The sequence below is a fragment of the Osmia lignaria genome, chromosome 6 (genome assembly GCF_051020975.1).
Source record: "Osmia lignaria lignaria isolate PbOS001 chromosome 6, iyOsmLign1, whole genome shotgun sequence".
Classification (NCBI taxonomy): Eukaryota; Metazoa; Arthropoda; class Insecta; order Hymenoptera; family Megachilidae; genus Osmia; species Osmia lignaria.
In genome coordinates, this window is record NC_135037.1 from 1,792,569 (window position 1) to 1,900,915 (window position 108,347).

The window sequence follows — 108,347 nt, forward strand, 5'->3', positions numbered from 1 at the left end:
GCCTTTTGTCGCGATTAACTGTACTAGCTTAACTTGAATTGATTTTCTTCGGACGATCAGAACGTCGTTTGTCTCCAATAAAATTATCTGTATGGTATCGTGTATGTACGTGTATCATAAATTGTAGATCGTTTTGGCAATAAGATTTCTGCAATATCTATTATGGTTATCACTTATCTTTGGGTGAAACCAAAAGGTCAAGCACGCGACATCGCGTGATTGAATGAGGACGAAAGGATTAAGCAATTCACCTTTATAGCGATAGCGATTAACGATGTACGAATTTGACTCGGCTGCGATGAAAACTTACGAAAGTTTTGCGTCGATCCGCATGTGATCGAAGCGACTCGTGCGACGCGAGTTCGCGCACGTAACAAGCGGATTTAAGGCGCGCGAGTTAACGTCAACAGCAGTGTTTATCCGAACCGGGACGCGGAACTCGGGCGTGTGAGTGAATAAGAATCACGAGCGTCGAACAGGTGTCACATCGTTACAAATGAGTCAAATTTATTTACCATTGTTTATTCCACACCACCTGTAACACTTTTCTTCGAACTTGATGTTACATAATCCGGCTACATAATCTCGCAGGTGTCCCAATCGCCTGAATACACGATACTGATAAGAACAATCTCGGCCATTAGCGTAAAGGATGACTCATTCGAGAAACAGAGAATTTCAGCTGAATTTAGAATGCTAGTGAGTGATATCGGTCGTAAGAAGAAAAATGGTGATTCAGTTTTTCAGGAAATTTTGAAGGAATTTAGATACAGTAATTGGTATTAATTTTTGAAGTACAATAACTAATGAACGTTAAACGCCTACTGAATCCTTTTTAATGTAAGTGTCAATTTAATTAGCTTCGAAAATGTTTATCTTTCTATTAAAAGGAAAGAAAATTTTTGAATTACATTACTAATCATGACCCAAATTTACAAAACATATTACCGAGAATATTAATCTAAAATCAAAGATTTTTATTTCGAAAGGAACAGTGTGAAATTTGGGAAATAAAAATAATTTGGCGGCTCTCTCCATGGTCCGCTAAATGTGTCTGACCAAACGCGTTCCTTTCCACTGCGACAAAAATCTTCCACTGTAGATGTATTTCGAAAATTCGTCACGTCATCAACTGATCTTAAGTCACTCTTAATCGCGTTTCATTTGAATAGTGATTCATCTGGATCACATGCTTCAGCGAGTGGAATGTTTTTAATATCGACTAACCTCGAGAGAGAGTTAGACAGATTTCTAGTTTGATTCGACTTCGAGTAAATCGTGGACAAATCAAATTAGACTGTTAGCTTTTGTATTTCACGGACAGATTTGTCCTTGCCATGCGGTGACGAAAGTAATTATTTATAGAAATTCGTCGATGGTCTCATCTGCTTCGACATCTATCGCGAAGATCGATCCCCATTGCAATTTTCATACCCCCATTTCCCTGTTTCAAATCAGATACTCGAAAGTTTCTTAATTATCAATATCGATCACCCTGTTAAAGGGTTAAGGCAGCGATTTATCAAAGGAATAATTCAGTAGATCGTTTCATGATCGCTTCGGTAATAGAGAAGCGACCTGATCTTTGAATAAACACGATCTAAACAGAAGGACGAACGATTCGACCGTGAACTATAAATTCTTAACAATAAAACCTGATTAAAGGCTGTTGCGTTGGTAAAGAAATATCTGACCCGGTATGGGAATCGCTGGTTGACTAATTGTAAGGGTTAATTTAAATCCCGTTGTTAATTTAAAATGACAAATTGAAATATTTTGTTATGGTGTTTTTGACGTCGCTTTGAGAGAAAAAGGAAATGTAAATACACTGATAGTTTCATTTAATAGCATTAGCATAAAGATCGACGATGTATTGTACTTCCTATGGCGTAACAAATTACATCCACCCCCCATAGCTAAGACACGTGGCGCCAGACACATTCCTTTCTTCCGTTCTGTCTCTTTTCTCTTCGCTGGATTATCAACAACACTGTTTGCTCGAACACTCGGAGCAACTGATATGTTCGCAATCGAACACCCTTTGCCATCCCTGCCACCCTGGCAATATTAAATTCACATTGTTTAGGTTGACACTGATGGAGCCGTACTTCCGTCAACTCGATAACGTCGAAGACGTTGAATTTCTTGGAAATAAAAATAATTTCTATACAATCTTAGGCGTACTGCTGTAAAAAATATTGCAAATTTAAAAGGCTTATTTCCAGCTTCCTAAAATATCTTCTATAATAAAAATGAAACAATTTTTTACGTTTGTGCCTTTTGTATCCCGGAATCATAAAACTCGTTTCATAGAACATTATTAATAAGATGATAAAGATTAAGTACATATTTTCAGAAAACAGGTGTTAGATTCAGGTGTCAGGTGCAACCTGAAATCAACGCGAAAGATCGTAGATATAGATGCCCATTATATTAAAAGCACCATCGATCGTTCTCTTGTCGTTAGATACTTTTTAGCATCACAGGTTTCACACGATTTGGTGAGTATTTTTCGATGAGAAATAGAGTAACAGAAATTTGTACTATTAACAATTGAAATATTTGAAATAATCTGAGTTTTGATAGGAAAGTAGAAAAATGGATAGCTTAAAGTGAAAAATGAATAATTAGGTACTGAAAATTCTCATGAATTGAGAAATCTAATCTTCAACGATTATTGATTATAATCAATCTTCAATACCGAGTATCTGAAAATAAATACCATTGTCGAGGCAGCGATAACACAAGTGGCAGTATCCCGATCGATAGGCAGTATTCTCTAACATTCGAACAGTGTTCAGTCTCTTTGAACTACTCGTCGCGAATAGTGATAGCAATCTGCTAGTAAAAAAAATTTTAAATAAAGAAAATCTATCAATTTGTGAATAGGTCTCTATGTGATTAAAATTTTAAACAATCTTGAGGTTTTTGTCTTTCTTAAACACATAAATTAATGATCCCAAGTTTCGAGAATGAGCTAATTATCAACCTTAATTTTCATTCCTACAAAAATTCCATCAAGTTTGACCAGTGTTATTTGGATTCAACAATAAATAATTCAATTGCAGAAACTGCAGAGTCGATAAACATACCTTAAAAATGTACGAGGTATAAATACAGTATTAAACTAGTCAGAACTGAATTGGTGATAAATAAAGAAGAAGAAATGTCTCCGAATAAGGAACGAATGCCACCGGCGGAGTGTCACGCCTCGGAAGATGAAGAGGAAAACTCGAAGGCGAATAACAGAATTGCGGTGACGGACGATTTTTTAACAGTTGATGAGAATTACAGTAGCAGTAAAGTGGAATACGTTCCTCGCATCGCGTGGCCGGATCTAACCGCGCAGATCTTCATTCATGCCGGCTGTGTTTACGGTCTCTACCTCATCTTCGCAAAAGCGAAATTTTTCACAGTTTTATGGGGTATGTAAATGAAATTATAACGCTGCACCACTGCCAGATTGTATTTGGTAATATGTATTGAAATTGAAACCATAAGAAATCTTCTTTGAATATCTGGCGTTTCCAATTTCACAAAATATTATTAATTAATTATGTAATTCTTCCAAAGAATGTTTGTCATAACGGAAACAAACTGCGTGCCTATTTCTTGAACAACCTCGTAATGTCTCTGTAGGAAAAATTGAAAGCAACGACAGAAATAGCCTCTAGTCATTTCCTGTAAGATTATTATTAATCCATGACGTTGTTCTTGGCCAAGAATTCCACAAATTATTAAAATCTGATGATCAATAACGGTCACGTATGCTTCAATTTAGTTAAACTTTAATCAACATTTATAATTCAGTAATGTAATTTGATTAAAATTTATAATTTTTATTTTCCTTGAAATTATTAATAAGTGACAAAATAATATAAAAGTTTTATTTCAGTTACCCTCTCAATTATAGTTACTTCCGTTTCAAGCTAAATCTACTAACAGTTTAATTGTTAATATTTATCAGATATGTTTGTCAAACATCTGCATTGACAAATCGGTCAAGTTCTACACTATAAATATACTCGATGCGTATCGAGTTAGAAAACTATAAATACACGTGATGCGCGTTCTGTTGCAGCATTCGTGACTGTATACACTTCCGGTTTCGGCATAACAGCGGGTGCACATAGGCTTTGGTCCCACAGGGCGTACAAAGCGAAATGGCCTCTAAGACTACTTCTCATTTTCCTGTTTACCATCACAGGACAGGTTTTATACCATTTTCGAATTATTATTTTTTTTTTTTCATAAACAAATTGATAATAAAATTTTGTTTCGTTTATAGAAACACGTGTACGCATGGGCGTTGGATCACAGGGTGCACCATAAATACAGCGAGACGGATGCTGATCCCCATAACGTGAAACGGGGTTTCTTTTTCGCCCATGTGGGCTGGCTTTTCATTACACCGCATCCTGATGTAATTTCGAAAAGGAAAGCCGTTGACATGAGCGATTTAGAGGCTGACCCCATTGTCATGTGGCAAAAGAGGTAATTCAACAAGATTGATAAATTCTTAGTATTAACAATTTGACTTGATCATTAAATTGTAGTTAAAGAGAATAATAAAAATAACAAAAATTTGTTTAGTAATCCTTAAAAAAAATTTTCATTAACGACCACTTTTATCTCCAGACTATACATACCTCTGTTTCTTTTACTAACCGTCGGACTTCCGGTCGGTGTGCCGTGCTACTTCTGGTCAGAATCAGTATGGATATCTTTCTGGGTGAACTTCAACTTCCGGTTCTGCGTGACCCTCAACATAGCGTTCTTCGTGAACAGCGTGGCTCACATGTGGGGTCAACGACCCTATGATAAGTAAGTTTGCAAAATTAAAATAAAAAAAAACGACTATAAAATTAGAAATTTGTAAGTAACCAATATCTTAGGTACATTTCCCCCGTCGAAAACGTGGCAGTGTCCATAGCAGCCCTCGGCGAAGGATGGCACAACTTCCATCACGTCTTCCCTTGGGATTACAAGACAGGAGAGTTAGGGAATTACACGTTCAATGTAACCACTGCGTTCATTGATATGTTTTCACATATTGGATGGGCATACGATCGCAAATACGTCTCGCCAGCCATGGTACGACGAAGAGCGAACAGATCTGGTGATGGCAGTCATGTCTGGGGTTTTGGAGACACGGATATCCCTATGGAGGACCAAAAAGAATTAGAACTCATGGACAGGAAGAAACAATAAGGACTCAGTTTTGCTGTTCCTGAAAATATGACAATACAGTATTTATGTGTGATTGAGATGCAAGATTGATCTTCTGAAACGCAAACATTTTATTAGAAAGTGATTTTTCAGTCGATAGTGTGAATTGAGTTTGTTCTAATCGTGAATTTAAATAGATACAGGGAAATAGTTTTATATGAATACATAAAAGTGATGATGATAGTGTAGTACAATATCGAGGATATACGAAGAATGAGAACAAATATTCCTCTTTACTATTTATTGAGAAAATATGTAATTCTGTCCACTGCCAGCGAAGTACTTTCAAAAAGTTTATATCAATTGTAAATAAAGTAGATTCCGATTAATGAAGATAAGTAGAATTCTATATAACCAACAGATCAATACTGATTAACTTGAGCGGTTTTCTGTTAGATGGCTACACTTTTGGCGGACTTTTCAAAACAATGAATTCGAAACCTCAGAAGTTTAAAACAAAGAATTAGATGGTTTTCGCGATAGGTAAAGACAAAAGTCGACTTGTGAAATCAGAAATTGTATTTCAGTGGATCGATACAATAGAAAGATAACGGACGAAGGACGCAATTAGAAATCGAAATATATTCAGCACACGTTACAGTACGCTGGTATCCTACGTTGATGAATTACATCGAAACCAAGTACCTCATAAAAATTTCATTTACACTCATTCGAATTGAAAGAAACGAACGGAAATATGTTTCTCCTTCTCGGTACAACATCGTTCGACATTATTCTGCGATCGAAAAAGAAAAAAAAATGCACCGTTTACAATATACAATGCCATCTGTGATTCAGTGAATGCAAGTCAAGAAGAAAAGTTTTACAAATAGGATATTAACGCTATATAATTATCATGAAAGTCGATCAACAGCGAAGAGCAAAAGTTTCCTTCTCGACAGATTCGATCCCTTCGTATGATTTTTTAAAACGCAACCTCTCGTGATTTTATAGATTCTTTCGATTTCGTTGAATTCATATAACATTGGAATTTTCTTTTTTCATTCGTGTTAATTTCAATGGGGGAGTGAAAAATTACGTTTCTCAAAAATCTGTCGAGAAAAATGTGTCTATATCTAAATATTCGAGTGGCTTCGAACTTCTCGATCGAACACAGAATCGCAAATCCTTTTCTTTTTTTAATAAAGGACAAAATTTCAGGAAATCGAATTGGAACTTTATTGTGGGAGAAACCTTTGAAACTAATTATCCACGTTGAGACGATCAGATAACCTCGAGTCTTATTTAAAAAATTATTGCTCTCGATTTTCTTCTATTCTAAACGTTCAATCTCGAACTGTTTTATCCGCAAATAGATAACCTCAATTTTAAAAGAAAGAAAATTTTCAATGCGATTTTTGAGTTCGCATACGAGAAACTCTTACACACTTATTATTAGTGCAATGCGATCGTTAATGTATGTACAATCTTATATAATTGCCAATGGTTCCTTCGTGAGAACCTCTCTTTTTTTCTTCTTCATTTTTCTCAAGGTCTCACGAATAAGGACCTCGCGTTTCTACGAAGCTACTGCAACTCGATAAATTGCGTTCATACTAGACGGAAGTCTAAAAATCATCGCCAGAGTTTCGTGTATCGATTGAAACATCGATCGAAATGATTACTCAGCGATCGTTCGCTAGCTAGCAATTAAAAAAATTCATTTAAACGACGATTATTTACAGACATCCATATTCTGGAACGGTTTCGTTCGCCACGAACGTTCGTCCTTTTTTTTTTCTTTTTTCTTTATCCTTATATATAAATATATTCATCATTTTCCTTTTTTTTTTTTTTTTTACTTCGACAGAAGATTGGCTTCCGGTGCTTCTCTAATTTTTATATCAAACGGCCAGATACTTCGAATCGAGAGGAAACTATTCTTCATTTCTCTGTTTCTTCTTCTTCTTCTTCTTTATTTTTTTTTTTTTTCATTCGAAATTTTCTTCGACATTTTTCAATTAAGTGTAAAAATAGATACTTTGTCGCCTTCCAATATATTTTTTTTTTTGTTCTCGTATTTTTCGTCTAAAACTGAGAGTGTTCAGAAAATGCTCTAAGAACATCAAAATAGCTCTTCTATAGTGTTTCGAAAACGCTTAGTTAAGAAAATCAGTTGGAAAATGATAACAGATTGGATTATTAAAAATGAAACTACTGACTTTCGAGTTCCATTTGCGAATTCTCCTCTATTGCTGATCCAATATTCAAACGTGATTCCACGAAATAGAATCTCATCGAAACGTAGTGAAATCTTATATACAATTCAGCACAGTTTGGTGAACCATAGAACATTCGCTGAACACGAAACGTCAAGGAGGGTGATACTAGCAAGTGATCGTTTCGCATTGTTTTTGGGTAGAAACGCGAGCATTTGTTATATATACATTGGGAATCGAGCTGGCGTTCATTAGATTTCTCAAAAATCATGGAAGATAAAAATTCAAAAATTGAAGATTTGAAAATTTTCATAACATTTTATAATAAGCTTAAAAATAATTATAAAAATTCTGATTTACAGAATGAAAATTTCTGTAATTTTCAATAATTTATTTAATTAAAAAAAATTACTTTTGTATAAAAAAGAAATAATACTTTAATCCTCGAATAGGGTGGTATGGGGATCAACCATGGCTCCAGATATGAATTTCAGCCAGCACGATTCTCAACTAAACATTCTCGCACGGATCAAGAAGCAAAGGAAATCTAGCAGTTCTAAATCTCGAGTCTAGGATCTTATTTTTTCCTTGATTTAATACTTTACAGTTCGACCTCGTAATCCGCAACCTCCCTTTCAACCGTCTAAGTGAAAAAAATCGTAGGGATCGTTTCTTCATTTCCTTTTTTTTTTTGTTCTTTTTTTAAGTATCTAGTGTCATTTCTAAACGCTAAGTAGGCTAGTGAGGTGTCTACGCCTATAAGTAAATTGATTATAATGCACACACGCAAGAAGTGGACCTAGAGTATATACTACGACGTCGTTCATGTTTTTCTTTCTTTTTTTTCTTTGATATATGAACTAGATCATTTTATATTTATATATGTACACACGGGGCAGCTGTGAATCGGATGTACACTCGAGTCTCGTCACCCACCCCCATACGTCGGCCATTATCGAAGAAATTCAAGGAATTAAGAAGAAATAACATTTCTGTATCATAATCTTTAGGTTAAAATTTGTTTAAAATTGAATTATTAAAGTAGACAATTAAATTTTTAATACCATCAATTTTTTTTTGTCGATTAAAGTACCAATTATAATTGATTCAAATTGATAATTTTCCTTGAATTTCAGCTGCTCTAAATTTTCATTTACCAACAAAAAAAAAAAAATACTATATACCCCCAGTCGAATAAAATGATCTTCCACACGACAACATGATACGATTACTTAAAATATATATTTAGCTGCCATTTTGATGGTGCCTTAACTCTTCGAGGACATGGAACAATATTACGATCTATAGTATCACGTTAGAATGCATTAACACTTAAATATTGCTCTTTTCATGACCATCGTATTGTTAATTAGTGGCAGTGCCATTTAATATTACTTTGCCATTTCCACAAATGTGTCGAGCCATTATATTTCTTTTCATTCTTCACCTACAGAGAAATTAATAAAATAGAACATAATTTTGAAATATTAATTAAACAAACTATGACGATTTTCTTCGATGAAGAAAATGGACCAACCAACTGGTAAGTATTTAATTATGATAAACGATGAAGGGTGGAGGTTCGGGATAAACAAAATCAATGTTTATTTTCAAAGGAAAAAGGAACTAAATTGCGTTGAAAAACGACATAAACAGAAACTGAACATCCTATTACTATGTTACACATATTTGTCACACTGTGTTCTTCAGAAATATTATTCATCGTGGACAGGTGTGGCTCAATAGTTGGAAAACGCGACATCAGCTATAATTTTGCTTTATTCGTTCTTCAAATTATTTTAATTTAAAAATTACAGAGATCATGTTTCGTTTATGGATTGTCGTTAATGACAAAGAAACGAGAATATGCTTGCGAACGTGATATAATATACGCCTACAATATAATTAAAAAAAAAAGAAAAAAAGAAAAATGAAAGATACATGAAGAAGAAGTAGTAAAGAGAGAAAGGAATAAGAACTAAAATATAATCGCATAGCAAAATAAAATGAAAAGGAGACAAAAATTTGTTGGAAGGGCGGTGCTGTTGTCATTGTTATTGATGATTGTGATGGTGGTGGTGGACGAGGTCGATCGTCATTTTAGGAAAGTAAAAATGTTTCACTTCTATAAAAATTTTTCATCAACGTTATTTAAGTAATTTATCACTTATACGAATCTGACCTTATCGTCATCCCTTTTATATATTTATATATATATATATAGATGTGTATGATCGATATTTTAAAAATTTGCTTAATTGTTTACAAAAATAAAATAACAGACGCGAGAATTCATCCTATCTATGAATGAAAAATAAAATTTCCTATCTAATCGTAGCTAAAGATGTTTCAATCTTAGGGTCTTAACGAAAACCAGTAGAAGACAAAAAAAAAGTATGTAAGAAAAGAAGAAGAAAAGTGAAAATGGTTTCCGTGTGTCGAACCAACTATATGATTCTCCTTGCAGAATTACCGATGGCGATCCAGAGAAACCTGAAATTTTTTTGATTCTTCGATTCCAATGCAACTTGCTTCTCATTGAAGAAGAAAAAAAAAACAGAAAACCAACTTGAATAGCGATCGACGTACGCGACACGATTCGTCTGAATGATTTATCGCTTCTCAATCTTCCAAGATACGGTCGGTGACGATAAAGTGTAATTTGCAAAACCTGCACGTTCCTTAATTAAAAGAATAGTCATACTAACTCTCTCTGCCCTTTCTCTCTCTCTTTCTCTCTCGCTCTCACGCGCGCACACAAACGCTCAGAATCTATCTCTCCTCTTCTCTCTTTCTCGCTGATCCTCACGCTCGATACTCCCTCGCCGTTTCTCTTTCGCTCAAAACTTTCAGACAGATTAACTAAACACAGAATTATATCTCGCTCAGTGGGATCGATCCGCTTGTTTCTCCTATCAGAAGTTAATTAATTATCGGCCGTTCCTAAGCTTGATGGTCCGATGATCGTTGGTAAACGATGCCACTGTTGAGGCGACGGTGGTACGTCGACGATGAACGTTATGGAGATCCTGTTCCAGCTTGTCGAGGGTAGCCAGCCCGTGAACGCATACGACGCTCTGTGGATGAGGATGACAGGGATGCTGATGTTGAAGCACTAGGGTTGTTGTCGTCGTCGGTGGAGGAGGTGGCGGGGGTGGTGGAGGATGAGGAAGGGAGGTGAGCCACGTCACGCCTGGCTCCGCTCTGTGTCATTTGCCGTTCTGTTGGAGGGCCGCGTTGATTTGTGCCCAGAGATCTTTGTTACAGGATTGAGATCTAAAAAACACAGTCATTTTTGCGACAATGAGGCTGAGGATAATTACCTTATCCACTCCCACGGTACCTCTTGTTTAAACTGAAAGTTTCAAATTTCTAGCCTGATACTTCAACAAAATTGATACCTTTTAATGGACTGAAGCCAATCCTTGAATTGAGCATGCCCCTCTGGTGTAATGTGAAACGCTGCCTTCGCTTCGCATACAATGTTCACAAAGTCCTCGTAGTCCCCTCCTGTCAAGTGATACAGCTTCTGGTGCATGCACTGAATGTACCTATAATCGATAAAATCAAAAACATGATTTATCGTCACGGTTGATGTTCGAGAAAATATAATAAGAGAGTCTTAGGTAGAGGCTAACATTTGTTGACATTTGTGCACAAGGGGTGCCAACGGAGCGGATCTCAAGTGTTGCAACACGAGAGCTGGATTATTTCTAGCTAGGTAGACCGCCGCTTCCAGTGCAACGTCGTGAAGAACGAAAGGACTAATGATGCTGTTCACGGTGCAGATACAAAGCTGATGAAGATACTGAGTACCGAGACGTTTGGACACTCTCAACAACCACTTCACGTCTTCGCCGTACGGTGGATTCCGCGCGTATTTCGCCTGGGGTCTGTCATCGTGCACCCGGCGAGCTAGAGTCTCTAATGCCAACATGCCAACGCGATACGCCGCCACGAGAGATCGTAGCTGTTGTTGGCTGAAGGGTTGTGTTTGCCTATGCACCTGATATTTAAAAACGAAACGTCGTGTTATTAACAGAGCATCCACGTTACGAGGAATTAATGTGTTCATAATAAAAGCTACGCAGATTATACAGTTACCTGCGGCTGAGTTCTTACGGTGGATATTATGGGCTGTGTCTGAACCAACGCTGATCCAGGCATGTTGCTCTGACCTGGTATAGGACCGGTTACACCCGCTTGGACCTGAAAAGGAACGACTTGCTCGAATGATGCGCTTCGAGCAATTAAAGCAAGCCAAAATACCTACATTAACTTGTATAGGCTGTTGCATGGTGAACAAATGATGAGTCCCCGGTGGTGGTGGGGGTTGCGGTGTGTAGTATTGCGGCAGAGATGGTGGTTGCGTGGGTTGTGACGGATGGTGCGGATGTTGAGGATGCTGCGGATGACCCGGATGAGGCGGGAATGCCGCATGATACATTTGCATGTGCGGCGGTGCTGGTGGTAGAGTTACCCTATGCGAAGGCATCGGTCCACCGAACGTAGGAATCGAGTGATGGGGATGTACGAAACTGTAGGGGCCTACTGCATACGGCATACCAACCCCTGCAATCAAATACAATATACATTTAGTAAAATGCATACTTACATTGCTAGCTCTGAAAGAAAAGAAACAAATACCCAATGGTGCCAGGGTAGTTATAGTCGGATGCGTAGGATATGGTTGAGGAGGTGGTTGAGTGCTTGTAACCACCACTGCTTGAGCCGGTCCTGGCATCATCTGACCATTGGATATATCCACCGATGGTCCAGGCTCTACTAAAAGCACTCCATTGAGATCCAATTGCAAAGAATCGTGCGGCATGTTGTCTTGCTGTTCTCCACCAGGAGTGTGCTACATTGCACAAAATTCATTAATCTTTCTTCATGGTGCATGACTGATACTTCTCTTGTCCTTCATCGTTTGATAGAATTTACTTACCCTGAGATACAGTTCATACCAATACTTTGCAACCTGGAAAAGTACTTCCGGATATACACCGCCTCCTTTCGCGGTATTCTCCACAGTGATGCAAGCCTTTTCCAACATAAGGTCGCTCTGCTCTTTGCACTATAACGAAACAGGATCCGTGCACAATCTCTTCGATTCGAGAAACTTTTGTGTACCACGAGCGAAAAGAAAATTCCTACCTGCAAAATCGCTCTCTGAACTTCATTCGGATTGAGCGCGTGAGCGTGTGGTAAGCAAGACAAAGCGAGTTCAGCGGCCGCCCGAACCATGTTGGGGTCACTGCCCCTGGACGATTTGTCGGCTATGCTGACAGCCTCCGGTGGTGTCAAATGCCCTTCCCAACTTTCTATGAGGAACCAAATGGCCGGAGCTCCGATTTCCATCGCCTGGCCGGTGATCCAGGACACGTGGCTCGAATAAGTGCGACTCAGCCAATTTGGAGTAACGCAGTTATGGAGGCCGAGAGCGTATAGACCGAGCTGAAAGGCGCACATGTGCAAGGCTCTATGAGGTCCGTGGTGATTCTGGCTCGTGGATGCCTGAGTGAACAGCGAAGTGGAACTGTTGCCACCAGCTTTCGCTAGAACCGTCTTTGCTAACTCGCACATGAAGTGTGCTCCTGCTTCGGATGGCTGGTTGGGAATCGATGGATACACCCTCTTGCTCTTGTATCTATAACAGATCAATGCATCGTTACCTTCACCAAGAATCTAAAGACTTGTGCACGAAAATCATCGAGGTACTAACCTTGTTTCTTTAGTTCTAGTAGGCACAGGTTGCTGAACGATTTGCGGTTGCACCGTGAGCGCACTCATGCCAGTTTCCAATTCCGCGCTGGTGCTACTATGCGGTCTGCTGCTGGTACCAACAACGCTGTCACCATTTCCCGCATCCGTTCCGGCGAGAGGAGAGGAACACTCTTCGTCGTGAAGATATCTTGCCATCTGGTGAACCAAAAAATTGTTCTTCGCTTATATTTGTTAATCGTTATGCAACTTCGAAATGAAACCGTTTTATACCTCATTCTTCGTTGGAGGATTGGAAGTGTAATAACTGCTCAAAATTGGCGATTTGATTAACTGATGAACATCGCGATCCAATAATTTGTCCATTATTCTGGCAACCTTCGTTGGCTCATCCTTATAATGGACAAGCAACGTGATAGCCAAGTCACCTCTGAAACAATGAAAAAATAAATAATGAATAATAATAATGTAATAAGGATTAAGACGCGTGAAACGTACCTCTGTCGTCGAGTGCCTTCGCAAAGAAGCGGATGGTCAGCCTCGCTCACGTTCGCTTTCAACCCTAATGCAGCGACGGCCGCGTCGAACCCAAGATTCTCGTCAATGCCTGAGGACAGTCGTTTTAGTCCTGCGAATCATTCCACAATATTTTAATTTCCGTCTAAATTATTTAAACGCTAACACTTTCTTCTCTGAAAAAGGATATCCTTCAACCTAAACTCATCAATCATGCAACCGTATCGCATGGAACGTTTCTCTCGTCAAGTATTCAATTTCAGAAGAAATGATAATGAAAATAAAAAGGCATACTTGGTGCATTTAGGGCGTCGAATATGAAACTAGCCAGCATGATGGGAAGCAGCGCGTGACCCCTGGACCTTAGAACCCCGTCTCTCAGTTGCTCGGCTCTTTGTCGAACCATGGCCAATTCCGCTGGACCGAGTGGAATTCTTTTCAAAAGCCCAACCAATTCGCTTTCTTGGTGAGCTAATTTTACCTGGAAGACCAAACGATAAAATATAAATAAATCATTCTCTTCCAAGAAATATCCAACTAAAAGGAAACGAAATGAAAAACTAGTCTTCTTGTCTACCTCCAAAGGTTTGGTATTAGCAGGCGGTCTAGCCATTTCCAGGCCAAACAGGCCGACCCTGAAGGCCAAATTGTGATATTCAGGATTCTCAGCGAGGACCGTGCAGAGGAAACAACACTTGGCTAACGTGGCGGACGCAAGGCACGTGAGCTGATGGGACGCCGGATTTACTTGTTGCTAAAACATCGTAATTGTATTCGTTATGCACCGGATTCTTTGAACAAATTGGAACGGGTCCTTACTGAACCAGCAAACGAAACCAAGTCTTTCCAATGAATCTACCTTCTTCTTTTTCCCCTTGACAGGCGCCGGTGGCTCGTCGATCATGAGATTCGGTGGATTAGCCAGCAACTCCTCGCCAAGTTGAACACCCAAGATGCAAGCTTCTCTCGTGTGCCCATGGGCGTAAAGTCCTTCCGCTCTGGCGAACAGTATGTCCCATGGGTCCTCTGTCTTCATTAGGTTACCCAACACCATGCTCGCGTTTGGCGCGGTGTTTGCTTGCGATTCGTTCTTGGAATCTTTGCTAGAGCTGCCACTGGTACCTGCGACCGCCTTTGGATCGTAATAATATACATGATACTCGTCGCCAGACGGGCTATCGCTGCTGGACGAAGAACTTTCGTCCTTGGAGGGCCTTCTGGAGGGATCCTTCTCTTGGTCAGACTCCTGCTCGCTCTTTGAACCGCAGGCAGCTTTGTTATTACTACTATCGCTACTATCACTATGGGTCTCGGACGAGGCGTTTGAGCGGTGCTTGTCCGAGTCTTGAGCGTTCTTCAGACTAACGTTGCTATTGGAGGACGACTCGCTGCCACCACCCTCCTGGAACAAGCGTATCAATCAAAGTGCACGAGACGATAAGGTAAAAAGAAAAGACGAATCAAGACGAACCTGCGAATCCGTGTCCCCGCAATTATTCAGTTGAGCGCAAGAACGTCTAACGAGGACTACCTGAGGCTCGGGTATATCGGGCATATCGGTCTCGTTCTCGCAGAAACCTTCCGAACTGACGCTACTCCGATTCCCGTCGCCACCGCCGTTCCTCGAAGACATTCCCGGACCCTTTCGCGGAATCTCTCGCCAACTGAACTCCACCAAGCCCAAACTCAACGGTCGTCTTCCATGATGGTGGGACACAGGTGGTTGACAATTTAACACTGCTGCGCTCGAGTTCACCTGTATCAATTCCCAAGGATTACATTATCCTGTTTTTCTTTGAATCGATCGAACGACCTACCTGATTCACCTCGGTCCTCGTATCGCCGGCATGCCGAAAACAGGTGAACGGACAATGATACATGGGATTGCTTCCGGCGGTGTACGTGATACCTGGTAAGGTGTACTCTTCCCAGTCCAGATAACACGCCTCGAGGGCGGACTTGAAACCGGTGAACACGGCCAGGTCGTTCTTCAATGAATCCTTGTGACCGCCGCTGTTGTTTCTGTTGTGTGAATTGTGCGTCACTGAACTGCCTCGACTTTTCGTCACCTGAACACACGTTGAATTAAGTATAAATTTAAGTTCTCTTTTATACAAATCATGGCGACGACCGGGGTACTTTACCTTATCGATGACTTTCATGTGCCAGGCGGTGAACTGACCGTGAAGCATCTCGCGTTCAGCCGGCGACAGGCCGGGATTCAAAGCGGCCAGTCTCCAAAGGACTACAATCTCGTCGCACAATGACGAGCAGGCATGTTGGGACGCGTGCACGTTGCTGTTCATATTGTGTTTACCACCGTATCCGGTCCCGTTCAGCAACGCTACCTTCGTGTTGAACCACCAGACGAGGATCTGCTCGCAGGCCATGCACTCCTCGGTGATGATTTCCAACAACGGAATCGCGTTCCGATCGGTCCTCTTGAACATCTCGCGCACTATCGACAGAAGGTTCCACATCCCTTCCGGCTCGCGTCCTCGCAACGGTCGCAACAGCGAGGACCATTCGGCAGCTGCAGGAGGCGCAGTGGTGCTCAGGTAATTAACATCGCTGCAATTAACCAGGAGAAACGATGATACATCTCGCGTGCAATAACGGACGATCGCTTTTCGATCGTTTAATGGACGATCACGCACGCGTTGACTCGAGTGATGAATTAAGGAAAATTCTTGGGAATGATTCACACAGATCAGGTGGTACGATACGTGTAAATAGAAGCTGAGAATGCAGGTATACCTTTTGCCGTGGCCCTTAGTAGAGGGAATGACCTCGAGCAACCGAAATGTTTGACGTCGACTATAGCCCAACGAGAAATCATGAATTAAAGCCTACTAAGAGGGTAGAGATAGAAGGGGTGGGGGGTGGGGGGGAGGACTCGAACAGAAAAGCTCAAAGAATTTAATAAAACGAGAAAGAAGGTCGCTGGGCAAGTTTATGCGTTCACCTGAAGACTATCGGAGCTGGTACGCAGAACTTGATGAGTATCTTCTTGATGTTGTCGTGGAGAGTCTTCTCGTCGAGGTACCAGGAGGTTTGATCGTGAGCCGATGCTCCAGCCGTTGGATCAGGAGCTCCGCAGTAACTGTTGATGGCGCTTGGTTGAACCGACAACAGCTCGTCCAGGAGACGTTGAGCAGTGGGCAGAAACTGCTGCGGTAACTCGCTGATCAGATACTGAGCGAACTTTTGCAGTTGTTCCCGGTGAAGACGGGACAACGATTCGCTGACCGGAGCTCTCAGGCACACCTGTGTCGGCTGGATACAAATCATGGGTGATTTCATACAAAAATCTACCTTAAATCACTGTAGTATTACGGGTTAAAAAAAGGGGTGCTGTTTTTACCATGTGTATCCTGTGGAGGCAAACGGCAACCACATGGGCGCACCAATTAGCCCTCGAAGAGCAGGTGCAATTACAGGACGTAATTTTTCGACGATCAAACGTCACTGCGACCTTGAACTGCGTTCTAACACCGTTCATCATCCCTTGGGATATTACGGTGGCGCTCAGGTGGAATCCTGTCGAATGTAAAAGAATTAATTATGCGCTGTTTCAAAAATCAAATATCCCAATTTTCAATAATAAATAAAATTTATGAGACAACTCGAGAAAAAAAAGAAGCATCAAAGATATTTGAATACAGTTTGCCAGTATACCAGGCATTGTTTGCACCGTGAAATGTAAACGGTTTTTCAAAAGAGGAAAGAGATTGCTGCTGGTCGTCGCGGAAGAAGTTGAAGCGAGCACTTTCTCAGCAAACACAGTGATAAAGACGTCATTCGACTGCATTAAGAAACAACGCCCCGGGGCTGTGGATAGCTGACAACGGAACACAAAGAGGAAGACGGGATTCTATATAGAGCGCAGCGTAAATTAGCTCGAGGAAATTAACCGTTCAGGTACATCTTGGTCAGAGAATGAAATTAAGAATTAAGCTACGACATTTCGCGAGCCTATTTTCTTAGAAACATTCAGAAATCGAATTATTTTAATTCGAGAATGAAATTATTATACTTGTAACCAATGACTCGCCAGGTGCGTCGCATGCTATATAAATATGATTTTTATAACGATATTTTTTTCCTGATGAAAGACACGAGATCAAAGATTTCTACGTCAGAAATAAATCATCTTTCGTTTGTTTTCTCGTCTTTGAACGATCTGAATGAACGCGATATCGTGATCCGAGCGTCCGAAAATTGACCAGCTTCTTTATTCGTGGAGCGAATAGGGTATTGTGTAAAGTTCTTGGAGCACACGAGGAGGTTCGCCCGGAGGCTTCCCTTTCAGACGTGAAACGCGGGATAGACGTAATTGGAAACCTGACTCTGACGTTTCCCTGTCCAAAATAGTGTCGCAGAATCCTCTCTCTGTAAACTGACGCCGGAATGAACGTTAACACGTTGGATCGATCCGATGGAACGAGGGCGTTAATTCCTGACGAAGCGACTTAACGCGATTAATTAGCGGCCAACTACCCCATTCTTCCTTTTCATCCCCCTGTTTGAAACTTTTCTACATCTTTCTGTTACGAATATTCTGTTATTCGATGATTATAATAAAAGAATCTGAAAATCACTCACCGATCTGCAAGGGATCCTTGACGCACCTCGAGCGGAACACTTGCTCGCCGCGCTGGAACTCGTCCGCGCTGCCATTTGCCAGGCAAGAATAAAGCCTGATGTCCTCCTCGTTGTCCGGAAAACTCCAAAAGGCTATCCTGAGCTGCAACTGTTCGGGTACCGGCGGGTAAACGTGTTCCACCAGCTCGAACGGGATATGCGAGGCGACGCAACGCGCCGCCAGCTCGCACAGCGTTGGTACCGTTTGTGCATCTGCTAAATAAAATGAAAAAAATTTTCAATTAGTAATTAATGGGAGCAATCAATAATCGGAGAAACAATCTCCGAGGGGTATTTCATTTATTGTAAGAAATTCTCCCGGGCGGAAAGTATTCGTCAGCGCGGAATAAATGAAACGATAACAAGCGATCGGAAATTCCGCGGGCGTGCGTCTAAGCGAATACACGTGTAAACAGAAAATTCCTCTAGTAAGAAGGATTAAAGGGGATCCTTAGGGAGCCCTCAGCATCGTTCTATCGTTTTAATCCCATTTGCCGCATCCGCGCGGGAACACGAGGATGCTCCGGTTCCATCCACCAAGACAAAAGCTTTATCGCGCTGCTGCGCTTCCCAGCAGCTCAATATGCCCGGAAACGACGTTACCGAGCTGCGGCCTATTATTAATGGAAATTCCATTTCTATTTGATTAGCGAGCATCCGCAGGCCAGAAACCGAACGGTCTCCACCCTCCTCGTCGTTCTTCCATTCGTTCCACGAGGAAATATCTCGTTCCTCCACGAACGAATTAATTTTCCCGCGCTTTTCCGGTACACCCGCTTGCGGCGTATTAAATCGGTAATTGATGACAGAAAAGTTTCGCGAAATACCGCTTATTACACATCAAATTAAAGCGTAAAGTATAACAAAAATGATCGCATAAATGCTTCGATGATATTCGAAATACAAAATAAATGGTTAACGATTATAGCGAACAATAATTGATATCGTAACGTAAAAAGTCTGACAGGATTTCATGACAGAAAAGTTTGACAAAATGGCACTTGTGGTTTAAAGGTTTAAAGAAAATAATTATATACAGGTTTCATGGATATTCTTGATACAAAATGGCTGACTGTTCTTGGAAAACGGAGATACCTCTCTTTACACATCATCGGCACGATAAGACTTTGAAAATTCAAAAGCTCTTTTGCCTATCATGGAAGAATATCAATTTTTTTATAAATAATAAAGGCTCTTTATTCTCTTGGAAGCGGTCGCAAAGCTGTGAACGCAAAACAGGACAAGCTGAAAGCTCTGAAAGCTCGTTCAGCTCGAACGCTGACGGGGCTTGTACGCCGACACGCGCGGCGGAACGCTTTCGCGATCGATCGGCCAAACATTTACAGGAAAAACAAGGAGGAGGAGTAATGGAAATTTTTCCAAAGTGCTGAAACATCGAGCGAAACGGAACGATTCAGAAAATTTTCCAAGTCAATTTAACACATTGAGAGATCGATAGACGTACCACCCATTCGTCATTCTGCTGCTTAACAATTATTTAATTAAATTACACCTGATTAATTATCCATGGAACAATGAAGAGTTCTAAATCGAACGATGTATTTTTCTTTATCTTTTTAAACAATTTTACAATATTTTTGCAAAGAATTTACAGTATTCACGTGGCCTGCTTTGAAAGAAAAAGTTACACTTAAGGGAACGAATCGATAAGAAGCCAGTGACGCTGGTAACTGTTGCGTGTGCCTGGTAAAATGCTCGAAAAAGAAAAAAAAATCTCCTTCCAGTTAGAGGAAAAATTTATCAGCGTCGCTCATTTGCTGCAATTCTCAGCAACTTTCGACGACCTTTTTAAACGAGACTCGGCTCGTTCGAGTTATTTCCAGCGTTTTCTCGCTTAATTAAACGATAAAATTGCGTTCGCTTTATCCCCGTGTTGAAATCCTTCGAACATCGGCGCCAATGTTGGAATCACCGGTCTTTAACATCGTTGCAACGACAAAAAGAAGATGATCGATGGAGATCGATCGACGTTAAATTACCGTTCGCAGGTGAATTAAGAAACGGGCGGAGGAAATCACGTCGGGAGTGATTTTAATTCGAACAAGGGACGTGGCTAGCCAGCGAGATGAAACGGGACCATCGTGGACGCGATACCACCCCCAAGGGACCGGCTCGTGAAAAACTTTTAACGTAATAAAGGGAAAGTTCCGCTGTCTCGTTGCCGTCTTCGGCGCCGAATGAAATTGCGCTTGCCTCCGAGTGTCTTCGATCAGTCGAATATCTTCCTGCGAGTTCATTAGACGGATTCGATCGAGATCCTTCCTCGATGCAACAGCCGATTCCCTTGCAAATGGAAACAACAAGGATTCTTCTTCCTTAAATTTTGGACGAAGAGAAGGGAGTTCCGTGTTTCACCGCCCTCAAAATAGGACAATATCGAGGAAAGGTCTCGACTAACTTTTGTAAAAGATTTTGATATTGATTAGAAATAAAAAGTTTTTTAAATTCAACCTTCTGACTTTGAATCGTCACCTTAATGAATAATGTCCCTTGGAAAATCATCGAAATTGATTGTAAGTATCAAAGAATGGAGACTTTGGACGACACGAATTTAAGGGAAAACTTTTCGTCCGGGTGAAACGTGGGAAACATTTCCCAGACACGATCGAAACTTGGCTGGTTCGCGTCGCTAGCAGATTGCGCGGCTTTCTGCTTTGATAAACTGTAATTTCGGTTCGAGGCCGCGACTTCCCGTCAGGGACAGACTTCGTGCGGTAACGAAACCTGCAACGACTGAGGTGTTGCAGAATTTCCCGAACAGGGATACGCTTATTCGATATAATTCGACAGCAAAACCGGCGAGCGTTCTGTAAAGAAAGATCCCTTGTTCGAGGGGAACACTTTGAGAAACGCACCCTCCTCTCTATATTCTATAATTACTACAGTTCGAAGTAAATTGGTTCTAAGAAGCCATTGAAGAATAAATTCGATTAGACGGTTTAGTTACTTCCGTCACTTTGTTTTCTTTCTTTCTGTTTCTATTTTTATATTGCGTAAGAGGGAAAGAAAATTTGGTGATAATGCGTATTACGGTGATTTTTTCTTTTTTCTTTTTAAGAATTAAAATTGATAGGTTTTATAGATAGAAGAGTGTTTAAAGCGATTTTCACGTAAAAGCTGGCGTGAACATTCGCACGCACGACTCTCCATTTAGGTGTAAATGACCCGTGCTTCCTTTCCGGACCAACTTGACCCCGATCGGTGAAATCATCCCCCTAATCGCGCAACCCTCCGATCCTATATCCTTTCTCAAGGATCCTCGGAGTTGCTTCGTTAAAATTGAGAAAAGTTAAATTGAATCGAATCAGAGTCGATCAAGATGAAATTTAAGAGAAAATAAAGAAAATATTCGACAATTTCGCGGAGAAAGAATTCTTCTGGTTCGTCGACCAGGTTACCAGAATTCAGCTACTTCCGGTTGCTCGTGGAATATTCCCTCGAAAATAATAGACGTCGGAGAGGAAAAGAATACCTGGTCGATGCGAACGGAGAAATTTCTGCGGTGAACAGGGAAAAAACGAACCTGCCTCCGGGGTATAAAATTCTCCGAGTGTAAATTACACGACGACCCGTTCCTTCCGCCCCAACAATTTCCGCAACTTCCGGTTGTGGAAAACCGGACGCCATTTTAACACGAGTACCACTGTTTATTCTCTCTAAAGACTAACTCGCTTACATTTTATAAAATTATTCAACAGTACTGTATTTATTTTAATTTCTTCTTTAAATATTGAATTGTCAGCTGTTTTTTTTTAAATAGTTTTGTATTTGAAGTTTAGATTAAACTAGAGTGAAGTGTTTTAACTGAATCATTGATTCATCGCTGTTTGAGTTCCAATGAAAGAGCGAAGGAACTTCCGAGTTTCTTCGACCAACTCCACCGTTCGTCCATTAACCCGATTGCTCTAATGAATCTTAATTAATTCGCGAGCAAATATACGGAAAGTTGTCGTAACTTCGATCCAATGAAAGGAAAGAGTTGTTGCATTATCAGAATGCTAATTTCGCGAGATTTCATAAAATTGTTTCAAAATGGCACTTATGATACATCAATCTAAAGCCTGAAGAATAATGAAGATAACTATACGAAGATTTCATTAATAATCCTAATACAAAATGACTGATTGCCAGTTACATCAAGCAATGACATTCTTATGTTCCAATTAAGAATCAGCCTTAATTGAAAAATATTAATGAAACATTCATGTAGTCAATTTTATCAAGCTTCAAACTTTAAATTAATGTATCACAAGTGACATATTGTGAAACTTTTATGTCATGAATTCACGTTCCAAAATCGACCGTTTGATGTACAACAACGTAATGAAATAATAAAATGATCGTTGCAACAATTATAAAATCCCTGTTACAATAATACGAAAGGTAAAAGAGTTACCACCGACTACCATCTCCGTTTCGAACAATAAAACTTCGTTATTGCTATATCTATCAGCAATAGTGACTATTCTTTTTCTCTCTTTTTTTTTTTCGTCTACTTTTGTTTCTGTCGGATACTTTTGTTTCTGTCGGTTAAAAAACGCTCGTGAATTTTTCGAATATCTCTCCTGGGGTCTCGCTGAAAATGAATTTCGCGTAGCGGTACATCGACCCCGGGTCAGATCGATATTCTCCGGCTCGCAACACGGCGACCAGCAGAGACCAGCATGAAAAGGCGAGCCCGGGAAATTTCAATTTTTATTCCCCCGCCACAGTAAAAATTGTTTATGCGCTGCTGCAGATTCGCTTTGCAATTATTCTGCCGAATACCATTTCTCCGCTCTCAACGAGAACGTTTGATATTTCGGGGAACACGTTACGTTGAAGGTAGTTGGAAGGCCATCGTGACCTTTGCCTCGCGATTTCCTTGCTTTTTAGCTGAATTCAACCGAGCTTGACAAACACCAGCCCAGAGAGATTTAAATGGCACGTGTTATCTATTTAAATTTTCTCCATTATAAGGAAATTCTATTTAAAGCAATATTCTATTATGGATAATTTGATGTTTTAATAAAGGCACTTTAGAAATTTTAACAATTAATTATGATTCAAATTGGAAATTTTATATTATTTCTTTCAGATATTATTTAACCACCTTTTCGCGCGAATAATTTTGGAAAACTGATATTTCCATCTTCGTCACATGCAATCTGTTCTCTATACCGTTGGTGCAAAGCACGACGTACCTGTTGATACGTTGTGGCACCGTTCCATTCTCTTTCGTTAACCTGTTTCCCTTATTCGATTTTGTATTACGATCAAGCTGCTTTTCTCCACTTCTATTGCTTTCAAACTTTGTTAGAAAATCCACTTGCATTTGCTTAGCCTCCGCAATGTCCCAGTACAAAATAATTTAATTTAATATCTATCTGCTTTGTTTAATCCATTTACAATCTAAAGGGGTAAAATGACATTTTTTACAATCCTCCTCTTCTTCATCCCCCAATTTAATTATTTTTATTAAAAATACACAGAAGGGTGGAAGAATGAAAAAATTCACAGAATCACAGATTCGGCTAAAAACTGTTTTCTTTATCGAATAGAATCTGATCGATCGATGAAGCTATCGCAAAGAATTTTTCTCAACGCTTTCGAATTCCATGGATTTATTTTTCACAGCATGTCGGACAGTTTAAAAATCAATCGATCCTGGCTGTCAGCCACTCGAGCCGGTTTCCGGTACACGGTCTTATTTCCATAATGCCCGGAGGATTCTCCTCTGCTACCGACGTGATGCGTCGCGACCGCAAACTCGATGGAACTCGATAAAAATCGATGGAAACGCGAGAAGAAAACTGTCTATCGTTGGCGATTGAAAAGTTTTCTATAAAAATGACGTGAATCGAAGGGTTCGGATTAATGAATTTCCTGGATCTTCCGCTCGAAGGAACATTAATCGACGACTGTTTCGTAGAGATACAGAAATTAAAATACCCGGCTTTCCTTATTTCTCATTTTATTTCCGCTCACCCCCCTCTGTGAAGACGATAACGCCGGCAAATTCAGCCGTAATATCCTAATAAGAGCAGGGCCATTATGCAGCCTGAAATGACAAACGCTTTAATAAGCCGTCCTGCCTCGTAACAGCTCGTGTCCTTTACTGTCTCGTCGAATTTTCAACGAGAATGCCATTTTCGATTGGAAAATAGAGAATAAAGAATTATTAAATTAGACAATAGAAAATAAAATAATTTGCTGATCCACTCGCAAGGTGGTAATATTAAAAATAAAACAAGTATAAGAATCCAACCACCCCCTATAGTGGACCTAAAGTACAAATAGTAATAAAAATAAATATAAACTTTAAAATTTATAGAATTCTCTATTATCTAAATGACAATGTTAGAAAATTATCTAATTTGAAAATTTAAAGGGTTAACAACTCCTGATTAGTTTTATAAAATCCAAAAGTATTATTCCACGATTTTTCCTCTCTGCATCCTGGATGTCCAGCAACCCCTAGTCCATGAGAAAACGGGAACAAAGGGCCATTTTACCCTGACGCGATACGTTAGACTGTCACGCCAAGGGTGGTTCTATGGTGGCGAAGGAGGAAGAACGTTTCTTTTCTGTGTCACTGATTTAATCCCGCCACGAGATTCTACCTGCGTCCCCGATATCTCCTTAAAGAAGAGGGAGGCAAGGATTTGCTGGCATTAAGGGTTGCGAGCTTTTCACGAGCTTTTAAACTCCGGCCTGATGATAACAGCCCGACGCTGGTTCCATGGCTTTCATGGGGTACCTCGTGAATTCACGGACTTAAGAAAGGGTCGTTAAGCCTTGTCCCTGGGTGCTTAGTTTTTGAGTTATCGAATGGCCAGGGTGTTACAAGAATTTCATCTCTAAACTATGAAACATTTTAATTTGTTTAACATATTAACAGCTACAGTGAACTCTCGATTTTATATTTTATATTATTAGAATTTTTTCATTCATTTTTATTATTTCCTTTTATTAATTATTAGAGGCATAGATAATTATGCACAGACCACCACGGTATTCCATGTATTTTTAGACAAATTTTCAACAACGCGAAACCTCCTTTCTCCTACGATTTGTTTATCGGGCTCGTTTAAGAAACAGCATAATCAAGGCGGTGAAAGACGATAACGCGGATTCGTGATATTACAAAACAGAAATTCCGGCTGGGAACGTTTTAATATTCCCTTCAGATGCGAAAAGGCTCTCGCCACGGTAATACATTGAGTGGAAAACATTTCAATAAAATTGTACCAGGGAGGTATACACGTAAGCGTTCATGCGAAGCGAATTTAATCGAGTGTGTTCCTTAATACGTTCGAACGAGAGCTTTGCTCCAAATAATGTCTGTATCGAATAAACCTCTTATTTTTCTTTGATAAAATGAGCAATTATTAAGAAACTCATTTTCCTCTGAAACTACACCCTTCTTCTAATTAGAAATTAGGAAATATTGGAAAAATATCAGACGAGATTTATGAAAAATGTTAATATCCGTCTACAGACAATTTATCCCGGAGGATTATCATTGATATTAAAGAGAGTTTGTACGTGGTTACGGGTCATTAACCTCGATAAGCACATTCGATTATTCTCCCATCATAATAATTGATACATTTCGTAGCAGCTCCTAATCGATGTATTTATACCTATTAGACCGACAACGATAATAACACGCTCTTCCGCAGACTGGTCATTAAGGCAATTTCATAATTTCAACCTGGATGCGGGCTTCAGCTTTTCTGCCTAATGTCGTCGACGTAACATTATGAAATTATAATGACACATAGGAAAAAAAGCAAAACGGTAGACCAATTTCTTTTTCATATTAAATTGGACGACCGAGGGTTGAAATCTTCTATAATTTTCTAGAGATATCTATAATTTTAATATAATTTCATTTTCTAAATTTTATATTATTTTCCTAGATAACATTTTGTTTACCTTGAAACAAAAATATTACACATCTAACTCTACGAAAAACAAGCAGACGGTTCACGACCATATCCATGGTGGTTGAACGACCCAAGTCTAAGGGGTCTATCGTTTATGACCCCGAGTAATTTAATCTCAGGTTCGGGTTGATGACCGTGGGTTTATGACGGACCGATCCCTTAAATAACTTTATCGACCATCAAAATATGCTTGAATTAATAAATAATTACCAACAATTATCCCAAACCCATATCGTTAGTTTGAAAATATTTAGAAATTTATTTTCAACGGAGAAGCTTTTCTCGAATCGAATACGTCTGTCAAGTCGTGCAGCCAAAACACGGAAAACGCGTACACACCGACGCGTGGTTGTATCGCGTATAGAGAAATCGTTTCAGGGGGTCTGCACGATAGCTGACTGCACAATATTTCCGTGTTAACGATAACATCGACAGGAGCTGGAGAAATAGAATTTTCCCCGTTGAACATGACGATCGATTCGAGCATTAATTCCACCTGTGCTGCGTCCTGGCTCTGCGGATCACCGCTTTTCCTCGATCCTTTTGCCTGCTCGTTTCTACGTCCTTTGTCGAACAGAGGACTGGCAGGCTCGATCCCCGGAGGGTTGCTCCTCGGCAAATCCTCCTACGGGATTGTATATGTGTTCACGGGCCATTAGTCCCGACAAGCACATCCTATTACCTCCGTGCAAGCGAGAAATCATGGTAGACAACTTTTCGAGAAAGGATCAACCTTCCCAGCCGATGGACAACCTCGGCACCTGGCTGAATCAACGATTTTCTGATCGCCTCTGAACTTAGAAAAATTTTCCTCTGAATTTAAGAGGACTATGTTGTTTGTTAAAAAATGAAGTTTTTCAAATTTATCAAACGTAATTCTTCTACAGATTTGTTAGAAGTAATCTTAGATGGGATTTTTTAGTTGGACACGGTCGTCAGTCAGACTTGAGAATGTCCCTTTTTACTGGAGAGCTCGCATTAAAGAACGAGGGAAAAAGAAAGGAAGATTGTTCGTCGTTTTATCAAAGTAAACGCAACCATTCCCGTGATTCGGTGAAAGACGATTCTTCTTTCTTATGGAGAGAGAGAAGATCCATTGGGAAGGCTAATCTTGGATAGAAATCGTAACAAGCTACCAAGAGAATTGAAAATATTTCATTTTTCAATTACGAATTTAAGAAATATCATTCAGTGTCATTCGTATACTCTTTTTTTCTTTAGGGTTCATGGAAACCAGCTAGGAAGTAAATCTACTCGATATTTCATTTGGGACCGTGGTGAAGAAAGAAAGAGGCTGAGAGATGCTGACTAAGACCTCTCCCTACATCCTCTATATCTAATCTCCTTTAGTCGAGCCATCAACCCTCTGTTCATCATCCTCTTCCTCGTCGCTCCTCGAACAATGAATCCAACCATTTATCCGACAGAGAACCGTTATACTTCCAGAATCGTGTCAAATCTTCCTGGTTCGTTCTTCAGGAACGGAGTTAATTGACTTCTAATCGAGAAATATCTTTTCAGCAACATAGAAATTTCCTCTTTTCGTCAATTTACCAAGTCCTTATTTCATTATCTTAGAAAAATCAAAATTGGTAACTGTAAGTTCGCAAGTCGAAAGCCTAAATACCTTCCGTACCGATTCTTAGTATTTATAAAGAAGCATTATGCGAGGATCCTTAGTATCTATAAGGAAAACATAGTTGGAAGTTTGAAGTTCCAAAGTGAAAAGTCCAAGTACCGTGCGTCGCCGACTCTCCGGCCGTCCCATAAGCTAACATAATGCTCATCTATTCTCCAAGAGCATATAAAGCTTAGAAATCTCGAGAGATCGAGGCACACCATGTTCCCAGATGTTATCGATCTATGACCATCGACAAGAACTACATCCGTTTCTCTATTGGCTCGCGTCGAACACAGGAGACAGGGTGAATGGAGAGAATCGTGGATAACGAGTACATACAAGCGACGAGGAGGCGAACGCGAATCAATAATTCCTGTGTTCGACGCGCGGTACACGATCGTATTGCGGCAAGCACAAGACCTGTGTCAACAGGAAGTGTCGTCTCTCAACAAACAACGCGTCGCATGGGAAATACGAGTCTGTTTCCGTGAACGATCGTAGTAAAAACCTCGTCGCCTGAAGAGTAATACGGACGAAACGCGAGAACCGGAAGGAAGTTCACGATAAACTTGCTTCTTTTCGATTCCACTCTCGAAGACTTACGAGGAGATGAATTGCAACTGGAAGTTACGGAGACGCAAGCTCTGCGAACAAAGTGTTTGCTTTTTTCCCCACAGATATAGACGTGGATCGATAAAACGGGGCAACTTGGATATTCTTCCTTTGATATCGAGTTGTTTCTAACAGAATGTTACTCTATAGGCGGTGAAGAGATGACAACGAATGGTACATAGAGACATAGATGCTAGATACCGTGCGTCGCCGACTCTCCGGAAGAATTCCTGCTACCTGTACGGTATCGTAATACAAACGTTACGTTATCAAAGGAAACGTTTCAAAGTAATCTGAGAATATATAGAACTCAGAATTAATCATGAAACACAAAGTAGATTTAGCTAAAGCTGTAGAAGATCCACTTGGCTATATCAAGGGATAAAAATCCTATCCAGCGTCGACTGGTGAAAAATCCTAAAATCAGGAATGGGGAATGTGTCTGAAAGCGATGTCAGGCTGATTCTAGCGTTTTGAATGGGAAAGCAGACCGTCTGAAATATAAAGTGCTTAGATACACCCGGGCCTTCGCCTGCATAATGGCTCGTTTGCGCGGGAAACGGCCGCAATTTCGAGGGTATATCGCGCGCTCGGCTAATCTGGAAATAAAATCTTGCGAATTCTATGGGTAGAAGAAAAATATGGGGATATCGGGATAAAGACTACGTACGGTAGAAGGATTAAATCGTGAATGCCGTGTTCCTGTCCTGCGATAAAAGAAATAGAAACGTAATTCGCGATACACGTAGGAATATAAAAAAACGACACATCGGCGTTAACACGACAGTTAAACGAGTTAATCATGGGCAAGATAAAATGTATTCGCCCGGTTGACCTTAGATTAAGAGAAGATATCTTGGACAGCCTCGCCGAGGTTTGCATACGTTATAACGTTTAATTCGGTATGGGACGCTAATTAATACGTGTCTTGCCCCAGGGCTCGTGGAAATGTTGCTTTCTACAATTTGCATTTATACATCCTGCATTATTTCAACGTATCACAGTAGTGTATCGTGTAATTTGTCTCTTTTTTTTATTCGAATAAAAAAAAATGTACAGAAATGTACAGAATTATTTATTAATGATATTTCAAGGAATCAAGAGTGTAAAATTATCAGTTGACTTTTATAAATCTCCAATAACAACAGAGGGTACACTGGGGTGATTCTAATAGTATTATATTAGCACAGTCAGCACCCCTTTCATCTATTACCTATAATGGCACCCAGTTCATTATGTTCTTAAGACAATCAGCCTTTGAGAATTATGGTAATTGTTACGAAAAGTATTATTAGCTGGAATTCGATACCATTGTTTAGATGATACTCTATTCGCATAGAACAATGGAAGAAATTAACAGAAATTCATAATCTATTATTATTATTATTCTCTAGTGACTATTATAATATCGTTTTATAAATAGAAAAACTTTGCGGCGCGGAGAGTTAAATGGGGTGGCTTGAATTTTAAGCACGTTGCAATTAGCCGAAGGCGTTTATACGTTCAGCTGTTGATTTCCCGAGGTAACACGAAATTTTCCCCCCTTTGGCAGTGATCCAAATACGCGAAAACACATCTGCGGCTCTGTGTGTGTCCGATTTTTACGAGGAGATAAAAAGTTATCACCGAAAATAACATCTGTTCCATTCAGTTTCTGAGAATGAGAATTGTATCTCCTGTGAAATGGTAATTGTAAAATTAGAATTTTCCGAATTTTCATACGTTATTTAAATTTTAAACAAACGGGGATGTTTCCTTTTCCTCCATTCATTTCTCTAAGAAAGTGTAAGGTGCTTGATTAAAATTTTAAAAATTGCTAAAAGAGACAAAGAAGAAAACATTTTCTCGTTCGACGATCGTCTGGGTAAACAAGAATTTTTCGTTGATTTTAATTGGTGTCGCGGTGATTCGCGACGAACAAGCCGTGTCAGTTTCCACGCTCCGGCACCGTGGCAATTTCACAGACGCTATTACGCTTAATTATGAAACGTGTTTCTCGATAACGAGCTGACGCGTTCTCCAGCCATTGAACTCGAAGCCATTAGTTCGTTCTCGTTGGTTGACGGCCGCGAACAAACCCCGTACAGGACCAACGGGGGTCTCATTGATGCGTTGCGAACCGCTGGATCGATCGTCGCGTCGCCTCGAAAGGCAGCGGTAACCCTGTTAGTCGGCTGGAAAGCGTATCCATTACCGATCCTACCCCGAGAACGACGGGAAACACGGCCAGGGTCGACGGCTCGTGTTTTAGGTCAGCAACGCCTTGTTTCGTTGAATTTACTACGAAAGGAGACCGAGACGCGTGGAACTATGCCATCGAGCGATCGACCGGACGAGTTTTCATCGTCCTGCCTTAACATCGTCGATCAACAATGGTTATCCGCGAGGAAAATTTTCTTGAGAAAATCTCCAAAGAATTGAACCACCGGGAAAATTGAATTTCTGCAATTTTAAGATATTTTAATTAACTTTGCAATTAGATTTTATTACAAACGAAAAGTAAGAAAATTAGTTTCTTAACTCTGCATAAAGAGCAACAGAACGCAAGTTTTATGAAAAAAAAAAAGCTTCCTCCCAAGCGAGCAGAGCTTATCTGAAATGGATGGCTGACTTTCGTCAAACTTTACCGTGGCTCTACTACTAATTTTTAACGTCCGCGGTTCCTTCGTTCGCCTCTTTCACAGTGAAACTCGAAAACCCTGCCGCCTAGCTTTTACTCTCTTTGCCGCTTTCACGTTCGAAAGGCAAACGACAGTCAAAGAGTCGAAACGCGAAGAAGAGACACGCTTTTTCCTCCCCTTTTTTCCCTCCGGTCATTGGCTCTCGAGCGAGGTTTCTCTCGCTGAAAATCAGACGAAATAAAGCTTGCAACCCATCGCGACTCTTAGCAAATTAATAGACGATGGTTCATAGTTTTTCTTTATAAAAATGATGAAAGAATGAGTAATAAATTGATAGGTAGCATAGATCCTCGTGATTTCCAACTTTGATTTATCCAACTTACAAGGGAACATCGGGTACCGATACACTTCGATTTTGAATAAATGAAACTTTAAATGAAACTAGTCCGAAACTTTGCATAAATGTTTATTAGACCTGTTTACGAAGATAACTAATTCGTTGGTGCCCGTTTTTCACTTTGAGGGAGATATCAACCCTTTTATCCGAACCGCCCTTTCTATATACGTGCTTATAAATCGTAAACAACAAAAGATATCAAAAAATAGTTGAAATAAAAGTTATACCGTTTCTTCAGGTCTATAAAGCTGCGTAAAGTTTTTCAAAACGGAGGGTGAAGGGGAATTCAATTTTGCAAAAAGGATAATTTAAAAAAAAACTTACACGCAGCTTTATAGACCTGAAGAAACAGTATAACTTTTATTTCAACTATTTTTTTATATCTTTTGTTGTTTACGATTTATAAGCACGTATATAGAAAGGGCGGTTCGGATAAAAGGGTTGATACCTCCCTCAAAGTGAGAAACGGGCACTAACGAATTAATCTTCATAAACAGGTCTAATAAACATTTATGCAAAGTTTCGGACTAGTTTCATTTAAAGTTTCATTTATTCAAAATCGAAGTGTATCGGTACCCGATGTTCCCTTGTTAGCAAAGTAGGAACTTAGAAATTTTTTTATTACCAAAAATCCTCGCGTTATACTTCCCTATAGCTACCAAGGATCCGTCCGGAGAGTCGGCGACGCACGGTACCCAAAGCTTCCTTACATCTCCCACGGATTCTTTCGCTCAAATTACACAAAGTTAACAAAAAATACGTCAATAACGAGTGTCGAATAAGCGTTTAATGGACAGTCATTATACCCAGGTCCTGGCAAACATTTGAGGAACAGGTACAAAGTGGAGAGTACAAAGAGACGTTGCAGGAACGGTAAGAAGAAAGGAAATAAAAGGTAGCCATTCTGTTCGACCTTCAAGCTGTGCTGCCGGGCCGAGCGGAAAAAGTCGAGCCTTTTAAGAGTCAAGGGCAAGAATCGACGTTGCGTTTTTTGCCCCCGAGGGCTGGTTGGTTCCTTTAAATGGACCGTAAGGCCAGCTACTCGTAGTTCCGAGTCCGGGACCAACTGGAAAGCCCTTTGTCGAAGGTACCAGTCGAAGAACTGCATTCCTCGAACGTCTTCGTGTCGAAATTTTCGGACCCCTAGCAATAAGTCTGCGGTTGAAACGAAATTGCGAACAAAGGCAAGAAAAAAAAAAAAGGATACACTAAAAATAAGGATGAACCTGCTGCTGGTTACGGAGTATGGGTTAAGGTACCTTCTTAGAATATTGCTCGAGGTTCGCTATGAAACTTTCGGAAATTTTCCAATGCACAAAGGTTTATGGAGGTATCAAAGGATTTTTCTAGTCCAAAGGATAAATTGCTAAAGAAATTCTGTATTTTAAAATATTTTATGGATTAAATGCAGATAATCCTATAGAACCCCGAAAGGTACCAAAATGGATTTTATATAATTTGAGAGGAAAATTGAAAATTGCATTTAAGAAATTTTATTATGTTCTAAATTATCTGAAAGCTCTTTATCATCCATTCTAGAATTTTATATTCTACACTAAAATCCCTCAGGTTTCTATGTCACCAAAAAATGAATTCGACTTCCTATCCCTGAACCTTTGTAATAAAAAAAAAACGATTTATCACGATTACATTGCACATTTGTCCCCTATAAAGCCTTCATTAAACGAATGGCAAGGTCGTTCGTTTATTCGTGAAAATACTGGTTCCAGCTTGGGACCTTTTAAGGTCTATTGTCGAGGGGCCTTTGTTAAGCTGCACGGACAAATCAAACGGAAATGGCTATACAATATTTCACACCTTAGCTGCTTACTAATTCTATTCTATTCTGTTAAAAAATTGAAGTGACAATTTTTGCTCGAAGCATTGGTGCCAATTTATTTGTAAATAAATAGATATCAGTTTTCATAGGGAGGGCCATTTTTCAAACAGTCCCACGGTCGAGACGTTTTCGCAGTTTCTTTTGTGTCGGCCAGTGGCCCTTTCTCAGCTGAAAGCATTACCCTTTCCATCTGTTATTTAGATACAGAAAGGGGGATCCTGTGGGTTCGTTAATCCCATAGCGGAAAGATAATGATCTCCAGCGAGCTGATACGACCGCAAGTTGGCCTGGCTCTTATCGTTGGCCAAAATTGTACATTCAGCTTGACTCCCCCCGGATCCTGACCCACCAGCCTCTTCCTGTTCAATTTGACTCGAAACGGCAGGTTCGTTAAGGATTTAACAATCGAATCTTATCCTTTGTACTTTGAAATTGTCTCTTACAATTTGCAATCGTACAAATATAAATTTAATCATCCTTCTAGGCAACTGAAATTTAAATTAAAAAACGATAAAAATGTATTATTTGATATTCAATACAGGAGTAACTGAGAGAATGAAAACTGACCTAAAATTGTCGTTGTTGTTGGAATGAAGCGGAGAATCATCGAGATCGGGTGTAACAATTGAAGAGGATAGTTAAATCGGATCCAGTGTCTGGAGGGTCGTCGAAATCGAATCTCGCAATTCGAGGGAGCTCGAAAATGGGTCCAATGACTCGAGGGATCGTTGCTATCGAGTCCAATGACTCGGATCTAATTGTAATCGATTCTCGTTAGTCGAACGATTATCCATAGCAAATTCAACGATTCTAAAATCACTCGAATCAATTTATAAATCTCTAACAATCGCAATTCTAAAAAATCTCCTATCGGAAAAAAAAAATAAGAGACGAAGAGAACAATAATACAAAAAGATACAAAATGGTACGAGATAAATTCTCCACTTGATTTTTCCTTAATAAATGCTCTCTCGAGGAATTGATCCGTAAAGAGATTTCCAGGAACGAAAGAAAGAAGAGTGTTTGTTTCGTTTGCAACATAATCGAGGTGTTCTCGCACCTGGGGCAATAAAATGGCCTTGGCGTCTTCGAGCCAGCTGGGAAGAACGAATCGAACTCCGAAGCGAACGTCGACCACGATCAGCTGTCGCACCTGTCAAGCCTTGCTATTTAATTCCATCGATTCTCACCTTCGCCTTGCCGTGTGTTTTCTCACGTCGACCACACACTTCTAGCGAGTTGTAATTCTCACCAACACGTCCACCACGTGACCGTTGTATCAATATTTATCATGCTAATACGGTTATCGCGATCACCGATGAAGAACCTGTCCCTCTTTGTTTTTTTTTTTTTTTTTTCTTTTAAGCAAGACGTTTTAAATTTCAGATCATTGATTCGATATAAAAAGGAAACGTTGAAAGAAAAACGGGGTAATTTTAGTAACGGCTCGTCCAGCGGAGCGATAAAATCGACACTCCTCTCACGCAACAACGATTAATTCCGAAAATTAATTCGCCGTTCCATTTGTATGATTGCGAGGTTTCTTGCGAGCAAAAGGAACGAGCGAAACATCGAAACGCTGTAACCACATCGATGCGTTTAACTTCGCCTCCCTGTTCCCCGTTTTCTATGGTTCTCGGCTCGGGTAACGACCCATTGGAAGCCATCCCTGAACTCCCATGGGAATCAATCCACTCGTATTTCGCCATGAGTATTTCATCCGGCTCGTATCTTCGAAATTAAAACGCGAAATTTTTTACCTCTACCCTGCCCGATATCGTTTGTTCCTTTTCTACCTATCCGTGCATACATTTGTCTATCAATTTACCATTTATTTTTATAAAAATAACAGAAAATAAATTAATATAACCCGTGAACAGTGGACGTCGTTAAAATACATTGAATTTATTTTTCATTTATTTCAGAGCAGCTGAAATAAAATTACCATTCTCATTTTAATATATTTTCACGTTTCTATAGAATTAATAATCTACATTTTTTCCAATTAGATTACCACTCGGTCCCACGGGGCATCGGTGCAGCCAGTCGCAGCCACCGAGTGCAACCGGTAAAGTGCATCCCTTACGAATGTTATGGGGTGTCGGTTGGAGAAGATCGCAACTTGCACAGCCTACTCGCATTAACGCCCCGGGGATAGAATTCGCTAACTGTGAATCGTTTCGTACATATCTCTGCGGCCATGAGGATCGATACGGTCGCCATGACGACACGAACCTCCTCTATAGGGATACAGATACAGGGATACATCTCAATACGAGCACGCGGTGTGCTTTCACCCCACTTTTTCCCTTTCGCCCGGTTTCAACCACCCTTCGCGAACCACCCCCTTTCTCTTTCTCTCCATCGAATCTTTCTACGGGGTCCTCGCCGACTTTTTGCCGCTCCTCCCGCCGTTTCCTCGATTCTACTTTCTCTCTAATTATTTGGAGCACGGGGATGATTTCCAGAGGCCACCATGGAAGCTGACGGGGATGGATAGAGGGTTTTGTGATTGGGGCGACGGAAAGGGGTCGTGGAATATTGAAATTTATTGGAATTTTTAATAATATTAATATTGTAATAGTAAAGAATCAAGTGTGCCGTATTTTATATTGTTACTTGATGTTATTATTCAAAAAAGGACTAAATAAAGATTATAATAAAAAATAAAGATAACGATTGGAGAAATATTATGTTAATTGTGTTATCAAGGAAACAAGAATATATCTTCCAGTTTACGCAGTAGTATAAACATGACCGGCGCAGTAGAAACAATTGAGTATGGTCAGACATACGCTAATATACAGGATGAACCATAATGAATGGTACAATGGAGAAAAATTTGTTAATTTCAATGAAATAAAAATTGTATTATTGTAAAATGAGATATTCCAGGGTTCTCGGAAAGCGAAGAGAAAGTTTTTTATCGAGAAAACTTTCTAATCGATATAGAAGGCAAGGCTTTCGAGCGATCAATTTTGAGCATCGGATCGGATGGCAGAGGAAAACGAGGAACTAGCTGGCATCGTTCAACGAGCTTCAATTCAATTGAGAATCCGGTTCGTATCCTTTTGCCTTCCGTCGAGCCGAGTCAAGTTCACCGAGAACTCATCGGAACAAATCAATGGAAAAAGAATCGACAAAAAGTCCCCCCGTTGAACAAACTCAATTATAACTTGTTAATTGTATTTCTGTCATTAGTCGTTCCTGTCGATACGAATTGTATATAGAAATAAAGGTATAATTAATTTCATATAATAGATAATCATTTTTATAAAACAGTTGATAATTAAAAAAATTAAAAAATGATAATCATATTTAAGAAAATTGAAAAACTTTGAAGAAGAAAACTCGTATGAAATTTTGCTACATACTAAAAGAAAACTGGAAAGAAAAATTCAGTTATAACATTCTTGTGCTTAAATATTCCCTCAGGTAAACTGGATCCGGTACGTGGATGTATAAATAATTCTTGTCGTATAACCGACCCTATTGTACAACGGCATAACTGATTACATTGTATCGCTTACAAAGAGAAAGACCAATGAAAGAAATAACTATAAGAACAGGAATTTTCATTGAATTTTTGATGCAATCGTGTCGCATAAATCTTCGAACACAATTACAAGATCTTGTTAAATAAGATTTCACTTTTCGTACAAGAAAAAGTTAACTCAGTTAACAGAGGGCAACGTTGAAAAATATAAAAAAAAAAAATTATTGATCAATTGCTAGTGTATTATTTGTCACCGTGAGGCTGAAGAACGCTTGGAACAATGGAAGCAAGGATCCCAGTTTCACGCGTATCGAGATAGCAACCGTTCCAGTGGAATGGAACGCATTGTTCAGACACAATCGAATTCCTTTTGAGTCCTGTCGAATGGGCCATTTCCTCGCCCCCCTCTCCCTCTCTCTCTCAATTTAACCCTCTGATTCTCTTTCTTGCTCGGCAACATGCTTTGTTACTTGCCCGTACGTGCAGGAGGACCCTTCCTCTGTCAAATTACGCTGATACGTCAAGATGAAAACAAAGATAACACAGAGTGGGAAGAGATAGATATGTGGACAACGGAAGAAAAATTGACAACTGGGAGACTAGTTGGTCCAACGACAAAACGATACAAAAAATAGTGAACTATAGATATCTAGGAACCTTGCACTGTGGCTCTTTACAGATACCGAAGGTCCGTCCAGAGAGTCGGCGACGCACGGTACTTAGGCAGTGGGCTTTTGGAACTGAACACCCTCGACTTTTATTTCGTCAAATTAGAAAAATTGGGATTTAGAAATACGTCCACTATGCTACTCTATAAATACCAAAGGTCCTTGCACTATGCTTCCCTACAAATGCCAAGGATCCGTCCGGAGAGTCGGCGACGCACGGTACTTAGGCAGTGGGCTTTTGGAACTGAACACCCTCGACTTTTATTTCGTCAAATTAGAAAAATTGGGATTTAGAAATACGTCCACTATGCTACTCTATAAATACCAAAGGTCCTTGCACTATGCTTCCCTACAAATGCCAAGGATCCGTCCGGAGAGTCGGCGACGCACGGTACTTAGGCAGTGGGCTTTTGGAACTGAACACCCTCGACTTTTATTTCGTCAAATTAGAAAAATTGGGATTTAGAAATACGTCCACTATGCTACTCTATAAATACCAAAGGTCCTTGCACTATGCTTCCCTACAAATGCCAAGGATCCGTCCGGAGAGTCGGCGACGCACGGTACTTAGGCAGTGGGCTTTTGGAAGTGAACACCCTCGACTTTTATTTCGTCAAATTAGGAAAATTGGGACTTAGAAATACGTCCACTATGCTACTCTATAAATACCAAAGGTCCTTGCACTATGCTTCCCTACAAATGCCAAGGATCCGTCCGGAGAGTCGGCGACGCACGGTACTTAGACAGTGGGCTTTTGGAACTGAACACCCTCGACTTTTATTTCGTCAAATTAGAAAAATTGGGACTTAGAAATACGTCCACTATGCTACTCTATAAATACCAAAGGTCCTTGCACTATGCTTCCCTACAAATGCCAAGGATCCGTCCGGAGAGTCGGCGACGTACGGGTACCTAAGCTTATATTCTAATCTCATTCACTGTGAGCCTGAAACGCTATATTTTCATGTCAAGTTCGGTTTTGTAGGTCGAGTATGAACCTAAACCTTTTGTTTCTTAGAATTCTCCGTAAAAGATAGCCACTAGAAAAGTCGTTTGTTCCTGCTACGAAAATATGCTTTAGAAAAAAGGACACTAAAAGGGGTGAATGTCGTTAAATTTGAAAGCTATCCGAGCATGCACAAGCTGATATACTTCCACGGTTTAAAAAGAGGGAAGCCTCTCCTCGCCCCTGGGAAATCCAACAAGGGAATCATCTCTGTTATACGAGTACCTCCGTTGGATCATAAAACGCAAGCAAAAACATTTTATCGCCTTGTTTAATGGTTTCATAGTGTACAATGCCAACGTGTTCCTATTAACTAAAATTTCTGCATTTTTATTTAATTTTCTACTCTAATGATCTACTCCTTCATAGGGGACATCTAGTCGTAAAATGGAAAATGCAAAAACAGATAGAAAAGGTTGTTGGAAGCGGTCACTGATTTACGGGAATCCCGAATCACCGTGACTAGGGATTTACTGTAAATGTAAAGAGGCTCGTAAACCGGAAGGAGGCATCTTCGAACGTTTCTAGCCCGTTCGAGAAGCCAATAACTGTTCCTCCACGATTTCTCAGGTCACTGCGTTTCGTACCACGTTTGCGACTCCTTTTTGACTCGTTCTAGCCAAGATTTATAGCTGGAATCGAAGATTTCTGACGATGAAAGATATTTTCGTATATCCTATAAAACAGTTACTTTGATTTTAAGAAAAAAAGAAATTATTCATTTTTACCTCCGGGAACTTCTCGAATTTTAAATTGAAAAATTAATCAATTCGCGTTCGTTTCAAATGAGATACTAAAATAAATTTTATAATATTGTCAACGGATATTTTTAGAAATGGAGAGAATAAAATGTTATCACAGAAAATTCGGTTTCTCGGTCAAAAGAGGTGGAAGGATTTTCCCGGAAAATTTTCACGGTGCGAATGTATTCCCATGACTCGACACCGGCGAATCTGCGAGAAAACACAGTAATTCAGTGGAAACGCTTCTTACGGAAACGGAGTGATTCAGGAAAATCCTTGAAAGTTCATCGCTGCGCTCACGATTCCCCTTCTATCTCGCGCTAGAAATTACTTATGAATCAGTGCGGCTACAACTTCCAGAAATGGTAATTCTGCGTGTAGCTACGATGTCCTTCGGGTAACTTCAAGATTACATCGCAACAGCTCAATAGCAAGGAAAAGATTAGCACGAAATTCTTAAAACGAACGCGATAAAATGAAATTAAACGTCGAGTTGAAAACGACGAGTGTTAAATTGAATAAAATCTTAATCTTTTATTTTTTCAACGAAAAAATAAATAAAATAACGATAGATGTCTAAACGTTTAGAAATAACGTAATAAAATAAAGATAGAACCGAGTTGAAAAAGTTATCCGAGGGAAACAAGGGACAATTTCACAGAGGGACATCCCCGGAAGCTGCAGAAAATTGGAAACCGAATACACTCGAATGGTCCTATGTAAATAAAGCGTTCGATCGGGTCCGAGAGACCAGTTGCATCGGCTCGAGGAGTACCATCGACGACTCGTCGAAACCGTTCTTCATTCCAACCATTCGTCCGTAGAAAATACGTGGAGCATTTAAGAGATTCCAGAAACTATTTTTCTTCTCGTTTTATTCATCCACCATTTGCGTCCTGTTGTCTTTGAATCGTTCCCCAAGGAACGTCGATTCCATCTTACAATCTTTCCAAACCCAACGGGTACAAATTTTTTTTGTCGAATTATTTCAGGTCCAAATTCCATTCCTTATCCTTCGAACTACTTTTCTCTTTAACAGTAGAATTGTAATTGAACCAGAACAATTTTTAAGAAACGATCTCGGTTGACAGTGTTCGCCTCGTTTCACGACAAGGCCAGTTTTTAGAGGATTTTTCGCCTCTCTGATGGAGCAAAACAGCAATGTCAGAGCTCCTGCGGTCGTGTCGGTCCGCCTTTGTGCCCAGCAAACCACCATCTGTCCCAAGATGCCTTTGACATTTTGCAAACAACCACCACCTGTACGTGTATCTCCCGTGGGTGAAAGTAACGTTTATTGCGGCTCTTCGATAAGGCTGATCCCATCGATCGTTAGTCGAAGAGAGTGCCTCTATAAAAATTACAATTTTGAAGGCGACACTAAACTGATGTCAGAAACGAGTCAAAAATCGTCTGAAAAATCGACGATACGCAAACGCAACTCTCAACGTACATTTTTTCTTCTTATTTATTATTCGAACGACAACGGACGATCAAACACCTGGAGCACGACCTCTTTTCCGTGAAAATAAATATAACTTACTGTCGTTGAGCACCTGCTCTCGTTGCTCGATCGTGCCATTTGCGAAACGACTCGATACCGAACGAACAACATACACTCGGTAATTAAAATATTTAACCAAATCTCGCTACAGTCAGCGCGCGTGTTTGACGTCGCGTAAACGGGCGGTTAAAATTTATGATACACGCGCGAAAAATTTATGAATCCTTTGCCGAGAATAACAACAATGTTGCTTAAAAATAGAATGGAAATTTGTAAATCCGCATCGGAAACATCGTTGATCAAGGATTTCTTTCGACATCGATGTCTTTATCGATAGTTTGGTCGACTCTTTTTCAATGTTAAAGGTTCGTGGAGGCATCGGAATCAAAATATCGAGTGAAAAAATCATAGAAAATGGAGAAAATTAGGGAACCGAAGTAGATCGATTTGTCTCTCTGCGCGGAACCGGAAGCCGCAGAGTCCCTGAAGAAGACCAAACCCGGAACGATATGTATCCACTGTAGTTATTTATTACCAGGATCGCGTCGCTTCTTCGTTTTCATGGTTTCGCGGGGGAAAAACATGAAAAGTAGAAGGGTGGAGGAGGAGGAGAGACGAGAGAACACGGCTGGCGATGATTCTCAACGCCGTGGGACTCGTCACACCTGTACATCGGTCTAGACTTTTCGCGTTTACGTTCGAAAGGGAATCACTTATTCATAGAGCAGGGTACACGGGCGATTGTTACCAGCAACATTACCGTACACGCCTTCAAAAGGGAAATTACAGTTCGCTCTCCTGCCAGAGAGTGATGTTTCTCCCTGGAACGTGGAAGAATAAGGGTGAAACTACCAATGAAACCATTTTTGCAAGAAAATTATTATCGGCAGTTAGATTGATCAATAATTCCTCCGTGACATCTTATGACCACATACGTACTGAAAGTGTCAACTCATCGGAATTTACGAATTGATGAAATTCTTCGCTATATACAAGCAAGAAAAATAGTACAAAAGCCTGAGAGTGTTAAATCAATTCCTCGTGGCGATGAATCAATGGCGGGAACGTACGAGCCGTTGCATTGTCAGCATTTATCTTCGATAATCTACGTCTATGACGGGGATGCGCTGGGAGAGGGTTAAAATACAGCGAATCCGTCGAGAGAATAGGAAGAAAATTAAAAAAAAAAAAAGGGCAAAGGGAACGCGGAGAGAAAGGAAAAGGGAGATTTCTTCCTCTTTCCGCGCTATTTCGAGAACTTCGGAACCCTCCGAGACGAAAACACGCGAACTGGTATTAATCTTGGAACGTCATCCAACCGATATTAACTCCGCCCAACGCTGTCAACGAACGCTCTTGATGAATTGCCCAGAAGTAATTGGTTTTATTTATAAGATAACCCCGATAGGAGTTTCACCTGTCCGCCCACGAACCTTGGTAACACCGATTCGCTCACCTGGACTTAGGCCACTTCCGAGTTATATCATCGTTCTATAATTAACCGCGCTCTTGTTTATCTCCAACTGATAGAAACTTTCGATCTTAACTTCCTAACAAAGATCCTTCCGACAGAGATCCACCATTGTGTTCCTACATAATTATGAAACAATGATGAAGACCTGTGAATGATTCAGCAATCAAGGAACTTGAGGAAACTTGGTAAAAGAGAAGTGTTGACAAAATTGTTTACAATTTTTCCCCTGTGATCGACTCGTTATTATAAGCAAACGTTTATTATTTAATACCCTAGCTTGAATTGCTAGGAACAATTACGCGTCGTGCTGTGCAAAACGAAAGAGAACTTGTTTTGTACATCAGCTGCGCCACAATGTTAGAAAATAATTGAACCATATGTTGCTGGTGTACGAAGTCTATAGAAACCGTAGACAAAGGGAGCAACTCGAATGGAAACATTTTCGAAACTGAAAAAAAGGACTGTGGGATTGTGGATCGAACGGTAATCCAGTGGCTAATGGAATCAATTAAACGCGATCCCCTTGGTTCACTCCCCTCTGCTCCAATTTCTGGATTTCTTACGCAGCATTCCAATTCCAATTGTTCAACTTTAACGGATGACGGTGGAGAAAGAAATTTTTGAATTTCCTTTGATAATTGATAGAAAGAGAGTATAACACTCCTGAGATCCTAAAGTTACTAGAATTCTCCATCTTTCTAAATTGACAGCAGTATGATTAATAACGGCAGAACGACTGTAATGTTCGCAGACAACCTTGCAATGGACTTAAGAAGTCAAACGTGCCTCGAAAAACTATTCAATTCAACTGCGTTACAGTCTAGCTCGAAAAAAAGTCAAGGGCTCGTTCATTTGTTACCAAACAGTTGACCACTATTGGCGTCCCTGCTCAGGGGACAAAAAACATCCCTGAAAAACAGAGTCCAGCCGCGCGGTAGCGTACCCAGCTTTTAACGATCCTGCGCGATACGAAGAGGTTAACAAACTTTTGTTCCTTTATCGCAGCCACGCGTGTACGTGGCGTTGTTCGTTCCCGTAACAAAAGTAGACGGTCGTATTTTGCTGAGAAGAAAAATAACCGTGTTCGGGACGTTCAGTAATCCCAGTCTGGCGTAAAAAGGAACTACGTGACTTAATGTACGAATAAAGCAATTAGAGTAAAACAAAAGTTTTCCCATTTTCTTTCAGACAATTATTTAGTTACATTATTATTATAGCTTTTTTTAAATTTGTACGGGAAATTAACTAGGGTACTTTAATCTCTGATTTTTCATCATAAGTAACTAAACCTTCAACAGCATCGGTGGTTCAGTGGTAGAATGCTCGCCTGCCACGCGGGCGACCCGGGTTCGATTCCCGGCCGATGCAAATTTATTTTTTGCTTTATTCGTTAAAAGTATAAATATACATAGGCATTATAATTAACATTGTGCAAATAATAGCTTGTTAGATAAGATATAACGACTGTTATAAATGACACAGCGATACACATTTGTGCAAGATTCTGGGATAAGTGCCATACCGTCTCTTATGGTCCTCTTACCAGAAGATGCAAGATCTTCCCCAGATTCCCCAGATTCCCCAGACTTCGGGTCATCGGCTACAGACATATGGTCCCGGGTATCGATAACCCCTTGAGAAATAGGTCAAAGTCCCTAAATACATTGACCCTGACATGTGTTTTACCTCTACCACACAAGTGCTTGATGCTAACCAGCAGTTCTACCTAAGATATGAAATTCTTATGGTTTTCATAGCTTTTTCTTCGTCACAAGAATTAACCTACTGATCCATAGGCATAGTTCGCCTTCCCTTGCTTAGAATCCCGTAGCATCGATCCTCAAGTTCCCTGAAAGGATGTGACCGTGAACTCTGGCAAAGATATTACCAGCTTCGTGGCCTCTTACGGTCACCCCAACTAAAACCTGCCCTCTTCTCCCTTTATTTGGCTTTTAGACCCAGGTTCCTTTCCCTACTTTACAAAGATCTCTATCTTCACCTTTTCTCGTCGTCATAACCGTCCTAAAAACATCTATGAAATCTAAGGTCGAACCTAATCAACCATACTCGTAATTTAAAGAAAGAAAATACACAAAATTGTCGGAGCAAAGTAAGCATCTGTTCCTTTTCAGTTGCTGAAACAGTGTTTGCGTTTCATCGTACCAGTTAAGGGTTAAGCTTCCATTATTCAACGTCGTGGAAGTGGAAACGTGTACGATTTCAGTAACGAGTCCAAATAATACTCATCCCTGAGACGAAGGAACGAGAGGGAGCGGTGAAACTGAGGATCGTGATAACCTCGACACAGAGTAACACGAAAGAAACACGATGCCAAGGCCGTGTACACAGAGGGAGAACCAGTAAATGTCAGTTTAACCGGTTGAAGTACCTTTCCCTGTTAAAATCACTCACACGAGGCCATGCACACGACTTCTCTTCGGCGGAGATGCTTTCGAGTGTATACACCATTTTGTCAAGGTAAGCTTACGAGCAAAGATGAGGAACCGTTATGGCTCGACTATGTTGATGCGTCCGAACGAAAAAGGAATTCTTTTTGTCCCCGGTAAGCTCAGGTAAAAGAAAAAAATAGAAACGGGGAGGGCTGCCAGTGAAATGGCCGAGTCGTCGTCTTTCTTGCGTAAGAAGGAGATGCAGTTTAGGGATCGGTTCGACGTACCGGACCAGGTGCATTGACTTCGTCCCTCACAAACCGGATATCGACCACTACCTACTCTATCGTTAAACTTTTTCTCAAGACTCTACTCTGATCCTCAGCGACGATAACTTTTGGGGATACTGGAAAAATGGGACAAGTTACGAAACGAAGAATTCTGAATGCTAATTCTTAGTAGCTATGGATAAGGTTTTAATTAATATTCGTATCGAAACATAGATTCACAATGGCCGCCGTCAACCGGTCCAGCTTATAATGATTCAGCGTCGCTATATTCGAATCAATATATCGATCAATACGCGATCATACATGATCCGGAGAATGGTTGCGCCATGCGTGACCATCCAGAATCCATACACGTGCACACAACCCACACCTCACACTCAAACATGGTTTATGTTTAAATATATATATTTTACGAGGTTTTTGGACGCAAGATCTTTATCGCCTCGGGGTTTACCCCCAAACACTGTGTTTTTCTTTATTTTAATACCTTTTCTTTTTTCATATATTAATTTACTGGAATCACGGGACTCAGGCAAGCAGCTTGAGTTCCGACGCTACAATTATTGAATTGTTCTCGTTAAAGAGTCATTGTTGCAAGGGACCAGTACTTATGATATTAAATGATGAGTCTAATACAAAAGACTTGGCCCCTGCAGCCTGGTCTCTTTGTTATGCTTAGAAAGTGCAATGGCCGACCCTGAACCAAAGTCATTGGCGAAACTGATGAGAACTTGTTGTTTATCCTGCTCGATATTTATTCTTGGCAATGTTTCAGAACAATTTTGCGAATAACTAACGTTATACTAAGTTTAAGAAATTGTACATAACATTTTTTGGATGAAATTACACAGTAGCTTCCTTTTTTCTTTTTTCTTAGACAGAGAGGAAAATACGTTTACGTACGCGCCAACTACCTCCTGGTGTGGAAGGTAGCCGAGGCAGTGTGGGATTCAGGTGCTCACACACATAGTAGCCTTCTGTAAAATAGCAAGGAGAAAAGATCTCAACAGCATCGGTGGTTCAGTGGTAGAATGCTCGCCTGCCACGCGGGCGACCCGGGTTCGATTCCCGGCCGATGCAAAGTTAATTTTTGTTTTTAATAAAAATACAAACACATTGAAATACTAAATATGTATTCTCTTTTTTTAAATTAAAAAAACTGGAACCAATAAATCCTCGGTCCTGAGGACGCCTTCGACAGTACACCCTTTTGTTTACGACACCCCCACGTTTGGGGACTTTCCCTTAAGAAGGGGAAATGCGCTGACAAAATACACATGGCCTGCCTCGACCTTTTGCCTACTTCGATTTATCTAACAGTATCCTCCTTTACTTATAAGCATAATAGTTAACGATGATTTTTTCTAAGAACAAAGAATGACGATCGAAAGAGTTACATCAAGTAACTCCCTTTGAGACCAAGGACAAGAAAAAGAAGGAGGACACGGGATGAAACGGAATCTCGATTGAGAGTTATTATCCGATTGTTGTAACCGGTAGGACAAGAATCCGTAAGGACAGTGAGAAGCACACGCGCTTGCAAAATAACGTCGCTTTAAATTACAAGCCTGCAGGAAAGCGATCATTATCCTGGTGATGCCATGAAATGCGCTTCACGGATCAAGGTTTTCTTCTTCTACCCAAACATGATCAACGATGAATCACGACTACGGCCGTATACACGGTATCCATGCTGACACACCGAAGCCTAAATTGAAATCCAACTGAACTACATTATTCTTCGATAAATAAACAGCAAATGTGGAAAGTTTGGAGAGAAGTTTCGAGATAACCGAAATAATGAAAGGAAAGGGTACTTGTGTGGCGCCGCCATGCGGAGTTGGTCCACATCAACTTTCCAGAGAACGATCACGAAACTAGGGACAATTAAACGCAGGCGACACCGACTCGCTATTGTGGAAATAAAGAATGGGTGTATACATTAAATTATGTTTGATTCTTTATCTATCATATTTAAATTTCCAACTTAAAAATAAATGTACATCAAATGTTGAGAGTTCTAGCATTAATCACACATGATCACTCATATTTTGAAAGACAGTCCATACCTTCGATCCGTTACAATTACCTTGCAATTCCCTAGAAGAATCTAATTCCTGAAGTTAGGTAGAAGTTTTAAGACTCATCGTCTATCCAGGACGTGTACGAGGAGAGATAGAAATTCCTGGTAATTCTAGGCAACGGATGCCAAGTAACGCAGCGTACACCGCAATTACTAAGTTGTCAGAATTCTCGAAAGTAGATGCATCCGACGTTCCTCCAACTTAGCTGAATCAGCCCAGGCGTTGCTCGTCTCGCGACCGCCGAATGCATTTTAATACGGCCAACGCTTCCATTACGAATTTTGTGTTTCTACCCCCCGGTCGTACTTCTGCTACTTTTTATCCCATCCAACTACCATTTTGTCCAACGTGATCTAGACTCCCGGGAGGGCAATGTAGAATCAACGCCTCAAGGCGAATTTCACGAGGAAGCTTCTTCCTTTCATGAACTTCCGCCGTACAATGACTAAGATTTTCCCCTCCCCCTTTCCGGAAAGTTCACGGCAAGATCGTAACAATAGCTATTAAGTAGTTTGTTTGCAGTAAGAAATTTGCCTGAAGCCTCTGAACCCGCCCGGTCTAGGGAGAATTTGAAAGCTCCGGGATCCGGGTATAACGAGTACAACATAAAAGTCAATTGGCCCCGATTACTATTTCTTTCCCTTTTATTTTTATTTCACTACGTTTCGAGAAAACGAGCTTCATTTTGAAGTCGACGAATGTACGACTAGAAAGGAAAACAAAGGGTGTCCTTTTGGCTCGAGCACGAAGTTTGCATTTTTACTCGATCTACAGCCATTATAAGATATAAAATTGATGTATCGACATCAGAAACTGGCTCATCGATACTTGACGAGTCGTCGAGGCAAACGTACGATGGAAAGTTCCAACTATGCGTTATACTCAATTTCAAAGTTACCGAACTATCTGCATGGCTCAAACAATTATGTTAGTTACACAAACTATAAATCACTTTCGACCACGAAATTTGCTTAGCGGTTGCTTGACGTTCCGCTCCATGTCTTTCGAACTTCCCCAATCGAACGTCTAATCAAAATTTCCTCATCAGAGATCTCGCTGTTTCAAACTTCACATTTGACTTTGAAGATAATTTTCACACCCTTAATGGATGATTGGGTCTAAATGAGGTATAATATTATTGTTATCATGGATGACTCTATAAACCCACAAAATTGCGTTCAAAATGATGAGTTGGGGTTTTAGGTGTTTCCTAGTCAGAACAGCAGGGTCTATGCCCCAGGAACCCATCTGTTTTATTAAAAATAAACATCTGTAGACCATGTGAAAGGAGCTAGAACGATGCCAGTAAAAGAGATGGAACGAATTTTTCTTATGAATTTCACTTTTTTATAAACTTATCTAAGCGCCTGATCAAATGCAACCGGATACACCTCCAAATCAAGCCACGATTTAGCTAAGGCTTCTTTCCTGCTGCCTTTTATCGCTTCATCCCTGTCACTTATCCGACCGTTTCATCAGCTATCTATTCTCTTCCTTCTCTATCCTCAGCATTTCATCCACAGGCAACGGAGGACACAAAGAGCTCGAAAGTTCTGGCCGTCATGCGATTTGCCATTCGGTCGCGTGTATTCCCACCGTTTCACGTCTCCGCTCTTCAGCCATTACCTATGCTTTTTCTAGGCCGTTTGTTTTCTTTCCGTCTCGTCTTTTCCACCGTTCGAGCCTCTTTCCTAAACCGTCTCTTATTTGCTTTGTCTCTCCGGAGACAACCGTCTCTTTCCCTCCCTCGACCGTCTCTTGCTTTTACTTTCGTCTCTTCTGTTTTCTCTCCGTCTCTTCCTTCGCTTTTACTCCTCTTGTCCTACTGTTTGTGCTGTCTTTCGCAACACTGTCCATCCTCAGTGTCCGTGGAACCGAGTCTACCATTTTTGTACGTTTTTCTCTCATCGCCTGTGCTGCCTCTGGTGTTCCTCCTAGTTGAATAAACAGGGCAGAAACGTGTGCGGCACGCTCGTCATGCTTTAATACAGTTCGTGTATAATGCATCAGGGTAAACGTATTCCTGTGAGGTCAGAGACGCTCATAGAGCAGGGCGAGTGGGCACTTGCCCCGGGCCATGTACTTTCGTATCTGTTTTACCAATCGAGTTATTAAAATGAAACGATAATGTGTAGGTAAATTACGAAACAAAACCAGACCTAGTCGTTAGGATTAATTTACACTACACCCTGGATGTAAAGTAGAATAATTAATTCCAATTTACGGTGTGTCAATACCGACATCGAATGCATCAGCTGTGTCCACAATTACTGAACCGACGAATGGGATAATCGATACGCGACCAACCAAGAAGAGACTGCGATAAAAGCAAAAACATCGTCCACGGTAGATTGAACCTTAAATAACCATAAACTCCGTTGAAATTGATTAATTCGTTATGAGCTCTTGTGGTTTATTATCCGCATAAAGTCGCGTCTCGCTCGTCGTTATACGCTCTCGAAGATTCTCGACAAGATCGCACCGCCATTTTATCGTATACCCATTTCGCAAACTTGAAATCTTGATTTTTGAAAGCGACGGTGAGCGAGAATCCCAAGAGGACTTCGTGGAATTGAAATTCTTGGAAAAGAATCGCGTGCGAGTGAGGATTCACGGAAAAGGAGAAAAAAGGGAAATGGCGAACCGGACCTCACGTTGTCACGTGCGTGAAACGTTCGAAGACGGCTTTAGGCCGGGTTCACACTCTCGGTCCGAAGAAGAAATCTCTAGGAAATTTTGTCTTTTAGAAGTCTAGGGTTCCCTAGAATTTTATCTTTTGGAGATCTAGGGTTCCCTAGAATTTTCGAAGGTTTTCTAGGACTCCCTAGAATTTTGTCTTCCGAAAGAAAAAATTTCCTAGGGATTTCGTTCCCCTACATCACTATTTTCCCTAGGAAAGCTTACCATACCCAACACGGCACATTCTCAACCAAATGGACCACGAGTGGACCGTGAGTAGAGAGATAGTATGGATCGAACCTTACCGAGTTAGAAACGTGCAACAGGAACGAGAACACACGCATCTGTTGCCTCACGGTAATTACGGTAGGGGGCCAGATAGGCCTGTATAACGCACACGTGCGCGACGAAATCCACGCGAAAGCGGACAACAGTAGTACGTTCACGTAGCTAAGTACACGTATGTATGTACATGTACACGATAATCGTGGTCTCAGACGAACGACTAGGTGAACGGAACGAGTGAGAGAAGAGGGTCCTCGCCCTCGAACAGCCAAGCTGCTCGGTAATTACGTAGGGGAGACGCTCCATTGTTCTGCGCTAGTTTTGTACCAGGTAATAGACGCTCCTACAGGGTGTTCGCAAAAATGTCACAAATTTTTCGTTGGACATAGTTCTCAACAAAATAAACGAGTCTCAGATATTTGATTTAGACTACGGGTGTGAAGATCATCTTAAATCATCGTATCTTTAAAGATTTCATACCGTTCTTTGTGTTTTAAAGGAAAATATTTATCTTCTCTTTTTTTATGGAACACTCTGTATATTTATCAGGTGGCTGGACGTATGATTTTATAGCAGCATCGAGGCGCCCCGCGGATTCGCAGGAAAGAAACGGCTGCCTCAACACTGACGCTCTAATGAAAGATAAAGCGGATAAACGGCGACACCCGTATAATAGGCGCGTGTATTCGAAATGGACGCTTCAATGAGGAGGCGCCATCAGTTAAAGTGAAACGATTATGGCTGCTATTTGAAATGCAAAGAAGGAAGCTATAATACTTTCCAAGATATAATTTATGTTTTAACTGCTCCTTTCTCCGGGAAATGTTGAATGTTTCAGAACCTTGCTATCGTTCGTTCCAAGTTAACGAATCGTCAGATTAGTCAACAATAACTGTTTCTTCGTGGGTCAAAAGTGACCCGATATCCAGCCTTCGCGATTCTAATTTCACAGAGAACAAAAGCTACAGTTCGACGCACCGAATGAAATTGATGGCTTGTCGTAAATTTCCAACCAGAATCGCGCTCGATAACGCATATTTCCCGGCTCGTGTGGGTCCGTAAAAAAGAGTATAAATCTGGAATATAGGCAGACCGAGCGCAGAGATAATTTTATTATGGATCGTATCATAAGTTACTCGTTTGGCTGTCGGCCAAATGTCTGTGTCCCTTCGTTCTTTGTACGCATTCCTCAAACATTTCTTCCAAATGTAGCAGCCCTCCTTCGGTCTGACGAATACCCCGTGAAAGTGCAGTTTCGTTAACCCAACCAAACTGCATTCGTCAAGAAACTATGCATCGTCGTGATAAGAGGGGAGTTGAAAATGTAGGTCAAATTTCAGGATGGAGATTTTTAAATAGGTATTAGAAATTCGCTAAGAAATATGTTGAGAAGGTACGCGTTCCTAGGAAATAAATTCAGAGGGAATAAATCCCTAGCAAACAAGTTCAGAAGGTATAAGTTCCTAGGAAATAAATTTAGAAGGTACAAGTTCCTATGAAATAAGTTCAGGGGCAATAAATTCCTAGGAAATAAGTTCGGAGGGGATAAATCCCTAGGGCACGAGTTCCTAGGGAATAAGTTTCTATGTAAGTTCCTGAAACTTTTTGAAGATTTTCTTTCCACTTGAGGATTTTCGAGGCGTTTTTTTCAACACGGTCGAGCGGTGCTATAAGGTCATTGCCCAAGGATACACACGCACCGATGCAATGTAACGAAGTTTCAGTCGTCTGGTGGAGGCGCGCACAAGAGGACAATTCGACCGTGGAGCTCGTCAGGTTAATTGAATTTATGGCTCGATATTCCGAGCGTGAGCGATTGCGATCGACGATAAGCCGAGCCCCGTGAACCTTTTACGGTGGATCCTCGTTAATGAACGAACTCACCTCGAACAATACCGTGATCTGATTTTTTCATCTTTTAACGATTTAAATGCACTATCCGAGAATCCATCGAAAAAAAAAAAAAGAAAAGGTAAATCGAACAGGTCTTCTAAGTCTAATATTCTTAGAGAAAACATTCGCTATCGAATAGAAAGAACTTTGTTTCGCGAAATTGTTGAAAATCGTTCAAATTCGACTCAATCCGTGCAAGTTCACAGGAAAAGCGGTGAAAGTTTGGACGTAATTTATGCCAGGAACGTGTATCATAGAACGGAAACATATTGGCTCTACTTTCTTGCCGCTGTTTCGTTCGTCAGATCACGTTGGCCAATAAAGTTTCGGCAACTTTTGCGATCCACCGACTAAGCTACCTCGGCTGTGAAGTTGGCTCGTTCATTAAACCTGTTCAGTGTCGGGACAGCTCGGGGATAAACCATTTTGAATTAACTACTGGGACATGCATTTCGCGTGCTTCGTTTTATCCTCTCCTTCTCTTCGCAGGAGTATTCGGACCATTTCGGGCTTGTTTGGAGAAAATATTTCGAGTAAAAGAGTCAACGTCAATTTCTTCCTGAGCAAGGTAATAATTAAATTGAAAATTAATGGGAAATGAAAGAAATGAAAAATCGCCAAAATTCTGAAGAATTTCATTCGCTTACACTAACGAGTCTGCCATCGTGGAACTGCAAGGAATTTCTGATGGTAATCCAAGCTAAATTCCAGATAACTCAACAACCGTGCCAACTGAACCTTGGATCTTTAACTCTAGAATTTCTAGGGTCGGAGACACGTTCGACCCGAGGCTGACTAAGGCAAGACCACGTCATAAACTCGATTCCAAATTGTTCCTATGACTGGTGTAATTCGAGCACGAACTCGAACCTAATTCGATACAGAATTCAACGAATAGCTTCTCTCTACCCGTTATCTTCATACCCTCTACAAACCTGTAAATACGTGGCTAATGTAATTCTAAAAAAACAAAGTATCCACTGAATAAAAAAAACATAGATTTTCATTAATTGCGATTTCCCGGCTGTGCGTGCATGCACAATACGAAATTAAACTAACGGCCTCCTCGAACAAACGAGTCTCTTAAGAAAGAAAGGATCGTTAATACGCGCAGCGTAGTAATACATCAGGGAACTCGCTTCTCCGTGGAATCTCATTAACCGGGTTGCTCGATGACTCGAAACACGTTAATGCTCGCTCACACACGTCCCGGAGAATCGACATCAATCACTGTCGAGCCAAGAACTTCAAACGTACGCCACCGATTTACATGCGCACCGAACCCGGGATAACCTTGCGTGAACGCCAAAAAACAGAGAAGAGAAAAAAGAAGGGTGGAAGGTCAAAGTTGAGAGCAATTTTCGCGAGGAACGATAACACTTTTTACAGATGAGCCCAGGGGAACTTAAGGAGGGCCTAGGGGAACTTAAGAAGAACCTAGGGGAACTTATGGCGAGCCTAGGGAAACTTAAGGAAATCTTAGGAGTACTTAAGAATAGTCTAGGGAAACTTAAGGAGGGCCTAGGGGAACTTAAGAAGAACCTAGGGGAACTTATGTCGAGCCTAGGGGAACTTAAGGAAATCTTAGGAGTACTTAAGAATAGTCTAGGGAAACTTAAGGAGGGCCTAGGGGAACTTAAGAAGAACCTAGGGGAACTTATGGCGAGCCTAGGGAAACTTAAGGAAATCTTAGGAGTACTTAAGAATAGTCTAGGGAAACTTAAGGAGGGCCTAGGGGAACTTAAGGCTAATCTAGGGAAACTTAAATGAGTCTAGGGAAACTTCAAGATATTCAAAGGAAAACCTAGGGATAATCTAATCTGGAATCTCCTAGAAATAGTATATTTCTATACTAAATTTACATTTACTAAAATTTGCAACTATTACCTACAATATAATCTGAATCCTTGCAATTCAGGAGATAACGTGACACCACAGAATCCATGTCACCCAATTTGACAGAAATCTAACACCGGGTGAATCTCGTTATTCGCGCACGAAATATTTCGATGGAAAGAAAGGAAGAAGAGGAGTTGCACGGCAGTGAAGTGGATGTCTCGATGCACGTTTCTTGCATGCAAATTTTTCACGCGCTATACGTGTTCGTACACGGATGCGAGGAGCGCGGCACGTAAAATCGCGTAACACGGCGAAAATATAAATTCAACGATAGAATCGCAACGAAGCTCGTATCGACGCGAAACTTCCAGCCGGCTAATAAAACCTTTCGCTGATACGGGTTTGCTCGTATTTCCTTGAGTTTAATTACGCGCTTCCCGCGAATTATTTCCTCGCGAGAAAATATTCGTTTGCCCCTATTGAAAAAAGAAGAGAGACAACGGCTCGTATATCTGAACCGTGTGAGCGATTAATTGGACGGAAAAATGGAACTAATGGGTAATTCTTTTAATCGGTTAACCAGATAATTAATAAAATTATAATAATTCTTGTAGCTTTGCAACATTCGGTAAATATTTATTTCATTTCATCCTGGACAAGATTCTCACAGAAAATGTTTACTATCGGACAAACTAACACGTTTGCGAGGTTTCGCCCGACGGCGATAGATCTCGATGAATCTTCAAGAGTATCCGACCGGGGACCGGATATGCTCGGATAGATTCAATTATCGGACGACCAATGGAATTATCCAAATCCGATATCGGCGTTCGATCGCATTTCTCGAGTCGTCTCGCTTCCAAGCAAATTGGAAGCACGACTGCCAATAGCTCGTGAATGGAGCAATGCTTGTTGAACAAGTGGACACGCGATACTATTTCTAAGGTTGTTTCACTTAACGTTAATATCCTTTCTCTTTTCGGTACCTAATCTAAAGCTGCTTAAACAAGCTTTTATAACGAGCCAAGGAAATTGAATGTCTAGGAGTTCTAAAGACCAGCCACTAGAATGCTAATGAAGGTCAGTGGGTGGAGGTGCCAAGGCCGTTCTACGGTCATTCAGGTTTCTCATTAAATTTCACGATAAAAATGTATCGAGAGAAAATTTGACAAGAAATATGAACGTGATTTTAGACACACGATATAATAACTAAAGTAACGAAAAAATGAATATGGGAAGCTAAATTTCAAATCAATCAGGGTGTAAGCAAAATTTCTAAAATACCTAACAATTTTCTATAGTTTAGAGCAGAATTAGAAATCCTATTGATCGATCGTATCTAACAATTTCCATGTCTTCATTTGCGTACGAGCACGGGGTGTTCGCAAACACGAGCCACAGCAACATCGACCGGCAAAACCTGCCCTCCCTTCGAACCCCCGCTCTTCATCTCTCACGACCACCCTTTGTCACCCTCGAGCAACGGCCCGTTTCACCCTCGCCACCCACGACATTCATCCCTCTCTCTTTCCGTACTACTTCTCCTTCTCTCGTTACCACCTCTCGCGTACAACCTTTCCCGCTCTGCTATTCTTTCTTTTTCTCTTTTTTTTTTCCACTCTTAGCGATACATCCTGCAACACCCACCCATTGTTTTCCCTGCTTACCGACGTTTCTGAGGGACGTACCGGAAGGGAAGCTGGACGAATCCCGGTTTTTAACCTTTTCCTGATATCGCGCATCTACACGCATGTCAGATACCCTTTATGCTCTTTCATTTTTATTGCATTGAGTAAATAAAATTTCTAAGGAATCATAAAAGTAGAATTACCAATTAAATTATTCGATTACTCTTGTAATTAATTTATCTACCAGTATGTTTCGATGACAAAAACCTCATTTTGCAATCGTTGCTCACGGTTTCCACGAAGAAGCGTTTCTTAGCTGCTGTTCGTGTCGAGATCTCATGGTCCGTGCATTCCACGAGGCATGCTACGGAGTGGCGGGAATGAATACTCCTTTCGCAACGCTGTCGGTACATTAGTCTAATTGAAATCCGGATGGCGTGGCGCGCGTGACCGTACACCATCTCCAACTGTCACGCTTTCAAATAGGTATAGGCGTGTCATAGATGTGCTAAGGTTGCTCACTTACAGCATACAGGGTGACGCATAGTTTCGTAAATTTTTTCATATTTCAAAATATCATAACCAATATAAAATAAAATTCAAACTAAGTTTGTTATTCTCACTAAAAAAACAAAAATTAGAAATTTGCTGTTTTCCTTATTTTATTAAACTATCGATAAACCTAACCGCATTTCTTAAATTTGTATTTCATATCGTATAGTTACCCCTAAACTCACTCGCGCATGCGCAAATCAAAAGCGCGCCTTACCGCGCGTAACAAAATGTCACTAGAAATCAAAGTCTAGTTACCTGTGATAAAGAAACAAATTACCATCGCGTAACAGCATAATTGCAAATAAAATAATGTCCTTGCAAACGAAGATAAAAACGATGACCAAAAAGCGACGAAATGAGACAGAATACAAACAGTAACGTCAACGTGAACGCGGCCGTACTTTCTAAATGTATGCGCGCAGCGTGGTACGCGCATGCGCCGAGAAAGTAAAATGAGATACTTTCTCTACGTGGCTGCAATTCTTATGGGATTCCCCCCCGGTATAGAAGAGTAGGAAACGCGTGGACTAACTGGTCGAGGGAAACCGTTTAAAAACGGTGCGTGCCTGTGTACGTACGTCCGGGCTTCGTCTCGTTTATTAACGGAAAATTAAAGCCCCATGCAGGCGGGTGGAGAACGGTGTTTCTTCGGCGTCATAAATGGACCGAGACTAAAAATAACCAGGTGCTTTTATGACGCGACTGTTACAACGACCCGAGACATCTCTCGAGCGCATTGAAAGCACGTTCCTTTTCGTAATCCACGGATTTAAGTGCACACGATGGTCCGTTTAAGAGAAAAAAATAAAATTTTATCGATGATTCTCTCCTCCATAAACGATAAACGATCAAATGAAAGTCAATCTTCTTAAATCTTCATATTATTATTATTTTTAATTAATTTATAGGATCTTTCGTTAAATCTGGACGAATGTAACACGTTTGATTCGATAAACCGAGAGAAGTGGATGAAATCTCGGGACAAGAAGGAAAGCGAGTACGATTCATTCTCTCCTCCTCCATTTCGTTCTCCGTTTAGTCTTTTTCTCGGCCTTGATCGCTTCGCCAAGGAGCAAGGACCGTGGAGAAAGAGGAAACGAGTATACCCGGGCGAAGCAGGGATTGTAAATACACACGTGAACGTGTACACAAATTTCCATTCGCGATTGTATGTGTGCAAGGAATGACTCGAAACGGTTGCACGTCCGTATCGTTTCCAATCGTTCCTTCCGATTGGAAAGTACTCTCCCAGGTAGCAATTGCTTTAGACCTCCCCGAAAAATCCGTCTACAGCGTTAAATTTCGTTTCGGATTCGAAAACGATTTTCTTCCACTTGAAAGGTGTTCGAAACTTCGAGGTATACCAGGTTGCTGTAAAAACAATCACTCTTTCCGATATTCCCAATTATTTTTACAGCGATCCAAGTTCAACGAGCAATAAGAGATACTGGTTAATCAATTAGGCATTAGTAAACGGATAAAAATTGAATCGATTTAATTTTTCATTGACCAAAAGGACTTATCAATTTCTTACGTTTTATCGGAACTTTAACGTCGTACTTGAGAGATAAAGAAAGGTCTTGCGAGAAGCAACGTCATCGACAGAACCATCCATTATCCGAGGTTCAAAAATTCTTCGAGGAATACACTCATAGATAGCCGGTGATATAACGAGAGGCGATAATATTCCGCGAATGCACGTAACGACGACAATACAGCGCAATGTGTTTTCAGAAAACTAATCTCACGTGGCTGATAACACTTTGGCATTATGAAACGGTACTTATTTGTTGACGGTTTCTTTCCATCTTCCAGACAGACTGGTAAAATCGGAAACAGTGTTTGTTTGCTCCCGTTATCGGTGCAATGAAAAGAAATAATCTTCAAAAATTGATTTTTCTCCTCGGAGGATGAAAAGTCATATTCGAACGATATATGGCAGATAAATTGGCCTTCGCTTCGCACCTCGACTCGTGACGCGCAACCGTGTCGCAAATTATTATGGCAAAATAATGTACACTTGCGAGAGTAATTCGCGTTGAACACGTGCCAAGTGAATTACAGTAATAAGAAAAAACTACGATACCGTTCGATGCATCCTAAGACCAGTTTGCTACGACTGAATATACGCCGTAAAATGGCTAATTTCTATCATTTCTAATGTCGGAGAATGCCGCGTGTCAAAGTCGCGGAATACGTTGGTTGGCTCTTCGAGGTATTGAGAATTGAAGGTCGTAGGAAACAGGTGATTAATCAGCCTAAAGACGTCGATCGAATCGTAGAAAGACGACGAAGTACGAAGAATGATAACCGCTCGCGTGGAACGCGATGATGAATCAGGAAGATGGGAAATCGTTAACCTTGCCCGTTCATGTCAACGGGCCATGGAATTTGTATGCGTCATATGCTAAGCGAGTATCTGAAGCGACGCTTAAAGAGACACGAGAATTACAATGCATTGCCACACGCCCGTCTCTCTTTAGACCCAGTAACAATGCATACCTCTTAGCTGCCGAAGATATAATGGACCCCCAGCATCGGACCGGTTAACTGGCCGCGGAGTCGCCGATTAAACCGGGCTATCAAACCGCTTAATGGTAACTGAACCGACTACAGATAGGATTTACACAGACCCCAGGATCGGGAACTATGTAATTTCACGTTCTAATCTATTTTTCTTTCTCTTCGAAATTGCCATAGATAGCCGCCGATTCGTCTCGATTAACTTTGATTATTCAAAGAATAAACGAGAGAATGCAACGTGGGATTTTTGTAATTAAGAATGAATTCAGAGGGAAAAGTTACCCCTGCTTACATAGTTTAACCCCTTAACCCCTTCGTCTATTATTTCTTCGGTAGTTGCGACAGTCAGAGTTATCTATTCGTTGGTTAATAAGGGGTTCAAGGGGTTATGATACACCAGCAAGGAGTGTCTCGCATCGCGTCTTTCAGCATACTAACGCACCACGAGCCTCGTTGTCGCAAATCGTTTCGAAGGTAAATAAAGACTCACCTTCCGTTGGCTTCTTGATGGTGGTGAAACCGGTGGTTGGTCGCCGCCATCCCCTCCAGTTATTGCACAACGATTCCGGCTCGCTGCTCCAGCTGCATAAAGAATCCTCCTCGAAACGATCCGAGTCCTCGAAGGAGTAACGATCCGCCTCCTCCCACTCGATTATCTGTGGACCGTTCTGACCGGAGACATTTCCCACGGTCACTCTAGCCTCGCCGCCACCGGAACCACCGCCGCTGCTACCACTTCCACCCCCTCCTCCACCACCACCGCCGCGTCCACCGCCTCCGCCGCTACCACCCACCGCCACGGGAGACCGAGCCAGGTTGCCCGCCAGTTTTAATTGTCGTACGAATCGGCACGCGCGACACTACGAGCCACTGCGCCCCCGGCCGAGCCACCGTGCTCCGACGAAGGCCCCACTGCGATCACCAAGCGACGACACCGCCGCCGCCTTCTACGAGCCGAGCCACCGTTTAACGCGCCGATCCTTCACCTTGTGCGCCACGATTCGCCGCCTGCGGAAACAAAACATCCGAGTTATTACAGGGAATTGATTTTTCAATGATTGCATCGTGCGACCTAGGCTTCCCTTCGTCAAGGGAAAGTGTCAATCCTACGTTCTTCATAAAGTCAAAGGAAGCCTACGTTGCAGCCGAGTGTATTTCTAGCTCTGTACCCTCTTCTTATGGTGTTATATTTGAGTTAATTAAATTTGAAAAAGAAGAGGGTGGAGGAGTGTACTAACACTCCAATATCATATAAAAATATTAGAAAATCAAGAATAATGTTTCATTGATATTTGAAAAAGGGTTCAGTGCTTTGTTTATACATTGTTCAAAATCCTTAAACAATCAAGTTTCTGTATTATCTGAAATATTTATAAAATAACAAACTTGTATAACGAATAAACAATTAAAGTACATATACATCAGCATGCAACAAAAATAGAAAATTGCAAAAGATTTCCAACAAAAACAAAACGATTTTGAAAGGTTCGAAGAATCAGGAGTTTTGTTTACACGGTGTCTCGGTGAAAAACAGCCGGTCAATGTCAACCGGAGAATGTATATATGTATCTCGGTTATATTTGAGAGACTTTTCGTGACTGGGCAACTATGAAATTTGTTAATCGAAACTCTGATTTGACTCCATACCCGCGGTAATTGGTAAATCCGAGCGTACGCCTCTAACCACCGTTTTACCACCGCCAACACGATGTCCGATACTTCCCCTCTATTAACCCCCTTTGTCATCACAACCACCTATAACCGTCTCTACTTTTAATTGTTCCTCGAAATGGTGCACGCAACGTTACAACTAGCACTAGAATTCGATCCTATGCGAGTTAATTTTCCACCTTACATAAAACTTTAAATTGTTAAAAAATCCAATATTTTTCCACCTTACAAATAGTTTGATAACTTGATAAAAATTTTTAAAAATATTTTCGTTGAATTTCAATAATTATTATGAAGAGTAATATTTAATTTGTGAAAAAGAATAATCAGTTACATTTTCAAATCGTTTCGCCAGTGTCGCCGTTGCTATTTGGTCCGCGATGCTACCAAGAAGGTCACCTTTCACTTTCGAATTCTGTTATTCAGTTTTGCTTACTTTCCGAGGATAAATTTAAAGCAAAGCGTGCCGCGACGGCGGAAGTTGATTTCTTAACGTACAACTGCAATTCTGAGAAAAAGTTTCCTTAGCGATAGTGTTCAAATATATGTCCGAATATTAATGGCGGCATTGTAGGGAAACATAACAATGCGACCAATGAAATAATCCTTCCCCGTTGAGAACTTATTTCCAGCCGCACAAAAAACAATGCTAATAATAACCAGAATAACATTCAACTCCTGATATCGGATGTGATCGACCAATTGATCGCCACGAATCGTTGATCAAAATCAACAAGTCCTAGAACGAGGGAATTTTAATGATCGACGAACGCACGGGTTCCGATACGCGTTCGAAAAACATCAAGTTTCTCGGAAGTTGAAGTAAAACAGGAACAGCTGATTCACGTCGTTTCTATATTAGAAGAAGCGTATTGATTTTTCTTGTACGAAAAAGTACCGCCTTAAATATTTTGAACCATCCCGCACCAGTTGGACGAGTAAAAAAAAAATCACTAGATGCACGACACTTACGAAAACACCAACGGTCGATTTGTCAGTTGCGAGTATAATGGTGAACGTCAAAACTCGAACAGCATGTGATCGGGTTAAAACAACTAGGTTAGGTTGCATTTCGAACAATGAGATTCTAATGAAAATTTGAAAGATGGACACAAGAGTATCAGTGACACGAGAATCGGAGGCATAAGGACCTTGGCGGGTCGACAGACCCACGTCAAGAACGTGCGACGACCCCGACCCCGCAAAGGGAAGCACTCTTTCCTTACATCTATTCTCTTACATCTACTGCCCTGCATGTTTTACTGTTCCACCTTTCACACCTCTTTGTACATATAGACTCTAACCCTTTTCCTGCTTACCTCACCCTCTCTAAAAAGTTTACCGTTCCGTCACTGGTGCACTTCACACCCCTCCTTCCTTCTTCTACTACTACCACTACTACTACTATTACTAGCACCACCGAACGAACAGTACGGAACCAGAACAGAATGGGGAGTAATACACAAACATGTATATAATATATGTATATATATATATGTTATATATGCACACATACACACACAACGGCGCACTCGACAACAGAGTAGGACAGCTGAGCCACCACTGCCCCACCAGTTTTATGTAAGAGACATCTTGCACTGTGTCCACGGTACCTTCTACGAAGGTTAAACCTACCACGGGCACACGAACGACTTCGATACTTTACGTTAAAATTACACACTACAACACTGCACTAATCCTTAATTTCAGCTAGCCTACCCCATCGACGACAACAACAAATATGGCGAGCAAACCTCCTCCTGCGCCTCGCTGCTACGACTGCCGACTGACCGCTAGGTGGCGATCGGAACGCCGCCCCAACGACCCCTACCACCGATTCGTTCGGCTTCGCTTCGGGCGTTCTCGTGCGTCTTCGGATATTGTATCCATATTTCCGCGGTTTTTACTTGAAATATAAAATACCAGAAAGCTTTAGCATTACAATTTTTTTCATTTAAGTTTATTTACTTAATTATTGTTTAATGTAATATTCATTAATTAAAAGTACAAATAAAAATATTGGTAAAATATAGAATTATAATTCTATGTCTATGCAAATATAGAAAGCATAGAATTTGAATATCCTTCATTGAGGTTATATCATACCATATTTATTTCAGTCAAATTTAACACAACGTTCTTTATTAAATATACAAAATGTCAACCGAAGAAAATTCCGTTGATATTAACAATCCAGATAATATCATTAAAATTTTAATTGCAACTGATATTCACCTTGGTTTTGAATATAGTAAAAAAAGAGGTTGGTTGTGATATTATTACTAAACTAAGAATTAGTCATATTCTTAATATTTTTTGACTACAGGTCAGGAAATAGACGATAGCTTCATAACTTTTGAGGAAATACTACAATATGGTAAAGAACATGAAGTAGATTTTGTACTTCTTGGTGGAGATTTATTTCATGATACTAAACCATCACAAACTGCAATATTAAAATGCATGGAATTATTAAGAAAGTACTGTTTAGGTCCCAGGTTAGTGAAGTAATTTTATGTAATATATAATTTAATTCAATTTTCTGTAATTGGTGTATAATTCAATTATGACCCTTTATTAGAGAAATCAAGATTCAATTTTTAAGCGATCCTGAAGTTGTATTTGGTCATTGTGCTCATAAAACAGTGAATTATGAGGATCCAAATTTAAATATCAGTATGCCAATATTCTCCATTCATGGAAATCATGATGATCCAAGTAAGAAATACACAATACATGGAAATATGTTTAAATATGTAAATGCTTTAAATTAATTTTTCTTATTGTTAATAAAACTAGGCTTTGGTGCTGTTGGATCAATGGATTTGTTATCAGCATCTGGTTTTGTAAATTATTTTGGGAAGTGGACTGATCTTACTAAGGTATCAATTGCTCCCTTAGTTATAAAAAAAGGTGAAACTCATGTTGCACTTTATGGTTTAAGTTACATAAATGATCAAAGGCTATCACGTTTGATTAGAGATCACAAGGTAAAATTATAGAGCATGTACAGTATATTAACTCCTACTATTTTTATTAATAACAGTAACCTTTTAAAGATGGATTTGCTGCGTCCAGCAGACATACCAGATTGTTATAACATATTTGTTTTACATCAAAATCGTGTTGTACATAAGGAGTATGGCTACATTCCAGAATCAAAACTGCCAAATTGTCTTGATTTTATTTTGTGGGGTCATGAACATGAATGTCGTATTATTCCAGAACAAGTTCCAGATGCTAATTATTATATTTGCCAACCTGGTATGTTTTTATATTATTGAAGTTTTCAAAATTCGAGTGCTATAAGAATATTACACAATTTTATATTTGAAAACTGAAATTTCAGGAAGTTCTATCGCAACATCTTTATGCGACGGTGAAGCAAAACCTAAACATGTCGGCATTTTGAGTATAAGTAAAAAGAAATTCAAACTAAAACCATTACCATTGAAGACTGTCAGACCATTTGTTTTTGATAATGTGATTCTTAAAGATCATGAAATAGAAAAAGATTTAAGTCGACCATTGGCTGTATCCGTATGCAATTTTATCGATCGCTATATAGAAAATGAGATTATACGAAAAGCTGCCCTGCTGCTAACAGGACATCCTAAACAACCAATCCAGCCTTTGATTCGTTTAAGAATATTCTATAGCAATGAGGGAGAAATATTTGATGGAATGCAGTAAAGCCTCATTATATCAAAATATTATTTCAATCAGAAGTTAATAAATGGACAATATATAAAAATGTATTTCAGATTGGCACAGAAATATTGCGAGCAAGTTGCTAATCCCATGGAGATGGTTTTGTTTCGTAAAGAAAGCAGTATTAATAAAAAATCAAAATCAAATGTATCAAATTTCAATGATGATCTTGCAGATATGGCTCAAATATTTGAATATAATGTAAATAATTTAATTATATTATTCTTTTCTAAATCTAATGCCATGAATTCTTTTTATTAGGACGATGTAGATTGGATTAAATCTGTACAGGGAGGTATAAAGAACCATTTTAGTTTAGAACAAAATAAAGATAAATTAACAGTATTATCAGTGAATGGTTTAAATGAAGCATTAAATCGATTCATTGATAGAGGAGATACAGACGCTTTTAAAGATATAGTAAGGTAAAATATTTACAGTTAAATGGCTAAAAATATATTGTATTTTAAATATGTAAATATTCATAATTTAATATTCAGTCATCAGATGAAGAAGACCATAAGTTATTTAGAAACTTGTAACGTCAATGATAGCGAAAGCATTGTCAAAGAAATAAAATGTTTACGGGACAAAAGAATGGAAAAAGACGAAGAAGAACAAATGGAGGTATGTCAAGATTAAAAAAGATTATATCACAATTAAACAAAATTGAAATTTATCTTGTACAAAATTATGTAATATATAAATACTTTCATTACATATTTTATAGATACATAAATTCTTTAATGATTCAAATAAGGAAACGGCTTCAAACAATGCTTTGGACATAACTGACAGTGACGAGGATAGTGAAAGAAATACAGCAGCTAAAGGCAAAGGTACGAGAGGTAAAGCAGGTACTAAAGGTAGAGGCTCACGAGGAGGTGGTCGTGGCACAAAAAAAAGTTTACCGGCTGAAACTTCATTAAAAGCTTGTATGAGAACAGGTTTACAGAGAATTAACAAGAAGAGAAATGTCGAAAATATTGTTATAGATGATTCTGATTAAGATATAAATAGTTTTAAGACTTTTTTATACCCTATAATAAGATTTATATTGAAATATATTATTCTATTTTCTTTAAATACTTACATAATTTTATTTCCTTCGTCAACGTTGTTTTCAAACTGCACTTGCTTTTACTTCTTTATATTTCGACTTTCGATACTATCGAATGTACATTCGACTACGACGCCCCGGAAGTTATCTCTTCCTTTAGACTTCCTCTATTGATCGCGCTGTATCGGAGCCTTCTTGGAGGTTGAATTTACAGGTATTATAGCCGGAAAATTTGTTACTTTGCTAAAAATAAAATATTATACAAAGAGTATAAACATATTTATGTGTAGTTTACATAAATTATTTGTTAGTTTTTTCTTTATCATTGAGATTCAGCTGGATATATTTTACATCATGAGGTTATACGTTTCGAACACTGTCAAGATATAACCTTAAATTAAATGCACAATGTTTATGTAAATTGATGTTAAATATAAACATAACAAAATGAAAAGAAATAGAATCATTGCAAACATTTAATATCTATAAACAATTAAAATAATATTTTGTACAGAAATGCCGCCAAAAAGAGGAAAAGTACAAAAGGAAGAAGTTCAAGTATCCCTTGGACCTCAACTCCGCGAAGGTGAAGTTGTTTTTGGTGTTGCACATATTTTTGCAAGTTTTAATGACACTTTTGTACACGTAACCGATTTATCGGGCAGGTATGTTCAATGCTAATTGTAAATATTAATGATCAATGTTTTCTTCAAAATATAAAGTACAATTATTCCTTGCAGAGAAACTATTGCTAGAGTTACTGGTGGAATGAAAGTCAAAGCAGATCGTGATGAAGCTTCTCCATATGCTGCTATGCTTGCTGCTCAGGTAAAAAATTAAATGCAAATGTTTATTCGATATAATCACATAAAGGCAGCTTCTATACCTCTTCTATTATTATAGAAGCGTTCATATATGTGAAAGATCAAATCTCTTCCACATAATGGGAGTGGTGTGTATATTTTTGTACATTTCCTTACCTGGAAGAGTACATTTGTTATAGAAATATATGCATAAATACATTTCAAATATCAACTTATTTTGATGTATGTAATATATTTTTTTAATAGGATGTAGCAGAAAAATGTAAATCTCTTGGAATCACAGCCCTTCACATCAAGTTAAGAGCTACAGGAGGAAACAAAACAAAAACACCTGGTCCAGGTGCACAGTCAGCTTTACGTGCTCTCGCACGTTCTAGTATGAAAATCGGCCGTATTGAAGATGTCACACCTATTCCATCTGATTCTACGCGTAGAAAGGGTGGTCGTCGTGGACGCAGATTGTAATTTATGATTTTGTCCGTGGTTTACCAACATTCAACAATAAATATTGTATTGTATTTTTATATTCTTCTTATTTAGTAGTTGAAATCCACTTAATACACAAAACAATCCCAGCTAAAAGAATTGGCGATCCCAGTTTCACAACGCGCCTCTTCGAACAAATAGCATTTTGATTAAAAATGTATAGGACAATAGTCAAAACCACGAATTTTGGAGCTTAACTGGAAAAGAAACATTCCTTTATAGCTTTATATTATTGCAATTGAAAAATAATAATTTTAAGTTATAAAAACATAACAATACTTAGAAAGATTAGTACAACTTATTATGATCTTTATAGTGTAAGAATTAACTGTATTAAATTAATTGGTATTTATAAATATTAATATTACGGTAGCATATATTAAGCAGTTCCAACAATGTTTCCTACACTAAGGAACAATTTAACCTGGAGATCCAGCTTCTGAGGTGCTTTATGTTCTAATGTTGTAATTGTATTCACGTATCCGTACTGCATAACGAAGCCAACTATAACTGAATCGTTTCCACTCTCTTGAATATTCTCATTCGGAGTCACGTGCAGTTTTATTACCGCTTTATTTCCCTTTCGCCAAATCACGAGCCTTAAAAATGAATTAAATTACTAATGTTATAATATAAAAATGAAGAAATACATACTTTGGATCATCTTGAAAATTATTAGTGTCACCCATATCATCGTATTCAGCAGCATCATCTCGGGGTGGCAGAATAAGGGGGCTGTGAGGTAAAACTAAATCCGCATTCGCAGAAATTTTTACAGGTTTAACTTCTTCTACTATCGGAACTTGCCGTACAATAGAAGGTAATAAATTTGGAGATTCAGATTCCTGCAATTATAATAGCATCGAAAATAATTGTTTCAGTAATCGTGACATTAATATTTACCTGTTGCGCATCTTCCTCCTCAAACTCCTCTTTCTCACTTGCTACAGTTACAGTAGGAATTACTGGTGTATCCAATGGTAATAAGGTTACTTGAGTTTGATGCTGAGTTGGGTTACAAAATTTTAACAGCAGCTCACTTGACTTGCCTGAACGAAGTGGTTCGCAAGTAACAATCCTTACCTCTGGCACATAATAGCTGGGAAGAAGTAAATCTTAATAAAGATATTTACATAAAAATATACGGAGTATATTACCACTTACAATGCGGCCAGTTGAATCTTGAACTTTGTAGACTGTGGACAAAGATCTGGTTTACTGAGACTATGTTCGCAAACTCGACACCGCTGCGATATCTTAACTAAAAATTGTCTATGTTGTGGACGTAGTTCGTTTACTTTTTCCGCTTGTACTTCCGGATGTTGTAATCGTTGTTCTAGCGTAGTTACTGTATTCAAAGATTGCTTTTTATTGAACTGTTTCAAATACCAAGAAAATCTTACTATGTGAATTCATATAATTACTTTTAGTTATATCTACTGATTCAGTAAAAATTTCCGCCGGTAATTCCTCTACTTCTTCGCTAGCAATAGCTGGCGGTGGTTCGTCGGTTGATTGCGAGTGCATAGGAGGTTCCGAAGGGAGGCCGATACGTTTACGCATCATAGCAGATGTCATAGTAAACATCGCCTATAATTAAAAAATAAAATATGTAATTAAAAATAAATTTTTTTTCAGGCACAATACCATTTCAATATTCTACCATTTGCATGTAAAGTCGCTTAGGTCGAAACTTCTTTTTCTCGCGTTGTTGTTTCTCTATGTAGCCTAATATTTTATGATAATCAATTAATGCGTTTATACGATTTATATGAGGGTTTTCCTGTTCAGGCCAACCTCCAGTAGCTACACAAAAAATAAGTATTTTAGTGCATTACTTTATCATTAAATAGCTTAATGAGAAACATTTTCATTATACCCACCCACTGATTGATCTGGAATACCAGCATCTCTGGAAGTCCATCTACATAATGAACAGAATAAATAATAAACCTTCTTAGGTGTTGTTTTAACATCTTTAGCATCTTCTCCTTCTGGAGGTGCTACTCTTAAAGGAACATGTCCAGCTCTTGTAGATAAAGTTTGAAAACAGCAAGGACATTCAAAGCAATTTGAACACCTGTGAACATATTTGTGAAATTAATGCAAATTTAAGTCTCCATTTGTTTAGTTACAGTGTGGCATTTAAAACTTACTTGTTTTTCTTAAGTCTGACCTCTGATGAAGGCAAACTTTCCATACAATTAGGACAATAATGTGAATCAACCTATTAATAAAAAATGAGATATAATATACGAAAAACTAAAAGGAGACATTAATACTGAATAATATAAGAGAAAGCATACCTCTTGACATACACAGTAACCACAACGTATTTTCGAACAATGTCTGCAAAAATAAATCTTCGAAATCGGTTTCAAAGATCCACAGTTACATACGTAACGTACATAATCAGGTTGATTCAAATATGACATGATTAAAAATGAATTCAAAAGAAATAATTGTCAGAAATGATCCTGAAATGACACCTACTCTTGGTCATAGGTATTTGTATATGTGTGTTGTATATATATATGTATATTTCACACACGGTAGATCCGTTAAGTTAAAATTAAAAATCCCTACAGTTTTGATTGTAGGATTACCAACATACACATCAAAAATTATTTAACGTAAATTATGTATTTATAACGCAATTTGTGTATTTATTTTAATCGTTATTTGGTATGAAACGAAGCATATGTATGCTTCTCGTATAAAGCTATGTTGTAAGTAATTCAAAGTATAAAGATATGTGATTCTTAATATGAAATTAATATAACTTATATTATCTTTAACAAGTGGTTTTCTCATATCATTGATTTATAAAAATTTAATCTTATGAACAAATAATAACACCGTGACAGTTAATCTGAGCTCTTATTCATCGTTAAAATGTTTGATTTTTTATCAAACACAATGTATATACTTATATTTTGATTTAATTAAGGATGGAAAAGTTCGGCGTATGTATATTCGTTATTTAAAAATAAACTTGATATGATAGAATGAAAAATGTCATTTAGTATTTGAATATAATTATGACACTTTTTTTTCAGCAAAATGATCAAGAATTCTTTAAATCACTTATTCCCAAAGCACGTCCGTCAATAAGAAATACTAGTATAAATTCGGAAAATTTATTGCTAAAAAAAAATATGTACAAATCCAGATATCATTATTCAAACCTTTCTGATGATTCTGATGACAATACACAATCTGGAGATGATGATGATAGTGATGATCAGAATCATGATAATAATAGATATAGTGGTGAATCATTAAACAATTCATCACAAAATGTATTAGACTCCTTTAGGAGTGCAAACAATTATTCTTATACTTCAAAAGTATATGAAAGAAATTTTCATAGTCCAAATACAAGTCATCCTTTAAATACTACTAGTAACTATTCTCCAAAACCAATACATTATCGGTCTAAGCAAAAATCAGGCACCCAATATCCTAATATATTTTTATGTAGTGTGGCTTGCATTGTGGTTCTCAGTATTTTCTTCATTATCCAAGCAGTACCTTGTAAAAATGTAGATCAAGAAACATTGAAGCCTAAAGTGGAAACAAAAGCAACACAATTAATTAAAGTAGATAAAATGCTAGACAAATCAATGCAGATTATTAAAACAAAGTTTAATAATCAAAAGTCTACTATTTGGAATGATATATCAGCTGCTATATATGATGTAATTTTGTATCCTAAGAAACCTTCAATTATTACTTTATTTGGAAAAGAAGTAAATACTTTGAATTGTTTGGCACAATTACTTGGACAATTAAGTGGTGCAATCTTAGGTTGCAACAATTACTTAATACTGGCACCAAAAGATTTTCCAAATGATGTTGGACAAGTTATTTATAATTTAAAAGCAAAGATTTTAGAAAAACCAGCAGTAGTGAGTATATTTTGTGTTTTTATATTTTAAGGCTTCAACTATTTTAGGGGATAATTTTCTTTTCTTTTCTAGATAATACAAGATTTATTGAATGTAAATACAGAGGCAATCAAAGCATTTCATAATTTTTGTGATAGAGAAAATCCTTTAGTTGAGCATGTTATTTATATTATAACAATGGTTGTTGATGATTACACTCTATCCCAAAAGGAATTAGAATTTGTTGAAAAAAAGTTAATTAGGAGATTATCAGGCAAAATAGAGAAAGATATATTAGATCCATTGATAACTAGACTGACTGATGGAATTATTGTACCAATATTACCAGAATCAAGTACAAGTTTCAATTATACCGATTGCTCTTTTCCTGAAGAGCAAATAAATAAATTAAAGGCTGTGATTTCTGAATAAAAGTACAAGTTGTTATCATCATGACATAAGTGTAATCATACTAAGTTACTAAATACATGTGCACAACTTTTATAATAATTGTACTTGTTATAATAAGTAGTTATTTATGTATTCAGCATTAAATAAACATTCTTATGTATTAATATTCAACTTTATTTTGTTATGTCAAATGACAGTACAGAAAATCAACATTCTTTTAGATAAAGATTTCCAATGATGATTTGCTGGTTTCTACAAATTTTCAAAAAATATAACAACAAGATCGATGCCTCTGGCATGATTTTAATTACGTTCATAGATGACGTGTTTATATAGCTATAAAATAAAATATAATGAATAAGTTCACTTCGTACGTGTCATATCTCATTTTTATTTTAACGTGTAATTTGTCGGTCTACCGTCCACGTAGTTTTATTCATAGTCCTGTATTGCCAATTTACAATGCGTTTATTTTGTAACACTTTACACATAAAATCACATGCACAGAAAAATAGAATTTCCTTTTAATTACATCGAAGAGAATTTAATATTTTTAAATCTATTATAAATGTTGCAATCAAATATTAATGAAGTAGATTTATATAAAAGTATCGTGATTACTTTATATCAAAATTTTTACAACTTATATAAAAATGTATATTTGAGGAAGCTTAGAACTGTATGAATTTATTAGTAATAAAACTTTAAGATATCTTTGTTATTTATTTAAGAATAGCGTGCAACAACATAAAAATGGCAAAATCATTTTCCAACATGCTTATATCCTATTTGGTAAGCATTTTATAAATTGGCAACAAATCCTTGTAAGTCGACACCTTGCTAAAAGTATGTTATTAGCAAAGTGGTAACTTACGAGATTTTTATAATACAGTCCTCCTCTGTCGTAATAATTCACGTCCGTAACTAAAAGTAGGTAATATATATATATTTATATTTATATTTATATATATATATCTTGCATAATGTAGCGTGGTACCGTCAAACCTAAATAATAAATACATTTTATACAGTCACAGACCTTTTATACAGAATGTCCAAAATTGAACGTGCTGTACAACTGTGAAGAAAAGACCGAAATTAAAACAAAAAAAAATAAAGATCGAGATATATACATATATAAATTTTGATTTTGACGATTCCAAAAAAATAACATTTTTAAAAAGAACACAAAAATTTCGTTGATAAAAAATGTTTATAAAAACAATTAAACATAACTATTCTTATTTCTGATTAATATTTTATATTTAATTGTTAACATAAGCATAGAAACATGTAAAAAAACATCTTGTAATTTAATAAATTATGATAAGAGAAAATATTTTGAAAATACACTTGTGCCGATATTAAATAGAATCATTTATAATAATAAAAAAAAAAAAATAAATATTGCTAGGGTGACACAAGTGTGGCTTCGTTTTTTAAGGGCACTCTGTATAGAATAGCCTTAAAATTACAAGATACGTATTTACAGTAAAAAAGTTTAATTGGTCATGTTCCTACCTAATGTAGTAAGGATGTGAGTACCGCGTTGCGTAATGTTGTCCGTGTTGGCTACGTAGTCGCGTACTTCAGTCGTTAGTGTCTTGCCGGTTGTGCAAGTTTTTTCGTAATTCTGAGTCAGTCGTAGGTCGTACAAGGTACAGGTCTATCTCAAGTAAATCGTCCTGATCAATATTTCTGTACTTATCTACTTAAGCACTATGATATCTGTTAATTTTAATTAACTGAACGTTTCATACTAAATACGTCGTATGCACGAATTCAAAGAAAGAAAAAAAAAAGAAAAGAAAACGAATCCATCCAAACTGCTTTAACGCCCAAGGGAAAGCGTTGTCACAATTTGGTGTAAGTTCGTTAAACACAGTCGCGTTTTAATAAACTTAGAGCGATGCGTATGGTGTAGCTAAAAATAATAAGAGAAAACCACTTAAAATAACTGCGTATAAACATTTTACTCATCTTTATCGTCGAGCAAAAACCTGATTACTTCGAGATTTTTACTGATATTCTGTTTCATACAAACGAATTCAAAGTATATGTATAAATATACTATTCTTTTGTATCCGATCGATTGATTTTCCACTTCGAAGATTGTCCTTATTTGTTTTTTTTCTTCTTCTTTTTCTTACGAGAAATAGTCGTAAATTCAATGAACGAAACAAGATTGAATCTGGTGATACATTTGGAGACTCGATTAAAATTAACCGATTAAAACTCGAAGCCTTGAACTGGTAGCTGAGACGAATCGGGTGCTCTAAACTGAAACTGTTGTCCTTGCGCGTCTATGGTAGGTACGACTCGCGTATCCTCTTCTTCCGAACCGAAGTACCGTTCGATCATATCAAAGGCCTTCTGATAGATTTCAATATTTTGATGTGATTGCAAAAATTCTATTTTGTTTAGGCCTGAAAACACACCAGAAACATTCGTTTAATAGCATAATAAATTCTTTCTTAATCCCCTCTTTTAACACATATATACCAACCGTAACATTCTTCGATCAATACCGCATACTGATTGACACTGTTATGCGCGGCAGCATCCTGGTCCCCAAGACGCAAGATGTTTTCTAAACCGTTCAGAGCAACTTGAACGATCTTAGCATCCATTACAGTTAGTAAGTCGCACAATGGTGGAATGCATCCTTCTGCGGCTAGGTAACGTATCTGCTCGGGTGTACCACCGCTGGTGGCATTTGTGATAGCCCATGCCGCTTCTTTACGAGTCTTGAATTCAGCTTTCCCCAAAATATCAATCAGAACTGGGAATATATCAGCATCGATAACAGCCTGTTAAAAGAAAATCCATTAACTTCAAAATATCTTACAAATTATACATTTTTCTAGAACCACGTACGAACCTGGATTTGGTGAGGATTTCCAGCCGTGATGTTAGAAATTGTCCAGCAAGCTTCTTTGCGGATAGTCTCGCGGGGTGAATTCAACAGATGCAACAAGCAATGTAATGCGGAGCAGTTAAGAACGACTTGTGTTTGGACGTCGTCGCCGGTAACTATGTTACCCACTGCTCGTAGAGCTGCACTTATAACGTTGTGTTGTTGATGCCTGAAACGTCAAACTCATTAGTATAATTAACAAATTTAAGTCACACGTATAACGTTAACTATATATTTACATGAGTAGCTCCACTAGACGTCTGCAAACACCTGCATCGATAACTGCCTGGATCTTGTCGTTCGGTCCATCGCTTAGATAGGATAGAGCCCAACAAGCATCAGCAAGAACATCGCTATCGGTGTGAGTAAGAAGATGAGCTAAAACTGGCAAACATGGCGCGACTTTCGCGAAATCTGGCGCTGGATTCTTGCCTCGACAAAGGTTCGATAATGCCCATACCGCATTGCGTGTCATCGACAAACGTGTCCCTTTTGAGAGAAGTCTGAAATAAGAATTCATTTTATGAAATTCAAAGTGAAAGTTAATATTAAACGACGATGCACTGCTGAAACTTACTGCAGCAGGGGAGTGAGTATTCCACTGGCTAATACATGATCCCTACATTCAGGACTATCTCCTGCAATATTGCCCAATGCCCAAACAGCCTGCTCTTGAACGTCCTCGTGCGTAGACCCGAGTAGTGATATGAAGATGGGTACAGCCCCTGCCTCGATCACTACACGAGTTTGTTGAGACGTTCCGCTGGCTATATTTGTTAAAGCCCAAGCTGCTTCAAACTGAAATAATTACAAATGTCATTTACGTTATCCTGTTTTCAATATGAACTGAATTATTCGTTAACAAAAAGACGTTTTTCATCTATCAACCTGTAGAGTAAAATTCTCATTATTTTGCAAAAATTCAACGAATCTAGGTACGATTCCCGTTTCTACGACTTCGTTTATCGGAGGGTTCGGTTCCCTGGATAACATTTTCCTAAAGTTCTGTGTAGCTTTCAATTGAAGCTCTGGATTAGGATTGTATAGTTCTTGCACTATTTCTGGTGTTATAGTAGGTGTTTGCTGAAACAAATGACATTTTTGAATCAGTAAATTGATAGAAAAATATTTATTTCCAATTCTAATAATGCAAAGTTACTATTGGTGGTACAGGAAATACGCTTTCATCTGTAGCAACACTGTCATCATCAGCTACCATATTAGGAACATTGCGTCTCTTTGACAACTGTTGTTCTCTTTTTTGTTTCCTTAATTGAACACCTTCCTCTTCCCTACGTCTGCGTAGTTCTTGTGAGTCCAAGCCCACATTTTTGTAACGGTATTTATGTGTAGTTGTGGCTGACATCTGCAAAAAATGTGGAAATTACTATATATTAGTACTTTTGGATCTGTTAAGGCAAAAAACATCTATAATTTTTAATTATATTCCTCTTAAGATATACTTCATGTATACATCTAATAAAAGTCAAATTTATTATATAATACCTTAAATTTCTTTGTTTAAGCAGAATCAAACTATAAAGTAGAAATTTTATATTAGAAATTATTAATTAGTACAATCATGACATTCCTAAAGAGTTATTTATAATTATTAAGCTGGAGCCAAGTTTATCATAAAATTTTTTTCACCAATAATTTCATGTTACACAATCAACATGTATTTTTAAATGTAATTATCAAATTCAATGATTAACTTGGCTTTGTGTTTTTACATGCTAAAAATTATTTTTATTATGGAGGATATAATATTTTATATCATGGAACAAAATAATTTTTTCAAATGAATACATTAAATCATATAATTTACATTAATAATATTTTAATAAAAGAGCATCATTACTACAGTACACAATATTATTAAATATGCACATACATGGTATGATGGATGAAACAGTTATATGTAAGACCAAAAATAACAATTTTGTATCAATATAACAATGTACTAAATGATTTGATTAAAAAACGTATTTATTTATTCATGAAACGAAAGGTAAGAGAAAATGTAGATACAGGTTATTCTGTGATCATTAGCTGAGTCGTCAATGGGGGGGTTACAGAAATACCTTGAAACTGCTTGACAATGAGCTATTGAGGGTTAGGTATTAATTCAGTGACGATGTTGAAGATAGGGGTGTAGCCTCGACGATACTAAATTCTAAAACAAGATGCGATAAAAATTGTAGAATAGAAAACCCCAAGTATTTGTTTACAAGATATTCTTTCTCTTCTACGATAGATATGCTAGATTAGACATTTTGGCATCGACGGGAACGGAAAGACTGACGTTCGTCTGGAAACATCTCGAGCTCTCGCGTACGTCGCAATACGAATTCCAAAGTAGGTCCTCTCACGTAAAAGGTAGTTAAACTCTTGTACTTACGGCTGCGAAAGGAATTCAGGAGCCAACCGTTAAATATAAGATTTCATAAAGAATATCGCGTAAGCACCGCCAGACTTTTCACCTCCTCAAACTATGACGACCGATCAGAAAACCTTGATCTGAACTCCAACGCGCAAGGAATCACGGGCCACACTTGCGAAACGCTGATAGGTCGGTTCGAACAGTCATATTTATCAGACTTTTCCAATTTCCACCGAGTTAATTTTAGCGCGCTTGAAAACCTCTTCAAATTGTAGCGAATATAATTTCTAGAAGTTCACGGATATATCACTTGAGAAACTATAAAACTGTTCGAGAAGAAAGATTCAACAGACGCGAGAATGAAATTTGCGAAAATTTTCCACAGGTTCGTTTCCGTGTTCGAAAAATCTCCATTTACCGTTCATCGCGCTTCGGATTGGTGGAAATTCGATTACAAAGGAAATGCAGAAATAGGTATCATATGGATGCGTTTGCGAACGCACAATCATTGAACGGATTGCGTTTGACGTAATAACCGGAAATACTGTTTCTATACGAATTCAAAAGGTGAAAGAATATTATTTGAGATGAATATTATTAAAAGAATAAATAATATAATAATAAATTGTTCCGATAATGTATTTTACAATACTAAAATTGACAAATTTATTGTTCAATAAATTACGCTTAAAAATTTTTAAAACCAGCTTTCCTATTGAAATATTTCTGCTTCAATGATAAAACAATTAAATATAACATTATTATGTTATTATTATTAACATCTGAAATATATAATTTATCGTGATTTTTGTAATAAATTATTGATAAAAAAGGAATAAAGAGGAAGAGATTGAAAATGTTAGCCATTTAGGGAGAGGAGGAGGCTCTTTTAAAATTACACCTCTCTTCTTTGGGTTCCACAAAGATTCCTACCTTTCGTTCAGGTAAAGAAGCGGAAACGAATGATGATAGTAGGTGTGGCGACCCATTGGTTTGGCGTGTTCATAAGACTCCACCTACCTGTACGCCTATTTCGGCTTAAACCCCTATACAATGTGACCTGTAAAGCAACCTGGAAGATTCTTCATTCAATTACAAGCTGTAAAACAATTAAATATATGCTTTGAAAATGTTGTAAATATTATAAATAATAAATTTTCTGATAAACATTTTTAGAATAACAGATTCATCCAACCCTTCATTATATCACACAAGAAACTAAAAAAAATTAAATTTTCAAGTTTCCCTTATGATCAAATAAAAGCTATCATCAACAAACTTTAACACATTTGTTACCAGCGCCACATGTATGTGACGTACACAATTCCCACATGAGACCATGATTTTTTGTTCTGTATACTTTAAAACATATGAAAATCATATAATCTAAAAAACAATATACCCAATATAAATATAATTATTTTATTAAAAAATAAAAAAGGGTATTGTGTGATGGATGAATTGCCAATTGAATCGGTATACAAAAATGAAGATAGCGAGTTACAGAGAAAACAGTGAAATCGACAGAAAGTATTTAGCGAACACGAAGGTAGGAAAGGGTGGTTGGCGTTGGTGGTGGAAGGCAAAGCTCGAAGGACACAGAGGGTTGAGGGAGCTATCGGGCGTGAATAATGCACGGCGCCGTCCGTTCCTTGGTTCGATTCTGGCTCGGCTGGATGGATTGATAAAGATTAAAGGTAAAGGGAGGTGGCAGGGTCCAGGGGTGTTTTGGAGTTAGGCGACAGAAGTCAGCCAGCGAAACGAATCAGCCGCACGCATGGAGGGGGATGATGTCACATAGGGGCTCCCCCAGCATAAATACATACAGATGCAAGCTGGACTGATGCATCGAGGCTGGATACAGTGACGTAGGTATAAGATTTTTATTAAAAAAAAAAAAACCAATATTATGTTAAAAACGTCTACATAATTATTTCATCAATATTTTTAACAACAAATTGATTGATTGTTAATTATATTAAACAATGACAGTTTGATATAACTTTATGGCATAAAACTACCACAAAATGGCACATCAACTTAAAGTATAAAATTTGATAAAAACAACAATATAAACCTTTTAATATCTTTAAATTTTTGAAAAGAAGTTGTTAGACCCATGGGTGCCTTACCTTTGTACCATGATTAGGGTTCGCCCGCATCCATCTAATCGTCAACGAGGAAAATGAAATCAACTTAGCGTCGTGTGTGACCGACTAAACGTCACTGCCAAAGCGTTCGTCCCTTTAACGATCGCGTTATGATCTCCTCGAAAGCAGTGGCAACAAACGCGGGCCAAACGCGGTCCAGGGTCGCTGCTTTTATCTCGCGATGAACAAAGGAAATCGTTACGGAGACGACGAAGATCTTTGTCGGTGGACCGGGTGGCAATATCGGGAGTCACCTACGCGACGGAACGGCCATTTAAAATGAAATACACATTGTTAGCACCGTGTAAGTAGCGAACGAACGACGCCACGGTGTTTCGCTCCACCGTCTTCTGGAAAATGGAACTCGTAAAAAGACTTTTTTTAGACCGCTCGCGAGCCGGTCTTTTTTTAAAGTTCCTATCATGGAATGCAAGGTACCCCGAGGCGACTTCAAGTGACGAATTGGCCCGTTTCCATCGAAAACAACGACACCGTCGTTTTAACGATATTTCTCGGGAAAAATCCTTGATTTATCATGTTAAATTTCATCTCATCGAAATGAAATTCTATTTATTCGATAATTTAGATATTCTTTTATCAATACGTTTAGGTATTGACGAATTTGTTTCTACGCCACTGGTAACAGCTCGACAGGGATGACTCACGCGATCTCTCTCGCAGCCTCCTTTGCACGGTCCCGTATGGTAGCCATGCACAATGGAGAATAGTAAACGCAGTAAAGGTAACTCGTAGAAAGAACAGGGTCGATGGTGCAGGGCTAACTTCCCCCTGTGAACGAGTACCCGCGGGTCACGTGCCACGATTTTCACCCCCGTACGACCGATTGCCAGTCTGAGCGGATCTATGTACCCCCGACGATTTCGCACGATGGGGTAAGGTACGGTCCTTCTTCGATGAAACTAACTAAAATGCATTATGTTCGCTTTGGAACTCGTTGCATTCCCATAATTAATTAGAAAAAAACGTACCAATTTTTACCTGGAGCCAAATTCATTTCTTTGTTCAATTAAAATTTTACTTTGTATAAATATAACGAGCCATCATATAGCACTGTATTTCCAATAAATATGGCGTATTTATATAAGAATAATTAATACGTTTACTTTTAATCCCAGTTTCACGCGAATTTTCAGGGAGACCCGTCCACGTCAGCAATTAACTCGACCAGCGTCTCTGGGAGTATCTTCAATTAAACAATTACGGTTAAATCGAGCGGAATTTCCAGCGTTGAACCCGCATGCTCGTTAAGAAGTATACGAGTTCACCTACGCGGCGACAAGTCGTATCCGAAGGTGGTAGGAAAAAAGCGGTAAACTTTCGACCAGGTACCCACCACGTGGACCCACATATTTCGATCCACGGAATAGTGAGTCACGTGAAGAGTACGGTGCCGAATTTAGATCCGTGATAAAGTCAATTCCACCGATCCCCTAGCCAGTTAATTCTCCTCTCGGTCTTCTCTACACACTGGCATTAATGTGAATTGACGCATTCAATCAGCAACGAGCCCTGAGCCATACCACTGTACCTTGAACGGTCTTTCTTGGAGAACCGTGAGATATCGCACGCTCACGATAAATCGTCTGTGTGCCTTAGAGTCATAGGAAACTTTCTTGAAGCTACTTGAGTCATTTTCTTTGGACTCGTTTCAGTGTAGACATTCATCAAACATCTTCAAAGTAGACATTAAATACTTCAACTATCGACAGTCTACTAATATTCTTAGAATTTTAGAATTTTACATTTATGTCCATTTTGGTCACTCGTTGATTCATTTTGTTTTTGAAATGGAATATGGGCGAGGTGTACGGTGCAACGTTAACACGGAGCCGATGATAATTTTTATTTACGACCAACATCATAAGCGGGACCTCACCTTCGCTTATTCCAGCCGGCTGATAGCGCTATCGTTTTCTACTTTATATTTCCTTCGTCGGCCACAACATCCTTTCATCTGTTCTCTTATTTTAACCAGGCAACTTGATCTTACACCATGACCCCGACTCTTTCTTTTTTATCGTTCCCAGAAACGTAAAGATGCTTTGGATCGTTAGGCTTCCAATTCAATCGTTCACGAGGTGAACATTGAATTACATAATAAATCAAACGATTGTTTATATAATTTTCATGAAGAATCGTTTTTCTTTCATAGTGAAAGAAGTGTATATTAATAAACAGACATTGGAATAGAAAATCGATGAAACTCGTGTACTCGTTTTGGATACAAAATATCAAAAGGTACACACCACCCTCGGCGTACTTAAGTTTCCCGACAGATATTGATTTTCGCGGGGTCAAACACGGGCCAATGGTAAGTTCGAATGCGAGCTTACACAAGCTCATTCGTCGTGCGTATTTATCGTTTTGCTACAACGTAGATGGTTTTCCAAAAGATACAATAAATCTGTAAATCTGTAAATTCAAATAATAACAAGAAAATAATGTGTATTGAAAATATTATAGATATTTTCAGTATGCCAATAATTTTAATATTAAAAAAAAAGAATAAATCTATTAAATTCATTAGAAAAGAAACACCTATTTCATCAATTTACAAAAAATTCAAGGATCATTTTTAAAGCATATAAAAGAAAAAAAAAGAAGAAGAAGATAGAAATAGTAATTGACCGTACCTGTAGTCAGGTCCCCGTCTAGGTAAAAGGTGGTCAGGGTATAGTAAAAGGGAGAGTAGAAGGGCAGGAGGGTGGTCGATGCTCTGCCAGTCAAATACAGGGAAAAAAATACAGGGCAACCGAATGAATGAATGGCTTCCAATCTGTTCCATCCCTTTGTTGAAGCGGCTCGTGCCGCGTGTGCAAATCCACCCTCCTCACCGTCGTCCTACCCTCCCTGCCTCGTCCCTGTTTCAGCCCTTGCGCACACGCCTCACACCTGAGCACAATGGGGACCAGATTTCACCCTCGTGCACCACCTTCCCATCAAGCGTGTTTAAATACTGACGTGCGCCGTAATATGTGAGCCTGAGCATGTTTCGTCTTTCTCTTCGCAAAGAGAAACGAAGACGGAGAGTTCACCCCCTCGCGGTACTCGCTCCTGCACCCCGTAACGTTCATCTCCCTTTTCCTTCCTTCATCCGGCTCGCTTCTGATTTCACGTGACCGTAAACTATCGAATGTGTGTCGGAATATGACTTTTCGGTGATAAAATCGTTCATTATCAGATTTCCCATGCCACCTTTTTTCTATGAATTTCTTACAGGGGTAGTTTTAAAAATTTCGCGTTCTCTTCATTTTACGTTTGAAAAACGTGTTATATGTTGAATATATTTGTTCGTTTGAGCATGCTGAATCGAAGCCAGCCTCGAGTTATTGTTAAGATGTATAAATTGATTGATTTTAATTGGGGTACAATGGGGACGATTTAAGTGCAGGGAAGCAACGTAATTTTAACGAGACGTTTGATGTACAATTTTACTTCTGTACACCGGTAGTATACAATTAAGCAGTGAATTAATTTAAAAAGAATTGTAGTAAAAAACTTACACTTAAGATTTCTTTTAAAATGGAACATACAGCTCAAGACGTTGGGTGAAAAATGACCCGGTACGAACTGAACAAATGTTAAACCGATCAGTTATTAATCTTTATAGTTCTCATGATTTTTATTCGCTTGGTCGATCACTCGCATCAACTAACACGTGTACGCATCACCCTCGTTAACAAGTGACTTAACACGAAGAGATAAAAGATGAAAGCATCGCGAATAAACGCAAATCCAATCGCATCGATTGTTCGCAAAACACGCTTGTAATTAAAATGAAGAAAAAATAAAGAAAGAAAGAAAGAATGGAAACCCTCGAGGATGATTTCGATTTTGCCTGGGATCCCGGTCGAATCGGGTAAGTGAACGAGCGCGCATATTAAAAGCCTTTTAACGTAACCGACTGTATTCGGGGTTGAAATCCCGTCTGGTTTCACCCTCCTGGCACAGTCCGAGTGGTTATGCTACGTGCGCCGATTCGTATGTACCTACGTGTTCGGGGAAGCCATAGGTGCGAGGGAGAGACTGGGACAGGGGGTGGGAGAGATTGGACAAGGACGAAGAAAGCAGAGATAGGGTGACTAGGGGGTAGGTTATGTTCTTTCCGCCTGCATAGCCATCTATTCAAGTTATTGCATTACTGGCTTAGCTTTGCTACCCCGTGGCTCGTGCACGATGCACACATAGCCACCCCATCGTCCATATCCAATATCCATCGACACTGTGGCTGCATTTTCCTCCGCTCACCTTCCCAGAACGCGTAACCGCAATCCCTTTAACCTTTTGTCTCGACGGAAGTTGGCCGTTTCGATTCGCGATCGAACGGGAAATCTAGATGAATCGTTTTGGAATAGCGAGGGAAATTTTAGTGGGTGGGGCTCAAAGGAAAAAGTGCAATTGCAGGGTGGCTCGCTCGTTATTTTAAAATTCCAGAATTTTTTAATTCTAAGATACTAAGATTCTAAAATTCTAAAATTTTATAGAACCTCCCTCAGCCCCCGGAAAACTCAAGTGCAATTTTGCAATATTTTTATATCATAAAACGATGCTGCAACAACTTAATACCATCACTGAAACACGTATTTCGTTTTGAACAATGAAATACACCCCACGAGTTGTTCAATTTATTATCAAAGTCAATTTGACAAACGCGATCCATGGAAAAATCAGAGAGTTGGTTGAGGTACAACTGGGTTTCATGAAATATCTGTCGGTCGATCGTGCGACACAAATCATTCTTGCAAACAGTACTGTTCGCGGATGCGTGTGCACGCGCTTGCATTTCATTACGCGAAACGCGACGTGCATGTTGTACACCTGAGACACTGTATCGTAGCGCTTTGTTGATGAGTACACTATGGATATTCATGCAAATGCATATTTCCATAAAAGATCATTTGTTTTGTCATTAGTATATTTTCTATTTTGCATATTACATGTTTGCATGATTTGCGTTATCTGCAATTACATGGTAAATAAATCATAAACTGATTGTGAGTGTAAACTAATATTTTTTCAGGATTGAGTGTTCACGATCGGCGAATGTTTCGTATGAAAGGAAATACAATAACATCAGGATGGAAAAGCGATTCAGAGCATGGCGTCACGAGGAAATTCTGGTTTTATCGCGATACGTACAGTCGCGATTTGTCACGTATCAACGAAAAATCTATTCTCCAGCGGCTGTCGAACGCGATAAAACACGACTGGTGTCCATTGTAACACGGCTAATGGTCAGATTTATGGCCACTTCGCACCTCGTTTACGGGCCTTTCCAATTACCGCCATTTCAAGCACCTTTAGCCACTGTAAAATCCTTCACCATTACAATTCGCAACACCTGGATAAATTTTTCTATTTCTATTTCCTTCTTTACTACATCTTTTCAATGCAATATTATTTCCTTAATTTACATACGGCATTATACAACACCCAATTTATTTGTCGGTAAAATCTCGACGTTAAAACGTGATGGTTCCCGTGAAACGGAATTAGCACGTGCGAAACACATTTCCGATGGCCACGTCGAAAGTGCGAATACACGACCTAGATAATTTCAACCTGTTCGTAAAACGTCGATACGAATGCAACACGACGCCAACTTAATTTTATTGTAATTCAAAAATTCTTAATATTTCATTTTCAATTTTTATGCTGATAGTACAAGACACACCAGGTGTGTCATTAGTTACATTGCGCAGAAAGTATCGGACGCACCAGGTGCGTCGTCACTTAATTGCAAAGGTAACTAATTAAAATTTGAACAGACAATTCCCTGGTTGATTCTTCGTTCCTTGGATGGATCAGCGGTGAACAGGGACGACATTAGACGGCCAATGAAGAGAGACACACGGGAGGTGGGAGCGGGATTTCCTCGTGGGAACTGGCGTACACTCGAGCAGCACGCATAGTCGAATTTATTGATGAGTCACGCGTACGATCTCGTCGCCACGTTTTTGCAGAATCGTTCCTCGGGAGGGGAATGGCAGACAGCCCTTTCCACGTATGTATACCTAGCCCGTCAAATCTGGCCCGCATAAGGGCACCAAGAGGAAGGTGAGCGTTCCCTGGGCCCCCGGGCTGTCGCCCATATGGCGACCATCGTTATTGCCGTGCCGAGCCATAGGTAAACTAGCCCCCGCGCTCTTCTGCTTTTTCTCTGGACCTAAGGACCACACCGTGTCCCACGTTCCCTCTTGTCCATCTTCTGGCTGGACCATTCAAAAAATCGATCACTTCAACTTTTTCACCATTTTTCCCTGTAAGAAGAAGCCACCACGTGGTGTTGAATACTTTGAATCGCGATTGAATTACACCGCAGGCCTCGATAAGGTTCGACTCCATTCCTTCTTCTTCCTAACCAGCAAAAAAGATTCGATGGTCTCGATGGAACGAGAGGAATGGTAACACGGAAAGTGATGAAATAAAAGCTACAAGTCGGAGGACCGATGGGCGTGAACCAACCTCCGACTGCTAATATGTCCGCCTTTACGGACCGACAGGTTATACAGTGTAACCTGGACACGTTGCAACGAAAAGGCGACTGTATGAAAGTTGATCTAATTGCCGGCGACCCGTTTCAAATTGCATCGCTGTTAGTAGGAGCCCGTTCTTTCGAATTGGAAACAACGAGGACGACTTCATTCGGTTCGCTGAAGGTGAACCTTAGCTTCTTTTAGCTTTTTATTATTATAACATCCTAGAGCTGAATTTTACTGAATAATCATGCAAATTCTGTCACGAATAGATAGAAAAATTAATAAAAATATGGTGAACGATTGGTGATTCAAATTTATGGTTCCATTGAAAATTGTTACTTCTTCAATTCTAATTCGTCCAATAAAATAATTAGATTAATGAATTCCGGCTAAGAAACAATTCCACGAAGTGTCTGGCTGGCGAAACTTAAATAACCTAATTCCCTCGTGTTGCACGAGTACCTTTGTTCCCTGTTAGATTCGTGAATCATCATGATTAAAGGCATCGTGTCTTGTAAGCAATCTTTATTTAACTTCTCGAAGGTGGGTCACCTTTTTAAGAGGTTCCTTTGTTTACCGACCGGATATACGATGTTTAAGAGCAAACACGCTTCCGGTATCTGTCGATTGGACTCGCAGTGGAAAAGTAGAAATAAGTAGTGTGCGTACGGTGGCAGGACTCCTGTTTATCTTATTTTGCAAACGCGTACTTTCATAGCAAACAGAAATCCGAACGTGTATAACAAATATTTGCCCGTTTGACCCCCGTCATACATTTATACGCGTTATAGGCTGGATGCTTAACATTGTTCGTGCTCGTACATGCTAGCCGTGACTTATCCATGACGGGCATTAAAAATGTCCCCGGCCCTTGTATCGTTACGATAACGCGTATTAGTTCACGTCGTGATTATTGATCGCAATGGTCCAACGCGTAATGGCCTAACTTTGGAAATAAGAATTAATGAACGACGGAATTTGAAATTTCCATCTGTGAAATATTGACACTTATAAAAAATGAACTCCATCGCTATTTAAAATTAAATTATAATTCTAAATCATATGCTGAGTCATTCAAGGGTTACCCTTGGATCGAGTTGATCATAAACCACCCTTGAGAAACATTTTTATCCGATAAACAGTTTTCAAAGAAATATTGTAAATCCATCACCGTAGACCCAATTCCGTCACTCCTGTCACTGAGGGTTAATGAGAAAAACAGAATCGTCCCAGGAAAAAAGATCTAAGGAAGAAAGGTACAAAATGGTGATCGTGTATCCGGCGCAAGTTAAAGAAAACAGAGCGGTAAAAGAAGAGAAGTATGCATAAAAGAGACTGTTCTTGGCGCAGATTCCAGATCCCAGTTTCGCCGTATACCTGATTAATCGCGATCGGGAAGTTTGTTGGAGAGAAATGGGTAAGCATGGGTACCAGGAGCAGACGAAGAACGAGCGAGGGTGAGAAGAGCGTTAGAATGAAAGAGAATGGGAGAAGAGAGCGCACAAGTGGCGCACACATGGTGCACAGTTGTTCGAGAGGTCAGGTTTTTGTCCACGAGCCTTCAGTTTTACAGATCCGGCCGAGTTTCTGTAAGTTTCTATACCTATATACAGGGTGATCCACGTAACACGAGATTTTCATCCTCTCACGATACCATTGCTCCTAGGGGAACCCTGTTTCAATATAATCGAACACTTCACTGTTTGAAATTGACCAATTTCTATACCTTTTGTATTTTGCAATTAAATCTTGTACCTTAATAAACAAAATGTTCATATTTATTTTATAAACATATTAATTGATTCAAATTTTAATGCAAATGCACTATTGTAAGATTTGGCATATTGTTTTTTTTTTTTTTTTTTTTTTTTTAATTGTATCATAGACAGTTATGGAGTCTTTGTACTATGATTGGAAAATGCATAGAAAGTATGAAATACTTTCATGTAATTTCTATAATTGCATTAGCATTTTGAAGTTTCAAGGGGGTAGGTAATTTTCAAAATGCAAAATGTAAATTCTGTAAACAGTTCTATGAATCAGTCTATACACAAGTGTACATGCAACCGACCAGTCCCCATTCGTTCTGACAAATTGTCGAACCTTGGCGTTTGCGTTCGTCTTGAATAGGTGACCGGGGTAAAGGTTGTAAGATACGGTGAAATTCGAGCGGACCGGAGTAAAAAACGCACGTTTTCCAGGAGAAACGATAAAGACCGAGACGATAACTTACACGTCCCCTTCACCGAATAACAATGGGTTTTAACAAATAAATATCAGCATTTTCCAAACATGGTTCGTTAAGAAAATATTATCACAGCGCAGTAATTTTTCAAATTTTTAATAACAACAGTTAATTTCATTCTGTCATTTGCAAACCACCGATCAGAGTAATTTTTCCAAAATTTTCTCCAAAATAATCAAGGGTTTTTTCAAACGATTCCAAGTAAATATACGCGTAAAATCCTGGCTGCAAGCAATGAATCAGAGAACATCGATTCGGTCGCAATGAACTCATCGGTGTGTCGAACAGAAGAGCAAAGAAACAGGGCAGCGCATCAGTCATCCGTGAAAAACGGTAGCACAAAGGCGCGTGCTATCTGAGCAAGAAGAAAGCGCAACCTTTGGTAAAACACGATTGACTGACGGTCTCTAGAACAATAACCAAACAAAGCAACGACGACTGGCTTCCATCGAACGATTCCACGTCGTACAGCTTCTTTTCGTTCCCTCCCAATGTATCCCCGAACGAGAAGATAAAAACACGATCGTTTTTCATAAGACGTAAAAAAAAAAAAAAATGGGAGCCAAGAAAAGAGTTACACTAAATTCTACGGAGACGAACAGGAGAAAAAGTCTGGACGTTTATTATCTCTATCTCCGTTGATTAATATATAGTTTGAGATAAACAGCGTTCGAACGTGATTATACTCTCGGTAAAAAGGTATCAATATCTTTAAGAGGAGATAAGTCCGATAAACCTAGCACCCTTCCTTCCGTGGACCATTCTAAAAATCGTCCGCAGTAAAATGGTGGATATTTCATAAAAAGAAAAAAGTATACTCGGATCTTTCCTACACGGAATATTTCTCTAATTCAAATGAAGAAACGCGATAGACGGAACACGAAACGTGGCACGCGGCGACTTATCTCTGCGCATACATCGGGAACCTCTTGTACCTACACCCGGTGATTCACTCTGCTATTGTCTGATCCGCAAGGGAGGAAGAGACAGAGACGGAAAAAAACCAGGGTGAAAAGATAGGCAAGAACGCGTGCAAGCAATCGGTCGAGATCGTATAGTTTAGCCGGGACTTCGCTACGCTGAAGATAAAGAAACACGGTTGCGAATCACGCCGCGGTGGCGCCTAATGGGCGGCAACAAAAAGGGACACGGTGTGGTCACCACAGCACCGGCATCAGGGGATTCCCCTCCGAACGAGACCGTCCCCCCCCCACCATCGGCCACCTTCGACTCCCACTCGATTAACATCGGCCGACTTCGGACACGCTCGGTGATCTCCGCGTCATCGCTGGACCCGCCACACCGGAGATCGCGCAGTACCGTATTCATCAGGGATTTGGGAGTTTATTTCGTTAATCAAAAATAGAGAAGATCTGAGAAACATTTGATGTATGAGTAAGGTGTAAATAATAAGTAAATAAATAATTCTTAATGAAATATAAAAATAGAGACATGTTTCACTATATTGTATCATACACCTTATTTTCCTTTTTTATGCATAAGACATGAAATAAAAGAAGTTATATATTGGAAGAAATTATTGTTGAGTTTAAACTAAGGAGGTTGGTACAATGAAGTTTAACTGGTAAGATACCAAGAAATTCAACACCTCGAGATGATGGGACCTTTGGGAGAGCGGGTCGACAACTATTGCCACTAATTGCCAGCATTTGTTGAATGGAGGTGGTCCGGCTATGCTTTCGCTGGCATATAACTCCGATTTTAAACGATCCTATCCCTACGCTTCTCGTTTAGCGCTTGGACGTAAGAAAATTGTATCCAGTGATTCCTTTATCTAGAATTGTACTCTTCTACTTTTTAACAATAAAGACAATATTCGGTAAACTATATTAGGTCCTCTGAAAAGTTGGTACCGTTTTAGATACCACGACTCCACTATCATTTTATTATTAATTGAAAAAAAATGAAAACTAGTTAAATCGAAAATTTTCCTAAGGCCACATCAATCGTCATTTCGAGCGCGAAAGTATACGCGAAACGTGTACGTTTATTCTTCCATGTGACGCGAGACTGAAATAGACATATGACCATCTCACAAATTAATTTCGCGGACAATTCTCTCCTCGTATGTGAATCAACGTTTATACTTATCAGACAAGATTCAGCTAGACCTCTTTTGCTCATTTTCAAAGAGACCCTGGGCGACGTTAAATAATCGCCCGACCGTTTGTAACTTGATACGTATGTTCGAATACGTGACAAATGACTTTTCGAAATAATTTACTGCACTCGGTACACCGATTGATTACTTCTTCGAATACTGAATTCTTACAAACACTTTACCCGTATCGTTATCTTTAAATTACTATACGTGTGCTAATTAAAATCGATCACGTATTAATTATCGAATCAATCGGTTCTCGATGAGGCGGAGATGAAAATCGGGGCTACGTCTAACGTGCTTATGTATGTACCAACACGTATAGTATAGTTGGCTCTAAATAATCGTCAGATGCGTGTCGCTTAAGCGATGCAACGTGCTCCCGTCTCTTTCGGACATTGTTTCGAAGCGGTCCTTCCCTTTCATTCAGTAATTCGCAGGCAGCTGCACACTAATAATAGTATCGGACACTGCCGCCACCGCTTGCCGTCTCTGCTTTCGTCGCGACTGTACGTACAACATTAGCCGTCAATATCGTCGAAAACGACGATAAAGCTACCTTGCCTCACCACGCTGGCTTAACTCTTTCCCCATTGCCGCCTGTGCCACGTTCGTTCGAATTATTTCAAAGAAATACAAAGTCAGAGATTTTCAGCCCAAATACCAGTGACAATGGTTAATTAATAATTTAAATAAAATAAAGGGGGAGTCTTGCCTTAAGCTGTGGGAGAATTTAGGGAGAGCCTAAGAATTGAGGAGTTTGAACAAACCCTGGCGAGTTTGGTTCACTTCCTCCTCTTAATTAAAGCAAGTCTAAGTTACACAAAACTGTTTCACAAATAGTAATGACAAATAAGTTTATCAGAAGCGCCTTGACTAAAGGTGACGCTACCTATCCGACGATAATACCAGTGTCAGTATATTTTCGCAATTCTAGATCTGTTTATCGTTATTACTATTCTTGTTAGGAAGAGGATGAACGAATGGAAAATTTCGCCGATATCGATAGGTCGTCGATGATAGGTTGACTCGTGAATAAGAGCTTCTTGTCTACTTTGAAACGTATTACATGTACCTCACGGCGGTGAAAAGTCAAGGAAATCAACGCGAAGATAACCGCACGCGCTAACCGAACGGGCGATATCGCGTTTCCCCTCTGAGCCCGAGGTATTCGGATCATGGTGTGTCGAGTGTTGCAAAATACCTCGTGTCATCTTTGTACGTCACGAAACCGAAGAGACCAAACCTGAGATATTTTTTAACAAGTACACTTGGGTGCAACACGGACTTCTTTTGGTTAAGGAGTTTCACCCCCTTTCACCTCCTTTTAACGTTTCCACATTAACGATAAAAAACGTTTGAAATACCCAAGTAACCCGACTATAGGAAAATCCCGATTGTTACCACAAGGGTTAACCGGAGGAAGCCTAAGTAGCACGCAAGCATAGAACACGTGAAGAGGAAGCTATCCAGAAACAAATACAATATCGTCGTAGCGCGCATCCTTCCTTTCGGCAGATAAATAACGAGGCAATCGCATCCGTGAGCCAATGAGCCAAAAGATACCAAGTTTCCGGTGAACGAATGCGTCACGATAAGAAACTCTACCGCGATCCATAAAGCCGCGCTGAAAACAACGGGATGCAACCGTATACCCTATCCTTCAGCTATTTGGCGTCGTCTCTGGTAAAAAGGCTGCAATCAATAGTATGGGGCGCCGATTTGACCAGCTACGCTCCTGACCTTGATTGCGGCCAACGCACACGCCGAGATGCGACGCAGGTAGGGGATGTGGCGACGACACGGGTAGACGAATATATAGTACGCACGAATCGCTCGAGGATAACATCTCGTAGCCCAGGGAAGGCTAGTAGTAGACCTGTAAAGAGACGAGAGCAAGAGGAGGAGATGTCGGAGAGAAAGGGGATAAGTTGGATGTTGAAGAGGAGGGGGTTTCCAGCGTGTCCGTCATAACGTATAGAGGGGGAGAATAGGAGATCCGTCGGAACGGTTACGGGGAGAAGGAAAAGAGTAGAGGGAAGCAGCAGAGAGAAACTGTGGTGGAGGGGGGGCGGTCGAACAAGGTAAGGGAGACGAAGAGAGAGAGAAGAAGCATGGGGGCGGTGGCTGCTCTGCTACGGCCGCCATCACCATCCGTCCCATCCTATAGTAAACTCCGAAGCAGCAGTCCCCAATCTGTCTCCATGTGTGTTAGTTAGGACCGTGTTTTACCGGTGCTTGCTACTCCAAGCTGGTAGTAACACCGACATTTCTGCCTTGCCCGCTCTCTGCGATGCCCTAGCATCAGCTCCCGATACCGTCGCACTTCCCTCGTTCCTTTCTTCTCTCCGTCTTTTTCCCGCTATTCTTTCCCTCCGATCTGTCTCCTTTAAAGTGTGCGCGTGTGTTTAGCCTCTGTGCGTGCGAAATAAAAAAAACGCGTACGCGAATGAAAAGAATCGGTAGAAAAGAAGGAGAAGGCGGCGGAGGAGGAAGAAGAGGCGGCAGAAGAAGAGCAGCGTATCGCTTCCTGCACGGCTCGTTTCCAAGGATATAACCGGTGCACGTTGCCCTCCTCTCGTTGTTTTTTTTGTTTTTTTGTTTTTTCAACGTTCCTTTCTTTTATCCCAGTTCAGGAGAGTGTGTATTATAGTGTATAATTAGTTGGGAAGTAGCCAGTGCACGCCGTATTGTAAATTTGTTCCTCGATATATACGTACACACCTTGCCCGAGACGTCGGGCGATCCTTCAAGAAACGAAGCGAGAAGAATACGAACCGACACGAAAGAGAGACCGGGAAGATTCTTAGTGCGACTACGAGTAATGCGGAATCATAAGGAAATTTAATTATGTACCTACTTTTTATTCAAAGAGTTCTCCGAGTCCTTGAAAACTACTCGTGACCATCAGCCTCTGGAACCCAGCAAGACGGACGTCGAAAATTCAACGAGTTTCGGACGCGTCCCACCCAATTGGTCCTCTCGAATCATCGTCGTGGAATCGTCAGTTTATCGGACGAGGGGAACGAAGGAACGGACGAACTATCCGTGGACCTCAGCGCTGCCGCCCGCTGGAATTTCTCCTGTCGTCGTCTGCACATAACCTCTCTCCTCCTACCCTCTCGACTCTTTGTCGCTCTCTTTTCACCACCTCTCACCTCTCTCTGCTTCTGTATCGTTCTAATCTCTCCTTCTCTCTCCTCCCTCGTTCAACACTTGGCTCGTTCGTCTATTTCACATCGAAGAGAATAAACGTGATCAACATTCCCGTGTTTCGTTGAACTCGTTGTGCGCGCGAGTGACACGGCTGCTTTTCATGATTGCTACGACAAGTGATCGTCGTTCGCGTTGGTCATACGGTCGTTCGATAAACCGTTCATCGACAAGTGGATATCCGGAGTCAAGAGTCGGTTGAACGGTGATCAAAGAGGCAAAGGTGTGATACTTCATCCTGCTGATACACCTGAGCCGGTTGTCATCGTACGTAACCTGAAACAATCGAAGGAGAGAACGACAACGAATGATCGTTGCACTGACACACGTTGGCGGATGTGAATTACACCACGAGAGCTGATCGTCCTGGACGCATCGCGTTGGCCATTTTTTTCCCCGACGCCCGATTGAATTGTTGCACGGACGGACGTTGAAGACCGTATTTCGTATCTATGCTTCCCGACGACGTGAGAACAGGCGGTTATCGTTACTTCGTACCGGCGACGTATTTATCGAACGATCCAACGGAGAAACGGGGAGCAGGATTGCAACCATGCGTCGCTGTACCTTGAAACGTCACAGATCACGCTGGACGAACTCTTGAGCGGGATCACGAAACGAGCTAAGGCTACTGAAGCATTCAACCTGGCGGAATTGTCGAAGAGACGCAAGACGTACCTCGGGGAGCACTGGCTCGCGCTCACGCGAATATGAGCATGACTCTCGTCCGAAATACGTTCAAAGGTAAGTCATTCAATTCATTATTTCATTCCCGCCCTTTGTGATTTAAACACGTATCTTGTTTATGTGAAAACATAGTGTCATTTTTGTGGTAATATTTTTTCCTAAAATCTACACGTGGAACGCAGTGATTTGTTCAATATCATACTTTGATCGTACGATTACGTTAAAGAACGTAATAGTGTCTTATGATGACGTTGTATTGTTGTTTCATTGATTTTTCGTCAATGATACAGGTAATCTGTTTAAGAATTCATAAAATCGAAAGCACTTTACACGTGATTTCTGCGTGTGCTTCGTAAATACGTCTGTTTATTCGCGCTCGCGCGTGCGCGCCAAAAAGAGACAGAGAACAAAACCGAATGCGCGTTGCGTTTAACACACGCGTTCTTTCGCGCATGCGCATGAGATCATGAAAATATCACCTATTTTTCGACGAAACGACGTGTAAAATTTGTCCGCAAATACGATCATTCGAATAAGATCGACGTGTTTTTCCTTTTTGTTTATTAAACGCAAAACTATATCTACGAAATAACACGATAATGAATTGTATTTATTATTTTTAACGCAGTACCAATAAATGGTACACGTGTTTTGTTTCTGAAAAGAACGTAGATGAGGCGGCGTACTGAGAATCGTTCATTTTGTCACCGATTGTTATGCAATTTATTTAAAAACTTCGTGTCAAATTTAGCATTGTTTAACGCACGATTTCCGAAACAGTGATCCTATAAACAGTTCGCAGAACGCGTCATCAAAGGGAACGCGTTCGACGCCAAATTTCGTCGCGTGTACGTCTTAACCTTAACACTCGTCGGAAACGTAGTTTTTTTTTTTATTCTTACTTACCGAGATTTATTGGATTTCGCAACTTCGCATCGATTTGCGAACAGTTTTTCTCTGTTTTATCGCAGAGAACTCAGCGGTGTCGCGTCACCTAATGATTCCGATGATTTTTCGTGATTCACGGCGATACAGTTTGTTCAACCGAAACCGAACTTTAGACCTGACACGCACTACTTTTCTGGCGCGGATGCGCGAAACCATTTCAAACGTGGAGCTCGGTGCGTCATGGTTGTATTTTTCGAAAGAAACCTTATTTAATCGCACTTGAACGTTATCGAATAATTAATTTACTATTTAATTATCCTCCACAATAATAAAGATATTGAAAATTAATTTTTAATGTTCCAATTTGTTATTTCACGTTATTAGCGCGATTAAGGTGCCTTTGTAATTCTAATTCTTAATTTGAATCATGTCGATGGATCATTGCCAATCGTTCGAAAGGTGCAACCAAGTTTCACCTTCTAAACGGTGGTCAATTTACTCAGGTTTACAAAGGAACACCAATAATTTATAATAGTCTAGTTCCTTTCGTTAGAAACGCAACACTGGCTAGGCCAAGATCAGTAGTGCGCGTTCTTCGACAAATCTAAACGAGCCGACGATTATTGTACAAGCTTTGAGAACGAAGTCGTGCCCCGTGTGAAAATATTTACCGACTGAACGCACGAAAAGCCGCGGCTCTATTTTTGACGGAGAACACTGACAATCGTGTCCACAGGAGAATCGTCGTTTCAACGGCAGCCATTCAATCGGGTTCGGTGCTTTTGGATGAATCGAGGCCGTGATACAGACCGCCGAGTACTCCTCCACGATCTCGACTTTCAAGTAAATATTTATATGGCGCGAATGAACGATCGGTTTACAAATTATTTTCTTAAGTCTCGAAAGCAACTGATTTTGTTTGGTCATTCGAAAGAATTTTCTGTCTTAAAATCCGTCAAAATGACGGATTAATTAGAATTAATTAGAATTATTAAATCTTATTTTAGAAATTATTTAGGTCCCACAATAGGCATTGTAATAATTAATATCCTCTAAAAAGTGATATCATTGAATGATTTTGCGATGATTCAAGAATTATTAAATTTTAGTTTAGAAATTATTTAGGTCCCACAATAGTCATTGTAATAATCGATATCCTCTGAAAAACGATATCATTGACTGATTCTCTGAGGATTCAAGCGTCTTAAATAAGACGGATATCCAAACGCTGTTCGTATTCATCTCGACGAATTCCACGGCTCGTTTTCGCGAGATTCTTTTGTTCGAGCACACCAAGAGAGTACATTGTTCTTGCCAGGAGAGATAAGCTTCCCTATATTCCGCGGTCGAGATGAATGACGCTACTGTATCGGTGGTTGCGCATCGTATGCAGTTCACTAAGTCATCCGCCCGCGTATATTCCCTTTTTTATTTTTCCCTTTCTCTCTTCTTCCCTCGGCATCCGTTATCTTTCATTGCGGCCGGTTATCGTCGTGCCGTCTGTTTCTGTATTTTTCAGCGAAACGCGGACAAATAATCGTGTTGCACGCGCGAACGACCGGCATGATTGCGAAACTGTCCAGTTTCCGTCGCGAACAATGGAAAACGGGAGATCGAGTTAGCCTCTGGCATTATCTATTTTTCCTTAGCCGATGATTACACTTTCAAGACATTTTAACGAGAATAGAAACTTGCAGTATGAAAATTTTGGAAAATTCTGCTAGGTCATCGATGACCGACGTTGAATTTGTAATTAGTAAAGTAGCTAAATTTGATAATTAGAATTGCTACACGTGTCCATTTTCATTCCGGTAATTAAAGCGTTAATTTGGTTATTTTTGAGATATTATTATTATTTCGTGATGTTTCAGCGCAGAGAATCTCCTTTAATTAAGATCACGATGGTCTAATTTTGACTTAATTACGAGACGCTGAAACTATACAAATATCTTGAAGCGTAGCGTGCTTATTGTTAGATACGCGGACGATTGTGTCTTCGTTTGCAAAGTTCTCAAACACGGTTGGTATATACGACAAAAGAGTAATTAACTCTATTCGATGGCACGAGGTCGGTCGTTGTAGCTGTATTTACTCGGACGTTTCGTTAGAGCTTGTACCTTGACGAGTCCCACGTTTTAAATTAACATTTATTTTTCTTATTTTCTCTGTCTCCCTTTAGAATTAACGTAACCACTTCCATATACATAAATTTAAAATAAATAAAATAGAAAAACGTATTTAGATTACTACCAGCTTCAAAAACAATCATACAAAGAAGTTCTTAAAAATATTCGATAAATATTAGTGTAATTCAAGCGTGTTGCTTTGTATAAGAAACACAATTTGATTTGCGAATGAAAGACGAATCGATGATATACTTGTTACGTTCGATTTCGTGGAAATCGTGGATCACGGGCAGGCGAATCGACTCGAATTCATTCACGCTATTACAATGTACAATGATAATAAAACGTGACGCAATTATTGGTTTCTTTTTTCGATATGAAAGAAACATTATCGTTTCACCCACATTTGCATAGCACGTACTCCTTTTCGACTGTCTTTGGTGGAAATATACATATGATATGATAAAGGACTCTGATATTAATCATAAAAAATATTGATTATTTTTTAGATCTGGACATTCTTTCTATATTTCTTCTTAAAATACTTTAAACAAACTGAGCCGTGAAAGTCTCAAAATTCATCAGATTATTTCAATCGATCTTCATAAGTCACCCCGAAAATCGCGAACCCTTTAATTTCTCAACGATTTTCGAGCGTTTCTCTCGAATTAATCGACAAAATTGTTGATACGAGCGATTGGTCGACATTTAGCCTGTGGCCAATTGGTACGCCCGTTCCATCGATTGGCTGGTACGTATACACACATAATGCTGTGGAATAACGATGCCATCGTTTGCGTTCAATCAGGAGCGATGGCGAGGATTCACTATCATCGAATGACTCGTTCTATCAATGTGTCTGATTTTCAACGCCTTTCACGAATTACTTCAAACATTATACTTAATTGCAAGCTATTGCAATGTACACTTCACTTCTTTGAGGGTGAAATCTACCCTCGAATGATAGTCACCTGCATTTGATACAGATTTTTGCGGTAAAAGTCATCAAAACTATTATACCAATTGTCACCCGAAACAAAGGGTAGAATTTGAAGAATTACACTTCTATTTAAAAAGCAAAGGTCATTGTGGAACTTCGAGAGCGCCTCCTCTTCGAAACACTTTAAATTGATTGAAAAAGGAACACTTCAAAGTTCCACCCCTCTAAATGACAAACGAAAAAAGATCGCAACACGTTCGGGATGGAAATCGGTTCGGACCGCGAGCGATCCGAAGATGGAGGAGGCTGGAAAGCCGCGTAATCGTATCAGTTCTCATCTAAACACGTTGCTCGACGACGCGTTAAATAGACTAATCGAGGCGAGCAACGCTTACAAATCGTTTCTACTCGGTCACGAGAGTACGTAGCGCAAAAGCGTCGCTAGGAAAGTCGTCCAGAAGTGGTTTTAACGTTATGGAAGATGGCGGCCGCGCCCTATCAGGCTCAATGACCTCTCCGACAAATCGTTTACTTCGCACGCGGCGGTGGCGTCAGTGGGATCGCCGCCACCGCGCCGCATCTTCGGCGCCGTGCGAACGCGCCTTTACGACCCGATCCGCGTTGTCTAACCAACGTAGATCATTTTTTCCTTTTCCGTTCAATCAAGGTGCGCGGATTGGTACGCGGAACCATTGGGTCCTTTAGAACCACCTATCCGATCCTAGTATTCAAAGAAACACAATGGAACCTAGGATTCGAACAACCCTACTAGAATTTTTTATTATCCGAGTCTGATAGTCGAATAAATCTAGTAGAACCTACTAGTATCCAACGAGCATGTTTTTTTATGGAAGAAGCCATGGAACTGAGGGTCCATTTTCCTTGCCTTCCCAATCCCATCGCTTCACGCTTCTTCCTCGGTCCGCCCACTGTAAATTCTCAGGTTGGTTGAAGTGTTCTATGACTTTCAAGCAAATAAACATGGTAAAACCTTCTAGTATTTAATAGCGGTTCTAGGACTGTTCAATTCTCTATGGCATGTCCCAACATTTCCAAGGGTCGTCATAGAAAATAGTTGCGCGTCAAGTGTCTGAAAAGTGGGCAGCTTTCGTCCGCGAGATTCATCGGCCAATTGTTACGAGAGCTTCTAGGAAATCCGAGAAATCTCGGTTTAGAAGCTTGAATGTATGTTCGAAATTTTAAACAGAAAATTTTCATTTATCAGAAAAATGGAGGAGTTAAATCGAAACTCTTTGCGTTTAGGAGTAGAGAAAAGAATAAAAAATGTAGCGAAATGGAGGACAAATCGTGCATAATAACACTTTTCTTTCGACCGATCTCAACATTATATTCCTGTTAATAATCGACCGGCAACAAAAATAATTTCACCCTGCAAAGAACACAAAGAGCTCGGGATCACGATGTTGCAAACAAGAAAAATAAGCCGTCGATACTTTCCGGTTAGCGGCGTTTCTGCTTTTCAACAGCGAACTTTTCTACCTTTCAACGATCGCGCATTCCACCTTTCAGCGAGGAAAAGAGAGGCCGAACACGCGAATAAAAATAAAATACGCCGCGGGTAGCCACATTGGGATCACCGATTTACGAGATAGTCCGCGCGATAAAAGCCGCATTAGAGGAAAAATAACGCTTTTATATCTTCGTCGTAATGTAATGGCGTCGGTCAAACTACCTGTGTACCATTTAATAATAGAATAATTAAAAGAAGAAAAAAGAAAGAAATAATCGATTAATTTTTAAATGTAAGCTTTCAATTTAAAAAGCGTTATTTAAAAATTCAATTGCAATAAAATTGGGGGAACTGTCTACCTAGTGGTACCCTCCATAGTATTTAATCTAATCTAATCGTAAGTATCAGAGGATAGTATATTTCCTTCCTTGTGCAAAGAAAATGGAGGATCGAGTCTCTCGGAGTCGAATGGATCCGAGATTGCGTGATATTACTTACAATTTGCTATGCCAGTTTCTGCATTCCACTGACGTCATTGGTGGCGCATCCTCTTCCCTCGAGGACGGCTGCTGAAAAGATACGCATCTGCACGTGGTCTCGATTGCTTCGATGTTCCACGCTTGTTCAAGATAATATACATTCATTCTGGAGTTGAATTAGTTTCTGGATAACCGTGGGAACAGGTGACAAGCTTCGCCTAAAAAATTGTTAATTCTATGTTAGTTAGTATTCTAATAAGAGCCTTGTGTAAAATACAATTTTCTACTTTTTCATATGTAAAATTGATTTCTGAGACCTCCATTTATCACCTATGAATCTTTACAATTTTAATGAAATAAAAATATTAATAGCAGAAGAACTTTTAGTATCTCGGAAGCTTCAGTTATCGAGAAACTTTCCTCGTCAATTTTTTCTTCTTATTCCCTAAAAGAATTTTCCAAGAAGTATCAGCATGAAGAACCAACTGTATCACGCTCAAGAAATTTCATTTAAAAAAGCGAATATTGATGGTGTCTGACATTAAAACTTGCATTATTGTAGTAGAAGCTCGTTAATTTCCTGTTTTTTTAAAATGCCCACCTCTGAAGGCTCCAAAGTAGGGAATTATCAAGCGAATACTGTAATTCTAAATTAACATATCAAAAGTATCTTAATAATTTCTGTAATTGAAAATAAAAAATCTGAAATCTAATAATAAAAGTTTTCTTCATCTTCCTATGCAACTAGGAGATACCGACTATATTAAGAGTAGCCATTCATCTTCAACGATGAATGATTAAAAAGAGTATGTTAACCTCGCCGATGAACGTATTTTCCGCTCGATAAGGATGTACAGTAACGAGAATAATAATAATCAAGAGAGCAGGATTTCGTAACGATCTCTACGCGTGGAGGTTTATCGTGGCAGCGGTCACGGGATTTGTCGGATGCTTTTTAAAAGCGTCGCCAAACGCGAAAGCAACACAGCCAACATCCTCGAACGGTAGGAAAGGTCACGGCTCTGACCCATTTCGACGTTTTATCGGTCTACAATGCGAGCAAAGTTCGCTTCTCGCGGTGGTACAACGGGCCGTAAGCTTTGTTGTAACAGATTATACAGGCTGTAGCAAAATCGGTGCCGGTACAATGAAACTCCATTTATCTAAACACGAAAAACTAACAAGATAATTCGGAAAAGTTCCAATTTTTGGAATTTGAAAGCGTTTTCGAATGGAAACAAAAGGAGGCGGAGGATTAATCATCTCCAAAAACAGTATAACTCAAGAATCAAACCCATTTATCAGTCTCCGAGAATAGAACGAAAGATTCGCCCGAAAAGTGAAAGAAACATCGAAAGACACCTTGAGAAAGATGTTTTGACCATTGGTGATCTCCATGGCGAAGAATGCAGAAGCGTGATTAAAAGCTTCTCTTGCTGGCGAAAGTGTTCGATGAAGATGACTCACGGTGAAATTTTTGTCTTACCCGGCGATTCGCCAAATATCTCATCGTCCAGAGCTTTCTTTCGAATTAAATATATTTTTCTTCCTTTGATTTTTCCATTTTTCTCTCTTGTCCATTAATGTCCGAGGTATCGAACAAGGAAATTCGGTTGATCGTGTGACCGCAGGTTTGAAAACGGCTATCTACATCGTGGTGTCGGTTTGTATCGATTGCTCGTTAGTTGACCGGTGTTTTAGCAACAGCTTGCGACAAGATGAATTTAAATTCCGAACGGTGTGTTATAACGATCGGTTGATTAATTGCCCTGTACGATTTATCAGCTCTCGTGCACGATATCAGCTTGGCCAGAATCACCTTCTGGCGGTTGGTAAAACCGCTGATACTCTTCCAGGAAACTGTATGCCCAGTGAATTATGTTAGTGGATAATTTTTAATATTTGTACATGCTGTGTTGTGCTCACTGGTATCAAATGAGAGAAGAAAAATATTTTTCCATGATTCATTTTCAAAATTAGAAGTGCAATTAAGCGTCTTATTTAAGGGATGAAAATCCCCAAGTATATTATCAAGTTCCTTTGACAAAAATCGAATCGACGAAATTCCTTTGCGCTCTTCGAAAAGCGTTAAAACGCATCTGCATCCTGATGAACGTTCCACCCTCGTCCAGCTCGTCGATGTCCTGTTATCGCCGTACCGGGCACCGATAGGCTACAGAAGGGAAAAAAGAGGAATAGATTAAAAAATGAGCGAGAAGAAATAACGGTGTGCACGTGTGGCTGGTTGTGTTTCAGGTTGCAGCGAGGACGAGGCAGCAGGTGTCGTGAACGCGGAGGTGGGCGGAGGTTGCGCAGCCGGGGCGCCAACCACAGGAAGTAACGGTGGAGGTGGTAGCGGGACAGGTAGCGAGGTTGGTGGTGGCGGAGGAGGCGTTGGTGGTGGTGCAGGAACAGGAACAGGAGGTGGTGGTGGTGGTGGTGGTGGCCGTGGTAGCGGCGGTGAGGGCGGATCAACGAAGCAGGGTGGCGAGAGGTGTCCCCATTGTGGTATCCTCTGTCGGGACGTCCACGTGCTTCAGCTCCATCTCGAGGACACGCACAAGACCCCGTACGCCATCGACAAGAACGATCTCAACGCTCAATTCCCCCAAGTGGTGAGTGAAACTAACGTCAAGGACGAGAGGACTCCATTGTTCCTTGTGTATTATCGATCATGCGCGACTGGCTTGCGGATTCTCCTAACCCACCCCCATCCCACCCCTTTCTTTATCTCTCATCATGTACTCTTCATACGTGAAGATGTTTGCTCTTGTCCTGTACGATGTGTTCTCCTTCTTTTCCTTTTGTTTGTTGAATGTTTAGGGGGATGATTAAGGAACAGGATCGAGGAGTATCGATGAGGGTGTATTTTTCAGATTTGGGGTATAATGATATGGAAAATTATATTTTATTTTCAGCCGACAATTAATCCTTCGTCTGAGTAGTAAAATTCAAATATTTATTAAATTTATTTTATTTTATATTTTCTGTATTTTTTAAATTATCTGCAAACAAGAGATATTCATTGTCATTTCTATTTAGTAATTGAATTTGTTATTTTAATTTCATCGTTTTGTAATAAATGATTGCTCAGATGAAGGATCAAAGTTCTGACTGACAATTGGCGAGATTAATAATGTATTTTTCCAGTCCTGCAAGGTGTGCAGCAAGACTTTTGCTAACGTCTACCGACTCCAGAGGCACATGATCAGCCATGATGAAAGTGCCGTGCTTCGTAAGTTTAAGTGTCCCCATTGCGAGAAAGCCTTCAAGTTTAAGCATCACCTCAAGGTACTACGAGTGCACCCTTATTTTTCATTTCTCATTCGTACATCGTTATTTCCGTTCTTTGGTTTCCTTTTCACGGTCTCTCACACAGCACTGCTCGATATAATTTCTCCTGTAACCGCGTGTAATACCGGATTCAATTTATACCAATCTAAGTTTCTTATTATTATTTTCAAATATAAGCGTACGTAGAATGCATCGATTAAGAAACAAAATTTTTATACCTTTCATCTTCTGTACATCTCTTTCAAGCGTATACATGCAATTCATTTTTTTAAGCTATTCAAATTTATCTAATTCTTTTAACAAAACATTTTCAAATTTTAATAGCTAAAAAGAATTGCAATTATACGGCTAAAATTAAATAAACGGTAGGTCAGAAGGGGTGATAAACGGATCAAAATATAAATCAAATTTTTTCGTATAAAAATTCAATAATTTGTTAGGTATACGTTCACCTGTCTTGGCCTATCGTGTATATATATATATATATATATATATATATTAATTAATATAAATTTATTATTAATTTGTTCTTTAGTTTCATTTGTTCTTTTCGTACGTGTCCTCAGGAGCACCTTCGCATTCACAGCGGTGAAAAGCCATTCCAATGCAACAATTGCGGGAAACGTTTCTCTCATTCGGGCTCGTATTCGAGTCACACGACGTCGAAGAAGTGTCTGATAGTGAACTTAAAGAAATCAAGGCACACGAACGTGAGCAATGTAGATCGTGGCTCGAAAAAAGTGCAACAACCCCTGCCGCCGGGACGTCGCGAGGTCGATCTGCTCGCGGCGAATAATAACACTTTCCTCCCTATTCTACCGAAGCTTTCACCCTCGGATTACCAGGAAATACAACGAGAAGGAGCGGGTGAGGGTCGATAACGCCATTTTATTTCATCGCGATGACCGCGTGTCCATTTTGTACGGATCTCCTTTCGTCCTTCGATCGCTTACACAATTTCTGGGTCAGATGTTAACACGAGACAGGTTGATATCATTTTATTCGTAAGTTTCGAATAATTATTTACCGGGTTTAAATATATTTGTTAACAATTTCCATAAACCAAGTCACGATTTTTCCAATTAAAAAATTCTAAATATTAAAAAGTAATAAAAAGGCTTTAATTAAGAAATTAAAATGAAATATCTTCGCATAGTCGATATTCAATCAAGCGAAGAAGCCCAGCGCTCAAAGTTTAACTTGGTCCTACTAGAATGTCTCTGAAAGTTTTCTGCATGCCCATCAATATTTAACATCCCCTTCCATTTACGTGAAACTAATATCGAAAGAAAGATGAAAAAACCTAGAGCAATTTATCTCTTCAAAGTCGAACTATAAATCATATAAATTCACGAAGAAAAAACAATGAAACAAGGGAAAATTCTATTTCAGGTATTTACGATATGCCGACCCTCTTGCCTCAAATGATGGGTTTCGGTAGTTACTTCCTACGGATGTCCTTGGGCAAGATCTTAACTCAGCTACATTCCAAGAGATTGGACGAGGTAGCCGAGCAATTCGAGTCTCATCGAGAGCTTATGAGTCCATCCACCGCGGATTCGGAGGGCACCGAGGGCACCGAGGGCAAAGAATCACCGGCGCCCGCAGATCCTCAGGGTCTCGACGCTGTTCGAAGAATTTTGGAAACCGTCAACACCTCTGTCACGAAACAATTACTGGAAGCGAACGTACGAAAGTTGTCTACCTCACCAGCGACGATGAAACGGGAGTTCGAGGAGGATTATCAAGTAAGGCATCGTTCGGTGTGAAATGAGAACCAGATGGGAATGATTTAAAAAAAAAAAAAAATAAACAAAAGAAAACAGTGGTTTCATTTTCTTCTCTGTGTATGTGTATTGGAGATTGAGAGATACCGAGCAAGGTAGCAGACTGAAAATTACTGCACTGTCGTAAATTACCATATTTCTGTTGACCACATGCGCTTCAAATGCCTGCGGCCTTCAGCTTAGATTGACGTGCCGTAAAATTATTAGACAGCGCGCGTACCTTCAACAGATGTGCAAGCCTTGGGTTCAGAGGTTAAAGCTTTCTTTTAGGTCTTTGCGAAATTGTTCCAAGGTTCAAATGATTCGTTAGAAGATTACACGTTTAAATTAAACACCTTCGGTATCTTTTTAAATTTCATTTATATTTACTCAGAGGTTCTATTGTAAATAGAGAAAAGAATGTACAATTGGAAGAGTCGTCGATTTCATGAAATATGTAACAAACGAATAAATATCATTCTGCAGGATCAAGATAGCGAAATGTCGAGCGAGATGGCACACTATCCGGACTGGTCAACGACGGATCAATATGATTCGCAGAGCGAGGGTTTAGCGGCGAAGCTCGAGGACGTAAATCAACCGAGCGCGAAATCAGGCTACAAAAGAAAAGCGGAGGACAGCTCGGAAGCTGACTCGGACGACGATGAAGATGGAACCCAAACGCACAACGATAATGGAAGGAGAGTTAGAGCAAGGTCGTTGATAGACGACGAGCAATTGGCTGTTCTCAAAGGTTACTATGCCATTAATCCTCGGCCCAAAAAGGAAGAAATCATCATGATAGCGAATTATATCAATTTCCCCACCCGTGTCGTACAGGTGAACCATTATTTCTCAAGATCCCAATTAATGGAAACTTGATTTCTACTGAAAGAAATTTTGTGTTTAGGTTTGGTTCCAAAATTCCCGAGCGAGAGATCGACGAGAATCGAAGATACCACCTCTTGTGCCACTTGCTAATTCGATCAGTCAGACTACCATCGAACAACCCCTCGATCTGTCGAAGAAAGAAGGACTCACGCAGTCAACGTGTAAAGAGAACGATGTTGTCTCGGTCAAACAAGCGCCCTCGCCTCCTGTCGAACTGAAGAATGATCATCCACCGACGCATAACCCAGACATGGATGATTTGGAGGATTCACCGCTCGTTATAGACGAAGAGACTACCGATTCCGTGGAAACGAAACGTTTAGTCCCTACCACAGGGGGAGAAATTGGTCCAAAGGTAATTGGGGTACCATCGGTTGCATCCACAGTTTCAATAGAGTTTATATGATATGATATTTATTATGGGATGATACGTTATAGAGTCAACCTCAAACGAATACGAAGAGTGAAAGTGAAAACGTTAGTAAACCAGAGGCCCCGCCAGCGGCGGAAATCGAGCAGGGCGTTTACTTCTGTGATCGGTGTGACAAAACATTCTCCAAGCACAGTTCCCTAGCAAGACACAAATATGAACATTCCGGTAAGAATTTAGGACCTTATTTTCCTGAACTAAAAGAAAACTAGGTTGTACTCCTCATAGATAATTAATTGGCTATCTTCTTTAGCCTTTATCAACATTTGCCCATGACCTATCATACTTCCTAGCCCTATATTATACTCCCCGCTCCTCGTTATTGCATAAATATGAATTACAAAGAAATCCTGTGAATTTCTTCAGGGCAAAGGCCGTACAAATGCATGGAGTGCACAAGGGCGTTCAAGCACAAGCACCATCTGACCGAACACAAGCGGCTGCACAGCGGGGAAAAGCCCTTCCAATGCTCCAAGTGCCTGAAGCGTTTCTCTCACTCGGGCTCGTACAGCCAGCACATGAATCATCGTTACTCTTACTGCAAGCCGTACAGAGAATAGGTAGTATTCTGCTAGTTCAAACCGAAATCTTCTTCGCCGGCTTAGTTAAGTACGTACGGTCCTTTCTTCCTTCCACACGGGACTCGGCATTTAAAAAAAGCTCGAGAAAAAAAGCAAATACGATAATTTATACCTCGCGTTGACGCGCGAGAACACGCTAGAGGGACGAGACGAAGAGCTAACGACCAATCTTGCGCGACTAAAGAACACCTTGCGGAATCTGTTACGACAACGCTGCGTGAAACGTAAGCGAACGATTAGAGTCTAAATGAAAGAAACGCGCATTGCGGTTTCCAGAAAGCAAAAATAATAATGGAGAAGATTGAACAGCATCGTCCAAGTATCTCGAGCGTGTATCTTCTTGGAAGATAAAAAAGGAACAAAAGAATGATAAATTTGCGTCGATTTTGAAATCGACGGAGTTGTGAATAAAAAAGAAAAAAGAAAGAAATGAAAAAAAAATATAGAAACCAAACAATACGCAACGGTACCAAAAATGCATAATGCAATAATCTATTATATATTATATATAATATACATAATATTTTAGTATTTTTATTAACAAGATTATTATATATACCATGACAATAATAAGGAAACTAATTAACGTACAAATTTGTTAGCCACGTTTGCACGGGGCACGCGATGGATTCAGTCGCGGGACAAAAGGGCGAAGGGATGCAATGCGAATATTTAAAAGTTCCATCGAACTGAACAAGTTGCGCGTGCAATTCTGATGCAATTTCTCGAAGAAGAAAACTCTATGTATATTCTATACACGATAAAAGAATCGTGTGCCAAAAGAGCAAGAGTAATTTTCTGTATATTTTCGATCGAATTTGCCCTCAACAATAGTCCCAGTTTATCGAAAAGAAGAAGAAGAATATGGAAACGATCGGGAATGAATTATTCTTTCCTTCCTGAAGAATTAATTGGAGAAAATTCTCGGCTAGTTGTACGTTAAGTGTCTGAATTTGATTTGTTGGGAATCTCTGGTACTCCAGACCTCCTCTGATGATTGAGTAATTTTGTAAACTCGAGACGAGGTGTTTCTGGACCTTATTTGACGGTGATCGATGCCATAACGACTATCTTTCGATCGTTTTGTACTTACTTTCAATTTCCAGTCATCGTATCGTCGGCATCCGCACAGGAAAGCATACATTCATCAAGAGATCCCATAAATATGAACTGAAGTTCCATCGTATAATTTGTGATTAATCGTATGACCCCATGACGTCATCTACAAAGACAATAATGATACAAAATACAAGAGAGAAACATAGAGGGAAAAAAGGTATGCCTTAGACATTCCGTTAGAATCAGCGCCCTTTTTATTTCTTCATACAAATCATTCATCATGGTGAAGCATCAACCATGGCCTCTCGTACTTTTTGTCGAGCTCGTTGACATTCGTCTGATTCATAAACATTGACGAAGATCATCGAAGTTCATTGATTTTCCGATGCACGAAAGAAACGAGAAAAAAAAAAAAAAAGAAAAGAAAAATGGCATCGAGAACCTCGCATTAAGAAGAAGAAAGAAATCCCTTCACCAAGAAATGCGGGCCCCGATCGTAAACTCATAAGTATATTAAATGCTTCCAATACTGTACTATTAAAGGAGAAAAAAAAATATTATTATTACAACATTTTTATGATTTTATTCATTCGGACGCGTAGGTAAGCGGTATATATATATTATATAAATATATATATAATCTACAGATCGATAATACTCGAGAATGTATTTTATAACGATTTATGCCTCTTTTTATTTACACGTACCACGAGTGACAAGTGATATATATTATTATTATAAATATATATATTGTTATTGATAAAAAAGTGAAAAAAAAAAACACGAAGAAAACAATTGATGAAAGGAAACGACGACTTAATTACGGGGATACACTGGAAGGAGTGTATATTTAAAATAAAAGGAAGTCGTGTCAAAATAGTAGCATCGTGTTCGGCCAAGAAAGAAAACGGTACACGCCACCGTGTTGCATTTCCTCCGCGTCTAGAAGCTCCGGTTATCCGCGACAGGCATCGTGTCCGTACTACGAAAAAAGAAAAATAAGAAAAATGAAATAAAAATGAATCCGAGATATGATGATGATGCTTAATAATACTCATTTATTATATAGTGTTAATAGTTAAGAAATATATTTTTATATTATTATAATATTACGACACGATATATTATATATACACGATGATATATATTAAACTAATTCGAATCCGCCGCGGTTTAACGTGAATAACACCGCGGCGTGTCTGTTCCTCGGCTGGTACAGATAACGCGAGAATCTTCTATTTTTATTTTCTAGTTTCGAAACTCGATCGTAAACGATTCAAACGTTCCTGTGCAATCGCTTTGTTATATCGTCTACGTTATTTGTCTTTGTCGTTGCGCGTTTTTTTTTTTTTTTTTTTTTACGTTCTATTCTTTCTTTAACTTGTTCTTGTTTGTATACGATTTATTTTCTTTCTATTTTACCATTAGTTAACCCGGCATTCCTTAAGTATTTCTATCATTTTCTTTTTATGGTTTTGCGAGAGTTTAATTCAGTTCTTTTTCTTACAATTTTTTGATTACGTTGATAGCCCCTCGATTCTGTACTTTCGAATACTTTCACGACCAACGGGTTTAATGACATCAGGAAGGAAAAGCAGGAAACTTACGAAGACAATATTACAATACGTATAAGTGACTAAATGAAGAATAACAAAAAAAATTATATATATATATATAAATGAATATAAATATATATATATAAATATAAATATATGAATATAAATATAGATAAATATAGAGATATTTGCTCTGATTCGAGAGTATTTGCAACCTGCTCGCCTCG

The 108,347-nt window shown here is 39.5% G+C and overlaps 8 protein-coding genes and 2 non-coding genes across 20 annotated transcripts; 7 read left to right on the forward strand and 3 right to left on the reverse strand.

Moving 5' to 3' along the window:
• The first annotated feature begins 353 nt into the window (after nucleotides 1-353).
• On the forward strand, nucleotides 354-5,214 carry LOC117601530 (acyl-CoA Delta-9 desaturase). 4 transcript variants are annotated; one of them, XM_034318380.2, is made up of 7 exons: nucleotides 354-840; nucleotides 2,357-2,501; nucleotides 3,069-3,425; nucleotides 4,082-4,212; nucleotides 4,289-4,494; nucleotides 4,639-4,824; nucleotides 4,896-5,214. In XM_034318380.2, exons 3-7 carry the CDS (start codon nucleotides 3,167-3,169, stop codon nucleotides 5,209-5,211), a joined length of 1,098 nt encoding a protein of 365 aa, XP_034174271.1. In that variant the 5' UTR covers nucleotides 354-840; nucleotides 2,357-2,501; nucleotides 3,069-3,166; the 3' UTR covers nucleotides 5,212-5,214. The 4 variants fall into 4 exon arrangements, with proteins under 4 accessions (XP_034174271.1, XP_034174270.1, XP_034174272.1 ...); XM_034318379.2 differs by lacking the exon at nucleotides 2,357-2,501 and having other exon boundaries at nucleotides 355-840; XM_034318381.2 differs by lacking the exon at nucleotides 2,357-2,501 and having other exon boundaries at nucleotides 385-479.
• A 1,792-nt stretch (nucleotides 5,215-7,006) lies between these two features.
• Dora (zinc finger SWIM domain-containing dorado) lies at nucleotides 7,007-59,227 on the reverse strand. 4 transcript variants are annotated; one of them, XM_034318341.2, is made up of 22 exons: nucleotides 58,860-59,227; nucleotides 18,234-18,485; nucleotides 16,993-17,168; nucleotides 16,594-16,904; nucleotides 16,386-16,445; nucleotides 15,773-16,199; nucleotides 15,446-15,697; nucleotides 15,100-15,384; nucleotides 14,488-15,030; nucleotides 14,206-14,382; nucleotides 13,923-14,109; nucleotides 13,611-13,740; nucleotides 13,386-13,542; nucleotides 13,114-13,310; nucleotides 12,546-13,038; nucleotides 12,337-12,465; nucleotides 12,036-12,249; nucleotides 11,662-11,960; nucleotides 11,493-11,597; nucleotides 11,027-11,394; nucleotides 10,790-10,939; nucleotides 7,007-10,664 (listed from the first exon to the last, which is right to left on the reverse strand). In XM_034318341.2, the coding sequence occupies exons 3-22, from the start codon at nucleotides 17,131-17,133 to the stop codon at nucleotides 10,598-10,600; spliced, it is 4,692 nt and encodes a 1,563-aa protein (XP_034174232.1). In that variant the 5' UTR covers nucleotides 17,134-17,168; nucleotides 18,234-18,485; nucleotides 58,860-59,227; the 3' UTR covers nucleotides 7,007-10,597. The 4 variants fall into 4 exon arrangements, with proteins under 4 accessions (XP_034174232.1, XP_034174233.1, XP_034174231.1 ...); XM_034318342.2 differs by having other exon boundaries at nucleotides 11,511-11,597; nucleotides 18,234-18,488; XM_034318340.2 differs by having other exon boundaries at nucleotides 18,234-18,488.
• Nucleotides 43,501-43,571, forward strand: TRNAG-GCC (transfer RNA glycine (anticodon GCC)). The gene has a single exon. It is a non-coding gene; the product is annotated as a tRNA-Gly (tRNA).
• Nucleotides 45,893-45,963, forward strand: TRNAG-GCC (transfer RNA glycine (anticodon GCC)). Its single transcript has one exon. It is a non-coding gene; the product is annotated as a tRNA-Gly (tRNA).
• Nucleotides 59,228-62,160: 2,933 nt separating the features above from the next.
• On the forward strand, nucleotides 62,161-64,792 carry mre11 (double strand break repair nuclease mre11). The gene is made up of 10 exons (XM_034318364.2): nucleotides 62,161-62,303; nucleotides 62,367-62,538; nucleotides 62,622-62,758; nucleotides 62,840-63,030; nucleotides 63,100-63,304; nucleotides 63,390-63,729; nucleotides 63,805-63,952; nucleotides 64,013-64,176; nucleotides 64,252-64,378; nucleotides 64,482-64,792. Exons 1-10 carry the CDS (start codon nucleotides 62,198-62,200, stop codon nucleotides 64,758-64,760), a joined length of 1,869 nt encoding a protein of 622 aa, XP_034174255.1. The 5' UTR covers nucleotides 62,161-62,197; the 3' UTR covers nucleotides 64,761-64,792.
• A 131-nt stretch (nucleotides 64,793-64,923) lies between these two features.
• On the forward strand, nucleotides 64,924-66,159 carry Rps14 (ribosomal protein S14). The gene is made up of 4 exons (XM_034318386.2): nucleotides 64,924-65,025; nucleotides 65,326-65,476; nucleotides 65,552-65,639; nucleotides 65,882-66,159. Exons 2-4 carry the CDS (start codon nucleotides 65,328-65,330, stop codon nucleotides 66,098-66,100), a joined length of 456 nt encoding a protein of 151 aa, XP_034174277.1. The 5' UTR covers nucleotides 64,924-65,025; nucleotides 65,326-65,327; the 3' UTR covers nucleotides 66,101-66,159.
• Nucleotides 66,020-68,698, reverse strand: DCTN4-p62 (dynactin subunit 4). The gene is made up of 9 exons (XM_034318372.2): nucleotides 68,428-68,698; nucleotides 68,278-68,348; nucleotides 68,005-68,201; nucleotides 67,785-67,927; nucleotides 67,546-67,711; nucleotides 67,286-67,469; nucleotides 67,025-67,220; nucleotides 66,776-66,966; nucleotides 66,020-66,720 (listed from the first exon to the last, which is right to left on the reverse strand). Exons 1-9 carry the CDS (start codon nucleotides 68,554-68,556, stop codon nucleotides 66,501-66,503), a joined length of 1,497 nt encoding a protein of 498 aa, XP_034174263.2. The 5' UTR covers nucleotides 68,557-68,698; the 3' UTR covers nucleotides 66,020-66,500.
• Nucleotides 68,699-68,720: 22 nt separating this feature from the next.
• TORIP (Torsin interacting protein) lies at nucleotides 68,721-71,514 on the forward strand. Of its 3 annotated transcripts, XM_034318374.2 has the most exons (4): nucleotides 68,731-68,850; nucleotides 68,924-69,087; nucleotides 69,181-70,032; nucleotides 70,105-71,514. In XM_034318374.2, exons 2-4 carry the CDS (start codon nucleotides 69,073-69,075, stop codon nucleotides 70,441-70,443), a joined length of 1,206 nt encoding a protein of 401 aa, XP_034174265.1. In that variant the 5' UTR covers nucleotides 68,731-68,850; nucleotides 68,924-69,072; the 3' UTR covers nucleotides 70,444-71,514. The 3 variants fall into 3 exon arrangements, with proteins under 3 accessions (XP_034174266.1, XP_034174265.1, XP_076544764.1); XM_034318375.2 differs by lacking the exon at nucleotides 68,924-69,087 and having other exon boundaries at nucleotides 68,721-68,850; XM_076688649.1 differs by lacking the exon at nucleotides 68,731-68,850 and having other exon boundaries at nucleotides 68,859-69,087.
• Nucleotides 71,515-72,214: 700 nt separating this feature from the next.
• Kap-alpha1 (karyopherin alpha1) lies at nucleotides 72,215-91,742 on the reverse strand. 3 transcript variants are annotated; one of them, XM_034318367.2, is made up of 9 exons: nucleotides 75,741-76,116; nucleotides 74,846-74,875; nucleotides 74,499-74,705; nucleotides 74,228-74,422; nucleotides 73,917-74,137; nucleotides 73,579-73,842; nucleotides 73,304-73,508; nucleotides 72,929-73,232; nucleotides 72,215-72,848 (listed from the first exon to the last, which is right to left on the reverse strand). In XM_034318367.2, exons 3-9 carry the CDS (start codon nucleotides 74,703-74,705, stop codon nucleotides 72,652-72,654), a joined length of 1,593 nt encoding a protein of 530 aa, XP_034174258.1. In that variant the 5' UTR covers nucleotides 74,846-74,875; nucleotides 75,741-76,116; the 3' UTR covers nucleotides 72,215-72,651. The 3 variants fall into 3 exon arrangements, with proteins under 3 accessions (XP_034174258.1, XP_034174259.1, XP_034174256.1); XM_034318368.2 differs by lacking the exons at nucleotides 74,846-74,875; nucleotides 75,741-76,116 and adding an exon at nucleotides 91,600-91,742; XM_034318365.2 differs by lacking the exon at nucleotides 74,846-74,875 and having other exon boundaries at nucleotides 75,741-76,114.
• Nucleotides 91,743-92,555: 813 nt separating this feature from the next.
• Nucleotides 92,556-106,993, forward strand: zfh1 (Zn finger homeodomain 1). The gene is made up of 9 exons (XM_034318363.2): nucleotides 92,556-92,696; nucleotides 100,800-101,158; nucleotides 101,694-101,834; nucleotides 102,404-102,704; nucleotides 103,230-103,585; nucleotides 104,090-104,443; nucleotides 104,514-104,849; nucleotides 104,933-105,092; nucleotides 105,291-106,993. Exons 1-9 carry the CDS (start codon nucleotides 92,663-92,665, stop codon nucleotides 105,482-105,484), a joined length of 2,235 nt encoding a protein of 744 aa, XP_034174254.2. The 5' UTR covers nucleotides 92,556-92,662; the 3' UTR covers nucleotides 105,485-106,993.
• Nucleotides 106,994-108,347: the final 1,354 nt, after the last annotated feature.

What these genes read in the sequence shown, in the direction of transcription:
- LOC117601530 (XM_034318380.2), top strand. Translation starts at nt 3,167, where the DNA reads ATGTCTCCGAATAAGGAACGAATGCCACCGGCGGAGTGTCACGCCTCG. An exon ending in TGTTTACCATCACAGGACAG is followed by an intron (nt 4,213 to 4,288) that starts GTTTTATACCAT and finishes TTTCGTTTATAG; the next exon opens with AAACACGTGTACGCATGGGC. An exon ending in GGTCAACGACCCTATGATAA is followed by an intron (nt 4,825 to 4,895) that starts GTAAGTTTGCAA and finishes CCAATATCTTAG; the next exon opens with GTACATTTCCCCCGTCGAAA.
- Dora (XM_034318341.2), bottom strand. Translation starts at nt 17,133, where the DNA reads ATGATGAACGGTGTTAGAACGCAGTTCAAGGTCGCAGTGACGTTTGAT. An exon ending in ATCCTCCAACGAAGAATGAG is followed by an intron (nt 13,311 to 13,385) that starts GTATAAAACGGT and finishes TTGGTTCACCAG; the next exon opens with ATGGCAAGATATCTTCACGA. An exon ending in TGGCTTCAGTCCATTAAAAG is followed by an intron (nt 10,665 to 10,789) that starts GTATCAATTTTG and finishes TGTGTTTTTTAG; the next exon opens with ATCTCAATCCTGTAACAAAG.
- mre11 (XM_034318364.2), top strand. Translation starts at nt 62,198, where the DNA reads ATGTCAACCGAAGAAAATTCCGTTGATATTAACAATCCAGATAATATC. An exon ending in AAGTACTGTTTAGGTCCCAG is followed by an intron (nt 62,539 to 62,621) that starts GTTAGTGAAGTA and finishes ACCCTTTATTAG; the next exon opens with AGAAATCAAGATTCAATTTT. An exon ending in TGGAAATCATGATGATCCAA is followed by an intron (nt 62,759 to 62,839) that starts GTAAGAAATACA and finishes TAATAAAACTAG; the next exon opens with GCTTTGGTGCTGTTGGATCA.
- Rps14 (XM_034318386.2), top strand. Translation starts at nt 65,328, where the DNA reads ATGCCGCCAAAAAGAGGAAAAGTACAAAAGGAAGAAGTTCAAGTATCC. An exon ending in GTAACCGATTTATCGGGCAG is followed by an intron (nt 65,477 to 65,551) that starts GTATGTTCAATG and finishes TATTCCTTGCAG; the next exon opens with AGAAACTATTGCTAGAGTTA. An exon ending in CTGCTATGCTTGCTGCTCAG is followed by an intron (nt 65,640 to 65,881) that starts GTAAAAAATTAA and finishes TTTTTTTAATAG; the next exon opens with GATGTAGCAGAAAAATGTAA.
- DCTN4-p62 (XM_034318372.2), bottom strand. Translation starts at nt 68,556, where the DNA reads ATGTCATATTTGAATCAACCTGATTATGTACGTTACGTATGTAACTGT. An exon ending in AGCGACTTTACATGCAAATG is followed by an intron (nt 67,712 to 67,784) that starts GTAGAATATTGA and finishes TTTTAATTATAG; the next exon opens with GCGATGTTTACTATGACATC. An exon ending in AAGATTCAACTGGCCGCATT is followed by an intron (nt 67,221 to 67,285) that starts GTAAGTGGTAAT and finishes ACTTCTTCCCAG; the next exon opens with CTATTATGTGCCAGAGGTAA.
- TORIP (XM_034318374.2), top strand. An exon ending in TTTTAGAAAAACCAGCAGTA is followed by an intron (nt 70,033 to 70,104) that starts GTGAGTATATTT and finishes TTTCTTTTCTAG; the next exon opens with ATAATACAAGATTTATTGAA.
- Kap-alpha1 (XM_034318368.2), bottom strand. Translation starts at nt 74,705, where the DNA reads ATGTCAGCCACAACTACACATAAATACCGTTACAAAAATGTGGGCTTG. An exon ending in TATTTCCTGTACCACCAATA is followed by an intron (nt 74,423 to 74,498) that starts GTAACTTTGCAT and finishes CATTTGTTTCAG; the next exon opens with CAAACACCTACTATAACACC. An exon ending in ATTGATCGAAGAATGTTACG is followed by an intron (nt 72,849 to 72,928) that starts GTTGGTATATAT and finishes GTGTGTTTTCAG; the next exon opens with GCCTAAACAAAATAGAATTT.
- zfh1 (XM_034318363.2), top strand. Translation starts at nt 92,663, where the DNA reads ATGAGCATGACTCTCGTCCGAAATACGTTCAAAG. An exon ending in CGTCCGAAATACGTTCAAAG is followed by an intron (nt 92,697 to 100,799) that starts GTAAGTCATTCA and finishes GTTGTGTTTCAG; the next exon opens with GTTGCAGCGAGGACGAGGCA. An exon ending in AATACAACGAGAAGGAGCGG is followed by an intron (nt 102,705 to 103,229) that starts GTGAGGGTCGAT and finishes ATTCTATTTCAG; the next exon opens with GTATTTACGATATGCCGACC.